General features: G+C 42.0%; 3 protein-coding genes and 1 long non-coding RNA gene across 4 annotated transcripts; 2 read left to right on the forward strand and 2 right to left on the reverse strand.

Annotated features, from left to right (window-relative positions):
• Positions 1 to 15,457: 15,457 nt before the first annotated feature.
• On the reverse strand, positions 15,458 to 41,711 carry LOC110546366 (ankyrin repeat domain-containing protein 26-like). Its single transcript, XM_060378628.1, has 10 exons — positions 41,591 to 41,711; positions 38,909 to 39,101; positions 32,011 to 32,194; positions 29,099 to 29,236; positions 23,699 to 23,769; positions 23,283 to 23,376; positions 21,052 to 21,342; positions 19,755 to 19,969; positions 17,920 to 18,145; positions 15,458 to 15,532 (listed from the first exon to the last, which is right to left on the reverse strand). The coding sequence occupies exons 1-10, from the start codon at positions 41,709 to 41,711 to the stop codon at positions 15,458 to 15,460; spliced, it is 1,608 nt and encodes a 535-aa protein (XP_060234611.1).
• Positions 41,712 to 45,967: 4,256 nt separating this feature from the next.
• LOC110546365 (uncharacterized) lies at positions 45,968 to 51,988 on the reverse strand. Its single transcript, XR_009590084.1, has 3 exons — positions 51,847 to 51,988; positions 49,308 to 49,361; positions 45,968 to 47,059 (listed from the first exon to the last, which is right to left on the reverse strand). It is a non-coding gene; the product is annotated as an uncharacterized LOC110546365 (long non-coding RNA).
• A 66-nt stretch (positions 51,989 to 52,054) lies between these two features.
• On the forward strand, positions 52,055 to 74,013 carry Acad9 (acyl-CoA dehydrogenase family member 9). The gene is made up of 18 exons (XM_021633129.2): positions 52,055 to 52,281; positions 55,616 to 55,709; positions 59,139 to 59,240; positions 60,109 to 60,215; positions 60,985 to 61,085; positions 61,899 to 61,977; positions 62,904 to 63,078; positions 64,119 to 64,192; positions 65,428 to 65,503; positions 67,064 to 67,134; positions 67,357 to 67,476; positions 67,952 to 68,080; positions 70,053 to 70,132; positions 70,837 to 70,954; positions 71,154 to 71,231; positions 71,637 to 71,765; positions 72,389 to 72,461; positions 73,364 to 74,013. Exons 1-18 carry the CDS (start codon positions 52,120 to 52,122, stop codon positions 73,462 to 73,464), a joined length of 1,869 nt encoding a protein of 622 aa, XP_021488804.1. The 5' UTR covers positions 52,055 to 52,119; the 3' UTR covers positions 73,465 to 74,013.
• Positions 74,014 to 95,744: 21,731 nt separating this feature from the next.
• On the forward strand, positions 95,745 to 111,753 carry LOC110546354 (zinc finger protein ZFP2-like). The gene is made up of 4 exons (XM_021633130.2): positions 95,745 to 95,883; positions 105,126 to 105,252; positions 105,795 to 105,890; positions 109,035 to 111,753. Exons 1-4 carry the CDS (start codon positions 95,881 to 95,883, stop codon positions 111,203 to 111,205), a joined length of 2,397 nt encoding a protein of 798 aa, XP_021488805.1. The 5' UTR covers positions 95,745 to 95,880; the 3' UTR covers positions 111,206 to 111,753.
• The last annotated feature ends 11,670 nt before the right edge of the window (positions 111,754 to 123,423 follow it).

Here is a 123,423-nt window from a genome sequence, read left to right on the forward strand (position 1 = left end):
CGAACCGTCAGTACTAGATGATATGATCAGAGAACAATTCCTCCAGTTGTTCAACAATGCCAAACCCCTGTTTACCTCTACACCCAGTTGATGAACAAGCCCTCCTTCTCTTGCAAAGAAATTTCATATAAATAGTAAACAATGGTTCGCTGCAGTGGTATTTTTTCTAAAACACAAAAAGATGGAAAATTCTGAAGTTCTTTTTATGAAGTGAAGATGCCAAAACCGATGAAAACAACATGTACTACAAAAACATACTGATAGTCCAATGCTACTTAATGGGTATTAATGGAAAAATCCTATATAAATATTGACTAAAACATACAATGACATATAGTAAGGTAAATTTTGCTGTAGAAATACAAGGTTGGTTTACTACCGAGAAGTCACTAATATAGTTGATCATGTTAGTATTCAAAAGAAAAGAAAAGATCATGTTCATAGGTACTTCACCAGTGTTTGACAAAACCCAGCCATCATTCAATAATTCACGAGATGGGGTTAGGCTCTGTGGAAAAGCAATGTTGGATCCTTATTCACTTTTGACACCCAACACCAGAAAAGCTTTAAATGAACAACAGCACGTGCATACATACCCACATATACACATAGGAATACATGCATATATAACTTCTTTTACCCTTGCCTCCAAATATTTTAATTGCCATAAATTTAATTAAAGTTCACATTAAGCACATGCTTGGCACTCTAAACTTTCTATAACCTCAATACCACAGAATCTGTAGATTTTATGAACATGGAAAATCTAGTTAGCATACAACACTTTGCTCACCCTTAGCAACTTATTATGTGAAATGCACACACTAACTTAGCTGAGCTTTTGAATCTCAAACTCCTCTGATATTTAAGGTATTACAATAAATAAAAACCACAACATTTAATTGAATGTTTGGTTGAAAGTGTCAGATTCCTAGATGTCTTGGATAAATGTGAAATCTTCTTTTTAAAAAAATAAAAACACATATCCCTCAAGAAACAGCAATTTTATCTACTGACAGGTATAGATAAAATTACAGAGACCAGGGTGAAGGGAATATTTGGGCTATGCTAAAACAGCCAGATGCATCACTGAAGACAAGTGGATTCTGTCTCAGAAAGATGATGATGGAGAGAGTCAAATGCAACAGAGAAGCTAAATGTTTAGTGCAAAAGCCACAAAGGAAGTTTGTGGCCAGCCTGGACTAAATGAGACTCTCTCTCTCTCAGTCAAATGAAATAGATTATCTTTTTCTGTTATTATATGAGGGCCAAAGTTACATTTTAAGTTTTAATTTCTGTGCATAAGAGATCTAAAAAACAAAAATGCCTGCAACTGGTAAACCTCACTTGCCCAAGAAGAGATAACGTCCTGGAATGCTTGTTTGTGTAAGATAACAAGCCCCTTTCACTTTTGCAAACAAGGTCAGGTGCCCCAACTGAACCGGATGTGCTTGATCACGCGTAGGAGTGAGGTACATAGCCAGGAAGTACCTCAAGGTATGCTTCTCCCTGATTACGAAGGTGATGCTGTCTTGTAGGTTTTGCCTTTATAAGGACCAGATTAATGTGATTCATGGTAGTTCTCTGGGAACCCTGAGCATGGACCTGGCCGGTGTCCATTGGCCCGCTAGTATTTAATAAGGCTTGCTTCAGATTTGTCTAAAGAATTGTGGTAGTGGTCTTATTCTTACCCAGTGGGATTAACAATTGCCTAAATTGTTGCTTATGATTCTTATGAAGTTATTTTTTTCTCAGTTGTGTTACTTGGGTGACTTCTAACACCACGACAGGGATCTTTCACTATCTTTTCCTCTTCCAGTTAGATTGTTCAAGTTGCATGAGAAACGGTGTGCCTCGGCTGAGAAGACACAGCGCTTCCCAAGGCCATTTCAGTAGCACAAATGCTGGGAGAAGGCCAAGCCACTCACAGACTTGATGTCAGTTTCTAGTGGAAAGAGCAGAAAAAATTGCACTTGATTTCAAGAGCACTACAAAAATCAAGGGAAGATTGTTGTGTAAATCCTTCCAATTATTTCTACAGCTTTTTCTTTTTTCCTTGGTCCTTCATTTCTACAAGATAAAACAACCCAGCACTGGATGTTCCTTTTCTTCCCCCTCTTACTGAGAATAGATTTCTTTTCTCACTTAATGTATCCTGATTACTGGTCCCCCTGCTTTTACTCTTCCAAGTTTCTCCTTGCCATCCAGGTCCGCTCCCCTTTTGCCTCTCATCAGAAAACAAACAGCTTTCTAAGGGATAGTGATAAAATAAAATAAGAGAAAGCAAAAAAACTAACAAGTTGGAATTGAACAAAACAAACAAACTGAAGGGAAAGAGCTCAAGAAGAGAGATGGGAAACAGAGATATACTCACCTGCACACTCAGGAACCCCATATGAACACTAAACTCAAAGCCACAACATATATGCAAAGGACCTGGCACAGACACATGCATGCCCTGTGCTGGCTGCCTCAGTGTCTGTGGGTTCAGATGCACTTTGGCCGTCTGATTCAGAAGGCCTTTGGTTGTTTTTTTTATTTTTATTTGTTTCTTTTGTTTTTTTAACTTCCCTCTTTTACTAAACATGGATTCTTTTCTCATGCAATACAAATCTGAATAGTTTCCCTTCTCTTTAATCCTCTCAGTTCCTCCCATATGTAATATTTTGAAAGTTCTACAACGTATTATGGGAAATATAACAGGACAAGGATTTTGTAAATACATCATAACATTCAAAATACTGACCTAGGTAATGCTGTCTTGTCCTGACTTCATTTGGTTTTTACATCTCAGCCCTCTAACCCTCACAGCAATCATGACTGTCTTGGCAACACATTTGAGAATTCCAACCCAAATAACTAATGTAAACTAAAGCAACGAAAGAGGACATAAGTTAAAAAAAAATTACCATGTTATATACTCTGCCAGGAATAAACATTCCAAAGTTTTAATCTGACGGCCATCTAACATTGATGTAAATTATGATTTTTTAAGGTAAAAAATGTTGTACCCCTGAGCTTCAAAACCAAGAGACCAGAATCATATTTATAATTTTCATTGGCTTAATCAGCATGGTTGTATCTTTCCTGTGTGTAATATTATTACACTACAACAAAAAAACAAAGAGTTAACTTTAGACGCTTAGAGCTAGGGTGATTCCATGTACTGTATTCAGCTATTCAGGAAGCTGTAATGGCTCGGCTGAACTCAGTGGGGGGAAAGGTCACAGGCTCAGCAACAGTGAGAATTTTGTTTCAAAAGTTTTATTTATTTATTTATTTATTTATTTATTTATTTATTTTTGAGACAGGGTTTCTCTGTGTAGCCTTGGCTGTCTCAGACTTACTTTGTAGACCATGTTGGCCTCGAACTCACAGAAATCTGCCCGCCTCTGCCTCCCTGAGTGCTGGGATTACAGGCATGTGTCTTTTGTTTCAAGTTTTAAAATGCACACATCCAACAAATATATAGAGAAAAATTAAAAGCAAAGTTTTTTGAAAGTTTTATCACAAATATGTGATTATTATGATGGTTTGAATGGGAAAGTGCCTGTAAGTCTGTTGTTTGAACGCTTGATCCCAGTTGCTGGGGTGTAGTTTGGGAAGGCTTAGAAGGTGTGAGCTTGCTGGAGGAAGTATGTCACTGGGGTGGCCTCTGGGGTTTCAAAGGCCAGCGCAACCCCAGGTAGCTCTCTCTGCTCCTTGCTTGCTGTGCAAGATGCCAGCCCTCAGCTGTTTTTGCTGTTGTATCCTCTGCCTGCTGCCCCGATTCTCCACCATGATGGACACTTACTCAGAACCTTACGCCCCAAATAATCACCTTCCTTTGTAAGCTGCTTTGGTCATGGTGTTTTACCACAGCAATGGAAAACAGCTAACACAATTATCTACTTTCCTTACTCTACAAAGAGCCTCAGATGAACTAAGGAAAACAAAACTATAATGCAAGAGAAGATGGTCAAATGTGAAGAGTATGGATTAGAAATGCTTTTGGACCACGTGACATTTTTTAACTCACCATCACCTTGTCATCTCTAGCACTGGTTCCCTTTCACCTACTCACCTTTCCCTCTAAACCACCCTAGCCTGTAATCAGACGGCAAAGCTCTGTTTTTGTTTTTTGTTTTAACTAAAGACTTCCTCCCAAATTGAACCTGTGTGCTGTTCTGGCCACTTGTTTCTTTGTCAGTCTTTCATTTTCACTGGCCGCACAGTAAATAAATGCGAACAGCAGTCGATCTCACACCAACCGAGAGAGGCACAACTTAAAGAGCGATGGACTAGTATCTAGCACAGACACTAGACTGCCGCTCTCGTATTAATATGGGGAAGTGGCTTTAGCACACTAAACTGAGAGGCACACAACTATGACGCTTTACTAATGTAAGTGAAACTAGGCGTGATCACTATGGCGCCTCTGGGTACTCCGTGTACACTATGGAGTACAGCTCTCCACTCCACATGGAATAAGAGATAGTTTATTCTTGAGCCATTTGAGCGAGCATGTCCTGGAACACAGATTTAGGTTACCCTAAATTCCATGTTCTAACGTGGAAGCGGTTTCATGAACTTTTGTAGTTTTGCAGAACAACACACTCATAAAGCAAGGCAAGTTTAAAATGGATTGGTGTGCACCTTAAACGAGGCTGTTACAGGGTGAAGGGGCCTTGGTATAGGCAGATGGCAAGGCTAAAAGTCTCTGGCCTTTCCATGGTGTCTCTAGAATCTCCCACGTTCCATTCATATGGTTTTTAGAGTTTCTTACTGACCCTTACAGAATTAGACAATTAGGTTTTGTCTTCCATCCGTGACTCTGTTTTTGATATGAGCAATTCTCTTGGTAAGACTTTCCACTGAGGTCTGTAACTAGCTGAGCATTTCATTTCCAATACTGTTTTTCAGTTTGGGTTTCCATTAAAGATTCAACTTTATTTTCATGCATTGGGTTGACTTCCTTTTGTAGGGTTTTCTCTCTTTTTTTTTTTTTTTGTCATCTTTGAATTACCATAGTTATAATTTTTCCTTTGAATTCTTTGTCCAGAAGTTCTTCCATGTCATTTTCCTTCTGGTCATTACTATGAGACCTGCATTTTTAAAGGTGACACTTTTTCCCCATGTTTTTATTTCTGTTTTGGGATTTACACAACTTGGGTTTGTTTATTGGTTGAATTTTTCTCTTTTTCATTTAAGTCACCTTTCCTCTTTCAGTCTTGGTGCTTGTAATGTTCAGGAGGGGTCTAATTCATATCAGGACTGGGACCTCAGTTTACTCTGTTTATCCAGTATTTGGGGTAACCACCTCTATCTTATGTCTCTTATTCTCTGCTAGAGTCTGGTGCCTTTAGAACTTTGGTTTCTGGCACTGTGGACTGGTCATGGGTCTCAAGGCTGAAGAGGGTAATTAAAGGGTCTCAGCTGGGCAGTGGGCAGAGCTTCAGGACTCTTTTTCATGTGTGGTAGTTGGAGGGTCCCAGGTGGGGAGTGGGCTTGTGTCTGGTGAGTCCAACAGGAATGAGCTAAACCATAAGAGGTGGCTGTTCCTCGCAAGCGCCTGCAGAGCTTAGGCCACTGTAATGGAGGGGTGGTGTGCAGAAAGTGCAGGTAGGCTGGGTCCATACCAAGAGTAGAAGCTCCAGGGTTTTCTAGTAGGGACTGGGTTGGGATCAAGATGGTCCCATAGAGAGTGTCCAAGAGGAGGTTATGGTACCCAGGGAGCAGTCACAGTACTTGGGTAACCAGAAAGCAGGAGGCTGGAGAAAGAGACTACAAGTAGTCTAACTATAGGTAAAGAGTTCCTGAAGCAAGCAGACTGGGATGGGGTGACTCTGAGGGGCAGGGAGACTATCTGAGAGAAAAACATGGTTCCTAACGAGTAGTATGGGACTTGGGTTACCCACATCTTAATTGAAAATTCTTATTTATTGGAGACAGATAATAAATTCTCTCCTTTTTTTATTAGGGTCTTTGTCTAGGTTGATATTAGTTTTTAAAAAAAATATTTCGAAGATGGTTTTTATTTTCTGCTTTATGGAATAACTTAAGGAATATTAGTGTTAATTCTTTTTTGAATATATGGTAGAATTTTGTGTTGAATCTATCTCTCCCTGGGTATTTTTTTAGTTGGGAGATTTTAAATTACCATTTGCAACCCATTGGGTGCTATGTGTCTATTTAACTTATTGCTTTTTCATCTTGATCTAGCTTTGTTACCCCAAATATATCTAGAAATTGATCCATTTCTTGTAGATGTTCTGGTTTGGTGGAAGAAAAGTGTGTCATTATGACTGAATTTCTCCAGGGTTGTTGCAACGTTTCCCTTTTAATCCCTAACTTCGATAAGTGAGATTAAAATGTGTTGAGAACGGCTATTGTGACTGTATATCAAGATGATATTTATACTTTAGTATATCCATGGTTTGATTGGCAAATTGGCAAATAAGCCATCACTAAGGCGACATATAACTCCACCAAAATATTAACAATTTGTTCTTTTTGCTTTTTTAACAGCTAATATTGAAGAAATACGAGTGCATAAAACTCCATGATGCATGTTTTCACATGCAATATTTACAGAAAAATTACAGATGCCAAAAACAGTTTAAAATATTTAATTTTATCACTAATCTCTGATACAACATATTCTTTGATATTTAATATATTCTTAATATTTAATATATACTAGAAAATTATCACAATGTTTTATGAGCAGCCAAGTAACATAGAAAAGGTAGATGTTATCTTTCAAATTATATATATATATATATATACACACACATACATATATATTTATATTAAAATCTTTACACATTCTTCTGATAGGTCCTTTAGGAAGACTCTGGCTTCACATATGAGTAAATTCTAGAGGAGAAGTTTTACGGAGTCCAGATTCAAATTCAGCAGTAGCTGCAAAGAAGAGAAATTCTCTATGTCAAAGGCCTCATGGTGAATTGACATTGAGTTTGTTTTTAAAAGTCAGGAAAAGTTCATCAGTGTTAATGAAGATGGAGCTAATATGTCCTGTTGGTCTAGCAGTGATGTGACCGCTATATAACTAACTGCTTTCTGGTTGGACTTGAGGCCTGTCCATTGGAGGAAATTCAGTTCTGGGGCTGTAATCCTGGTCAAAGCCTATGGCTGGGGTCTTAGAGTTTCCATTGCTGTGATAAAACACCATGACCAAAGCAGCTTGGGGAGAAAAGGGTTTACTTGGCTTATGCTTCCATATCCCTGTTCAACACTGAAGGAAGTCAGGACAGGCACTCAAGCAGGGCAGGAACCTGGAAGCAGAAACACATGCAGAGACTGTGGAGGAATGCTGCTTACTGGCTTGCACCGCATGGCTTGCTCAGCTTGCTTTTTTATAGAACCCAGGAGCACCAGAGCCTCCCGCATCAATCACTAATTAAGAAAATGCCCCACAGGTTCACCCACAGCCCAATATTGTGGAGGCATTTTGTCAAGTGAGGCCCCCTCCTCTCTGCTGACTGTACCTTGTGTCAAGTTGACAAGAAAAAAAAAAAAAACTAGTCAGCACAGCTGGGTAAGTCATAGGCTGGAGGATAGAATCTGCTATTGTTATTTTGCTAATGCTCATGGTGTCAATAACCTTTTAAATAGTTATTTTTATACCCATAGAGTAGGGCTGGTCTCAGCATTCCTCAGAAAAGCTTTTTTTCTGCATTGGGCAGCAATCAATGGAAAGATGAAGAATTTGTCAGAGTTCTGAGTATAAGAGACTTGAGTGCTCAGCTCTAGACAGTAAAATACCCCCACTCCCACCCAAGACTCAGGAACTAAAGAAGGTGGAAAGAATATAAAGGCAAGGATATGGGTACAGGGTGAGTCTGCCTTTTGGACATGAAATATCACCCTCATGAAGTCACAGCAGACATGGCCACTGCACAAAATCTACACAAGATCAGTAGCTGGCATAGATGGGTTAATGATTTCCAGGCTCCATTACTTACTGAGGAGCTACCGAGAGTTAACAGTTGCTGAAGAAAAGGGAATCATTCTTTTGGGGATTGTAGAAACTAGAAATCTTATGCCCCAGTGGATTGCTCCACACCCTTGCACATACGGGCAACCCTAACTGGAGTTGGTGAGTTATAAAACAAAGCATGAGGATAGGAGGGAGACATACTGGAGGAAACATTAAAAAAGCTGGAGGGGGAAATGGGATGTATATATTATATTTTATATAACTGTATGAAATTCTCAAGGATAAAGAGAAAATTAAAATATTACAGTACAAATTATAATATAATTTTGTAGTAATTACTGAACTAACTGCCAGTGTGATTAAGTGTCTTGTTTTCCCAGTCTTCATATATTCTTCAATAGCACTGGTATGACAGGTGAAACTTATATAATTCATTCCCCAAAACTAAATGCTATAATGCTTAAAAAAGAACAGATGAATAGACAATTTCCACATAGTCACAGATACTTTGACAGGTATAAAACAGAACACTGTAGACTTAAGGTTACTGTGTGTTTCTTTTTTTTCCTTTTCTTTTTTTCATTTTTATTTTTATTTTTTTTATTAATTACAGTTTATTCACTTTGTATCCCCCATAGGCCCCTCCCCCCTCCCCTCCTAATCTTACCCTCCCTCCCCCTTCTTCACGCATGCCCCTCCCCAAGTCCACTGATAGGGGAGGTCCTCCTCTCCTTCCTTCTGATCTTAGTCTATCAGATCACATCAGGAGTGGCTGCATTGTCATCTTCTGTGGCCTGGTAAGGCTGCTCCCCCCTCAGGGGGAGGTGATTAAAGAGCAGGCCAATCAGATTATGTCAGAGGCAGTCCCTCTTCCCATTACTACGGAACCCACTTGGACACTAAACTGACATGGACTACCTCTGTGCAGGGGTTCTAGGTTATCTCCATGCATGGTACTTGGTTGGAGTATGAGTCTCTGGGAAGACCCCTGTGTTCAAATTTTCTAGTTCTGTTGCTCTCCTTGTGGAGTTCCTGTCCTCTCCAGATCTTACTATTTCCCACTTTTTACATAAGATTCCATGCACTCTGCCCAACTGTTGGCCATAAGTCTCAGCGTCTGCTTTGATAGTCTGCAGGGTAGAGCCTTTCAGAGTCCCTCTGTGGCAGGTTCCTAGTTTGTTTCCTGTTTTCTTCTTCTGATGTCCTTGCTCTTTGCCTTTCGGGATGGGGATTGAGCATTTTAGTCAGGGTCCTCTCTTAATCTAATTAAAAAATGGGAACAGAGCTAAACAGAGAATTCTCTATAGAGGACTATCGAACGGCAGAGAAACACTTAGAAATGCTCAACATCATTAGCCATTAGGGAAATGCAAATCAAAACAACCCTGAGATTTCACCTTATACCCATCAGAATGGCCAACATGAAAAACTCAAGTGACAACACATGCTGGAGAGGATGTGGAGAAAGGGGAACCCTCCTCCACTGCTGGTGGAAACGTAAACTTGTACAACCACTCTGGAAATCAATCTGGCGCTTTCTCAGACAACTAGGAATAGCGCTTCCTCAAGATCCAGCCATACCACTCCTAGGCATATATCCAAAAGAGGCTCAAGCACACAAAAAGGACATTTGTTCAACCATGTTTGTAGCAGCTTTGTTTGTACTAGCCAGAAGCTGGAAACAGCCCAGATGCCCCTCAACTGAATAATGGATGCAGAAATTTGTGGTACATCTATACAATGGAATATTACTCAGCAATGAAAAAATAAGGAAATCATGAAATTTGCAGGTAAATGGTGGGACCTGGAAAGGATCATCCTGAGTGAGCTGTCCCAGAAGCAGAAAGACACACACGGTATATACTCACTCATATAGACATGTAATATAGGATAAACCTACTAAAATCTGTACATCTAAAGAAACTAATCAAGAGAGAGGTTATTATGTATTTCAAATGCTGATTTCTGATTGTAGCACCCGTATCCATTTGCAATCTTTGTTCTGAGAATTTCTTGTCTCAATGTGGTGTAAACTCTACTCCACAATTATCCTCTGATGTGCCAATAAGACAGCTTACAGCCAAATGGTGTGAAGGAAAGAGAATAGAGCTGAACTTTCTGTCAGCCAAGGTTGGGGGGAGAAGTTAGAGGAGAAAGTAGGGGATTCAGCCATGCACAGATGTCCAAGAGGAACCAGGAGAGAGAGCCCAGCAAGGAAAGCTACAGAGTGCTAGTATCACTGGGACGTACATTGGGAGAAAGCCAAATTAGCTTAGAGAGTTGAGAAAATAGAGTTAAAACTACTCAGTTCTTGTGCTGTCAGGCTTGTTAAAATAATACAATAGAGTCTCGATTATTTGTTTAATAGACGGGTTAAGAGAGAAATTGAGAAGCAAACACAAGTTTCATAAAAATAACTTTAACAGAACACCACTAGAATAGGCAGAGGGGCTTAGTATAAGCCCCTATGTGTCAGTATGGCTTTTGGTGGAGGTGACAGGAGTTGACAGCTGAAGGATAGCAAGAAAGTGAGTACAGCAGATGAGAGAAGGACACAAAAACATAGAGGAGAGGAACAGCATGTAGAATTATAAATAGTCTGGTTTGGCTAGAAGTGAGAGAAAAGGGCAGAACAGGATTCTTGTCCGGAGATAAGTCTGAATTAACTGTCAAGAATAAAGTTGGTTTAAATATTTTCAGTTCATGTTATGAAAATTTAAAAGGTAAAGAAATAAGGACTGCATGGTATTTGCATAGAAACAGAAAGGAGGATCAATGGAACCGCATAGAAGACCCAGAAATAAACCCACACACCTATGAATACTCGATATTTGACAAAGAAGCCAAATCCATTCAATGGAAAAAAGACAGCATCTTCAACAAATGGTGCTGGACCAACTGGATGTCTACATGCAGAAAAATGAAAATAGATCCATATTTATCACCCTGCACAAAACTAAAGTCAAAGTGGATCAAGGACTTCAACATAAAACCAGATACTCTAAATCAGTTGGAAAAAAAAAGTGGGGAACAGCCTAGAACTCATTGGCACAGGAGACAACTTCCTGAACAGAACACCAACAGCACAGGCTCTAAGAACAACAATCAATAAATGGGACCTCATGAAACTGAAAAGCTTCTGTAAAGCAAAAGACACCGTCATCAAAACAAAAAGACAGCCTACAGATTGGGAAAGAATCTTCACCAACCCTTTATCTGTCAGAGGGCTAATATCCAGTATATATAAAGAACTAAAGAAGCAGAAAAACAACAAACCAAGTAATCCCATTAAAAAATGGGGAACGGAGCTAAACAGAGGATTCTCGAAAGAGGAACATCGAATGGCAGAGAAACACTTAAAGAAATGTTCAACCTCATTAGCAATTAGGGAAATGCAAATCAAAACGAGCCTGAGATTTCACCTTACACCCATCAGAATGGCCAAGATGAAAAACTCAAGTGATAACACATGCTGGAGAGGTTGTGGAGAAAGGGGAACCCTCCTCCATTGCTGGTGGGAATGTAAACAGGTACAACCACTTTGGAAGTCAATCTGGTGCTTTCTCAGACAATTAGGAATAGTGCTACCTCAAGACCCAGCTATACCACTCCTAGGTATATACCCTAAGTTTGCTCAAGTACACAACAAGGACATTTGTTCAACCATGTTTGTAGCAACTTTTTTTGTAATAGCCATAACTTGGAAACAACCCAGATGCCCATCAACAGAGGAATGGATACAGAAATTGTGGTATTTTTACACAATGGAATACTACTCAGCAATCAAAAAGGAGGAAATCATGAAATTTGCAGGCAAGTGGTGGGATCTAGAAAAGATCATTCTGAGTGAAGTATCCCAGAAGGAGAAAGACAAACATGGTATATACTCATTTATATAGACCTACAAGATATGATAAACATAATGAAATCTACACACCTAAAGAAGATAATCAAGAAAGTGGACACGGGCAAAGATGATCAATCCTCATTTAGAAAGACAAATGGGATGTGCATTTAAGGTATGACAGGAATCTACCGCAAAAGGCATTTGAAAGACTCTACCTAGCAGTGTTTCAAAGCAGACACTAAGACTCATAACCAAACCCTCGGCAGAGTGCAGGGAATCATATGAAAAAAGGGGAGTTAGTATGATATGGAAAGGATAGGAGCTCTACAAGGTCTAAATATATCTGGGCAAAGGGTCTTTTCTGAGACTGACACTCAACAAAGGACCATCTATGGATATAACCTAGAACTTCTGCTCTGATGTGGCCCGTGGTAGCTTAGTAACCAAATAGTTTTCCAAAGTAAGGGGAACAAGGACTATTTCTAACAGGATCTCAAGGTCAGGCTCCTTGACTCTACCCCCCCCCCCAGGGGAGGAGCAGTCCTGTTAGGCCACAGAGGAGGACTCTACAGCCAGCCCTGAAGATACCTGATAAAACAGGGTCAAATGAAAGGGGAGGAGGTCCTCCCTATCAGTGGACTTGGAAAGGGGCAGGGAGGAGACCAGGGAGGGAGTGTGGGGTTGAGGAGGAAATGAGGGAGCGGGATACAGCGGGGACACAGAGTTAACAAAATGTAACTAAAAAGAAAAAAATAAAATAAGTTATAAAAAAAAGAAAGAAGGAAGATTTGAAATGGCACTTGTCAAGTGACAATTTATGAAGCGCGTTTGTTTGTTTTGGTTTTGGTTTTTGTTGCTGTTAAATTTTAATAAATAAACCTTGGGTTTCTTGGTCATAAACTGAGAAGCTTATACTTGATTTCAGGAATCAGTTAATTAACCCAAATTTAATGAGTAAAATTTGACACCTACCTTGTCTTAATTCTCTAGTTATACTTTGTTCCCATTCCTGAAGCACCTGAAATCAGTCAAACATTATTTAGAATATTTAACTTAAATGAAGACATTATGGTGAGTATTGTATATCATTAAAATATGGCCTTTAAGCATTGTGGTAGCACGTGCCTGAAATCCCTGCTTAAAGGAGGTTGAGGAAAGAGAAATCCATGAATACTAGGCCATCCTGGTTTACACAGGAACAAGAAGGTCAACCGGATCACATAGTGAGACTTTGTCTTTAAAATGTTTAATTGTGGCACGCACCCACCCACCCACTCACTTACTTTAAAATGTTTACAAAAAGCAAAAGGAAAACGTTGCCCCTAATTAACACACAACTGGTAAGACATAGACATAGCTGACCCCCCAACACAGTTGCTACCACCAGAGCCTCAGTGAACATCACAGAATAGTGGGCAGAAAGATCATCATGGGTGTCTATAGTGGTCTCAGTATACTGTAAAGACAAGCTTCTTCGATGAGGGGCTGAGAGCTACATTGGTCTGTAGGTAAATGCATTTAGAATGCAGTTAGAAGTTACACTGGTACAGCAAAGCGGTAGTAGTAGGTTTTTTTTTTTTTTTTTAAGAACCCTTAGTTTCACCAACCATGGGTAGTAGGCTAGGTTTCTCCTATCATGCACACATTCTCTTTTTTTTAGTGGGCCTTAAAGTCCAATTTAGATGGCCATTGGCTGCTCCGGGATACAAGTGCTACTATTACACCATGAGATAGTTTGCCCCCATGGTCTTGGGCATGGGTATGCTGGCTCCCCAGTCGGTGACATGGTTCAAGAGGGCTTAGGAGGTGAGGTATTTTAATAGAAAGTGTGTCACTTGGGATGAGCTTGAGGTTTCAAAGGCTCTTACCGTACCTAGTTCCCTCTCTCTGCTTTCTGCTCGCAATTCAGGATGTGAGCTCTCAGCCTAGGGCGCCAGCCACCATGCCTGTATCCCTGTGCTTTCAAAGAAGCATTAATACCAACATCCCTCAAGTTACCCCACAAACTAGTAGATAAACATTTCCAGACTTTTTAATGGAGGAAGCACCGCTCTGCTACCAAAGCTAGACAAATACTAAGCAAAAAGATAAAATTATAGACCGGCTTCTCAAAAGCAGAAACACAAATGGCTGAGAAATGCTCCTAAATTATTCAACATCCTTAGCCACAAGGGACATGTAAATTAAAATTATGTTACTATTTTAATTTTATCCCAACCAGAATGGTTAAGATCCCAAGTGGTGGCAAGGGTGAAGGGAACTCTTATCCGCTGTTGTTGAGAGGTAAACTGGTACAATCAGTATTGAAATTAAGGTGGAGGTTGTTCAAAGGCTGAAGACAGATCTACCACGTGGCTCAGCTATACGACTCTCAGACATATATTCCCAGGACTCCATGTGTTACCACCGAGATATTTGTGTATCCATCCATATTCACTGTTGCTCTATTTATAATAGCCAGGATAAGGAAACAGCCAAAATATCCATTAGGTGATGAATGGATAATAAAAAATGTGGTGTATTTACACAATTAATATTAGTCAGCTATTAAGAAAAATATCTGTGATACCTTTTATTTGCAAGTCTTTTTAAATGAAATTCATAGGTAATTGGGTAGAGCAAGAAATAATCATCAGGAGTGTGGCAACCCAAGCCCAGAAAGACAAACATCACATCCTTTCTGTTGTTTCTCTTTTGTTGACGTCATCCTGAATCTTTCAATACATGTGTTGTATTTGGAATTCCCATCAAGGTTAGGAAACTACAAAAGGCCTATGGAGAGTCTTTCAACAGAGGGGGGTCTATAATGTGGGGTATGAAGGGTAAGAAGGGAATTACAGGACAAGAAGGGGTTAATTTTGGTAAAAAGGCAGAGTACGGTAATAAAAAAATCTAGGGAGTATAAAAAACATTAAAGACTTCAAAAAAGTCTTATGAAAACCTACTAATGCAGATAATTACTAAAGTACACGTACAGTAAAGTCAAATGGAGTTATTCTATAACATGGCAACCATTCCCCTACTAGACACCACAGTCTAACAGGTGACTATCCAGTCCCAAGAGTGAGTTACTTCTCTAGGAGCCGCTGGCCATTAAGGGTCCAAATAAACCCAACATTACAGCTTTTGCCAATGCTCTTGGCTATCCATGGAACTTGATGGTAAGACCCTATTGCTGAAAATAAAACATACCTGAGTCGTAGAACATGAAGAAACCAAGCTGACATTCCAGCTAGCTTTCCTAGTGCTGGACCTTGTTATATATGCTACTAGAGGAAGAAGATAATCATCAATTTTACCTGGCTGTGAAACCCTGTGATGTATGGTAGCAACTGGCCTGGCAAGATATTGCTCACTGGTACAACAGTGTCTCAAACATCATGGGAGTGACCAACTCCTTTCTGATCAGATTTAAGTACTGTTGAACAATGTAAAACCCATACATGCCACCATTATTGGTCCAAGAACCTGTGGCTAGACAGGTCCTGGGTGCTTGGGGAGAACCTACTGATATTTTCTGGTAGACACCATGCTAAACCGACTTCTAATGACTTACCATTATATCCATAAGTTAATACATCTCCTCAACCCTCATGGGAAAGCTTTCTCTTTGCTATAGATTGTGATTTAACTGTCCAAGGTTCAGGGAATAAGAGCCTGTACAATGCTCAGTCCTGAGTGGCACATTTATACTGCAACCTCTCCTCCAAGGCTAAGGGATCATTGCAGAAGGGGCATAAAGACTGTAAAAGCAAGAGGAGGTGAATGAATTTTTCAGACAGAGTAGCCAGCTGCACAGCTGAATTGACAGTGTTTATGACAGTACACCCAAGCTTGGTGTAAGCAAGCTCAAGCCAGAAGAAGTATCAACATGGCAATGGGAAGTGGACATGAAGGTCTACCACTATCAGAGAAACTTTTGAAATTGGTAGCTGTTAAAAGAGAGACAGTTTTCTTTAAGATTGTTCCCACTGATAAATTTACTAATTCTACATTCATGAAAACATGGGCACTAAAATTGGACTTGATGAATGAATAAAAGGGGAAGTGCTTACAAAGTTGAGTGGGTAAGGAAGAGGACAGTGGATTTGGAAGAAGTTGAAAGAGGGGTGAATATAGTAAAAACTAAGAAATTCTCAAAGAATTAATAAAAATAAAAAGAAAGTAGGCAAATAGTGGTAACTAAAAAACGTCATCCTGAGTGAGGTATCCCAGGAGCAGAAAGACACACACGGTATATACTCACTTATAAGTGGACATTAGACATATAATACAGGATAAACATACTAAAATCTATATACCTAAAGAAGCTAAGCAAGGAGGAGGACCCTGAGTAAGACATCAATCCTCACTCAGAAAGGCATACAAGATGGACATCAGAAGAGGGAGAAAACAGGGAACAGGACAGGAGCTTACCACAGAGGGCCTTTGAAAGACTCTACCCAGCAGGGTATCATAGCAGATGCTGAGGCTCATAGCCAAACTTTGGGCAGAGTGCAGGGAATCTTATGAAAGAAGTGGGAAATAGTAAAATCTGGAGAGGACAGGAGCTCCACAAGAAGAGCAACAGAACCAAAAATTCTGGGCACAGGGGTCTTTTCTGAGACTGATACTCCAAACAAGGACTATGTGTGGAGATAACCTAGAATCCCTGCACAGATATAGCCCATGGCAGCTCAGTGCCCAAGAGGGTTTCCTAGTAATGGGAACAGGAACTGTCTCTGACATGAACTCAGGGGCTGGCTCTTTGATCACCTCCCCCTGAGTGGGGAGCAGCCTTACCACGCCACAGAGGAAGACAATGCAGCCAGTCCTGATGAGACCTGATAGACTAGGATCAGAGAGAAGGGGAGGAAGACCTCCCCTATTAGTGAACTTGAGGAGGGGCATAGGAGAAAAAGAGGGAGGGAGGGCAGGATTGGGAGGAGATGAAGGAGGAACTACAGCTGGGATACAAAGTGAATAAATTGTAATTAATAAAAAATAAGTAAATGTAAAAAATGAAAAATAAATAAATAAATTTAAATTAAAAAAGAAAGAACTTCTTGTATTCCTCTACAGTAGTGTTTTAAGTCAGCTAGAAGAATAAAATAGAGAAAGAAATTAAAAGGGACAAATATAGGAAAGATATAAAATTAATTTTATTTTAGGATGATATGATTCTATACAGAAGAGAACTTAAATATCCTATCCAAAAACTCTTGGCTTGATAAATACTTCTGCAAAGTAGGGCAAAATTCAACATCAAATCACCAGGGGTTTATGTTGTTGTTTTGTTTGATTTGGTTTACCAATTTCAGAGTTTCCAAGAAAGAAATCAGGAAAAAGTATCATTTATAATAATCTCAAAAAATCACGGAATAAACATAGCCAAGGAAGTGAAATATCAGCATGGCAATAGGAGGTGGACATGAAGTTCCACCCTATCAGACCAATTATTGCAACTGATAGCTTTTGAGAGAAAGAGAGAGAGATTAAAGATTGTTGCCAGTGATAGATCCATTATACTCTACATTCATGAAAACAGAGGCACTAAAATTGGACTTGATGGATAAGTCAAAGGAGAAGAGCACACAAAGTTGAGTGGGTAAAAAAGAGGACTGGAAAGTTTACAGTGAAGTTTAAAACAGCAAAGGAAGCAACTAACAAAGAAAATAAAAAATGAAAAGGTGTCAGTGCTAATAGGACATCAATTAATACTGTGAATTTGGTCATGTTATGAGCCAAACCAATTACATCAAAATTCTAATGACATTTTTCAGTTAACTAGGAAAAAAAATAAGCACAAACTAAAATGCTTTACAAGGAAAAGCAAAGCGTTTCAAACCTTTCAGTTTTCAGCAGTCACTTCCTAAAGTAGCAAGCTAGTAATGTTCTATAGAAACTGAAAATCTACCATTTAATTACATCTGACAAATCAACTTCACAAATGAGTGTTGCTTGCAAATGAGAATTTTGGAACTTTTGAAAATTATAAAATTTCTCTTTTCTTTCTTCATGAGCATACATTGTTATAATGTTCACTCAATAGGCACAAGTTAGCTAAATAGCTTGGTATTACGTTGACACTGAAAAGAACTACACCGGAAATGGGAACAAACTGAAGGAAAGTGAAGAAGATAAAACCAACCTTGGTCTTGCAGTTTTCCATGGTCTCAACGGAATGCCAGAGGTTTGAGGTAGAAGCCATGTTTTCACCAGAGACACTTCTTGAAATAAAAAATTTATTACTTGGGTCTCTAGGACAAGTGGACTCCAGGACAGATCTTGCATCAACTGCACTGTATTGTAAAGCTCTGTTCTGTTTTCTCTCCAGGAGAAGTTTGGTCTTCACCTCTGCTAGCCTTTCATCTGTTCTATGAAGAGTGCAAAGACAAATTATTCATAGGTCACTTCCCTACCTTCATTTTAAAACAGTTAATGTATTTGCTCAACTTGTGTCAGAATGTATACAGTGTATCTAAGTATAGGATTAAAACTGTTCCAAAGCAGAGCGTGCATGCAGGGGAATTTCTAACTAGCAACCACTTCAAACAGTGTGGACAAGAGAGATGGCTCAACACTAACACAGCAGACGTCTGGAAAAGCCCTATGCAGAAGACTACCGATGCCACTAGAAACAAAAGCCAGGAGTAACTGTGAAATGGTGTGCACTTCAGCTTTCCTAGCTTCACTCACCATTCTACTTTGTGAGAATGTTGAAAAGAAGATCAAGAAAGTCATAAATATATGTAGTTAGTAAATCAATACAAGGATTTAAAGAACTATCCCTTAAAGGCATTCTTCTTCCACCACATCCACATTTCACCCATTTCCTGGAAGAAATTAAGCACGTGGCGCTGAAATAACTCAGAGGAATAACCTAGGCGAGAACAGGACAGCGGAGACACCTCTCGGGACAATACAGTCATTACACATTTGCCAGGACTTTAAAGGAGCCCTCCATCCCTTCTGACTTCTATTTAGCCCTGCACTGAATCTGAAATTACATTTTATAATTTTTCAGATTATACTTTCCTTAAGTCTTCATTGTTGTTGGGTTTTGGTTTTTGGTTTTTGAGACAGGATTTCTCTAGGTAGCCTTGGCTATCCTGGACTCACTTTATAGACCAGGTTGGCCTCAAATTCAGAGATCTGCCTGCCTCTGCCTCCCAGAGTGCAGGGATTACAGGCCTGTGCCACCTTGCCCGGCTTAAGTCTTATGCTGATGTTTTCTTGTGACAAAACTATGCTTTTAGGTACAATAGAAAACTCCAAAGGGCAGTCTCTGGCTAGGGACCCACAAGTGGTAATAGCAAAAGTCCTAATCAAGGAAAGTAATTTTGTGAGTGACTAGAATGTGCCCAGTGCAGCAGTGATAATATCCCATTACAGCTTCAGTTGTAACTTTCCAACCTTGTTCACGTGTTCTTCTTTGGTAACAAGGGGGTATGAAATACAAAGCTTTAGAAACATGCCAGGTTAACTGTAGGATAACATAAAGGACAAAAAGCCATATTGAAAGAATTGGAGGTATAGATTGACATCCATGAAGCTATTAAAAAGACTTAAAAAATGAGTCTATGCACAGGAGTGCAGGTGCTGGTAGGGCCTGAAACGGTGGATCCCCTGGAGCTGGAATCACAGGTGTTGTGAGCAGCCTGAGGTGAGCGCTGGGACCTCAACTTGGGTGCAGCAGGATGCACTTCTTAAGACACTGGAACCATCTCTCTGGCCCCTTCATGTAAGTTGTTCATTTCATTTTATTTTTCTAAAATTATACTCTTTTTTTTTCCCTTTGTAAGTTGGGGTTGGGCACTGCACATGCTAGACCAGCCCTCTGATTGGGCTCCAGTACAGCCTCCAAATCTACATTCTATAGCTACCTTTCACACCTCACCTATTACTGTAACCCATTTTACTAAAAATTGTGCACTAGGGACAAAATAGTGAGCTTGATTCATCTTCTGCGATGCTCTGACTTACTTGCTTAGTTTATTTGACAGTGATTTTCTAAGTTTGACTTCTTCTAGGTAGAGATGCTTATAGTTTTCCATTTCTATTTGGTTACAATCTACTTGACTTTTCATTTTCGAGAATTCCGACTCCAGGTCCCTTATTCTGAGCTCCATCTGGGTTCGCACTGAGGTGTTCTGTTTGTGTCTTAACTTCTCTAGCTTGTCTTCATAGGCTGCTTGTGTCTACGGCAAATTGAAAGCAAACAGTTTAAAAATAACTGTAGCCCAAGTAGTTATTATGCACCTGTTTCCTTTAGCTATTTCACAGCCACATTTAAATATGTAAAATGATGCTAAATTCCAAATATTGTTTATTAATGTGAATTACATCAAACTTGTACTTAAAATAGAATCATTCATTTATTTGTTACCCTTTTCATTTTGTTTGTGGTGCTCAGGGTTGAACATGTGTTTAGTACACTCCCCAGTGATGAGCTATGGCCTCAGGTCAATATTATTCTGTGTTCATACTCACATAATATGACAATCCACATGATAATATCAACCCAAAATTTAAAAATTGAACAAGGTAACTTAAGTACAATTCAAAGTGCAATTTTATTCTATATTTTTCTTTTTTTTCCTAAGTCATGTTTTATGCCAGCTAGTCTTTAAATACCAAATGATTCTCTAAGAAAAATAGTTTTGCAAGCTCAGTCTGCTTATGCTGATGAAACTATACCAAGGAAAACATGTATCACCTTCCTTGCAAAAGTTCTAATGTAACATTTTTACTCTCGGAGGGTTTTGTAGAATGGATTTTCATCAGGTGCTCCCCCCTCTCCTCCATTCAGCTCCTCCTACAACCAATTTCCAGTGGCCTTTTTTTTTTTTTAATTTGTAATGTATCAATTTGTGCTGTGCCTGTGCTCATGGGCGTGGGGTATCCGCTGGAGCACGGTTGACTTACCAGGAGCCACACCCTTTAAAAGAGAGAGTTCTCTTTCCCGGGAAGCCATAGATTTCGTGACTTCTCAGTTAGGAAAGGGAGTTTGTGATCCCCCTCCCACGCCAAATGTGGACCGGTTGGATCTTGTCCAGGTCTTCTGCTGGCTATCACATCTGCTGTGAGTTTGGGAGTACGGTGGTCTTGTGTCCAGAAGACACTGTTTCAATTTGGTCCTCCCTAACCTCTGGCCTTTCCCATAATTTCTTTTAATTACAAAACAGATCGCTACATGAAAAGTAGAAGGAACACATACAACACGTACAACCAAAATATTGCTTGCAGTGAAAAGCATTAAGACATATTGCATGTAATTAACCTGCAAAAATAGGTTGACTTGTTTCAATTTTTCTACTAAGTCCTGCTTTGTTTTCTCTTCAATTTCCCATTTATATTGTTCTATTTGACCACATTCTATCATGTTTTTTTCCATGTGACATTTCAGGTTCACGACTTCTTGTTCTAACTTCCTTTTATGCTTCTTTAATTTTTCACATTTCTTTTGTATGGTTTTCATAGATCGTAATTCCCGCTGCAGCAGCTGGTTTTCTTTATACAGACGTAGACATTTGGAAGATGCAGTCTCCAGTTTTGCAGTAAAATCATCACTCTGTAGACACAAAACAACATACTTTTGTGCTGAGGAGTGGGTTGAGAAGAGTCTAATAGAACACAAGTAACAAAATCTTACACAATTTTAATTGCCACAAAGGGTCTAATTGATTCTTACAATGTGGTTGTTAATTACCCAGAAAGTCAACAAGAACAAAAGTCACCAAGGATCACAAAACAACACAGTCTTTATTCTTATTATCCCTCATACAATAGTGTCATTGTTCTATAGCTTTATCTTAGCATGACGTCAACTCTTAGAAGAAAGCCTCTTAGGTATCTCTCTTCACTTTTAAAGAAGACATAGGGATATCCTATAGTGATTCATAGGCCCTACAAATAACTGGCTGCCAGCAGAAGTAAGTAAGGCATATAAAATAATACCCTAGTTAACGAATCTTATGACAAAAGATTCTAATGTCAATAATCCTTTTTCTGAACTTCAAATATTTGATAATATTTGAACTGAATTCTTAGATGCAGTAATTCTCAGAAAGCAATGATATCTCCCAGTATGAAGGTTGAAAGATATGATCCATATAATTTTTGAAGAAGAATGACCTAATTCAATAGCATGATATTGTAATTGTGAGGCAGCTCAAGCCATACTGTGAATCCAAATGGAGGCAGCCCTGCCAAAGTTGAGTCAAAATTCAGATTCTACTGTCAAACATGTGGATGAACAAGCTATGAGTTTAGGAGTACAGTTTATCTTGTGTCTAGAAGACACTGTTTCAATTTGGTCCTCACAGCCTAGTTTCAAGTCACTGAAGTTGATACTAAGTAAGCTGGCACCACTAAACCTTAAAGCACAGCTTATTTTAAAAAGGTTGGCTTTGATGCTTTGAAGTTTGAAGCGATTATGATACAAAGTGGCACAGATCTGAACCATAACACTGTGATAACTGTGGTCTTGTAATGGAATTTTAAGAATCTAGCAACCATGGTTTAAACCACTTAGTGGGAGCAACTTCTGCATTGTTCCAATTTGGTGTTCATATTTCAAACTTACAATGTTAAATTCTACAGGTGAAAGCATGAAAGAATTCTGTACTGCTTAGAAAATAGAGTTTTAATGTACATGATTATATCGACATACTGGACAACATCTTTTCCCCCCTAATATTGGACAGTTAAGCGTTTGGCTAATGATCACAGATGAATATGAAAACTTTGTTTCTAAAATCTAAAGATCAAACCTCTGGGGGAAAATGTTTATATAGTGGCTCATTCCTGATGAGATACATAAGGTTATAAGAAATTCATGGTCAAAATCCTGCTGAAAAGTCTTAGATAAAAATAGACAACCCAAATTCTAGATCAAATAATTACTCTGTTATGATTTTTAAAGCTGCTCTAAAATCCAGAGATCCAAACACTTAGAATTCACAGTTTAGGCTCGCCGTGTAGCTCCATGCTAAGATGCTTGCTTTGTACCTGTACGTGCCAGGTTCCATCCCAGTGTCACAAAAATCATAATAGCAATAACAGCCACATTAATAAAAACTGTATTTCTTTTGTGTATTGTACCTAAATTTCACACATTATTTACAAAATAATCCGGTAATAGCAACATTATTCACAATAATGAAAGCACAGAAGAGACCCTCCATGTTCTTTGGTGGGGGAGTAGCTAAAAATGTAGGCCATAATTTTGGTTTTAGACTCTTACAACATTTTTATTTAAAATATACTACCCAGTACATTTTAGTTTACATTAAAGTTTTTAAATTTCATTAAAATTAAAATTTATGTTATCATTAATTTTATGAATTCAGCAAGCTTCTACAAAGAGGACTATCTGTGTTACTAATATAATTGTATATGTTTGTATGAACGTAAGTATCTTCACCAATGAAAATGCCCTACTACCTAAAATATTTCTAATATTGGAGAAATAAAACTTTCTTTTTATTATCACAAGAAAGAATAACTTACCAAAATTTCACTTAGTAGATTTTTCTTTAACTGGTCAATTTTCTCTGCTTGCTTTCTTGCTGTAGCTTTTAACTTGCAATTTTCAAGTCCAAGTCTATAACGTACATTTTAAAATAGTTACTCTCACACACCAGTTTTAAAAACAACACGCAAGTTATCAACAAATATCTGAAATAATATATTCTTAAAAATAAAAAAATAAAATAAAAATGTATCATTTCTATCTGTATTTTATGGATAATAATGCAAATTTATAAAATGTGCAAAAATTACTATACGCCTGAAATGTAGCCCAAGCCTAAATTGTGGATTTCAAGTGAATCAAGACGAAATCTCATAAGTTGTCATGGCTGGTGTAATTTTCATACCACACACTTTGCTTTGTAAATACTCAAGTCATTTTGCATGTTGTGTACTTTTGCATGCAGTCTTGCATCTTCTTAGCGCATTGTGCAGGCTTTATGTTTTGGTCCAGGGCTTCCTGCAACTAAAACAAAGGAAAAACCCTTTACTAATAATCTGGTATAAATACAGCCATTCTGGGTTTTGTGCTAAAATTTCAGTGGATACAGTCATCCTTCACCTAAAGACTATGTATAACTACATTTTTGTTGTTGTTGTTGTTGCAAGTAAAAATTAGCTAAATTACAGACACATCCAAAAGTATTCCTTACACAAAACAGAGAGTTTATGATTTACAAAGCCTGAAAAACTCTATAAGTCCTTTAAAAAGTTTGTTGTTGTGTTTTGAGACAGGATTTCCTCTGTGTAGCCTGGCTGTCCTGGAACTCATTCCGTAGGATACTTGAACGAGGACTGAAAAAATTACTGTTTTTAATTTATGTGTTATCATATTTGTCACTGTCTGTGTCACAATGATAGACTACACTATGGAAATCATGAGGAGGATTCATTTTGGCTCACTCATGGTTTGAGGAGCACATTCCTTCATGATGTGTAAGGTATGTGGTGCTTACAGCTGTGGGGAAGGGGCCTGAGGTAGCTGACCAAGTAGCAGAGGGAAATGCTAACATTTCATCTTTCTATACTAGGTCTTGGGAGGTGGGGCTTGATCTCGTGTGAGCCTTGTGCTTGCAGTCACTGCCTCTGTGACTTCATGCTTGCAATGGCCCTGTCGTGTCTGGCAAATAGTGTTTTGCTGCAGATGCCTATTACCTGGGCTCTTACAGTCTTTCTGTCCCCCTTTCTGCAATGAATTCTGAACCTTTAGAGATAGGAGTGTGAAGTAGATGTCCCGTTTAGAGGTGAGCACGCCACCATCTCCTACACTCTGTGCGTTGACTGGTTGAACAACTGTATTAATTGCCACCATCTACTAAAAGAGAAACTCCACTTACAATATTCTAAGGCTTCTTTGGCCCCAAGCTACCAACACTCCCATATTCTCCAAGCAAACCAGTTTCAATGGCCCAACCACATGACCGGGTTTATAAAGCCCCACATTTTGGTACCAATTTTCAGTGCTAGTTTCTCTCTTTGCTGTCCAGAGTGACTCAAGAGAAGAGAAATTTTTTCTCAGTTTCCCGGTGGGGAAGGAGGCATGGCAGCGAAGGTTTGCCACACGGTGGAAAGAACCTGGCGCACAGCTTTGTGTGTCTCTAATCTCAGGAAGAGAGATAAGAAAGAAAGGCATGCTAGCCTACATGCCTCAAGACCTCCCTCCCTGGAACCCAGTTCCTTCATCTAGGCCTCACTACCTTAAGGTTTCCCAGCTCAACCCACAACAGACCAGACACTCAAACATGTGAGCTTGAGGGAGACAGTTTGCATTCAAGCCATAACTACACTAAGAACAACAAAACTGGTACAACAGAGAGAAGATATTCTCTGTGGTGAAAATTTAAACTGTTGTGTTCCCAAGACAACCTCAAGTTGTCATATGAAATGTTCCTGTGTATAGAAATGACTGCCACTATTCCAATGACAGTGGTAATTTGAATGTCACATTCAGAAATGCACAGAAGTCTAACTGCTGAATCTGAAGCCCAGACTCAATAGTTACTAGCTACGTGGTCCCAAGTAAGTTCTTTTCCATGTCTATGTCTTCTCTGTAAGATGAAGACAATAATATTATGTGCTTCATTGGATGATTGGGAAGTTTAATGTGTACATAAAGAACTTACATAGGCTCATAGTATTATCATTAGCATTATTAGTATACGTTAAGTTTTATTAAAACTTGATCTTCTAGGTACGTGGCATGCCAATGGAAGAAATAATCTATGTGACGTGGACTGAATCATTCCTTCCTTCCAGAGAGTGCAAGAAATGGTGACTGTGAGTCCCAGGATATATTCTTAATACCCCATGAAGCCATTAATATCACTAACTGCTGGAACCTTTGTCCACTTATCATTAGTTGCAATCCATTTGTTCTCAGGACTCCTTGGTGGGCAGTGATGATGTGGCACAGTGCCAATGTTTCCTTTTGGGTTAAGTGGTCTGCAAGGTGCGTGAACATCAGAAGTAAGCTAGAGCCAATGCCTGAAAATATTGGACTGTAATGTGAAATCAAGATTCCTGAATCAATTCGTTCCCAGTCACTGCAAGTGCTGGGATGCTTTAGCATGTGCTCTGATGAATACTGAAGATTATATGGAGTGATGGCATATCAGAAAAGCTGTATCCAGGGCATTTTAGTTGGCAAATTTCTATATGTCCATCAATCCCATCTCCAATTTTATAGTAAGGAATGATGGCAGGTCTCATTCCTTATCCGTAGTGAGAAAAATGTGATACAGTTCTTCACCATTAAAGTGAGTGCTGTTAGTTTTGTATTTAATTTCTTAGCGTATTTAGAATGAGAGCCTTATTATGTCAGTGTCTTAAGTAAACTATTGCTGTGGAATGAAGGATATCGTTTTATCCTTTTTTTTTCTTTTCTTTATTAGCATAGTTTCACTGTGTGTAGCAGTGAGTTTCAAAAAATACACTTTCATCAGTATATATCATGCTTGTTGACCTTATTTAACTCCAGCCAACACTGTCATTTTCTGTTTTTCTCTTTATCTTTTAGGCTAGGCTAATCCCTCCCTTTTCCCAATGGTCTGTCACTTTCATAGCATTCATATACACCACACAAATATATAAGTTTGCTCTTCTTTGCAGCATAATAAAATTCCACTGTGTATACAAACCAATTTTTCTTTATCCACTCCTCTGTTGAATAATGCCACAATAAATATGGCTGTGCAAGCATCTGTGTAGTATGCTGACTTAGATTTGAAGAGTTACTCTTATCCTAACAACTGTTAAGCACACATATTTATCATTTATTTAACAATATGAGACATGTAGCCTTGTATAGCACCTTATGCCAGGAATTCAAGCATTTGGGAGGATAAGGCAGGAGACTCATCAGAATTCCAGGCTTACTCAGTCTATATATTGAGTTCTAGGTTTATCTATCTGGCTGCAGCATTAGACCCTGTCCACCCAAGCAAGCAAACAAACAAACAGAATAAGCCAACAAGAGCAAAGAGGAAGAGAGAAAGAGAGAGAGAGAGAGAGAGAAGGCTAAACCAGCCCAGGTAACTGAGAATAAAGTTCAGCAGTAGGGAGATATTCTATTATATACCAGTACGTCACAAATGAGAGTTCATGGCAGTATTTTCAGTAACAGCCAGTGTGGGTGGCTTGAGTGAGAATGGCTCACATATTTAAGAGGCTGGTCCCCAGTTATTTGGAAAACATTAGGAGAAATGCTATTCGCAGTCTCTACCCCATCTCCCTCTTTTTCTCTCCCCCCTCAATGCCTTCTGCTTATGGATAAAGATGTTAAGTTCTCAGCTACTATTTCGGTGCCAAGTCTGCTGCTATGCTCCCACCAGCATGGTCATGGACTCACCCTCTGAAACTGTGAGCCCTGATAAAGTTTTCTTTTTAGTAAATTGCCTTGGTCATAGTGTTTCTTCACGGTTAAAAAAGAAGTAACTAACATAGCCGTCAGGCAGAACCTTGACGTCTGTCAGCCGAAAATGGGTAATTAGAACAGATGCACAATTACCGGAAGGGAAATGTGCTCACACTTGATATAACACATCACAGTATGTTAAGAGAAAAAAGCCACAGAAAAAGGACTACATATCTCGGGGCTCCATTTGCCAGAACAAAGAAATGAAAGAGATGAGGAACAGGTTGGTGGGTTTCCAGCACAGAAGAGGAGGGAGGCGCTGGTCACTGAGCGTTCCCCAGGTAAGAGTTTATGGTTTCTTTTCCAAGTTGTGACGGTGTTCTAAAATTGCCTGTGGTGGTGAAAGTGGTTGTGAAGCATGCTAGAGCACGTTACCAAACAGTGGGATTCTATACATTAAATGTATGACCTATATGATATGTCTGTGCTATCTAAATAAAGTTGCTTTTTTAAACTCCAGTGACAGATCTAGATAATTTTCTTTTTTATTTACTTTGGATGTAAGTACTACACTTGTTCCCAATATTTCTGTGCTTTAAAAAGTGTAACAGTACCTTTTATTTGCCGGATTATATGTCTCTGAGGATTACTGCCTACATCTGCTACAGTAAATCAAGTCCTGGAAACTTCTAGCCTCCATACAATCTAATCTAGGCCTAGAATGTTTCCAGATTCTGAGACTTACTGCTGAATAAGATTACCCTTTTTAAGTCCTTTCTTTTTTTCCTCTTTTCTTTATTACAGTGTATTCACTTTGTATCCCAGATGTAGCCCTCTCTCTCATCCCCTCCCAATCCTGCCCTCTCTTCCTCTTCTCCCATGCCCCTCAGTCCACTGATAGGGGAGGTCCTCTTACCCTTCCATTTGACCCTAGCCTATCAGTTCTCAACAGGACTGGCTGCACTGTCTTCCTCTGTAGCCTGGTAAGGCTGTCCGCCCACCTCAGGGGGAGGCGATCAAAGAGCCAGCCACTGAGTTCAACAGAGACAGTCCCTGTTCCCCTTACTGGGGTACCCACTTGGAGACTGAGTTGCCATGGGCTACATCTGTGCAGGGGTTCTCGGTTATCTCCATGCATGGTCCTTGGTTGGAGTAGCAGTCTCAGAAAAGACCCCTGGGCCCAGATTTTTTTATTCTGTTGCTCTCCTTGTGGAGCTCCTGTCCTCTCCAGGTCTTTTTTGAATTATGGCTGAATGATTTAATGCAACTGTTCTGGCTCAAAACTCATGTTCAAGATTACTAATTCATACTGTCTTCTATCAGCTTCTGACTACAGGAGAACTCATCATTGTTGTCAAAAGCTCTTTGTACTGAAATAAAGAATTGGAGCAAACTGCTTCTCTTCTGGAAAGGGAGGGAGTGACATCTAAAATACGATCTCTGCTTGTTGTGCTTTTCCTCTTTACAAAATGTTGGAATGAATAAGCTAATCCCTCCATTAACAGATCAAGAGGGAAAAGTCACAGTCCCAAAGCAGATGGTACTTTGTTACTAGCAAGGCTTCTGTGACCACAGAAAGATGAATTCTCGTGAGAAATACTAAAAATCTTTCTTCAGATGAGGCCACTGTCAAGTCATTACTCTATGCTGTCTGAAACCGGACTTGAGTGAGCATTTGGATAAGGCCGCTGAGAATGCCATCACTATGCTGTAACAAATGGACTTGAGTTAATAATACTTTATCCAGGTTGCCAAAAAACAAAAACAAACAAACAAACAAAAAACAAAACTATTCCCACACCAAAGTATGTACATTAAGTATATCCACATAGGGTTTTTTAAAAATGCTCTGTACTTTTCATGAATCCTTTAAGTCTCATTAAAACACCATGTACACATACAAATACATATATAGAGATTTGAAAGTGACTAAAGAAAATACCTGAGAACTAATTTTTTCCTGTGCCATTTCTAGTTCCTTTTGTTTGTGAAGGTGCTTTGCCAGAATCTCATCCTGTAAGATTCTGGCATTCTGCTCTTGCAAAAGCTGCCTCTCAGTGCCATGCCGTTCCTCTAAAACCTAGAGATACATTTAGAGACATTTTTACTCCTATACCACGTGGTAGGATAAGTGGAGAAGGAGTCTAAAACAATATTAAGAAACAAACGTTGGAAAAATGTTCAAAAAGCATATAAAACCCATAATAATCTGACTCCCACATTAATTACTCAAAATTTAATTGGACAAATTATGGCTGTCTTTTCAACAACAAAACCCAAAACTTGGTGCCAGGAATATACAGTGCTTGCATGAGGCCCTTGATTCCATTCTGAACATATTGTAAGATTAGGAATTATGGCACATTCCTGTGAGTCAAGAATTTAAAAGGAAGAGGAAGGAAGATTAAAAGTCATGGTGTTTGAATGGGTTTGGCCCCCACAGACTCATGTGTTTAAATGCTTGGCCCACAGGGAATGGCACTATTTTTTATTAATTAATTTATTTTTTTATTAATTACAATTTATTCACTTTGTATCCCAGCTATAGCCCCTTCCCTCTGCCCCTCCCAATCCCACCTTCCCTCTCTCTTCTTCTTCCTTACCCTTCCCCCAGTCCACTGATAGGGGAGGTCCTCCTCACCTTCCATCTGACCCTAGTCTATCAGGTCTCATCAGGACTGGCTGCATTATTTTCCTCTGTGGCCTGGTAAGGCTGTTCCCCCCTCAGGGGGAGGTGATCAAGGAGCCAGCCACTGAGTTCATGTCTGAGACAGCTAAGAGGTATGGCCTTGTTGGAGGAAGTGTGTCACTGTGAAAAGGGGCTTTGAGTCCTCCTATGCTCAGTCTCTACCCAATGCAAAAGACAGTCTCCTCTTGGCTGTCTTTGGGACTCTCAGCTTCTCCAGCCCCATGTCTGCTTGCATACTGCCATGCTTCCCACCATTATGATATAACTAAAACTCTAAGCCAGCCCTAATTAAATTTTTTCCTTGGTTGGCCTGGTCTTTGGCCAACAATGAAACTCTAAATAAGACAGGAGCTCAAGGTCATTTAAGGGCACATGATTAGTTCAAGAATGGCAGCCTCAAGTAAGATACTTGAGGAGGACACTGGATGAAGAAAGGTGCAAGCTGAACTTTGAGACGACCCAATGGAGGGCCTTGGCTTCTAGTACTTCATAAAATAGTCATCTAAGTCATAGATGAGTAGCATTGTTTTGTCACTCTTGATACCTTCTGGTGTTTGCTCGCCGATTGCTGATGTGTGGGACTTTTCTGGGAATGGTGACACAGCTCTGTGTAATGCTGTAGTAGACTCTACTGTTCTCCTCCTTGCTCCTTCTGTCCCTCTGCTTCTGCAGATGGATCTCAAAGAGCACTTTCATCCAGAATGTCATTGCAAACTCTTGAACCAACTCCAAGAGCCTCCTGCTTCCTAAGAGTTCCCTCTGTCTTGGACTAACATTCCTCCCACTGCCCCCTCCCCCGCCTAGACTCTGCCCTCCTCAGCATGAAGCAGCTAATGCCATCATTGGCCCTTCTCTGCCAATAGTTGGTGTCAAGCTCTAAAGAGCAGGGAAATGAAGGAGGCTTGAAGGGACTAAATAGACAAGGGAAACAGAAGTATGCTCTCCAAGATGGAAGGAAGCCTCTTTTCATGGAAGATACTGTGAGGAGAAGCAGTGGTAAGGCATTGGAGAGGATATCAAGGTAAGACAAATGGGGAGGAGAAAGGGGAAGACTTAGAGACCCTACAGACTATCCAACCCAGTGTCTATTTTGCAGAATCCCAATGTTTAGACCCCTTTATCCCAAGGGGTTGATTTTTTTCTTTTTTGCTTTCCCCGTTGCCTGATCATTTGTTTTTCTTACATGCTTGGTTTTTCATTAATCCCAGGAAATGAGCTTGCCAATTCCTTAGATGACTACCAGTGCTCTCATGAGATTATTATTATTTATTGTCTTTTTTCCCAGAGCTGAGGACCAAACCCAGGGCCTTGTGCTTGCTAGGCAGCACCCTACCACTGAGCTAAATCCCCAACCCTGACGCTTTTATTATTTAAAACCTAGATAATATAGTTAGTCACGTACCATATAAGAACATACAGTGGTCCTGAAATGAGACAGGTGCTAACTGACCTTTGGTAGTGAGGGCAGGACCCATGGTGGATCAACAGGGTCATGAAATGTGTGACACCCTTCCTGATCAGATGAATAGGTCTTGGGTAGAGCCAAGACAGCATGCACAGAGTATATAAACTTCTTATCTGGGCCCATGATGTACACACAAAAAAATGACTAATCCCTGTAGATCATACCTCAGGATCCATGGAATTCTCTCCATAAAACTCATAAAAGGCAAGGGCAACCCAAATGATCAGGGTAACAAGGGCATTTTTTTTTGGAGCCTATCCTACTCTTGTGAATTCATTTTCAATTTTTTTAAATGAATCTGTATTTCCTTATCTTCTTTTTGCCCACATTCCTTTATTCTTTGTAAACATGAAACAATGAAATTGGAAACTACTAGCTCAGGTGGCTTTGGACACAACTGAGTTGACATGACCTAGGTCTCCTTAGTAAGTTTAAAGAAAGAACCAAGAAAGTCTTCATTCCATTCAAGGAAGCCATAAGAATAAGATTACATTGCCTGTGTGATGAGTTAGATGTGCTATGCTTATGTGAGTGCACACTCTTAATGATTGCAGGATCAATATGCCAAGCATATTTCTCAAATCATATTCTCACATGTAGGTAATGTGATTTTATATTTTTATATTCAATATATTCAAAGGGATAAACAATATTGATAAAATAAAAGCAAAATATAAATTTAAATGTATGACTAACTTACCTTGTTAAGATTATTTCTCACAGTCTTCAATTCCATATCTAGTTCTCTAACATAGATTTCAAGTTTTTGTTTCATTTTAACTTCTTTATTATATTGCTCCTCTTTTTCTTTTAGCTGCTCCTTAACTTTTTCATAAACCCAGTCAGCATTTTTTCTCTTCTCCTCTTCTTGTTTTAAAGCAAATCTATAGTTTAAAATGCTTATGTTAGGAATAAATTTTGTTAGAAAATGTTTGCTTGCCTGTTTCATAATATACTTATTATTCTAAAATTTATATGTTCTAGAGTGTTTAACCCTCCTCTGAAGCACTCTTACTGTTGCCCCTTCTGATCTTTTCTGCCATTTTCAGACATCACCTCAAGACTAGACAGGGAGAATGTCAAGTTGCACACCAACAAAGGCAGATAACTGTCACCTTGATCCTACTTGTCATGAATACACACTGACATACACTCAAAATCTTACAGAAGTTAAAGAAACCAGAGAGAAACCTAAATCAAGCATTCTGTTTCCTATAGCACAGTAAAAGGTGGAAATGCTTTCTGTCTTTGTCAGTCTTTTCCCAATGCACAACCCAGAATATATGGCCCCTCTGAACAACTTTCTGTGGGTCATAAGAAGGACGGGCACTGTGGGACGAGCCAGTTGTTACTGGACTCCTCAGCAAATCTTCTGTGTAACGTAAACCATTGAATTTTGTTTTATGCAAAAGCAAATGCCTTCTACACATACACTATATCAATAAAGCGCATGTCCTGTTAAAGCTCACCAAGAAGCTGGCTCTGGAGATGAATTTGGCCTTCCTACTTCAGACACAAGCATGTTTGTCTCAGTCTGTTCTCCTAAATCCCTATCCGGGGTCAGGCTGTCCCCTGACTCTGTGATTTGGTGAAAAAAAGGAGAAAAACAAAACAGCCTGAGAGTAAAGGTCCTATGTCCTTCAGAACAACTAAGAAGTAAACATTCATATAGTAAGTAACAACATTTAATTACTTAATTAAGTAAACCCACAGGAGAGACAAAGTGGCAAAAAAGACTACTGAGATAAACTCACAAGTCCCTCCGTGCTGCCTATACCACCCCAACTCTATATCTAAACCTACTCTATTCTGGCGAGTATCCTACTCTATCCTAGTACTTGTTTTTCACATTCTGCTAGATAAAACCCAGATCCTACAGTCAGTACCTTAATCATATCTGGTGGTCCATGCCTGGTAGTCATGACTTCTGGGCTTCTACAGTTTCCCCAATCACACAGCCTGATCTAGTCCCACCACTTCCTCCTAAATGTTTCAGCCAACATCCAGGCTTCTGCCAAGATCCACCCTACCACCATCCGCCCACTGGAACTTTTGTGCAGCCTTCACAACCCCATTCCATATCCATACTACCCATGCCCTCTTCTAGGGTCCATCCTGGTGAGTACCCCTGACCTCGCATCCACACTTTTCTATAACCTACTAGGTCTTAGCCTTGGTCCCATGGCAAATGCATCAACCTAGTCTAGCCTTTCCTGCCTTCACTGCAAAGGAGCTCTAGGCTTGGTCCAGTGTCCTCTCTCCCTGTCTGCCATACAATAGGACTCTCCTAGGTCATAACCACCCTTCCCCCTCAAACCTATCCCCCCCCATACTCCCAGCTTTGACTAAGAAGTACATCCTATGTTCCAGCCAAGTCCGCTCTGCCCACCTGACTGCCACTTCCAATCTCGACAGCCAGCTGGCTCCAGTATCTTCCCTCTCCTTAACACTGCTCCACTCACACAAACTTAAAACTAACAAAGGAACTCTATATACCCAGATCTCACCTTAGGAATACCAACCATATGAAAGATCAAGACAGTATCTTCTCTCCAAAACCTCCTAATCCTGTAGAAATGCTTGCCAATGAGGATTACTTAGATGAACTCCAGGACCCAGAAATTAAAAGAACAATCATAAACCTCAGAGAATTCAAGAAGTTTAAAGAAAACACAAAAAAACAGCTCAGTGAAATCAAGGAGAAAGAGCTTAAGGAGAATTAATGCCCTAGTGATGCCCAAGAAAATACAAGCATAAAACTGATAGAAATAAAACTGATAGAAATAATAAGAGCAATCCAAGGCTTAAAAAAAAGAATTAAATAAAGAGATAAAAACAAAGATAAGGACTCAATCTGAAATGAAGATGGAATTGAAAAGCCTAATAACTCAACTAGAAAACTCAAAGGAAAGCCTTGCAAGTAGAATGAATCAAGCAGAACAAAGCATATCATGTCTGGAAGATAAAGTAATAGAACTAATAGAACTAGACAAAATTATCGGTGAACATGAAAACATTTAGAAACACAGAAAAGGAACAGAGAGGAAATGTGGGGCGTCACTTTTAAAAACCTTTAAATTATAGGAAGAGCTGAGGGAGAAGAATCCCAAGTCAATGAATCCCAAGACCAGATCCTCAACAAGATCATAGAAGAAAATGTACCCAAACTAAAAAAAAAAAAAAAAAAAAAAAAAGGCACACCTATACAAATACAAGAAGCGCATGGAACACCAAATAGACAAAACCAGAAAGAAATTTTCTACACATAGCATAGTTAAAACACTAACAAAGAGTGTACTGAAAAGTACAAGAGAAAAAATTCAAGTCACATATATATGAAATGTCATCAGAATAACAGCTAATTTCTCAGTAAAAATGTTGAAAGCCAAAAGAGTCTGGAGCAACTTATACCAAGTCCTAAAAAAATCAAGGACAGCAAACCTAGACTAATATAGCATCAAAACTATCTACCATGACTACAGGGGAAAGAGAAAAACTTTCCACAACATAAATAGCCTTTAAAATTTATATTCAACAAACCAAACCTGAAGAAAACACAGGAAACAGTATTTTGGGCTGATGAGAATGAGCATAGAAAAGAGCTGAGAGAAACACAAAGCCATAATTACTAAAATTAAAAATACCGCTGAGAACACAAAATTAACAACAGGACCGCAGCTAACACACACATTTCAACAACTTGAAATATCAATGTCCTCAATTCTCCAATCAAAAGACACAGACTGAATGTGTGGATCAGGAAACAAAACCCACCTACCTGCTGCCTATAAGAAACATCTTTTTAAAACAAAAAATAATGCTTCATTTTCCCCTTTTTTATTATTATTTTTATTAATTATAGTTTATTCACTTTGTATCCCAGCTGTAGCCCCTCCCTCTTCCCCTCCCAGCCCCACCCTTTTTGCCCCTTCTCCACCCATGCTCCTCCCCCAGTCCACTGATAGGTGAGGTCCTCCTCCCCTTCCATCTGACCCTAGCCCATCAGTTCTCTTCAGGACTGACTGCACTGTCTTCCTCTGTGGCCTGGTAAGGCTGCAAGAGATCAGCACCATCAAGGAGAAAGAAATCCCCTATGCTGCAATGGGACAATAGGAATGATGCCCTGAGGGCAAAATTCCACTCTTTGGAGACTCCATCTTGTGAAGCCTCAAGCTCATCTAAAGACAGAACACCTAAGCAGAAGAGATTCCCTGATCCTTGAAAGCAACTGCCCAGGAAAGTGTATTCCCAGAGTTGCCACCCAAAAGCTGTTGTCCTAGGCAGGAAAATACTGCATCTCAAGCAGGGGCAGCAGCATCCCTGTGATGCTTGTTTTCCACACATGAAAGATAAAGAATTGAGGGGTTCATCATGTCTAGAGAGCAGCTGAGGAATAAGGATTTTCTCAGAAACTGGGTCAGAAGCCATTAGTATGATATTTTGGCTTTATTCTGCCTAAGTTCTAAGTCTATAAGAGGGTCTGGAAGAAGGAAGCTTTTGCTCTTTGCCTGCTTGCTCTATCCTTGCTAACAAGTTCATTCCTTCGCTGTCATTAAGAGCCTACTTCCTTGGTATTCCACTATGTACTAAAGACCAGCTGAGACATCCAGCCTTGTAAAATGAGCAACTACTGGATTCTTGGACTTTGCATTCACAGCCAGCTATTGTTTGTATTAATCAGACCACAGCCTGTGGCAGACACAAAGGCCTCCAGGAAAGCCACTTTATAAACATGTGAGGGAGAGGGCTAGGTTTCGATGGAGACGTCAGGATAGTGGCTATTCTACAGTCATGGAATGAGCACCAAGAACAGCTGTGGCACAGCAGACGAGAGGTGGCAGTGGAGCTGGAGAAGTGGAATGCCCACACTATGGAGCCCAGTTGATTACATCATGAGCCCCAGGTACCAGACAGGGAGCTGCAGGATTTGATGTTTGCCACACTGGAGTTTGGTTTTGGCTTGGTGTCACTGTTCATTGTTACGCCTTGGATCTGCCATTTTGGAATGGGACCGATCATTTCATGCCGTATGTTGAAGGTCTTTAGCTTGTTCTTCATCTGTAAGAGCTGACAGTTAAGAGTCTTGGAACCTTCAGTCTTGGAACCGTTGGTACCTTTGGAGACTTGATCTTGAATTGAATTCATTTTATAAGATGATCATGACTATTACGGTGTTTTGTTTTGTTTTGTTTTTTAATGTCAAATTGCTACAAAGTAAGATTGCCTGAGCAGGGAGTCTGAATTAAATACATAACTGTCCTAATTGCCTTAACTGATGAGGTCAGCCCCTCTCTGATTATGGACGGCACCTTCTGGTAACAGCCTAGATAAGAAAGAGTATGGCAGAAGAAAGACATGGTGGCTACTCTTGGTTGTCAACTTGACTACATATGGAATGAACTAAAACCCCAAAATGGAGGGTACACTTGTAGGGGATTTCTACTTAAGATTTATTTCTAATCTGACTCTTTGAGCTAGCAAGACATCTCTCTAACCCAGTTCTTTAGTTCAAATCTAGCCGGGCACGCCCTCCGCTGGAAGACTGTCTAAGGACATAGAAGAAGGAAGCTTGCTCTTTGCCCGTTTGCTCTCGCCTTGCTGGCAACTCCATTACTTTGCTTCTATTAGTGCCCACATCTTCAGCATTCCAGCACTTATTCGTTTTAATTGTATTTATTTTGTGTCTGCGTGGGCTCATGTGCTTTAGTATGTGTGTGGAATTCAGAGGATAATTCTCATTAGTCCTCTTTTTCCTCATGCAAGTTCCAGTTCTAGGGACTGAAATCTCTACTCACTTCCTCAAACTGAAATCTACTGAAATCTAAATAACTGGACAGATCAAATTATAATAATTGAGAAATCCAAGAAAAATCTTTTCTAAAAGAAAAGTAGCCACTCCTCATAAAAACATAAATACAAACTCAAACTGGATAAAAAAAAATTAAAATTAAAAGATTAAAAAATTTCAAATACCCTGAACAGCAAATAAAATATTTCTGTTGGACTTCTGACCTGGAGAAGCAGCTAAGGTACCTTTTGTGCCAAAGTGTACCTGGCTCCCAGGTTCTCCCAGCATCTGTTGGCCCCTACCTGATTCAAGGATGGCTGGCGTACCTTGTTCTCTACCTTAAACTCCCTAGCTTAGGAGCAGGCTTCCCCTTCCCCTTCACTATATATTCTAGACATTTTGGGTTCCCTCTCTCTCTTCTCTCCCTCTCCACTCTCTTTCCGCATCTCCTTCTTCTCTTTTCTCTCTGAGCACATCTTTCTCTGCTTCTCTCACCCTCCACCTGCATGGTGGCTGAAAGCTGCTTCCAAAAAGCCTGCATTTACATACTTTAACTTGTCTTGCAAGTTAATGCTCATATCATTGCTTCAAGCATGTTTATCATATTATATATTATATTTTATAGATTATAAATAACTGTAGACACAAGAAAATATATAATTAATCTAAATTAAATTTAAATTTTTTAGTTTAAATTCCTGTTTCTCTCATCTGCCTTTACTTCTTAGGGACATACTTGTTCTTGATTTTAACTTTGGGTATGATACTTTTATTTTATGTCACGTATACATATTATGTTAAATGCAGAAGATGAAGAAGAAAAACCAATCAGAATCACGATGGCTAGATAATGTGAACCAGGGATTTTCTTTTTTAATGGCTTTACCAACTCTCCACCCCCCATTTTCTCTTGATTCAGCCTCATCTATAACAGATCCTAGGAATGAACCTTCCTGGTATAGTGGAACATAAAACAACATTTGTCTCTTTTAGCACAAAATGCGCTATTGCCCAAAGACAAACTATGACCTGAATCCCCCTCCCAAAGCACCACATCTGACTGACTTATTAAAAAAGTCTCTGATTGTGGAGAGCTGGAAGGTTGCAGACCCCAGTTGGCATAGGCTATCTTCTGATTCCTTAGCAGCCACCGATTATCCCTCTGTTTGTTTGAGCTAACGTCCCTGGGAGTATTGGGTAAGCTCCTTTTCAAAAGAAACCAGTAGATTTTGAGCCAAAGCCTAAGAATGTTATCAGCTAGCATCTGTGGTCTATCACAGATACTTCTCTGCTTTACATAATCTGGCTACTTGGTGTCCCCACCAACGTATTTTTGAAATATCTTCATTTATGACTTTCTCTTTAAAATACTATTGAAAGTCCACACAATAATGACCACATTGGTATGTGGGCCATGGCTACTTACATTTGGCTCCAGAATCAACTATTATTTTCTTTGAGGTGATTGTTGATTTAGTGTCAATGCCAAACTTTCATATTCAATAACACTACGAAAGCTGCTGCTGCTTTTTCTTCTTCCCCATCCTCCCCTTCCTTCTCACCTTCTTTTCCCCTGTTCCTTCTCTTCCCCACCCTCTGCAATAATGTTTCCCTGTGTATCTCAAACTGCATTTGGTCTTGAATTTGAGATTCACTTTGCTCTGCTTCACAAGGGCTGGGATTACACACAGCACTACAACCCCCTGGGTAGTCATGGAGATAAAAGTTGGACCTTACAGATGCTAGGCCAGGGCTCTATCAAAAAGCCATATCCTGTCACCCTCGGACATTTTAAATTGAGAGGTCATACCTTAGTTTGTACAGTTCTTGTTCCTGTTCTAGTCTTTCATGTCCTGCTTCTGATAGCTTCTTCTGTAGTCCATTACCTTCACTTTCCATTGCTTCCAATTTTCTTCTAAGTACTTTGCACTGATTATTTTTAAGTTGTATTAGTCTTTTATATGAATGAACTGCATCTTGGATTTTTAATAGGCTATTAGAATCTGAATCAGGGAGAAATCAATATGGAATTAAAATTTGTGAGTACTTTTTGTATATGAATGACTGTGCTTTGTCACATTCCTTCATTCTTATACTGAACACACACGCACACACACAGGCATGAGTCAGCTGAATGAGAAAAGTCATCTTTACAGCCACATAGCACAATAAGATAACTATGCTTAACATTAACCAAATATTTCAAAATAGCTAATAGAGACAATTTCAATGTTCTGAGGGCAAATCAATGACAAATATGTGAGGTTATAGATATATAAAAACTATGTTTTGGTAATTATATATTGTGCATATGTATTAGCCTCAGAAATATAAGTAAACATACTTTCCCAAGTTTTAGTTAGAATAAATGCTTGTTTACAAAGCAAACATCATTTTATCAAAATATCTAAAATACAGATAAAACTTCTAAGATATAGAAAGCTCCACAAACACGATTATGCATATAGATATACACACATATATCACACATATAATGCACAAAGATATGAAAACATAAAATGTTACCCATGAAAGTAAATGTAACCTATTGCTTAGTGGTTTGAAGATTTACTAAGGGGTTAATGCTTGACAGGGCATGCTAATGATTACCAGGGCCGCAAATTTTATTTTTAATTGACAAGCTGATTCTAAAATTCACATCTACATCAATGGCTACAGATTTAAGGAGTCTATTCAAAGGCTTATGTTTTGAATCTTTACCATCACACAATAGCAAACACAAAAATCAACCAACCAAAAAAACCCCATATGAAATGCAAAAGATCTAGAATATAAAAATTATCCTGAAAAATAGCAAGAACAGGGTTGATCTAAATATAATAAATATATAGTAATTAAAACAGTGCTGATCTTAGCATAAAGAAAGCCAAATAAGTAAGTTACAATCAAAAGAATCTACTGGAACAAGTTGAACATTTTTTTAAAGCTACTTTGGTGGGCACAATGAGAGCACTGGGGAGAAAGCATGGACTTTCCAATATGTGGATCAAGAACGACTGGATATCCACAACCACAAAATGAACCTGGCACACATCCTATCCTACATATAAAAAAACTCAAAATGGACCTAAAACTATAAGACTTCTAGACAAAGACTGGGATAGATGCACATTTGTTAGGTATGACCCCAAATCAAAATCCATAACTGAACAAAACAAACAAACAAACAAAAAACTCTTGCTCTTCAAAATACATTACTAGGGCTGGAGAGATGGCTCAGCGGTTAAGAGGATTGACTGCTCTTCCAGAGGATGCAGGTTCAATTCCCAGCACCCACACAAAGGCTCACAATTGTAAGTTCAAGACCTGACACCCTCACCCAGACATACATGCAGGCAAAACACCAATGCAATGCACATAAAATAAGAATAAATAAATTATTAAAAATACAATCTTAAGGTTGAGGATTTACCTTAGTGTTAGAATGCTTGCCTAGAACGCGTAGGGCCCTCAACTCATTCCGCAGCACAAAAGAAAAGACAGTACTTAAAAAGGTCATCTTAAAAGAATACACAGACAACCCAGAATGTGGATTGGGGAAAGCCCTATCAAACACCGCAAGTGATAAAGGGATGCTATCTGCATCATATATAACAAACTTAAAATCAAACAAATCAACAATCTTATTTTTCATTGGCAAAAGAATGGAGATGACAGTTTCTCAAAGAAAACATACAAATGATAACAAGCATGTGGAGAAATGCTGAATATTATTGCTGATATGTGTTATATGCGTTACAGTCCATGGAAAAATTAAAAACAGCTGACCATGTCTAGGCTTGAGAAGAAAGGGAATGGGAGAAGGTGCAAACATGGAAACAGTTTTGTGAGCTCTCAGTGATTACAAAGGGGGGAAGGAAAGAGTGCTGTAAGCGCTAGATGTGTTACAATCTTGCTATGTTGACTAAACATGTATTTAACAGATATGTCAAAGCTTTTCAAGTGGTACACTTCACATATGTACAGTTCATTGCATACAAAAAACACCTTAGTAAAACTACAGAAAACAAAGGCTCCATTACAAGAACAAACTTCTAAGGCAGAGGATGGACACAGAGACAGGCAATATAAATGAAATTACAGAGACAGCTGTGTCTGAAGCAAGGCGTTAACATGATTGTATCTTAATTGTTAACGATACGTGATTGGGGTTATGAAGTCGACCATGGTCTCAAGAGATGGGTGGGGTTAGCAGAGAAACAATTCAAAGGCATCCCAAGGTGTTCCAGGTAGAGGCAAAGACAGCCTGACCCAATCATGCTCAAGACTGTGGCTTTAAAAAGACAGGGTGTGCCACGCACACTGAGGAAAACACGATAGGAATAGTAACATTTCTGGCTAAGCGTGTATGATGCTCTTTCTCCTTACATGTAGAGCATGTTTGTGACACGGCACTAAGACAGCTCGGTGCTCCGGGACACACTGCTAAGCAGTTTGCACAGCCACCACTGCTCCGACACAGTGGCCTTACCTTTGCATTCCAGGCTAAGGCGTTCAATTAGCTTCAGTACAGCTTCGTAGTTAGGGCAAGGAGAGCGGCCGTGCTCTGAGGCTGTTTCAGATGACTGAGTTAAGTCGATAAAATCTTCCATAGCCTTCCGGGTTCCTTCTTGACCTTTAAAATAAGTCACATTGATTCAAAGTGTACTTTAATATTTTTACCACATGCTATTGGTACAGAAGAGGCAAATGTTCATCCTCTTACAGAATTAGAAGCACAGCGATTTCTGAAAAGAACTGATGTTTTCATCAGAAGAAAACTACCCATGAGCCAATGTTCCTCAATTTCATTTTAAAAGTTAAATGTCTTCACATAACAAGAGATTCTCTATTTTTACCTCATCTTTTAAAATGTACCGTTTAGTATCACTGTATTAGTGTATATTAATAGTACAAAATGAAGGGGTTCATTATGACATTTCCATACATGCATATATATATATGTCCACTTTACATTATTTTAAGATTTCTTTATTCATGTATCTTATGTATATGAGTACTCTGTTTTCATGCACACCAGAAGAGGGGATCAGATTTCATCACAGATGGATGTGAGCCACCATGTGGTTGCTGGGAATTGAACTCAGGACCTTCGGAAGAGCAGTCAAGTGCTGTTAACCACCAAGCCATCTCTCCAACCCCACCCCCATGCTCTCTTGCCCTCTCTCCCTTTTCATCTTTGCCCTCCACATCACTGGAAGCTTCTCTTTATTTTAAAAATGCATCATTTTGCATTTTATATATTTTTTAAATTCTTTATTAATTACACTTTATTCACTTTGTAACCCGCTCCTCCTGTCCCAATCCCTCCCTTCCTCCACCCTCTGCATGCATGCCCCTCCCCAAGTCCACTGATAGGGGAGGTCTTCTTTTCCTTCCTTCTGATCCTAGTCAATTAGGTCTCATCAGGAGTGGCTGCACTGTCATCTTCTGTGGCCTGGGAATGTTGCTTCCCCCTCATGGGGAGGTATTTAAAGAGCAGGCAATCAGTTCATGTCAGAGACAGTCCCTGTTTTTATTACTATGGAACCCACTTGGACACTGAACTTCTATGGGCTACATCTGTGCAGGGGTCTTAGGTTATCTCCATGCATGGTCCTTGGTTGGAGTATCCGTTTCAGAAAAGACCCCTGTGCTCAGATTTTTTGGTTCTGTTGCTCTCCATGTGGAGTTCCTGTCCTCTCCAGATCTTTCTGTTTCCCACTTCTTTCATAAGGTTCCCTACACTCTGCCCAAAGGTTGCCCAGAAGTCTCAGCATCTGCTTTGATAGTCTGCAGGGCAGAGCCTTTCAGAGGTCCTCTGTGTCAGGCTCCTTGCTAAAATGTTCAATCCCTATCCAGAAAGGCAAAGAGCATTTTATATTTTTAATGAAATATTATTTTGTTTATATTATTGAAGCTTACACCATTGCCTTTACTGTTGTTCTTTTGTCCCAGAACCATAAAATTCTTTTAAGACAAAGATTACATCTGTAAAATATAGAAGAATGTGTATACTTGTTGTCACTTTTCACAAAATATTACATTTGCCATTTATCTTGTTCATAAAATTTACAAACTGTTTAAAAGTAATTTCATGCAAGGGTAGTTTCATTATTTGTTCCATTGATGATGTTTAGAAACTATTGAAAACACTGCAGTACCTGTAATGGCAAGAGCAACATTAAGGGGCAAAGGCTAGTATTACTAACAATTTAACAAATAAATTTAGATCAAACTTTCAGTCAAAGCAAGGGGAAACATTACTCTCACTATTCAATAGACACACACCACGTGTTTTGTTGTTATTGTCATTTTTTTTCATAAAATAAGCTTTTATGAGAATTAAACTCAGTTTGGAAAATATTACTGAAATCCTTATGTGGGGAAAACCTTTTCATAATTGATAGGAGTTATCTTTCTTGGGACCTACCGTGTTGGTTTGAATAGGAATGGCCCCTGTAACTATTTGAATGCTTGGGTCACAGGGCGTGGCACTGTTGGTAGGTGTGGCCTTGTTGGAGTAGGTGTGGCCTTGTTGAAAGAAGTCTGTCACCGTGGGGGGTGATCTTTGAGGACTCTTCTATGCTTAAGCTACCCCTAATGTGGCACAGTCTCCTGCTGCCTGAAGATCAAGATGGAGAAGTCACAGCTTCTTCTCCAGCACTGTGTCTGCCTGCACGCTGCTTTGCCTCATGCTGTGATGATAATCAACTACCCTCTGAACTCTAAGCCAGCCCCAAAGAAATGTTTTCCTTTATAAGAGTTGCTGTGGTCATGGTGTCTCTTCACAGACATAAAACCCTAAGATACTTACTATGTGATTACGTGTGTTGTTCTAAGCACTGGGCATGTGTTGAATTCATTTCAATCCTCACAGAATTGTTATACATTAGTTACCTTATGAAGAAATGAATTAGAAAAATTCTTGGGATCCTGGCCTAGCAAAATGGTTTAGCAGGTAAACGCAGTCACTCACTTGATGCTAAGCCTGAGGACCTGAGTTCAATCCTCGGGACCCACAGGGTGGAAGGGGAGGCCTGACTCCACATATCATCCTCTGAGCTCCGTGCATCTGGCATGTAGCAAGCACGTGTGCCCCCATCAATAAATGTAATTAAAATGAGAGAAAGCCCGAGTCACTTACCCAAGCCGCTCAGCAGATCGTGCAGCCAGCCCAGCAATTCTGACTCCACAGCATGCGTTTCACTCTATGCTGTGAATGAGGTGCCTCCAACCGTGTTTGAGTCATATATTGACAAATGAATCCACATTCTCACTCCACATCTTGTTAAAACTTAGAATTTCTGAATCTAATATTTGTATGTGTGTGTGTGTGTGTGTGTGTGTGTGTGTGTGTGTGTGTGTTGGGCGGGCATGTTTTACCGATCTGTAGTGTCGGCACCACGTCAGTGCTGAGAACCCAATGCGTGTTCCCTAGAAGAGCAACAGGTGCTCTTACCCGCCATGCCATCCTCTAACCCCCTTATTTTTAATTTGACCTGTGTCTGTGAATGCCTGCGTGGAGGTCTGTGTACCATGTGCATGCTTGGTGGCCAAGATCATAAAAGGGCACCGGATGCACCGGAACCAGAGTCACGGACAGTTGTGAGCTGACTTGAGACTATAAGGACCCAAACCCCATTCCTGTCTTGCAGCCATCTGCAGCAGCCGTACCACATGCTCCTAACCGGTGCGCTCTCGGGACTTATGTTTTTAAGACAGAGTCTTTTGAACTTAAGTGCATCCTTTGGCTGGTCTTAGTCCCGGGAACCCTCCTGCCTATGCCTTCTAGTGCCGGGACGACAGGAGCCCCGCCATCCCTGGCGGCTTTGTAAGGGTGTTGGGAACCAATCTCCTGTCTTTATGCCTGTTGGGCAAGCATTTTACCTACTGAGCAGTATCCTCACCTCCAAATCTTGAAAATATTTTAAAAAATGAAATAACAATAAGCATAGGTAATTTGTGGAAACTCCACCCCCGCTTTCTTTTTCTAAAAGAAATTCCTCCGTGGGCATGTTTTTGGCTATTTACTCGCGTACCTACACTTACCGTGCACTCCGAGTTAGTGACACCGTTGGCTCTTTGGATCTCGTGGTTTATGAATGGCTGTACTTTACTTTTTTATTACACATGAATGAATTCCCCCTTTCCCTGGAATCTAAACAATGGTTAAAACGGTTCTCCTGGGTGTAGAGTGACTTACAAAATCACAACTTTGAATTCATTTCAGCGCACTTGACAAGTTTTCCCAGAAACACAGAGCAGCCCTTATTTCTCACCTCTTCACCCTTCACAGAAAACACAAGAGCCCACAATGGCCTCTAGCTGTGTTCTGCCAGGAGAGTTCAACCGTCCGGTGGTGGCCTCGTGGGGCTACGGCTAGGCGCAGAGGCCTCTGGGAGTCTTCGGCAACCTGTGTCCTGTGGTCTTTGGTAGTTGCTTCAACCTGTGTTGCAATGATTTAATGTACCTTCAGGTCTTAGAAACACAAGAGAACACTTAACAGGAGAAAGCAAGAGAATCAGGTGTTCAAGGCTAGCCTCTCCGTGCTTACTTGGTAATCGTGAAGCTAACCTGAGCTACATGAGAGGCTGTTCAAAGGCAGACACAAGAAAACAGGAAAAAACAAAACAAACAACAACAACAACAAAAAAAAAAAACAAGGACAAAAGTAGTAAAAGATTAGGGCAGAAATTGATAAAATGAAGATGAATGAACAACATCAAAAGATCAGTGAAACAGATTTATTTCTTTGAGATAAACAAGATTGAGAAACCCTGTATTACACAAACTAACCAAACGAGATAAAAGATCCATTAATAAAATCAGATATGAAACAGCTAACACCACAATAGTTACTAATGAAATCCAGCGGGTTTTCTTTTTTCAACTTGACAGAGGCTAGAGTTTCTTGAGAAGACGCCTCCACAGGATAGGTTTGTCATCGGGCCTATGCGGCATTTTCTTAACCCGTGGTTGAAGCGGGTGGTCCCAGCCCACACGGTGTACTGCCACCGAAAGACCTTCGGTCCTGGATGCTATAAGAAAGCAGGCTGAGCGGGCCAGTAAGCAGGTTCCTTGTGGCCTCTGCATCAGCTCCTGCCTATAGGTTCCTCTTAGCTTCCTGTCCTAGCTTCTCTAGGAGCTGGACTACAAGGAGTAAGTGGAATAGACCCTGTTCTCCCAACTTGCTTTTGGCCATGGCATTTTATCACAGCAAGAGAAGCCCTGAGACATTTAATCTCTTTAAAATATACAAGTATCTCAAAAACCCAGTCTCTATTTTTATGATACAAAATTTATTAGTGCTATATAGTACATTTTTCATTCATTAAATTTATTCCTAAATATTGTTCCTTATAATTAATTTAAATTTAAAGGATTTTTCATGTTTTCATTTTCTTTCCCCCAGTTTTTCCCAAATTCTAGTCTTACCTACTCAATTTTATATTCTTTTTCTATTTAAAACAAAGAAACAAAGAAACACACACACACATACAGAATCCCACAAATATAGAAGTCAAAATAAGCAAACAAAAGACCAATAAGAAAAAAAAAGTCTGAACAAAGGTATATGAGACAAAATGTCTGCAAAATAGTACTGAGTTTATTTTGTGTTGGCCAACTACTCCTGAGCACAGGGCCTACCATGAAGTGTGATTAATATACACAGTGAGACTTAGAGAAAACTGATTTTTCCCTTTACAAGTGAGTATCAATTGCTGGTAATTTCTTGATTAGCAGCAGGGGCCTGTGTCTGCTTCTCCTCTCAGTGCTGGGACTCCATATGACTTGAACCTGTGTAGGTTTTGTATGTGCTGCCACAGTCTTTGTGAGTTCATACATGTATCAGTCGTGTTGTGTCTGTGCTGTATTTTAGATCCATCCATCTCTGGCTACAGACAATCTGACGGAGGCATTTTCTCAACTGAGGTTCCTCTTTCCAGACAACTCTAGCCTGTGTCAAATTTAAAAAGAAACTAATTAAAAAACAGAAAAAAAAAAACTGGTCATAACAGAAAGGAACACTACTAAATAAATTTTTGTAAAGCCAGCTTTACCTTGATACTAATATTGAATAAGAGATTAACAACAACAAAAACAACTACACATCATTGTTCCCAATGAACAGAAATACATTTTTCAGTATCTTCTTCCAAGGTCCATGTAATAATATGGAATATGAAGTGGAGAGACTGTATGAGGATCAAGAAAAGTGCTAGGAAATGCTGTTTTCTGGGTATGCCATGGCTGTTGCAAGCATGAACACAAAGCAGTTGTGGCTGCCTTCTCACGAAGGAGTCACAAAAGGAGGCTTCACCCTTTCTGAGAAGCCTTTAATGTTAATGTTTGTTGGGGGAGGGGCAGCACTTTCTTCAGTGATGTAGCCACTGGTATTAAAGTTTTGCGCAACCAACCCTCTTTATACTTAGTGAGGTATGCAAACACTCAGAAGACTTGAAAGTAGAAGAGAGAATAGAAAAGAAAAACTAAAGGGTCAGTGAGAGCTGGATAAGAGAGGGTAATTGAGAGTAAATAGTATCACAGTATACTATTATCATATAGTATCATATATACATGTATATATATTTTTTCATACATGTATATAGTATCATACATACATGTATGAAATTGTCAAAGATAAATCAAATCAAGACAACTTAAGTATAAAAATGTTCAAAAACTAAATTCAACAATGCATTAAAAAAAGCCATATACTATGACCAACTTGCATTCATTCCAGAGATACAATAATAGTTCAAAATACACAAATCAGCAGATGAAATACATATTTAGACTCGGCTTCAAAGGTCACCCAATCATTGGAAAAGCTATAGAAAAATGACTTTGAAAAATATCAACATCTCTTTATAAGTCTTGAAGAAAATTGCAGCAGAAGAACCATATCTCAACATAATAAATGCTATATAGAGCAAACATTGTGTTAAGTGGGAAAATACTGAACTCATTTCCTCTAAAATCAGGAACAAGTAGAGATGTATTCTTTCAACATAGTGTTGACATTTTACCAAGAGTTGTGAGGCAAGAGAATGACAATAGAGACAGACAAATAGAAAAAGAAGTTAAATTACCTCTACTTGCATAAAATATGATATTATACTTAAAAATCCTAAGGAGTCCAACAGACAATTCTGAAGCCAGCTAAGCACGTTCAGCAAGAACGCTTTTGAAGAAAACTGATTTTTCCTCTCACAGCCGGTAACAATTGCAAATAGCTTCTTTGTGCCCACTTCTCTCTGTGTGAGAGCTGTGCTTTTGGCTGGCGTAAGCTTGCTCAGGTCTTGTGCATGCCGTCTCAAATTATGTGCCTTCATATGTGCATCAGTCCTTAGAGTTTACCACCTCTGTTCTCACAGTCTTGCACTCACAGTCTTACACATAGATCCCTGAGCCTTGAGCAGAGGGGTTTGATAAAGACATTGCATTTAGGGCTGAGAGCTCTAAAATCTCTCACTCGATACATGATGTCTAGTTGTGTGTCTCTTTGTTTATTACCATCTCTGGGAGCTGCTTTTCTGGTAAGAGTTGAGTGATACACCAATCCATGGATATAGAAATGTTATTTAGTAGTTTTACTGGTATGCTCATTTAGCTGTATAACAATAGGTTTTCCCCTCTAGGGCCCACAACTTATGTAATCTCGGGTTCTTGGTCTCATTCACAGTGTCAGATATGGGTTCCCTATAATAAAGCAGGACTTAAATACAATTTTAAAAACTGGTTAATTCCATAATATTTATGTCAGTATTGTATCAGTGGGTGTATCTTGCAGGTAGTTAATTATTGTAGTTATAGGTCTGTGGGCTAGTAGGGAGTGCCTGCTGGGGCTGGGCTAAAGCAATGAGCTGGGGTGGAAGGTGAGGATGGAAGGTCTTTGGAATCCACAGGAGCTAGGGATGAGACTGTGGGACTGGATTTGTAGGAGAGGAGAGAGTGGTGAAGGTCTTGAGTGAGCATATGTTTCCCTGGCCTGCTCAGCTGGTGTGTTCCCAAGGAATGCTAATAGTGCTGGAGGCCAGGGTAATAGAACAAGATTTGGAAAGGAAAATTTTTGCGATCTGTCTGGGATAGTGTCAGAGAGAAAAGGGAGACCCATTTCAGCTCCAAAGCTTGGGAAGACACTAAAAGAAAAACATTTTTTGTTCCTAAATTTTATTTATGAATTAATACAAAACCTTCCAGACCAATGTGTCTTAATCCTCTTCCTCGTCCTCCTCCTCCTCTTCATCCTGGCTAATCTGGAAATAATGAGATTCATTACTCTCCTTGCTGTTGGCAGTAACATGCAACCAGTCTTCTAGATTGTTCTTCCTCAAATATTTTTTGCTGAGAAATTTCAAATACCTTTTGGAGAAAGGCACCTCAGAAGTGAAAGTAATCTTGCTCTTTCTCTGTTTGATGGTCACAACCCCTCTGCCAAAATGCCCAGCTTTCCCATTCAGTTTGATTCCCTCCTGGAGGAACTACTCAAAATTGGCAGTATCCAATTGAAAATAGAAAATGATTCTATTTTCTACAGTATGAGTGCAATCAAGGGTAAACTTCAGGACCTACTTCTTTTTTGCAACCTTTTCCCCACAAGCTTTTTCATGGGTGCCACAGTGGCAGAGGAGGGAGAAAAGGAGCCCAAATAAAAATATTTTAACTAGCTATTGTATACTAGTAAAATATAGATCTATAGGGACAGTTTTTAAAGGAACCCTAGCAAAAAGCATATCCCCAAAGGTTAAAATAACTGCATAACCAGAACCCCTAACCCTCAGCTAACCTTAACCCCCTAACGCATTTGTCTTAGGGTGACCATTACTGTGATTAAACGCCATGACCAAAAGCAACTTGGGAAGGAAGAGGTTCTTTTGTTTACACTTTCACATCACAGTCAATCATCAACTGAAGTCAAGTAACTCAAGTAACTGGAGGTGGGAGCTGATGCAAAAGCCACAAGAGTATTGCTTACTTGCCTGTTCCACATGACTTGCCAAGCCTATCTTACACAACTCAGAACCACCAGTACAGGGGTGGGACCACCCACAGTGGGCTGAGCCCTCCCTCATCAATCACTAATTAAGAAAATGCCCCACAGGCTTCCCTACAGCGTGATCTTATAAACGCATCTCACTATCCTCCTCCTCCTCCTCCTTTTTTTTCTTTTTTTTTAAAGGTTTATTTACTTATTTTGTATAGTGTTCTGCCTGCATGCCAGAAGAGGGCACCAGGTATCAGTATAGATGACTGTGGGCCACCATGTGGTTGCCGGGAATTGAACTCAGGACCATTTGGAAGAACAGCCAGTGCTCTTTATTATTATTATTATTATTATTTACATTTTATTAACTCTGTATCCCACTCCCTCATTCCCTCCCAATACCACCCTCCCTCCCTGCCCCTTTCCAAGTCCACTGATTGGGGAGGACCTCCTCCTCTTTCATCTGACCCTGTTTTATCAGGTATCTTCAGGACTGGCTGCAAAGTCCTTCTCTAGTGGGACTACTCCTCTCTTGGGGGGTGGGGAGGTCAAAGAGCCTGCCATTGAGTTCATGTCAGAAATAGTCCTTGTTCCCCTTCCTATGAGAATCCAAGTGGTCACTGAGCTACCATGGGCTACATCTGAGCAGAGGTTCTAGGTTATATCCATACATGGTCCTTGATGGAGTGTCAGTCTCAGAAAAGACACCTGTGCCAGATATATTGGGTCCTTGTGGAGCTCCTGTCTTCTCCAGGTCATACTAACTCCCCTTCTTTCATATGATTCCCTCAACTCTGTCGAAGGTTTGGTTTTGAGTCTTAGTATCTGCTTTGATACACTGCTAGGTAGAGTCTTTCAGAGGCCCTCTGCAGTAGGCTCCTGTCCTGTTACTTGTTTTCTCCTATGTCCAATGCACATCCCATTTGTCTTTCTAAGTGAGGATTGATCATCTTACCCCGGGTCCTCTTTCTTGTTTTCTTCTTTAGGTGTATAGATTTCATTATGTTTATCATATCTTATAGGTCTATATAAGTGAGTATATACCATGTGTGTCTTTCTCCTTCTCGGCCAGTGCTCTTAACCTCTGTGCCATCTCTCCAGTCCCATCTCACTACTTTCTGAGCTTTTCCAAAGTGCATAGGTCACCTCTCTTGTTCTACCCTCGTCAGCATACCAAATTCTCGTAAATATGTGAGTGGAATGATACCATTTTGTAGGAGAGATTGCACGAAGCACTCACAACATAGTGTTTTATTCTTTCCTAAATTCACAACTCCCTGTGTTGTGCACAGGCTAATTTGGCCCGTACTGGCCACAATCTTGACACTGCTCTCTCCACCACTTGTAGGCAAGGCACATCACTTGGCGTCAGTGTCCTCCCTCACGAAACTATAAACACTGTGGTTTTCTATGAATGTCCTGTATCGTAGGGAATAAGATGAGGCAGGGTCTGTTTTAGCTTGGTTCAGCTCTCACATCCGGGAATTTGGTAGAGGTGGGTGAGTAAAATGGGGCTCTTATGTATTATTCTATCCATTTAACAATATTCTACGTCGTACATTAAAAGAGATGAGAAGAAAGGTTTGCCTCTAAGTTTACTTCCTGAAATCTATTCTCCTATGTAAGGGATGTAGTGAGAATAACAGAGGCTCAAGGGCCATGTTTTGGGAGCCCAGATGGTAGATTTGCAACTTGACTTCTGAGTATTTCCGTTTTCTTACTGGCAAAGTTATAGCAAGAACACAAAAATTCCTAACCTGATTACAAGAAATTACAGTTTCTGATTTGCATCCTTAGAACATTCCGTAGTGACCTGCCCAACAGCCTCGGATCGGCTTTTCCTCCAGAGCCGCTCGAGCGTATCATCAGGCAGTGCAGCCCGTGCATCATCAGGAGGCGCGCGCCAGCTTCCGGCGGAGGAGCGCCGCAAAAGACCTGGGCTGCCCAGCGGGCTGAGGGTTCCGCCGACGCGGGTGATTTGCGTCATCAGGAGGCGCGGCGGGGCTCCCGGTGACTTGAAGTCTGCAGTCATGTCCGGCTGTAGGCTGTTCTCGCGTGGGGCTGCGGCGGCGGCGGCGGCGGCGCGAGCTTCGCGGGTGCTGAGGGTCTTCACGGCTAGGCGCCGCCCGCTGCACACCAGTCTGCAGAGCCGCTCTTTCGCCAAGGAGCTCTTCCTGGGCAACATCGAGCAGGTAGGGCGAGTCCTGGCGTCCCCAGTTCTCTGCTTCCACCTTTCGTTGCCACCTGACCGCAGTTGGATGGAACTTTAGCTTAGTCCTTAAAAGACGAACACCTGAGAGGCTGGGCTCAGGGAATTGTGGCTTAAACAGTGTCGCAGAGGCAGGGTCTCTCATAAAACGTTAGCCCACGCTGGCTCTGGACTTACTCCATAGACCAAGCTGACCTTGAATTCATGATTCTCCCGCCTCAGTCTCCAGAGTATGGCTTTACAGTGCTTCGCCATCACACCTGCCTTTCCAGCTATATCTTGTCAGGGAAATTTGGAGAGTCCTTGAAGAGGTGATTACGGAGACATCTCTCTGTTTCCGGCAAGGAAATATGTATGCTAAAACAAGCAAAGCTGAAGTTTTCTGATGTTCAAGTCTGTGGACCTTTCTTTTCATTACAGCCAACCCCTTAATGACCTAATTAAATGTCCTGGCTTTAAATACCGCCTCTGTTCTTATGACTCGTTTATTTTTCAACTTAAGAGTTCTTCCCTTATATCCAGACTTATGTCTACCTTTCTGCTCAAAAATCTTCCCTTAGATGCCTAATAAGCATCTTTAATAAGCACTTATGAAAATTGTCTCCTGATCCCACCCAGTCCTGCTTCTCCCAGCAGCTTGTTTACCATAGGTCTGTGGTAAACCTATGCTCTGTGGTTCAACCTTTTCAACATTCTCCAGTGACATCTTTCAGTCTTCTTATGTCTCATAGTCACATTGAATCCCATAGTAAGTAAATCTTTGTCTTTCTTCAAGTTATATTCAGGATCTGACCACTTCTAAGAAGCTTCCCTACTACTTCCAGGATTGGACAAACACCAGCTCTCAAAGCATTTCTGGGCCTTCATTAGCAGAGTGGCAGTGGTACTTTAGAGACTCGGGGGTGAGAGTTAAGCAGCCATCCATGCTATCGGCTGCCATACTACACTTAGTTGGATCTGAGGCTTCCACAGGGTCAGGGGCGAGGTTCAGTAGGTGAAGTTTGTGTGACATAGACTTAATTACAGCCACATGGCTTTTGTAATTGACTTCTGCAGTAGGATTTCTTGAATAACAGGTTCTGTTGCTTTATCAACTTGAGAGATGCTAATTGAAATTAAGCTCCTCTCCCGTGGTGTGCCTCTTTCAGGTTTTGTCTCTTTTGACTAGAGGATGCTTCCTTCTAGCTCCCAGGTTTTATGTTGTTTGTTTTGGTTTTGTTGGGGGTTTCTGTTTTGTTTTGGGAAGATTTATTTGTAATTTTTGTTGTTGGTTTTTGAGACAGGGTCTTGATGTGTAGCTTTGGCTGGCCCCGAACTTGCTATGAGGACCACGGATTCACAGGAGTCCACCTTCTTCCGCCTTTCAAGTGGTGGGATTAAGGGTGTGCATCACTGTGCCTGGGCCCCTGAAGTTTCTACCCTTAATTATGTCTGAATACCAGCTACTTGCCAGGTTGTCTGCTCTTGCCTAGTTTGCCCACTGGGATCAGGATCACCTTCTTCTCACACAGCCATTTGACCAAGACTAGGTGAGCAATGAGGTTGTGAAGGTGATGGAGTTGGGGTGGTTCGAGCCTCAGCTCTCCACAAAAGAGTCAGCCTTGTTCCAAGAGGCTCAGAATGGTGAGAGGAGCCATGTTTCCCTTTTAGTCTGCCTTGGCATTGGAATCCTGGTGCATAGCAGCATATTCCTTTAAGTCAGCAGTCTCTTCCGAATAGAGACCCATGAGCCTCTTGTTCTTGGGGGTGCAAGGAGCAAATAAGTTCTGGAATAATGCTAATGTGGAGGAGTCAGTAAAGTGCGTAATAGGGCATAGGACGGGACATTGAGGGCTCCCCTGTGATGAGAGGCAACAAGGAGATAGGGGAACTCCCAAGCCTGGAAACTTGTAATTTGTCCCTGTTTTACAGCTATGGGTCCAAACATGCCACCCCATACCAAGCAAATATAGGGTGCCTAGAGCATAGATGGTCACAGATCTGCAAGCCATATGAGGTGATTTCAAATGCCAGCAGGAGATCCTGGCTAGTTGGCCACTAGCGCTTAGAAGCCAAGTCATTCTCGAGGAAAAGAAAGTGGACACAAGAAGAGCTAGAATCTCACACATAGTTACTTCCTGTTCCAGGACTAAACTATGTCCTTTCTGACCCGCAAGCTACTTTCTTTGATGAACAGGTGTTGTAGGCGGTTATTGATATTTACTATAGGTTTATCTTCTAGTAATGCTGCTGTTAATCCTCAGCAGCTGTATAACCAAATCACCACACAGAGACTGGGTTTTTAGTTAACCTAGAACACAGTGCTGGGCAATATTTACTCCCTCCTAAACCTCCAAGCCCTCAGTTTCCTAACATTTAGATTTCCCACATTATACTTGCTTTTTGTGAAATCTTAGGTCTGGTTCGTGCTCCAAGTCCTTCAAGCTCTCTCTCCTGCTCTGCTCTCCTCGAGCTCCTCCTTTTTTCCTGTCCTTTGGCTCCTCCCATTGCACAACATTGTATCTAGTTGCTTTATTTGTGTCCTGTTTACACAAGAGTTGAGACAGGATGCTTATAGTGAGTATCACAATGCAATATCCAGATTGAAACCAGAAAGCTGGGGGTGGGGAAATCAGCATTTGAATTAACAAGGGTAAGGCATATACATTTTAAAAGAACATTATACCAACAAACAGGATTAGGAACCAAACTAATAGAGGACGTATAAGTTGCTCAGATCCAGTCACACATGTAAGAGTGGCTGAGCTCAGGTTGAGTTCTTGTCCTATGACCCTGCTACCTCACATGCCTGGCACAAGGTAAAAAATTAGCTGCTCAACATGGGGCACAAGTGATGATTAGATATGTTCCTGTTGTTGGGAACATTTGAGCTCTCATAAAGACTGATGTCCATTTTAATGAAGAATCCTCATATCCATTGTCTCCTACACATCTCAAAGGAACCTTGAGGAAATGTGACTTGCATAGTGTGATGACAAAATGGAAATACTCCTGGAATTTGAGGGTCTCAAAATTACTAAATAGCAGGAGATCTAAATGTAATCCCAGGCTTTTTGTTTATGGGACACTCTCTACCACTTGTTATCGATGAGGAAACTGTTGAAGATTAGGATTCAACCTACCTGCATGGAGAGGAAAATACGTACAAAGAGTCTTAGATTTAAGACCCATACCTGAAGTAGCTTGTGAAGCCATCTTTCTGTGTTCTTCCTGGGACTAGATGTGGAATGCAACAATTTTCCTCTTTCCTTTTTGATTAAATCTTACAACCAGAAGTAGCTGAAAATTAAATTTGTCATTTGTGTTTTTCATTTTAGAAAGGAGTTTTCCCGTTTCCAGAGGTTAGTCAAGATGAACTTAGTGAAATCAATCAGTTTGTGGGACCACTGGAAAAATTCTTCACTGATGAAGGTATATGTGGCTTTCTTTTTCATTGCCCTCTTCCGTTACAGGATTAAGTGGATTGCTTACATCAGAAGTCAGAAGCACTACTGAGAGCAGAAGATCTTATATCTTTATTAAGTTACAAAGGGTTTCTGCTCAAGAGAACCTTCAGGGATCACCCAGTTTCTGCTTAGTTAAAGACACTAATCCAGTTCTCCTCTAGGTCTCTGTGGTAAGGAACTTCTTTTAAATGTTCCTGCATTTCAGCAGGCTAAAACTTGTGTAAGTCATGCTAAAGTGAATAACTAGGAAAGATGAAAATAGCTGAGAGCAGGTAGTTCAAATTTGTTAATCCCAAAGGCTGTATAAGATAACGTACAAAAAAAAAAAAGATAACGTATGTGTTTCTAAGGCTAAGTCTAGATCTTTGTACTGGGTGTTTTAGGAACCATTCATGATCTGTGGTCCAGCATTTTCGCAGGGACTGTATGCTCTCCTGGTTTCTTCCTGAAGAAGTAACATCTTGGATAACTCATCTAACATCACAAACAGGATATTGCTATCAGTGCAAGTCAGCTGACCTCACTCAGATTTCACCATCATGTACCGGTGCATACCTGTGTGTGTTCTCGTACAGTGCTGCTGTGTGTGTATAGTCATGAACATACAGATGCAGTTAGATAGTGAGGATTCCCATGCTATCTTTTTATGTTTAAATTTTACTAGATTCCATGACATCCTGAAAATTTTCATTATTTTGCCATTTCTAGTATGGGGTTGGTGTTGGACAGGGTTGTTTTGGAGACAAAATCTCAGTCTTCTTTTCTGTTCTGTTCTTTCCTTGTTTCTTTGAGACCGGGTCTCTGTGTAATAGCCATGGCTGTCCAGGAACTCATGTACATGAGGCTGGCCTTGAGCTCACAGAGATCCACCTGCACTAGGATTTAATCCTAGTGCCTCCCAAGCACTAAGATTAAAGGTGTGCCTCAACATGCCCAGCCAGGATCTCACTTTAGAACCCTGGCTGATCTGGAACCTTCTGCCTTAGCGTTCCAAGTGCTAGAATTACAGATGAGTGCCACCATACCCAGCTAAGAATGTTTATTGTTGGAACTATCACAATTGTAAGTAATTGTTCTTCCGTTTTTTATTTACATATTTATTCTGGAGACAGTCTTAATATATAGCCCTAGTTGGCCTAGAATTTTCTGTGTAGACCAGTTGGCCTTAAACTCACAGAAATTGGTTTGCCTCTGCCTCCTTCTGGGAGTAAAGGCATGTGCCACTGCGCTTGGCCATGTACAAGGTTTAAATTGGTTCACTTTATATGGCATGATTCAGGGTGCATTAATACATTCTTTCCAGATATTGCTTAACAGCATTTCATGGCAAACGTACCAGCTTGTTAAGCACACATTATAGTGTACTGAATTATTTACAGTTTAAAGGTACTTAGAAAACTGGTTGTTTTGTGACTCTGTGTTTTCATTTCTCTTGCATAAATGCCTACGCATGTCACTGATGTTGTTTGTTTAGTTTTCTACAAAAGTACTATGTTTAAAATGCTCTGCCATTTTGCATTCTCATCAGCAACAAATGAGATCTGGTTTTTTTCTACTTCTTTTTCACCTGGATTTGGATTTTATTTTAGCCTGACAATTTTCATTTAGTATCACATTTATGTTAATCAATTACCCTTAAGGGCTAATAATGTTAAAACGTTTTTATATTTCTTTTTTTTCTCTTTTCTTATTTCCTGTTAATTGGTTTTTGCTGTAGATTCTGTATCTAGCCCCCAAGGGAAAGGAGATAAAAGATGCTCTTTCATGTCATACCTGCCATGATCTGCTTCCTCCAACTAGGCCCACCTTTCACTTTTCATGGCTTCCTAATGAGTAAACTCATTTATAGGCTTAACTGCATTAAACTCAATAGTTTTTGTGGAGTTTTCTGTGGGTGGTTGTGTTGATGATGAGCAGTTTTCCTCCTTTCCAGCCTGGAGTGCTTGTCTGTGCTGGATTGCACTGGCCAGACTCAGTGCTATGATGCTGAGCAGGTGGCAAGACCAGGCTTCCTTGTCTTCTTCCTTATTATACAGACATGGTGGCACACACCAGTGATCTCTAGCTCTTGAAGGACTGAGATTTTTGAGAGATTTGGATTATATTTGGGGAACATATAGTTTTCTTTATTGACTTGTATATGTATATGTTATGACATTTTCAACAGTTTATAATAATAGCGATGTTGTTTAATTTCATAGCCAAAGTATACTTTAATTAACCTGATGCATACAAGCAATACAATTAAAGACATAGAGCTCATGATTGTTCACTTTAAACCTTGTATGAGAGGTTTTCCTATTGCTTTTATTGTATGTGTTTATGTGTGTGTTCATATTTTCATATATATGTGCCACGGCTTGTTTGAGGAGCTCAGAACATACCTTGTGTAAATCACCTCTTTCCTACCACGTAGGTCCCAGGTATCATATTCAGGTTGTAAGCCTTGACAGAAAGCGCCTTTACCCACGGAGCCACTCTCAAGCCCTAGAATGACGTTAGAGCCAGTGACTGTCAGCATTACACAGAGTAAGGTGTTCTCAGAACCTGTGCACTCTAGTGTAGGCAGTGAGGCTTCTGATAGAACACTGGGTAGAATGAGGCCCAGCCACAGCCTGCACAGTGCTGTCTGTGCTGACCCATTACAATTCTGAAAGCTATGTACTTGTTCTGTAGTGTTTGAGAAGGTACCAGTAATTAATTTAAAGGTCCAGGAGAGTGTGTGTTACTTGCTTCTCTCATCACTGTGACAACATTGTCTGTAAGGAGCACCTTCGGGAAGACGGGTTGTGTTGGCTCATGTTTTAAAGCCGTAGTCGGTGGAGGGGAAAGTCTGCTGACAGAAGCAGATCTTAGTTGTGATGCCTCACTTCTCACACCCAGACAGAACCAGGACAGACGGTGTTGAGCTGGTGCTCAGCTCCTCTTCTCTTTTAACCATAGGAACCTGGTCTGCAGCCTATGGAATGGGGCTGCCCACGTTTGGGAAGGCTCTCCCCTTCTCAGAAATTCCCTCAGAGGCGCACCCAGAGGTTTGATTCCTACATCATTCCAGATGCAGTTGACAATAAGGTGAACCATCGTGGTATGCCCAGGGATCTGTATCTGAGGAGAACATGACACACTACTGATTTATGTGACCCTGGTGACTAGCACCTAGGTTAGGAAAAAGACTTACTTGGCACCAGTCACTTGAAAATACAGTTCTTACATGCCCAGTTGCACAAAATCAACAACATGCTCAGTGATCCTGACTACATAACTTCAGGTTTTATACATTATTTTTTGCCACTGGTATTAGTACACTATGTGAAAACCATTCTGTATAATTTTATTTATATGAATATATCTTATTTATTTTTCCTTGCTTAATCAAGATACTTGCTTTTTTCAGTGGACTCTCAAAAAATTGACCGGGAGGGAAAAATCCCAGTTGACACCTTAGAGAAATTGAAGAGCCTGGGACTTTTTGGGATACAGATCCCAGAAGAATATGGTAAGAACGTGGCTACTCACCTGGTGATCTTTCTCTTCAGCAAGTGCTTCTCATGTGTGCATAAAGGACTTGTTCAGAAACAGAAGCCTTTAAGGGTACTCTTCCGTAAATGATCTATAACGCTGTGGTTCTACAGCCTTCACCTGCCTGAGCTGCGGACATTTGCCAGGGCAGCCTCTATCCAGCCCAAAAGTCCTTGAGATGTAGGGAGAGTACAGTTGGTAACACTTTTCAGGGTTGGACAGATTGCGTGTCTGTGAGCTGCTCGTTTGCAGATGTGCTATTTGGGCATTTCCCCACCACACCCAGTGATATCATTACTGTAGCAAATGGAGATTTCCTTGTTCTTTTATTCCTTACCTGTTTGTACCTTTAGATATTTAAAGTGTAGCCTCCCTTCCACAGCAGAAGGTGGGCTCCCAGGAATGCAGAACAAGTCCATAGCGGAACCAGGGCTAGAGCTGGTCCAAGCTGAGATGTAGCTGAAAAACACACTGTGGTGCCCAGGGTAGCTTGCACGGCAGGAAAAGAACAGTCTGTCACAAGGGTTCCTGTGCCGCAGCCTAAGAGCCTGACTGGCGCCATCTGGATTGGAAATGTCTTTCTGGTAGAGGGGATCTGCAGCGTACTCAGTGACTTCCTGTTCGCGTATTGTGTCTCTATTAGCAATTCAGTTTCATGTATGTTTCTTTACCTCAAAGAAATCTGGAAGATATACACAGAAATGCCCTGGATAAGGTCATAGATGATAGTTTCATGTTTTTAAAATGTTTTAAATGGTATTTGCTGTTATTTTAAAATTAAAAAAATAAAGTAAATCACTTTTCCCCAGTTGGAAGAGTCTGCTAGACTTGTCTGTCTGTCCTAGGTGGCCTGGGCCTCTCCAACACCATGTATGCTCGGATTGGGGAGATCATCAGTATGGATGGCTCTATCACGGTGACCCTAGCAGCACACCAGGCTATTGGCCTCAAGGTAAGCTGTCTCAGGTTATATTTGGGCTTTCTGGAGAAAGTAGGAGATAGAACTGTTTCTGTGACATAAATGGGCTTTATGGCTTGGGGTCTAGGGGAGATGCCTAGCTGCACTTGCACTTTGAGACACAGGTTAGTACTATCTTTGGAAATGAATCCTTTCCTGAGCTGTCCTGTCTTTACATATACCCTACCTGCCCCCTCAACTTAAAGCATGATGGGGCTGCTTTAAAGACACACAGTCCTCAAGGATTTCACAATAGTTGGATACATCTCTGCTGTATACAGGTGAAAGGCAGCTAAATGGACTCTATGTCCAGCTTTGCAGCCCAAGATTAGGTAACCAGACTGCAGTTATTTAGCAACAGCTAAATTTAGCACAGCTTCGAAATGTGCATTTCCATGGTAGTTCTAGCAGCCCATGTATTCACATTCCGTCATCCAAGTCACCCATCCATACGGGAAAGGTCCTCAGCTTTTAAATCACGAGGTGAAGACCCAGAGACAAGTCGTATCTGACCCACAGTCACCCAGGAGTGCACTGCACTAGGCAGCAACGCAGTCCTAGATGTGAACTCCAGAGCTGCCATTGTGTCTGCCACTGTGCATAAGTAGTTGGCCTTCCCTGGGCAAGCTGCACTCCTAAGTTGTGTCTGAGGCTGCTGCTCTGAACTCACACTGTCTTCTCGTGAAGTAAATATTGTCAGCAATGTTTGGGGCTGCCTCATAAATGCATCTCACTCTCATCTTCCTGTGTGTGTTTCATCTAGGGAATTATCTTGGTCGGCAATGAGGAACAGAAGGCCAAATATCTGCCCAAACTGGCATCTGGAGAACACATCGCCGCCTTCTGCCTAACAGAGCCAGCCAGGTCTGTCTCCTCAAACTGTCATTTGGACATTCAGCATTGTCCAAGCTCCCTGATCAAAGAAACTCTTGATAAACCCTGGTAAAGCTCACTTTCCCATGTTGAAACTTTAGCCCACATTGTTTCATTCCTTATCTCTGAGGCCTTCAGAGGATCTATAACCATTGACAGGATAATTATCTTATCTCTGACCCATTGAGACTTACAGATAACAGTCCTGCAGTATCTGCTAACTCAGTGTTTGTGGTTCACAGGCCTCTTGACACCCAGGGATACACTCAGACTTCACTAAGTCTTTCAGAGCACATGGGTGGGTGCTGAGTCCACATTTTCAGATTAGGAGCTGAGGCTCAGTGAAGTTGTAGCCAGTCCAAGGTCACACAGCCAGGACACAACAGGCATGGATAAGACTCAGATTCTGATGCAGGTCCAGCTGGCATCTTGTTTAAGCTTGTTTCTCTTTGTGTGAAATTCTGGAACAGGCTTCCTGCTGCTATGACCTGAACACATAGAAACTCTTGGTAAGCCCTGTGAAGCTCACATTCCCATGTTGAAACTTTAGCCCAGATTGTTTCATTACTGTGCTTTTATTTATTATCTACACACGCCTTACAGTCTTACTGGAATGTGCCCATCTGCTTCCAGACTCTGGCCATTTTCCTTATTGGAGTATCAGAGCTAAAGTGAAACAGGCATTTTTTTTTTTTTTTTTTTTTGTCTAACCCAGTATTTTAAAGGGCTATCTTATTTCCAAGCCCTCCAGCTCATTCTACTCTTATTCCTGTTCTCCCTCAATCCATCTTTCTGTCTTTGCAGTGGGAGTGATGCTGCGTCCATCCAGACGCGAGCTACATTAAGTGAAGATAAGAAGTACTTCATCCTCAATGGCTCCAAGGTACAGCCATGGCCTCACTGCCCTGCCAGCTTTAGTTGGTGCTTGCTGCCTCTGTGTCTGCCTTCTGCACACCGTGGGCTACTGGGTGTGTGCCAGTGTTCCTTTATCAGAACACCTAAGGCATGGCTGATTGGCTGGCCTATGTCCCTCAAGTGGCAGAGCCAGGGGCCCTAGCAAGGCAGTCTAACTCCATAATCTTGATTCTACTCTTAAAACTGCTTTTATGTATTTATTTTCAACTCCAAAGAGGCAATGGATAGTACACTGCTCTTCCATGGCCCTGGCACCCAGCTAGAGGAGTTACACACTCGTGGCTGGTAGTATTTCTTCTGTTGACATCACCACCTCTGGATGTTGTCTTTGAGATTTAATCAAGGATTGCTTAGAGAGAGAACACTGTAATACCATTAGCAAATGGGGGAAAGGATAATAATGTCTTCCTACCTGTTTAGCATTCAGATTTCCCTGTTCATCTCTTACCCTTTTCCCTTGATCAGTTTGTTTGCTTGGATCAAAAAGTAGATAATTACCATCCATTGCAATACTTTGAGGACCTTCTTTTCCTCATCCCCCAATTTCACTTTTTTAAGTTGATAATTAAATACAGCATATGAAACTTGTACGTTAATGTTGTGAAGCAATGATAAAAAGTCCTTCTTCCTTTAAGTCCGTCGTTGGTGTGCTAATGAATGGGACTATCTGGTGCAAATGACACAGAGGCTGTGTTAGCTAGACTACACTCCTGCCCTGCCACTTGTTTCCTGAGAACATCTTTGCTCTGCAGAGACTAAGCTATGCTCCTGTGCTCTCTCACAGGCTTGGCTTATTTGGAGCATTCTCCATGTCCGGCCTGATGTTGAACACTGTATGTCTGGCCTGAATAGAGCTGAGGGATGTCTCCAAGGATCTTTTGTTTTTTCCTTCAGGTTTGGATCACCAATGGCGGACTGGCCAATATTTTTACTGTGTTTGCAAAAACTGAGGTGGTTGATTCCGATGGTTCAATAAAAGACAAAATCACAGCATTCATAGTAGAAAGAGACTTTGGTGGAATCACTAATGGGAAGCCTGAAGATAAATTAGGCATTCGAGGCTCCAACAGTAAGTGTGGCAGATATGCATGTGCACGAAGGTGTCAGAGAGACTTGAAAGAGGTTCCCTGTGCAGTCTGACGGGCTGTGAAGGTGAAGTGGCACTGAGTTGTTTGTGGTTTTAGTTTAGCACTTTAGCTCCTTAGGTACATTCAGTGTTGATTCAGTGAGTAAGGCCAGTTGAAATCCCAGCCTCAGTGGGAACAGGAATGCACACCACACAACCACAGCTGCTGTGGATAAATATCCTGTAGCAGTCCACCACATCTTTCTCTCCTGGAGTCCCCTTCTTCTCTCCTTCTACTTGTTATTCCTTATTCAAGCCTCACTTCAGTGGAGGCTGATAGCCTGTTTGTTGCTCTCAGTTCACCCATATGGCCATGGTGTTCTTATACTAGTCTCGTGGTGGAGTTTTAGAGTAGCCATTAGACTGTGTTCTAATCTTGACATATCAAGGTCCACATCGGTGTACCCTGTGTCTTTGGAGCTGAGCATTTCAGCAGTGTCATTCACCTGTGACAGCTGGGGGGCTGGTTTCCCAGCATCTTGCAGGACCCCAGAAGATGTTCTGGGAATATAAGTCAGAGAGAAAGGCAGGTGCTCCCCATACTCAGAAGAAGAGCCTTTGAAAGAATGGCCAGGTCCTCTAGCCCAAAAGAATCTCATTGACTTTAATGTCTGATGAGATGCTGGTATTCTCCATTTGCTTTTCTGTCTTTGGCTATTTTGGTCTTTTCAGCTTTTGTTAAATTTCACCATAGAAAACTCTGGTATGGCCTTTCAAAAGAATGATAGCCTTCCTTTAGCTCCATTTCTCTCTGTCCTGTGCTGTTTATTTCTTCATAGCACTGACCATGCCTACGTGTTCTTGTATTTATGATTCGTCTTCCCTGCCAAAGAATGAAGTCTGTGAAAGCAGGAACTTGGCCTTTCTTGCCTGTTCTTTATCATAAGTGAGTGGATTAGTCAGTCAGTTACAGGAGTGTAGGTCAAGAACAGAAGAGTGGTTTGCATTTGTCAGTTACCATCTTTGAATTCTGTGTGTTTTAGCATGTGAAGTCCATTTTGAAAATACCAGAGTGCCTGTGGAAAATGTCCTTGGAGAGGTTGGAGGTGGCTTTAAGGTAAGTCGCAGGCCAGTCTCATGTAAGTGCTGTGCTATTTTACCTGTGCGTCTCGTGTTCTGCTCTATCCTTTCTTCTGGCAGGCTAGCCTGTGGTCTCATGTAGCCCTTCCAGAAATGCTTCCAGTTTTATACCCATCCTTTGGCAACTGCTGTTCCCATCATTTTTCCCTGGTATTGTGAATGATAAGCATTTCATATGACTGGAATCCTATACAGTGTATTTTGTGCCTGGCTGCTTTCACATCATATTCTCAAGCATCCTCATGTTGCAGCATGAGTCAGTATTTCATTCCTTTGAATGGATAAATAATCTACTGTGTGGGTAAACCACATCCTACTCATCTGCTCATTAGGCTGAATTGTTGACAACTTTGGGGCTAATGTCAGTAACACTGTTCTGATCTTTTGTCTAAAAGTTCTGTTTGAAAAATATGTTCTCAATCCCTCCGAGTGTAGAATTGCTGGACATTTGAGGGGCTTTTTCCACAGTGGCTATAGTGTATAAGACACTCCACGTCTTCACTTGTGTTGCTGCCCATTTTAAACATTAAACCTGTGGCTTCACTCAGTTCTTCACTCAGCTCTCTGGTTGGAGGGAATCCCCTGTGACCCTAGATGAGGTAGCACAGCATGGCACCAGAGCCGTGTGCCTGTTTGGCTCCCAGCCTTTCACTGTACTGAGTCAGAATAAAGGGCAAGAAAGACACAGGGACCTGGCAGAGCCATCAGGCATTGTCATAGGCACCGGGCATCTGCCACTAGGGTCATCTGTGTATACAGGCTTGCCTGCCAGGTGTGTGCTGGCTGTCGTCCTGAGAAAGTCGTGACGCTGCTCTGAGCCACAGCAGCTTCTGTAAAGGTGGGTGGTGATCCTGAAGCCCGGCTGGAATGTTCTTGCTGCTTGTGGCCTACTTAGATCAGTCGGGGTTTCTGTCTCTTTCCCAGAGACAAGGAGTACTGACAGGCATGAGCTCACTCAGAGGATGAACAATGACTGTGTGGTCAGAGTGAGGCCAATGATGTTGATGGAAAGGTACAGCAGTGACTAGCCACCTGTTTTGCGGGTTAGAACTGCTTGCCTCTGGCTTGAAAACAGGCAGGGTAATGAACTTGGCATGGATTCTGGCATGGGATTCTGTAGACATCTGCCTTTACTTTCATGAAAACAAGGTGCTATGGCTGACTCCCTCAGCCTCCTTCAGTGCCTCTGGACATTTTCCACCTTCCCTACAGGTAGCTATGAACATCCTCAACAGTGGGCGATTCAGCATGGGCAGTGCTGTGGCCGGGATGCTCAAGAAACTGATCGGTAGGTATATCATTACTTAACTCATTGCTCTGACAAAATACATTATAAAAACAGCTTTAGGAAGGGAGGATCGATTCTGGCTCCATCTTGGCAAGGTGTGTCTAGAAAGCATCTCTAGATTTGGCTGCTGGAGTGTTGAGTCAGTTGGTCACATTGTGTGTGAAGTCAGTAAGCACAAAGTATGAATGTTGGTGCTCCCATGGCTTTCCTCTTTTTTATTCTGTCTGGAACCCCAGCTTATTGGCTGATACTGCCCATATTCAGGGTGGCTTTTTCCTCCCCAGTTAAACATCTCTGGAAACTTCCTCACAAGCATGCCCAGAGCTATCTCCTAGTATCTAGATTCGAGATTCTAAAGCCAGTCAGGTTGACACTGAAGATTAATCTCCACCCTAGCTAAGTCAGGAGCAGGAGCCTTCCGCAGCACCTGCCGCACACCAAGAATGTCTTCACCATTTCTTCTGGGTGGGCAAGTCTGAGCTAGACCGCTTGGACAAAGAGCTTAAGTTTAGCATCTAGCCTTTGATTCAGACCAAATGTGCTCCTTCCCCAGAGGCTGTCTATTTCCACATTCCTCTGCTTTACACACTAGTCAGGCATTCTTTCAGAGCATAAAGGGTTGCCCTGTCCATGAAAACATGACTCTTTAATGAACTCCAGTCCATGAGCTGGGCTCTAAGAAAACATTAGCCATGATCTCACTAGAGCCATTGCTCTTTGGGCATAGGTGTGAGCTGTGGCGTGCTGGAAGCAGAAACGATCCTTTGTGTTTTGACGGTTAGAGTTTACAATAATGTAGGCACATGTTTGCATTCTTCCCTCTATGTGGTTAGTGGAGAAACTGAGGCCCAGAGAGGGGGTGGTTTCCACAAGCCCATGCATCATGACCTAAAGACAAACCTGCCTGCTAGGGTCAGCTGCTTTCAACATGCTCTGTAGATCTCATCAGTGAAAGTTCTCACAGTCTAGAAACATGTGGGCGTAGGAACAGTTTGAGACCAGCAGCACCTGGATTGCACCAGAGGAAGTATTTGGAAAACAAATTGCAGGCAGAGCTAGAGGTACTGGTGCAGGGTAGAAGGCTGAGTCTTAGAATCCAGCACTGTCAACAGCCATGCACAATGAGGCCCCAGCCAGAGACCTGACGTGAAGGCACCGCTGATGTTGTGTTGAGTATCTCTGAGTCCTCTCCCATGTCTTTCCAGGATGCCCTGTGCACCTGGCTTAGTGCTGGATGGCCTCCAGCCTTCACCTCTTTGTATCTTCCCAGCATTCCTGTGTGTTGGATAGAAGGGAGGTAGAGTGTTCTCCTCCACACCCTCACAACTGACTCAGCATTCTGTGTTGTTAACTTTCTTTGCTGCCCAATGAGGACTGAGAATTCACATCCAACCAGCTGCCAGAAAGTGGGAACTCTGGTTTCAGGGTGTCTGACCTCAGTGACAAAGCTCTCATAGTACCTTCTGGGTGTTGAAGGGTCATCATGTTGACCTTAGGGAATAGTTTTCCAGTAATCAGAAAACCAGTTATGTTTGTTTTGACAAATGTATTTTTCTTTAGAACTGACTGCGGAATATGCTTGTACGAGGAAACAGTTCAATAGGAATCTGAGTGAATTTGGATTGATTCAGGTACTGAAGACTCTCTGATTTACTGTGGATGGGGGGAGGTTTTCAGTTGCTGTCTCTGTACTGTGCCTGTGGGCAGGGACTAGGAAGAAAACTGTACAAGGCATTATTGACGCTGGGACAGCAAGGCTTCTGATGCAGTTTGCTTCTCAGGAGGAGAGAGGTTAGATTTGAGTCTGTGAACATGCAGATTGCTTCTTGATTTGTTTTTTCTGAACATTTCAGGAAAAGTTTGCGCTAATGGCTCAGAAGGCATATGTAATGGAGAGTATGGCTTACCTCACCTCGGGGATGCTGGACCAACCAGGATTTCCCGACTGCTCAATTGAGGCTGCCATGGTGAAGGTAATCCCAGCAAGTAGAACTAGCTAGAGGGAGGTGAGCCTTTCTGATCACGGCATTGTCAGACATCTTCCTCCTCTTGTTAGATGTTAGAACTTGACCTTATGATTTGCCCCTGTGTAGATGTCTGCGTTAGGGCCCAGGCTGAAGCTGGGAGAAGGGACTTAGAGCGGTGCTCGCCTGAATGTGAGTCTGTGGGACAACTCACTGCTTCCCGGGATAGAGGCATGACAAGTCATGCTGGGCCTGGAGCACACAGGCTGGTCACTGGTCCAGAAAGACAAAGGGACTTGCCTGTACTTATCTGAAAGTTCCTCCTGATACCACTCATTCCAAGGTCTGGTTTTCCTCATGTTCTCTAACTGCACCCTGGGCAAACGTTCCTTACAGCTCAGGTCTTGCTCCTAGGAAACCCAAGAGAGTGACTTGGTGGTCGAGCACTCCCATCGGGCTTTAACCTTGCCTGTGTCTGTGGCAGGTGTTTAGCTCCGAGGCTGCCTGGCAGTGTGTGAGTGAGGCTCTGCAGATCCTTGGGGGCTCAGGCTACATGAAGGACTACCCCTATGAGCGGATGCTGCGTGACGCCCGCATTCTCCTAATCTTTGAGGTGAGCGTGCCTTCTGACTGTACTTCCCTGTGCCCCCATAGTGATGGCCTGTGCTCCCCCCAGCCTCCTTCGCCCTGAGAGACACTTCTAACTGTACAGAAATGGCCTACAACGATGTAGGCTGGTTATGTTCCCTGGTTGGACCCTGTTAGTAATATGCAAGTGCCTCCACCTCCTTGCTTTGCAGAGGGAGTTTGGGCTGCAAACACAAACAGTCCCCTCAAATCATACTCCTGAAGGCCCTATTCACTGAGCCCACAGCTTCCCAGTGGCAGCTATAGTTTTACCAAGTGCTGGCTGGGCACGATTGGACAAATCTATGGGAGACCCAGGTCAAGTTTCAGCTCCCACTTTGCTTTCATCTCATACTCTAGGCTATGATTTTACTTTCAGTAAACTGAAGTAGTCCAAGGAAGGTTTACTCACCTTTCTTGTTTTCTTATTGTTGCCTTCCATGAGTTTTTAAACCTACAGGGTCCAGTTGAGTTAACTATACCACGGAAGAGGGGATTTGGACCAGACATACTTGGGAGGCCATGGTGTGATGACATGTAGGGCCTGACTGCCAGAAAGAGGCTGACACACAGAAAGCATAAAAGATGGGAATATTCCCAAAGGGAGCATGTGTCTCGTGATGATTTGATGACCCTTGGCAGGACTGCCTTGGGAAAGAGCTATGTGTGACATGTAGACAAATGGCATATACTGGACCCAGACAGGACTCAGGGTTAGCACTAGGTAAACAAGGAGTAAGGAAGTCTTTGTGGATACATCAGTCATCCTGCTCTTGATGTGCATAAGGTAGTAAAACAGGACATGGAGTTGGAACATGGAGGCTGACAGAAAAGGATCTGAGCCTTGGATGACCTTGACCAGCACAGGGACTTTGGAAGCCATAGGACATTTGTCATTAACTTGGTTGTGGAATGATCCCACCAGGAGGTAGGAACAAGCAAGATGGATAGGTCTTCGCAGTGTCACGGTGGCCATGAGGAGCCTGACACTTACACAGAGAGAGGGAGAGGGTTTGAGTTGCACTGTAATCTCACAATGGCAGAGCCTTAGACTCTTGTCAGCGCTAATGGAAGCACTGGTCTTTTGGCCCTAGCCAACATCTCTGCCTTATCAGTCAACCACTACCTAATAACAGAAGGGTTAGCTCCCTCAAGAGCCAGGCATGTCTAAGTTGTTTTGTCCAGGGGCTACTCTCTATTGGTATTTCTGCAGGGAGAGGGTTGCATTTCTCTAGATCCTGACTAGGTGGTGTGGTCAAGCAGGGTTTGCTCTCAAGGCCATAATTCACAGAAGGGTGGGGAAGTTATTTGGGGCAGACTTTGTTGAGAGCTGGGGCAATACCACATTAACCTCCCTTCCTAGCTCTTTCTCCTAGGGGAGCTTCTCTCTCCTTGATGCTACAGGATTGTGCTGGCTGGGAAGCCTGGATCAGGGGCCGACAGATCCCTGATGTATAGTATAGTTATGGTAGAGGCCTAGTAGTCTTGTGGGTACTGTTTTGGCATGGAGAAGTGTGTGTATGTGTGTGCGCGCGCACGCATGTAAGAGAGAGTGTGTGCATGATCAGTCCCCTGAGGAGCTTCCAGTTACTGCTGCTCAGCTATCTATAGCTTCCCCGAGGATTCTGATCTAAAAGAGCCATGGGTTATCTGTTCCACATTTTCTGTGTCCTGGGAAATCTGGTTCCAGTTTTAATGAGGACTGTGGAACCTAGAGAAAGGCATAACCATACAGGACAAGCAATGAGAGATAAAAGTCCCAGTGGGAGGCCATACTGGTCAGTCTTACCACATTCCCTATGTGTTCCCTAACATCTGGCCACAGCCTGCTGCTGTGCCTAGCTCCCGAGCTGCTTCAATGGCAGCCTCTACCACGTGGACAGTGGGTAGTGTCTGTACCTGACCAGTCACAGCTTGCACTGTTGGACTGCTTTTGACCTTCACACTTCTGGCCACAGGGAACCAATGAGATTCTTCGGTTGTTCATTGCCCTGACAGGCCTGCAGCATGCTGGACGCATCCTGACATCAAGAATCAAGTATGTGCTATTTTCCCATCTGTTCCGTGGTCCCTACTGTCAGGATGGGACAGAGGAAAAGGCTGCCCAATCTTGGAACAGTGGGTGGGGAGTACAGCCTGCACAGTGGTTCACTGCAAAGCTGCCACAAGGAAGGACAGTAGCATTTGTGTCATAGTGATGAGGTCTGGAGACCCACATCTCTAGCTTGCCCCTCACCTGGAAACAACAGGAAGGACAACCTACACAGGTTGTCCTCATTGTCTTTAGAGTCGTGTTGTCCCCTACTCACACTTGTTCTGTCTTCCTCTTCCCCTGCTAACTCTCATCTCCCACTGGAGGTACCAGTGCTTGGAAATGTTCATCGCTGGCTGGGCTACTGAGACACCCAGAAGCTAAGAAATAAGGGGTGCTCCACTAATGGTGGCCAGTCTGAGACTAGTTTCTCTTCTTTGCCCCTCTTTCTCTCCTCTGCCCTCATTGCAGGGCAGAGCAGCTAAATCCCTGCTGGAGCCCATTACAGGCTGCCAATAGGATTTTGCAGACTCTTTAACTGTTTGGAAGCTGGCTGTCCAACTGGCTTCCCCCTGCAAGGAGGAGAAAGCCACCCCACACAGAGCCCACATGCTCAGCCATAGGCAAGCATGAGCTCTGTGGTGCCATACTGCTGGTCAGCGGGAACCAGCTGTAGGGTCTTAAGTCACAAAACTGTGAACTTCCTGCAGAGAGCTTAAAAGCGGCAATGTGACCACAGTCTTTGAGATAATTGGTCGGAGGCTTCGGGACTCACTGGGCCGAACTGTGGACCTGGGGCTATCTGATCTTGTACACCCCAGTCTTGGAGTAAGTATTCCTACTGCCTGTACATTCCCACAGGAATTCCCAATCCAGAAGAGTGTGGCTAGCATGTAGGCTCCTCCAGGAAGCTGGGAACACTCAGATGCCCCTCTCTGTCCTTGCTCTATCTCTGTGGAACCCTAGACTGAATATTAGGTGGAACCCTCAAGGAGAAGAGATACTAAGTCTGTCTTCTTCACTATAGGACAGTGCCAACAAGCTTGAGGAAAATGTGTATTACTTTGGCCGAACTGTTGAAACCCTATTACTCCGATTTGGAAAGGTGAGTGGGTCCTGCCAGGTGTGGGACACTGCCTCCCCTACACATAGCCCCCATGATCAGGAGCCATGGCGCTACTTGGTGCCTGTTGCCCACCTATGAGACCAGGCCTAGAACAGAAATCTTGGTCTCCATAGGGCTGGAACTGCTGCCAGTGCAGCCCCTGGAGGCCCCTGCTAGTGGATTATTCACAGTCCTCAGCACCTGCCAGCCAGAGAGTGGCTCTCTGGAGTCCCTGGAGGGGCTGCCTACCTGGGGCTGCATGCCAGGAGTTAATCTCTGAGGGGAGTCTTGCTGCAGTGACACTGAGCAAAACAAGCAGCAGTCTCTGGTGTCAGACAAGCGTCTGAGACCTGGTCCTAGAGCCTAGAGAGGGGGCATCATTGCTCACCAAACCTCTGTCCTCAGACCATCGTAGAGGAACAGCTGGTGTTGAAGAGGGTAGCCAACATCCTCATCAACCTGTATGCCATGACAGCTGTGCTGTCTCGGGCCAGTCGCTCCATCCGAATTGGGCTCCGGAATCATGATCACGAGGTAAGCCTTACACGGCTCTACACAGGAAAGACTGGACAGATCCACAGTGAATTGGTGTCAGGGTCACGGCTACAGATGCAGCCCTTAATCCCACTGTGCTTTAATGGGACCTGGAACCGAGGAGAAATTGGTGGTGTGGCCTGTTAGAGAGTCTCGTACAAGAGAGACAGTGAGTCAGGGTCTCCAGCACCAAGTGGTGGCTGCAGAGAAGGGTGGATGAGTTTGCTGTGGGTGTGTCAGTGCTGCTCCTAAGCCATGGCTAGTGCTTTAGTCTCATACAGGAGACAGATAGGTGAGTGGCAGGCCCACCCTCAGTCATTATCTGCACACCGCTCTCCTCACCCTGCAGGAGGAAGCAGACTTAGTCACTAGCAACTGCTGTGTACCAGGCTCTTGACACACGTCATTCCAGAAAAGCCCGTGGGTGCACACTTCACAGAGAAATAGCTGTCTAAGCTCCTTGTTAGCCTGCATTCATTCTGTCAGAGTACTGTGTAACTTCTGAGCCAGGCTTTTTTTGCCCAAGATGTGATGCCCTGTATGGCAATAGGCTGGGTTTCTTAGAGTTCAGAGGTCAACTTCAGAGCTCTCAGGTGCCATTCTTTTTTACCTTGGTTCTCTAGGTTCTTTTGGCCAACATGTTCTGTGTGGAGTCTTATTTCCAGAATCTCTTGAGCCTGTCTCAGCTGGAAAAGTGTAAGTGAGATGGTGTGTGGGGAAGCACCCAGGTCCAGTCACCAGTGATAGTGAGCTGCTGCTGCTGTGGCCTCATTTCCTCTCACAGCTGCTGCCGGGAAGGAGGGTTGGGCTCACAGCACAGGGCTTGCAGATCAAGTTCAGCTGGTAGACTACGGCCTCCTTCATAGGAGATGCTAGTGTCTGTTAAGCTGAGGTCCCAGAAGAAGACAATCATTGTACCTGTCTCTTTAGCACAGACTCTGGCCAAATGGCTTATGGAACTGCAGTATGCTGTATTGGTGATGAAAAGGTTTCTGCAAATCTTTGGCCCCAGAAAACATGCTCCTTTAGGCCAGCTTTTCTATCTGAAATGTTTTTCTTTTCTTTCTTTTCTTTTTTTTTTTTTTTTTTTTTTGCTTTGATTTTTGAGGAAGGGTTTCTCTGTGTAGCTTTGGCTGTCCTGAACTCTTTGTAGACCAGGCTGGCCTAGAACTCACAGATCTGCCTGCTTCTGCCTTACCAAGTGCTGGGATTTCAGGTGTGTGCCACCACGCCCAGCTCTGAAAGGCTTTTTCTCTGTCCATGTTTTGAAATATAACCAGGTTCTCGTTGACATGACAGTCTGAAGAGCCTTAGCCCTGTTGCCCATTATGGTGTAGAGGGCCCTTACTGAAGATTTAGTAATAGCCTTCAGCTGTGGAACCCAGCCCAGGGTCCCTACGTGGCCTGCAGAACTGTGATATACTGTGGAAGGTAGTGAAATGGTCATTCTAGGAGCCTGTGACGGCCTTTGTACTTAGACCCTGGGGGTCTAAAAAGTATCTTTGGGTACAGCTTCCCACTGGGGAGCTGACATAGGTGAATACACACTCTTCGGACCATATTGCAAAAGCATTACCTATGCCTTTCTCCTCTCACAGGCGCTCCAGAAAACCTGGATGATCAGATTAAGAAAGTGTCTCAGCAGATCCTTGAGAAGAGAGCCTACATCTGTGCCCATCCTCTAGACAGGGCGTCCTGAAGCTGGAACTGTGTACCCATACCTATCTAGTTCAGGTTAAATAATTCAGACTCTTCAGAAGATAAACCGTGGGGTCATCTGTGTGGACTGTATGTCATTTGTATGCACTAAGCAGTTTTCTTCTCTGTGAAAGAGCAATAGTTAGGTTTTGACCAGTAGGCTCTGCATCTAAAGAGATCACACCTTCTAGAAGGAGAGAAGGAAGGAAGGAAGAAAAGAAGGAAGGAAGAAAAGGACAAAATTGTTGAAGAAAGAAAAAGAAGGAACCAAGTTGCTGCTGGCTCTCGTGTGTGACTACAGTGACACATCTCCGTGGAAATGGGCCCACCTCCATGACACAAGCTCCCGGGACCTAAGATGTAGGCAGCCATCCTACTAAACCATATGCTGAAGAAGAACCTGAGAAGCTGGTCTATACCACCTGCTGAAACTGTTGACATAACAAAAACCATAAATTGTCACAGTTTATATCTAATTTAGTTTTCATGTTCTTTCAGTCCATAATCATGAGGGGTCTTAACAATAAAATTCCTTCTTGGGTGTTTTAAAGCTTGCATTGCAGAGCTCTTTCAATTCCTTTGTTAGGATCATTCCAGGGGGTTGGTTGGGGGTTCTGTTTTATTTTAATAGAATGTTATTTGTTTATTCTTTGATATTTCTGTACATGTAATAATGTATCTTGGCCCTTCTACTCCTCCCTTCTGTTCCTTCTGCCATCCCCAACACGCTCACCTCCCTCACTGAGTCCATCAGTGCTGTAATCAATGTGTGTTGGCTTGCTCTTGTGCATAGATGCTTTCCGCCCTCTCTTAAGCGGCGCCCTCTGAGCTGTGGCGGGTGGTTGGTGTGGATGTCCCATTGAGAGCCGAGTATGCAGTAGTCCTTATTCCTGCCTAGCTCCACGGTCCTCCATGTTGAACACTCAAATCCAAAATAACAAGTGTTGCTTGCCATTTTGTTGACTTTGTAGCGTTTTGTTTTGTTTCTTCCTCTCGTTCGTAGTATTAGTGTAGTATGGTTTATTCTTTCCTGAGGTTGTTTTTCCTCTTGAGCCTTCAAGCCTTCAAGCATCGTCTGTAGAGCTTTCCTGTGCTCATAAAATCTTTTAATCTATTTATATCAAGGAACTTTTAAATTTTTCCTTTATTTATGTCATAGTTTTGCTAGGTGTAGAATGCTGGGTTGGTGATTATTATCCTTAGGTATTTAAAAATACACTATTCCAAGATCATCTGGCTTTTAAATTTTCTGTTGAATAATCTGGTGTTATTCTGATGGGCCTGCCTTTATATTTGTCTTGGAGGGTTTTTGTTTGTTTGTTTGTTTGTTTGTTTTCATTTTTGTTTGCCACTTTATTTCTTTGTTCTGTACATTTAGTATTTTGTTATAATGTGACAGGAGATTATTTTCTGGTCTCCGGGCATAGGGAATTTTCTGTTATGCTTCCTTTGAAAATGTTTCTGTGCTTTTAGAACCAGATCCTTTTTCTATGCCTATAACTGTTGCTGAGGCTTTCCACAGAATTTTTTCTTTGGCTTCCTCTATTTTTTAATCTCCAGCATTTCATTTTAGTTCTTCTTTAATGTTTATGTCCTCCACTTTCTCATCCATCACCTTCCTTATTTCACTCAGCTGTTTGTGCTGTGAGTATAACTTTCATTTGACTCATTCTCACTAGATGACCCTGTTGCAGGGTTAGTAACTTTTGGAGGAGTTATGTTGTCTTGGTTTTCATGTTTCTTATGCTACTGTTTGGGATTTCTACATGCTTCTTGGTTGACTTACATGTTTATTAGATATGTTCTCTCAGTTGAAGTATGTGTAGTGTGCAAGAAAGACTTCAATATGGGAGTATTGTGTAGTTTAGAAAATAGTATCCCAGACCTAGAGCTCGGAGTGCCTGGTATAAGCTCTCTCTAAGCTCTGAGTAGAATATTAACAGTAAAATCAACCACAGCAGTTTGATGCTCCCACTGTGCAGTTGTAATGCTGTCTGATAACAGTGGCCCCTTTGACTTCAGCAGTAGTGGGAGAATAAACAGTCAAGGATGTTATGGTGTCTACTCAGATTTTAGTAAGATCAGGAGTGGAAAGGAAGTAGAGTGGATTAGATAGGGCTAAGGGGCTGGAAAGATAACTCAGTGGTTAAGAGTGTTGCTCTTGGAGAGGACCAGAATTCAATTCCCAGTACCCATGTCAGTTGGCTCACAACAATCTATAACTCCAGATCTAGAAAGCATGCTCTAGCCTCATTGGACACCTGCATTCTCATGCCTGAAGTCATAAACACACATATTTGCATAGTTAAAAATAGAAGCTATAAAAATAAGGATAAAATATTAGATCCACTTTGAAAAGAAAAGAAAAGTGAAGCAGATAAAGTAACTAGGAAGGAGAAGTTGGAATACCATTAGGGCCCACAGATTATATAGAAAGATTGTTAAAGCTGTAGAAGGTTATTATTAAGAAGTAGGCCTAGAAAGATAACTTGGTGGCTAAGAGCACATACTATATGTGCAGAGGACCCAAGTTCAATTCCCAGCATGCACGTCAGACTGCCTTAGCTCCAAGGAATCCAACACCTCTGGTCTTCACAGGCATCTGCACAGCCACACACATAATGTGTGGCCCCTAATTATGGTGGCACATACCTTTAATCTCAGCACTTGGGAGGCAGAGGCAGGAGGATCTGAGTTTGAGGCCAGCTTGGTCTACACAGAGAGACCCTGCCTCAAGATAGATAGATAGATAGATAGAGAAGGCAAAGAAGAAAAGAGTACTTTGGCAATGATTTGCTAGCACAGCTGCACTGACTTGAACAGTGAAGTGCCCCTTGGCTCAGGAAGGCCATCATGCTGTGGATTGGAAGGGAGTAGAAACTGTTGGTCTGTTCTCGGAGCTCTAGTTTGGGAGGGAGGGAAAGTTGTACACCTTTTCCTGGTAGATCTTTGCACATCTATGTGGTCTGTGCTGTCACAGATGTGTCTGAATGCTAGGTCATTAGGGAGTAGTACTCTTAGGAGGCGTGGCCTTGTTGGAGGTAGTGTGTCACTGCGGGTGGGCTTTGAGGTTTCAAATGCTCAAGCTAGCCCAGCGTCTCTTGCTACTTGTAATCTGGATATAGAACTTTCCATTCCTTCTCTGGCACCATGTCTGCCTGCTGCCTTCATGCTGCCATGCTTCCAGCCAAGATGACAATGGACAAAACTTTGTACCTGTCTGTATAGGCCAACACTAATTACATATTTCCTTACAACTGTTGCCATGGTCATGGTGTCTCTTCACAGCTGTAGAACCCTAAGAAGTAAGACAGAAGCAAAGCTTACAGTTCCTGTTCCTTTTAGGAACAGCTTTAATTGGCTAGCTACTAGAACAGTATGGTATCCATTTGAAAGCGCTTACAGCTGCATTCTTGATTCTCAGCATGTTTGCTTGCTTGCTTTATTCTGTCTGTCTGCTGTCTTGTCTTTCTTGTTATCTTTTATGAGTGGACTTATTTCTCTAATTGCTTTCTCTATACGTTTGTCATTGTATAGAAGGCTACTGAGTTTTGTATGTTAATTTCCTATCCTGTCACTTCGATGACAGTGCATATCAGTCTTAGAGTTTTTGGAAGGATCTTCATGGTCTCATATCTAGAATCAAATCTGTGAATAAGGATACTTAGCTTCTTCCTTTCCTCTTTGCAGCCATTTTGTTTCCTTTATTCCATTTGGTCTTCAGCTCTGGATTTTGGCCCTGCCCCCATGAGGCTTACTTCACCCTATGTTATTTGTTGCTTTCTGATTTTTGGCTTCCCCTGGATTATTCCCTGGAGACTCTGGCTGGCCAGGCCTTAGTGTTACCATCTGGGTCCTTCGAAAATTAGTATTTTATTTTTTTTAATGGACAAGATGTAGAAGAGAGAGGTCAAGATGTATTTTAAGGTATAATGTCAAAGCTTGATACTGACAATGGATGTAATCGCATGTGCAGCACATGGTGTTGTGTGCCATTACAAACACTGCTGATTTCATTGACTTTCTCATCAAAAAAAAAAAAAAAAAATGGGAGCTAGGGAAATGGCTCATTGGGTAAGAGCACTTGCTATGCAAGCATGAAGACCTGGACTCAAGAAAAAATATGAATAAAAGAACATATCTCTGATCTCTCCTCCTCCCCCCCCCTCCCCAACAAGTAGCTGGGAAAAAAAAATGAAAGTACCCAGGTAAAACTGAGCATGGTGTTGGATGCCTGTAATCCTGCCATTCTTGGGGTTGAGATAGGATTTCTGGGGCTTGCTGGCCAGCCAGCCTACTTCCAAAATGGTGGCCTTCATGTCTAATGAGAGAACCTCTTTAGGAGAGTAAGGCTGAGAGTGGTAGAGAAGGACACCCAATGACTTTCTGTGTACATCCAAACACGTGATACACTGTGCACACATGCCATACACCATACTAATGCAAGTTAATGAATGCAGTTCGAAGAAAGACATGGATTCACACAGTAGTAGAAATAATGGCATTGAGTTCTAAGTACCAAACTTTAAAATTTTCAACATTAAAAATGAGCAATTAAAACATCAGGGGCCATGAAAACTAATAGTTAAGAAGTGGGGCTGGAGTGATAGCGCAGCAGTTAGGAGCACATCCTGCGCTTCTCATGGACCTGAGTTTTGTGAGCTGTAGTGCTCAGCACCCATGTCAGGCAGCTCACAACCACCTGTAACCCCAACTCTAGGGGCTCTGACACCTGGCCTCCAGGGACAGATACACACACATCCACTCACCCATTCACACAGACATGTTTATGTATGTTTTCACACATACATAAAAAATCTCAAAAACATCTATGAAAAAGAACAAATTGGAATTTCTTATGTTTACAATAAGCACTCAGAAGGTTTAATGAGAGAATTTTTTTGTGCACCATCTTGTTAGAGTAAAACAATGTGAACAGTGAAGTTCCTCACTTGACTCTTCATGGCAGGTCAGATGCTTTTCCTCAGCTGCATCCCATTAGCTTTCAAGGCATCTTCCAAAGCCTAATCCTGAGAAGAAAGTTCCAGTCCTTTCAGTAGGCCCAGTAGGATGTGGTAGACAGAGGGCTTATAGGCCCAGAGAATCATCCAGCACACTCAGTGGTGTTGCTGGCACCTTTCCTGGCAGGTTCCTGGAGAACCTCTGAAACAATACCAGTGTTCCATGTCATAATTGTGGGCATTCGTAAACCAATGGACCAATGGGTTATCGAGTGAGTGGCATTATAAAATGAGTGTCTTTCATACTGGGTCTCACTGTGTGATGCCTGGGTTTACCTCAGGAGCCTGAGTCCACACTCATAAAAGATGCAGGCATCTAGAACAGTAAAGTTTATTTTCTTGATACTTGGTCTCAGGAATTAAATTATACCAACAGAAAATAAAGCAAGACAGATGGAGAAAACATGAAGCAAACTAAATGGCCAATAAGTCAAAATCAGTTGGTATTCTACATAGGAGCAGTATAGCAATTATTTGAACTTGGAATTATAAAAATGCTATTGCAACATCAGCCTAAATAAAGTAATAAAGTGTATGTCTTAACAAAACATAAACACACGTTCACATTTTATTAGGCATGTTTGAGAGAAAAAAAACTAAAAATATATTCCTTGTTCTGTAGCACAATCATTTGTAAGGTGACAAATCTTCACCTTCATCTATAGACTCAGCAAAATGCTAATTTAATTCTTTAAAATAGACCACCTATTCTTAACCTTGAAGAGATGGCATAAGACTAGAAAAACCCTTCAAGAATATGTACATCTGGTTTTAAGAACTTATAAAGGTACAGTAATTCTTTGAGTGTATGATTGAAAGGCATACATTGATCAGTGGAACAGAACAGAGGGCCGCAAAACTGACCTACCTAATCATGTCAACTAACTGTCAAAGGCATACAGCCAAAGAAATGCAAACAGTCTTCCACAGATGACTACTACATAGCAACTGTGGAAAAAGCAAATGCAAAAGGAACCCAAATGGGTAAGACACAGACAGCATACCTAAAAAGCCCAGAGGTAGAGTTCTCATGGGCCAAGTTGTAGAAAACAATCTATGCAGTGCTGTGTTCTTATCAAAAGGATGGCTCACACCTAGAAAAACACACAGTAAAATGATCTATGGACACTGGGAGTTGCTCTACTGTGGACCAAAACCTGAGTGATGCAGAGCAACGATCCTTGCCTAGTACCGCTAGAGCAGCGGTTCTCAACCTTCCTGATGCTGTGACCCTTTAATACAGTTCTTCATGTTGTGGTGACCCCCAACCATAAAATTTTCGCTGCTATGTCATGCCTGTAATTTTGCTACTGTTATGAGTCATAATGTATGATATACAGGATATTTGATATGCGACCCCTGTGAAAAAATCATTTGACTCCCCCCACCCCATAAAGGGTCGAGACCCACAGGTTGAGAGCCACCGCTCTAACAGGAGCACAGACCTGTTGCTACTTAAACACCCATGGACTTGGGAATCAAGGCAAGAGCCTAAAGGTCACAAACGAATCCTACAACCTGAGGAAGAGACAGCTATTGGACTACCAGGAATTCTGGGCAGTTCAGTTTTTATTAGCATACAAGAGGCTCCTGGGGCCTGAATGCTTTCAAGGATTCAGAATAGTTTAATTCAAAACTGTATGGTTTTGCATTCTACCAAAAGAGCTGTCAGACTAACCAAAACTTGCTGCAAAAGCCCTTGCTTGCAACTAAAAGTAGAGACCGGTGACTGCCATATCACTAACATTTCAGTTCTAGGGTTCTAGTTAGAAGAATTTGGTTCATATTAATAAAGCTTCTACACTGCCTACCATACACCATAGTTAGATGCCCTTTTTATAGATAAGTCACACACCCCATCCCCAACAAGGTCTGGAATTCTGTAGGTAGACCAACATTCAGATGGACTCTGGAGGTGATCAATGAAGCCTACTGCCTCTACATAGCTTGGGTGTTCACTCATCTAACAAAAACCAATGGTCCAAGAGAACAAGCCAGCGATTCTAAGTCTCTGGAGATTGACATGCAATGAATTTATTTCATACTTTGAGTTGGTGTTCTATATGGAGAGTCATGATAGATTGTTTCAGGTTTAATGCATGAGTTTGTTAAGAATATAGTAACCAAAGCTTTTTAAAAAGAAGGAAGAAAGGTAGAAAGGAAGAAGAAAAAGAGAGAGAGACAGGAGAGAGAGAGAGGGAACATTGGATCTGGCCACTTATATATCTGTATGGTTTACAGGAAAGTGAGACCAAGAGGCCAAAGAACAAAGCTTTAAATTTACTGAGGCACAGACTGCCGGTCTGTATCTGAGAAAAGGGAGAACAGTGCTCCCAAAAGGGAGTTTGGATTTTTATAGGATGGCTTAAGTTGGGTGGGATAGTGGTGGGAGAGTATTAGGGTGGGAAGGGAACTGCTGCAACCAAAAGAAATGTTCTAAACAAATTTTAGGAGGAGACCTTTGGTCGTTGAGATAATAGGGTGTGTGGGAGTTAGGGTAACAGAATGCAGTGGTGGCCTTGGGTCAGATCCCTGAGACATACAGAACTTGTAGCTTTTATTTCTCTCAAGGTCCTCATTCCTGTGTGCAAGGGACTTGGGTCAGCCTAATAAAATCATCCAGCTGAAATGGCTGGAGACGCCCAGTGAAAAATCACATAGAGCCCCTGATAGATTAAGAGAGCCTCGGGCAAAGCATTTTTCCCTCAGGTGAGACTCCCAAATAGCCGTTCCAGCACAGGCTTTTTTATATTATGGGATTAACGTAACTGAATATTAAAGGTTAGGGAAGGTGCCATGGAGTCCTGAGAACAGTTTAGCTTCTAGCTATACTCAAGCGCACAGGGCTTTTTACTCAAACAATTTGCCCTCCTTGAGTTTTCAAACGTGTACAGTCGTGGTTTGAATAGGCATGCCCCCTCACCATAGACTCATGTGTCTGAATACTTGGTCATAAGGTGTGGCACTATTAGGAGGTGTGGCCTGATTGGAGTAGCTGTGGCTTTGTTGGAGGAAGTGGGTCACTGAGGGCAGACTTTGGGGTCTAAGAAGCTCAAGTCTGGCCGGTGTGTCTCAGCCTCCTGCTTCTGCTTTCGGATGGAGATGTCCAAGTCTCAGCTCTTTCTCCAGCACGATGTCTTCCGTGCTTTCTGCCTTAATGATAATGGACTAAACCTGTGAAACTACAAGCCACAATTAAATGTTTTCCGTTATAAGAGTTGCCATGGTCATGATGTCTCTTTACAGCAATAGGACCCTAACTGAGACAACAGTGTATTTATTCTGAGGTTGTTTTGCTATTCTCCTTTCTTCTTGTCTCAGTGTTGGGGACCAACGTATCCCTAGAAATGAAGTCTTAGAGGACATTTTGAAACAAACGTGATTGATTTTGAAATGGGAGGGTTTGCAGGCTGGATTTATGTCACCTTGATGCAAAGTATAGTTACCTGAGAGGAGAAAAACCTTGATTGAAAAAATGCCTTCATAAGATGGAGTTGTAGTTCAGCCTGTAGAGCACATTCTTAGTTAGTGATTGATGGGGCAAAGCCATTGTCAATGGGGCTATCCCTGAGGTGGTGGTCCTGGGTTCTACAAGAAAGCAGACTGTGAAGTCACCACCTTCTGTAGCCAGGTGGGACTTCCAGTGGAGGGAGGGAGACACCAACCCCGTGAAAAATACTTGCTACTCTTGCAGAGGACCCAGATTTCATCCCCAGCTCCCACATGGTGGCTCACAACTGCCTGCAACTCTAGCTCCAGAGGATCTAATGAATTCTTTTGGTGCCTATGGGCACTGCACACATGGTACACAGACATACATGTTGATAAAACACCCATACACATAAAATAAAAATAAGGCCTTTAAAAAAGAAATTCAGTAAGAACTAGACATTTTTTGAGATTAAAAAAAAAGTGACAAAACTTTAACTAGACTAACTTTCAAGAAAGGGGCCAAAAGCTGGATATGTAAAAGCCATATGCCTGTAATCCCAGCACTCGGGAGGCAGAGGCAGGTGGATCTATGTGAGTTCGAGGCTAGCTTGGTCTACAAAATGACTCCAGGACAACAAAAGTTACACAGAAAAACAAAAGAGAGAGATGGAGAGAGAGAGAAAGAGAGAAGGGATAAAATTAATCAAATCCTTTTTGAAGTTTTCCCCATCCATGGCAAGATTTTCTTTAATTACTGATTGATTAGCATAGAAACAACAGGCTTCTCCCAAAGGCCTACACAGTCTCCCCTGTTTTATGAAAAGTAAGTCTAAGCCCCTATATTTTGTTGGGCCACTTCCACAAAGCGATCTAACTGTCGTTTTAATTCAGAAATGGAATCTTCTGATGCAGTGGTTCTCAACCCCTGGCTCACAGCCTCTTTGGGAGTCAAATGACCCTTTCACAGGGGTCACCTAACGCCATCAGAAAACACGAATATTTACATTACGATTCAAAACAGTAACAAATCTACAGTTATGAAGTAGCAACAAAAATAATTTTATGGTTGGGGGTCACCACAACCTGAGGAACTGTATTAAAGGGTCACAGCATGAGGAAGGTTGAGACCCTCTGGGCTAATGGCTCTAGGTCCTGATCAACCTGTCTGCTTAGTTTCTTAAAGTTTCTATCGCCCGTGATAAAGGCTGATATCTATATGGCTATTCAACTGACTCTGCTGGCTCCAACCAGGAGTGGGATGAGGACAGGCAAGACTCTTCTTTTCCCTCTGTAGTCTAGAGTCCACATTGGATCTATTCTCCCCTTTTCTCCGTTACACAGGTGTACTTGTGACAGGATGTGTATTAAGGCACATGAAAGGGGTTTCTCAGTTTAGACAGCACCAGAAGAGGCACCTTTAGGCAAACCACTGAACATGCCCACCAAGTACCAAACCAAGGGTTTGGTAATATTACTGTTGTTCAGACGCGCTATCCTGCAATGTGGAACAGCAGGCATCCCAACAAAAGTTAATGCCTAGCTTAAAAGTTTCAGCCCCTTCCTATGCATCTCTCTTTCTCTCTCTCTCTCTCTCTCTCTCTCTCTCTCTCTCTCTCTCTCTCTCTCTTTCTATTTTTGGTTTTTTTAAGACAGGGTTTTCTCTGTGTAGCCTTGGCTGTCCTGGACTTAGTCTGTAGACCAGGCTGGCCTCGAATTTACAGTGATCAGCCTGCCTCTGCTTCCCTGAGTGCTGAGATTACAGGCATGCACCACCACACCTAGCTCTTTATAAGTCTTCTAATGTTAATTTGGGCGCTTCCCAGTTTCTGGCCGGGAATGATTAAGAGGTGGACTTGGTCAAGAGTGAAAAATAGAAATGGGGATCCCTCAGCTTCCTGGAGAGTGGGAGGCAGGATTCTGCCCCAAGTTGTGTTGAGATACATTATTTGGAGGGGAGAGTTGGTCAGGGCTTTGACATGGGTAGGTCTTTGTTAGGACTCTAAGGTCTGAGGACCTGCCAGGGAGGGTTACTTCTAGACAGTAGACCTATCCCAAGGTCCCTTCCTGTGACATAGAGTCTGATTCCCCAGGTTCTCCCTGTTTCCCATAGGCCAGAATCTTTCTCAAAAAATTTCTAGACCTTTAATTTTATGGCCATTGGATTACATTTTCCTATTGTGCATTCCTTGAGAGGGACTTTCTCTCTCTATATATATATTTATCCTTGTGTTTCCAGGGAGCCTTTGTTTCACAATCCCATTCTTTGCAGTGGAAACTCCCTTGCTCTTAGCAACTAGGGGTCCAGCCACAGGTCATATGTAGAACTGCAAACTCTGTATTCCTATCTCAAAAGACAAACATCCACATCTACCCTTTCTCCAGTACAACAGACACTTAATGGGGACATCTGTGAGCAAAGGTCCAAGTGGATTGTGGGTTACAGGTCTCTAGTCATGATGGCTAACACGTCCCCTTTATCTGTCTTCCTCAGTTCCCAGATCCAGGACTGAAGGCAGTGGGAGCTGGACCATGATTCTATGTCTGCTCATACCCATAGGGCAAAACACAGACTCAGGAGGAGGCCAAAAGAAATTAAGTAGAAGGGTCTGAGACCAATGAAACCTTAATTTTAATGGGTCCATAGTCCGGGAGACTGTCCATTTGTCATCGTCTTCCGTTGCTTTCACTTTCTTAACCTGGGTTTGATGGATCCATGGTATAATGCCAGCTACCTATATAACTGTAAGAGTGATAATCACCTTGTAGGGTAACTTTCAAGTTGGTTCCAGAGCCCCTTTGGCTACCTGCTTAACCTAGATTGTACCACTGGGCTAGAACAAGAGGAAACTGATGGAGGTCTTGGAGGTCAACTGGGTCTCCAATGGATAGCCTTTATGCAGGACTGGAGAGCCTGCAGTGACTTGAGAAAGGAATGGCAGAGAATTTTGCCAACTTCTGATCTCTGACCTGGGGAAATAGTTGGGGAGTCTTCCAAACATGGCCTTATAGGGGTAAATCCCTCCCTATTTGAGGTACAGTGGGCCTAAAGCAAAGCGAAAGGGAAAAGTCTATTCACCCTTTGCCAGACTCTAATGAGAGTTTTGTTAGGATTTCTTTTAACAACCTGTTCATTCTTCCTGCACAGAACTCAGGTCTATGTGCACAGCGGAGTTTCCAACCAATGCTTAAAGCTTTAGCTATTAACTGAGAGGTTTTAGCTATGAAAGTTAGGTCATTGTTGGACCCCACCACTAGGGAGAGGCCAAAATTGAGGGAACAGTTCCTGGAAGAGCTTTTTAGCTACTATTTGAGCAGTTTTAATCCTGGTGGGTAATACTTCTATCCATCCAGAAAAGCTATATATAAAAACCAGCAAGTACTTGTTAATAGGTTTTTCTACCAACATAATAAGCCAATTCAAGCCAAATTCAACGTATAAAAGCAGGCTTATTTGGGAACCACTCCTAGGTGAGTTCACCAGTCTCAGAGAACATGCCAGGGAAGTCATGCCCAGGCTATGGCAGGAAAGCTTTTATGGATTGTAGGCAAAGGAAAATGATGTGTCAGCCACAAGCTGGGCTTGTGCCCAAGTATGGTCACTTAGGCATGGTTTTGGGTGGCTGGTGACCTCAGAAGAGATGGTTGTGACAGCTGTCAGGAATGTGAAACTGGAATTTTGGCACCTTTTCTTTGTTATGAGGGACTATCTAAGCGGGCAGGGTTAGAGAAAGGAGGAGGAAGTGAATTTACTGGACCCTGGCTGTGGGGGAAAGTGGGAGTGTTGTAAGGTAATGATGGGCTTGAGACTGTGGTGATGGATTTCAGAGACAGGAAGCTGCCTTCTGGAAGGGAAGGAAGAGAGGTCCTTAAGGTGAAGTAGGACCAGATGGTGGTAGCAATCACTGGGGTGAAGATATTCTATACTTGGAGGTCCAGCGGATCCAGTGGAGTAGGGACAGAGCAGTCTGGGGTAGGGATCTGTGAGGCAGCTATGGGAAGAAGAATGTAGGAGTCAATAGAAATTCTGGAGAAAGGATGGGCCCAAAGAGGCTGAGGATATTACAGCCAAGTAAATGCACCGGGAGATGGGCATGGCCAGAAAAGAGTGTGAGAAAGAACCATTTTGCAAGAATGCAGGGGAGTGGCAGGGTCTTAGATGGAAAGGAGGGGGGTCCATCCAACCCTGTGAGAGAAATTGGTGATGCGGCCATGAGACCTGAATGAGGTGTTCATCAGGAAGGTGACAGACTTACCCACTACTTGGAACAATTACCCTGGGCTTGGCAAGGGTGAGGGGAGTCTCTGAGTCTGGGGCCACAGTCTACTGCCAGGCCAAGACACTTGAAGACTGGAAGGGTCTGAGGTACCTTCACTAGTAGGGCTGGGCCGCCATAGTGTGGCACAGAAAATGAGCCCACATGAGGGGCACTTCAACTTCTAGTGGCCAGGCTGTTGGCAGGTAGGGCATGGCTTCCTGGGCTGCTAAGGGTTGGGCACCTGTGAGGCCAGTGACTTTCCTAGCCACATTTGAAACAGGCCCTGGGTGGACTTAGGCTGGACCTTAGCAGGAAGAGGCCTGGCAGATCTCCTTTGTTTCCTCTCTGGGTATGCTGTCAGCCTCAGAATATCTACAAAGGCTTGGGCCTGGAGCATAGTCTTCATTGTAGCTGAGCCTGTCAGGAAGCCTCCTCTCAAGGGCATTAAAGATCTTAATGGCTATTTTCACTAATCCTTTACAGGGGTTTGGGGCCCATTCTCAGCTTGTTTTAGTCCCCCCCTCCCCGAGTATCTGGCAATGGCTGAGAAATAAAATGGATAGCCAGGACTGTGGCTCTTGCTGGGGAGGCTGGGTCAAGGCGGGTTTATTGAATCATGGTCTCTTATAATCGATTTAGAAAAATTTTCATCAGCATTTCACTGAGCTTATTAAAGTTAATAACCTTGTTTGAGACCATTTCCATACCCTTTAGGAGGTAATGGACCTTGAGGTCCTTCTGGCAGCCATTTTGACCATGCTGATAATCCCAACTGGGCTCTGTAGCCTGCAGCACTGTGTCACCCACAGAGACTGTATATCCACTAGGCAGGTCTGGTCTGCATTCTGCCTGTATCCATCCCCATTTCTTGGGAGTGAGAGTGGAAGCCTGGATGACGTGGCACCAAATGTTTGTTTGTTGTTGCTGCTGGCCTGCCTTCCTGATTGGGTAGGAAGGTGTTCCAAAAACCCACAGCTCTGAGGGCTGGGAATGTATCCCAGCTCTGAGGCAGGACAGTGTCCCAAGGGTATACTGAGACACAGGAGCCCAGGAACCACACAGCTCTGAGAGGAGGCTTCCTTAGCAGACACAATGCAGCTTCCAGGGTGGGGGTGGGGTGCCCCAATCTTTGATAAGCTGGGGAGCCTAGAAGCCTGAGTTCTGCTCCTTCTATGTTTCTTCTTTATTCTCTTCTTCTGATGAGAAAGTCACAGCAGGCAGTAAATCTCTTAAAGGATATTTATTGGAGGGATGAATCCAGGAGTGGCTGCCTCTGCTTTCAGGAGAAGGCAGCAGGGAACTGGGCAGACAGCCTTTAAATAGGATTTCTTAGTAGGCAGAGCTTTCTAGGGCAGGGATTTCTAGAGTGTAAATTGGTGGGATTCAGTTCCTGTGCTTAGGGAACTCAGGGATTGGTGGGACTTCATGTTCAGGGATTGGCAGGTTCTCCTGCTCAGGGATTGGCTAGTTTTAGTCAGAAGCTCGGGAAATGGTTAGTTTTCTTGTTCAGGGACTGGGGTTTTTGTCCAGACTTTTCACTTCAAATTAGCATAATGTAGGATGAGTCCTTCTGAGAAGCTGGAAATGACCATTACAGAGGTCTGCAGGAGGGAGGACCTGGGCTGCTGGAGCTTCCTCAGGCAGGGGTCTGGCCACTTTTCTGCCTTGAGGGGTTATGAAGTATGCAAAGAGTCCAAAATTTACAAAGAGTCCACTATGAAGGCGGTAGGCTGAAGCAGGAAAGTTTGCTGTCATCATGGACAGCTCCCATGGCAGCGGCAGGAGGCATTCTGGGGCAGGAAAGGCATTGGTGCTCATAGCGGTAGGCTGAGGCGGGAAGGGTCACCATGGACAGCTCCTCTGGTCTCCACAGTCCCAGGGCAGGAAGGAGGACTGGCAGCGAGCCGCTTGAAATTTGAGTGGCCCACTGCTCAAGGGCTAGACATAACTCTTTGGGGGAGGGAGGATGCAGTGTCTCCCCCGCCCCCCGCGCGGCTTGGAGGAGGCAGAATACCACAGGGCTGTGAGGACTACCACAGCTTGGAGAAAACAGCGGGCCACCACAGCTTGGGGCGGATCATTATCACTGGCCCAGGCGTGGCTTGAGGTACTATCTCCACTGTGGCCACTTTGATCTGGTGGCAGCTGTAGCGGGCAGATAGCTGAGGCTCTTGGCTCTCTTGGCTGCAGCAGCAATGAAAGCCCTAAACTGAGACAATCCCAATTTGAATAAATTTTGCAGAATGCACCCCGTTGGCGTCTGAGGATACAGTTTAGGCCCAGCAGTGCCCATTTTACCAGTCTTTGCTGGAGACTGAAGTCTAGGGCACATCGCCCCGTGCAATAGCCTGGGGGTGGGGTAGCCTTGGAGAAGACATCTTTCAATTCCACGAGACTCCCTTGAACAGAGACCATCTCTGCTCCAGAATGGACTTGTGCTGGTGCTGTGGCAACTCTTGCCAGGGAGTCCGATAGATCCTGGACCTGGAAGAAGTGCCCAGTACTTCTTAGGCGGTGGCTGAGAGGGGCAGCTTACCTGGAGTTAAATGTCAATGGATCAGATGAAGAGAAAGATAGAGGGAGAGGAGCAGGGGACAAAGAGGACCCACCTGGGTTTTGGCACCAAGATAATAGGTTTCTCCACCAATGTAATAAGCCAATTCAAGCCAAATTAACAGTATAAAATTTTTACTTGGGAACCACTCCCATGTGAGTTAATCAGTCTTAGAAAATGAGACCAGAGAAGTCATGCCCATGCTATGGCACGAAAGTTTTTATGGAAAATGATGTGTCAGGAACAAGCTGGGCTTGTGCCCAAGTATGGTTACTTAAGTGGGGATTTGGGTGTCTGGAGATTTCAGGGGAGGTGGTTGTGACAGCTCTCAGGGATTTGGAACTGGGCTTTTGGTACCTTTTCTTTGTTCTGGGGGTTTCTTAGCTGGCAGGTTTGGAAAGAGGAGGAGGATCAGAATTTACTGGGCCACTAGGGGTAGCATGGGGGGCCCAAGCTGGAGGATCCAACCGAACACTTGTATCCTCTCTTGGCAGGACAGATATCAGTGAAATCAGTTTCTCAGAATTTTCTGGGGTGTAGGTCTTTGGTCATTCAGATCCCTTTGTAGGTAAGGGCTCTCTGTTTTGAATTCACTTGAACACAAACCTGGCATCTGGCTAAGACATCCCACGTCAGGCTGTCCTGTCTAGGTATAACATACCTTGGTTTGAGCAGCTCTGAAAGTTTTGTGGACTCCAGGTGAGTAGCCTGGTGAAGGTTAGTTATCAGTCCTGCCAGTTATTTCTGGGAGGGTGACCTTTCCCTCTGCCCTGTGGTTTTGTGCTGTCTCTTTCTTCTTTTGCATCCTCCATTTCCTCTTGGTTGTACCATTGAGTCTCAGCAACACCAGGGCAGGGTATATCAGCTGAATATCAATAGGCTCCCATTGGTCTTCGGGCAGCTTGTCTGGCAGTCAGGTCAGTGGCCTCTTCCTGTAGAAGAGTCATTTCTTGATGTCCTTGGCAGTGGAGGATAGAAACTTGTAGGGAAAGCCAAAAAGGCTCCGGGAGAGCCAAGGTTTCCTCTTTGTTTATAATGTCTTTCCTCAAGTCGTGAGAGGCCCTTTTTCTCTGTAGATCATGCTGTCTGTGGACATGCACAGCAGCAAAAGCACAGTGACTGTCCATGGATATGCTGCTAGACTTTCCTTTTCCCCATCTGCGAGCCTGAGTTAGAGTGGTCAGTTCTGCTGTCTTGGCTGAAGTACCTGGCCATGATGCTTGAGCCTGAATCTTTTCAGTTTTTAATTAAGTAACTACTGCAGCCCTCTGCATCCCTAGTTCCATCTTTAATGAAGCTGCTACCATCCGTGTAGAGCACTGCATCAGGATCTTTCCAGGGGATGTCTATTAGCTCTGAATGGGTCCCCTGGACCCCCATAGTTACCCTGAGACAGTCATCATGAGTCCCTGCAGGTCATCATCTGGCAAAATGATAGCAGGACTGATGGTAGGTTTTTCAAACTGGACTCAAGGGTGGACCAGGAGTAGGACCTGGCATTTGGTCACGCGGGCACTAAATAAGCAGGGAGGTCTGGTGTTTCTCAGAGGAAACCTGAACTGTGTGGGTACTGTGAGGATAAATAAGATCCTGAGCCAGCGTTAACTTGTGTGCTTCTTTCACTAGAGTAGTGGCACCAAGCTCTTAGACAGGTGGGCCATCCTTTGGCTGCAGGGTCCAATTATTTTAACAGGTATGTCCCAGGTCATTTCCATGTCCCACCACCAGAGGTGGCAGACCAGGCGACCCTCACTGAGAGGAATTTAGATAGATGTGTCCAAGGGGCCTGGACTGCTGCAAGTGCTGACATATTCTCTACTGGAGTCCTGGAACATCACAAGTTGTACACCCCCTAAGAAGAAGTCCCCCTGACATGGTCCATGGTCTGTGTGGAGACCTTGGGTTGGTCAAACTGGTGAGGGTCCCAAAAGGATCTTGGCAGGACCTCCAAATGTGAACTAAAGACCCAAAGATCACACATGACCAAAGTCTAAATTGAGAGTCTTCATTGAGAGGAACACACTTCACAGAGCAACCTTGAATGTATTTTACAGGGAGTATTTAAAGACAAAAATCACAGACTACATCCTCGTTGACAGTTGCAGGGGGAAATAAAGCAAGCAAGCAGTTTAACAGAAGCCAAAGATAATATATAGTTATCCGGGGCATTTTGATGCTGAGTTTCTAAGGCAGGGTTGCACACTTTCCCATGGTATTTTTCATGGCAGAGTAAAAAAAATGTGTGTGTGTGTGGGGGGGTGGTCAGTTTCAGGTTAAACCAATGATGGCTCCAGCTGAGACAAGATGGAGGAAACTTTGCCCTTCCAAATAACTCGTGAGTAGAAAGTAACAGACTAGTAACAAGTAAGATTGAATAATAGTATAACAACAACAACAACAATAATAAATCATCTCCCATTAAAGAAAAACCCAGAATCTGAGGTTTTCACAGTGATTTCTATCAAGTACTTAAAGAATTTATTCCAATCATTCTTAAACTCTTAAAAATAAAGAGCAAGAAACACTGATACAAAGGGTTGGAGAGATGGCTCAGTTGTTAAGAATACTGGCTGCTCTTGCAGAGGCTTTCAGCCACCACATGGTGCTAACAGCCAAATATTATTCCAATATCTGAAATCTGATGCCTAACAGAGAAAGTGGTATAAAAGGAGAAAGACATGGCTACCCTTAAAGTATGGGGAAGATTTTTACTGTATATATAAGGGAGAAAGCAGGCAGAGGTAAGAGTCCAGGCTGAACATGCCTGGTAAACCATTCAGAGTGGCTGACCAAGAGCCCCACTCCCTCCAAGGGAGGGAGTTAAAAAGTCAAGAGACCGATGTAGTCAAAACCGCTGAGTTATATAGGGATCAGGCTGGGGGAAGGGAAGGAGAAGCCAGACTCTGGAAGGGAGAGGTTTAGGGTAGAGGGCGGAGTTAGAAGTGTGTGGGAGGAGCCACAGGTACTTAGTGAGCTGAGAGAGCTGGTCAGCATCTGCTCTGATACGTTAGTAGGCACTTCAGTTAGCTCTTTATCCCGGGTTTCTGAGACCTAACAATACCCTCTTTTGATCTAGTGTCCAGGCCAAAAGGTGGTGCAGAGACACACATGCAGACAAAACACACATACACATGAATAAATTTATAAAAAGAAACACTAATTTTACAAAAACCAGCAATATCCTCCTATCAAAGCCAAAAAAAGGACAGCACAAGAAATAAAATAGAAGCCAACATTTCCAATGAACTTGCATACAAAAATCCTAAACATGGTAAAGTTTATTCAACAGAACATTAGAAGGATCATCAACTAAGGGTTACTGTGATGGCTCAGCAGGGAAAGGTACTTCTGCCAACCCTGACAATTTGAGCTCAATTCCCCCAAGAGATTGAGACTGAATAAGATTTGAGACTGAACTTATACAGATAAAAAGATGTAATGGAACTCAATATATGGCTTATTAGTCGAGAGCACTTACTGCTCGAACAAAGCTGGGATAATTTTGTTGATCAAGAACATTTCAATTGCTATATTCAACAGCAGGCAAAAATTCTCATTCATTTTCAGTTTCAGGTTGAAAAGGGCTAGGGCAGGGCTGGCTAGGGCTGTTGCCAGTCACTGAAAAGGATGCCAGGAAGTCAGTTTTATCCTGAGTTTGACTTTGGGTAAGAATGCAGGCAAAATCATAGTGAAAAGAATATTGTATGATATAATGAAATTTTATATAGACTTATGTATTTAAAAATTTTAAGTGCTCTAAAGATGTGCTACCAAGACTGAATGAAACATGGTATTCTTAATATAAAACATACCTTTCAAAAAAAGCAAAAGGTCAAAAGCATAATGGAAATGGTATTGGTATCACTGTAGAAACACTCTAAGATTTTAAAGTGTCGTTATTTATGTGTCTATGCTTGAGTATGTATGCATTTTTAAAGTACAGAAATTAAAAAAGAATACCTAAAGCTTGTAAAATATATATAGTGAAAACAGAATTATATTTTATTTTATATATATATTAAAATGAACTTGGGCTGATAGTAGTTATCCAAATTAGAAAGCACACATACAGTACCACTTCCTGGTTAAAGTGGACAGCAGACCACATTTGTTGAAGGTAGACAAGATATCTTCTCAGCCTTTGGGAGGAATCCTGCTAGAATCTGGTATAATGTGAGATACATGAAATGTAGATCCACATATCAAACCATAGCCTAACGAAAGTGGAGGCCCCTTGACACGTGCGTAGAAGTCAGCACACCATGAGATAGCTGGCGCAGCAGCGTATGTCACCATCTCCAGAGAGGGGTGTGCTGTGAAACGGTAACACATTCATGCTGACCGCAGTGAACTTCAGGAACCCTTATGAAATATGTTAAAAACATATAGCCCACTAGCCTGTACAATTTAAAAGAAAAAGAAACCTGTAGATGCATATGACTGACTAAAATTAAACCAAGATGAAATAAGACATTTAAACATATCTATTTCAGTGGACACTCCACATGTCTTTCAGTCACTTGTTTTCACACTAAGGTATTGTTTCAGGCATAATAATTTCATCTTGCCTGCATCAGAAACAAAAAATATCTTACAAATACCAAAAATGTGAAAAGAATTTCCATGCCTGTTGGGCACATTATACATGTCTTCAGATTTCTCTTCTAATGAGAAGTTGAAAAATATATGGTTGGTTCTTGATGTCACAAACTTTCCTCTAATTTTTTTTTTTTGAGAAAAACATTTCCCCAAATCATTCTAGGTTTTTTGCAGAAGGTATAGAAGTATTTTGTCAAGATCATTCCCAATAATGAAAGATAGCTAACAGACACAAATCCTGCTCTTTTGATTAATTATCATTATTCAAGTCCTAAAAGGACCGTTGGTGTACTTTTTAAAAACTTTTATTTACATTTCTTACATCTCTTTCTCCCTGCTTCACCCCAATCCCTTCCAACACCCTAACACCAGATAGGAGAGAGAAAGGATTAGTAGAAGGGGCTCAGTTGTCTTAGCTGCTTCCTGCTGGTTAGGGTCATTGGATTCCTTGTTTCAGGAGCTCTCCAACTTCTTGTCTCACTGCATCAACAGCAACAGGAACCACGGGGGAGGAGCAGTCAGCCTTGTTCTTTCTAGGAGCTGCTCCACACTCTCTGGGCTCTAACATTCATTCTCTCTCTAGAGTCCTCAGATTTAAACTAACTGAAACGGGCAAAGGTCTCTTCTCAGAGCCCTCATGAGGCAAATACAGTCCCACACCCCATACCTGGAATTAAAGCAAAAACATGTTTATATCCACAACAAAGGACCATAGAGGTTGGATGGATCACATGTTCTAGAGTACGCATTTGGGCTTTGGAAGTCAGGAAGACATATGACATTCCAGCCTTCTCTGGGTAAATTCCTTGACTTGGAACAGTTCCAGTTGGGTAAATTAACCTAACTTAAAATAAGAAGAGGCACAGTGATACTGAATGCAAAACTTTCAGCTTGTCTCCCTTCTTCCCCAGACCCACGACTTAGCCAACATAATTTTTTTTCTGTACTTTGCAACTGAGTTGGTCTCTTTTTGCTGTGGCTCACACAACATTGCATCTATGAAAGTGTATTAGCCTGATACATAGGCTAAAAAGGTCTTGGATGCTTTTCATTTTTCTTTCAAGACCTCTGAATCTCTATGAGAACAAGTTTGCAGGAGCCTGCTGGAAAGATGAGCTATCATGGGAGCAGGGGTGGGGCAGGGTGGTGAAGATGTGCCAGTTGGTAGCCAGCTCACCCTTCTGAGGCTGTGCCATCTTGACAACCATCAGTTTACAGATGCACCAGAGGTAGTTCAGCTGAACCTCAATTGAGGAGCAGCTCAACCACCAACTACTAAGTTTTGGACTGGGTTTGTTACCCAGGGATAAAAAAAGTAATGTATCCTTATAGACATGATGCCATGGCTTAGTGATATTCTAATTGTAAGTTACCTGGCAAGTGGTAGCTGCTATATATGCATTCACTTCCCTTCCCACTAATTAAAGCTGGCTCTTATGCTAGATGGTATTGAGTTACACAGAAAATTTTGCAGACATGTGTGCACTTGGCTGGGTCCTCAAATTTACACTGTACATGTCCCATCCACAACCTGACAATTAGGTCCAAGGCCGAGCTAAAAAAAAAGGGGGGGGGGAGGAGGAAGGATTTTGTCTATAACCTATTTAAACCATAGAGGGCAAGGCTGTGGGGGAACAAGGGAGAAGGTGTCCCTCCTCAGGTGCCCACCTTTGAACACCTCCAGGTTGGAACCCCTGCTCTCATTCACCGGGACCTAAGAGAAATAGTGGTGGGGAGAGTTGTCTTTCTTCACCTCTGACATTAATGGGAGAGATTCAGGCCCCTCACCTTCTTGGGATTTGGAAAGTCATAGTTATCAGAGGAGGAATTTGACAGACCTGAACTGAAGCCTGCTGAAGACTTGATGAACTTTGACGACTTAGTATGGTAACCGATTTTATATAGATATATATAATATGTGTGTAACAGTAATTCTATGTCATGTTAATAGTTTGGATATACTGGGTTTTACTACAGTCACTACCTCCTGTTATAATTTTAGTATCAATAATAGAAAATTTTAAATGAAATTTGAGTGTTACTTACTCCCCGTTTTTTTTATATTGGATATTGCTGATTCAGGGGATTGCTTCCCATTAGAATTCAGGAACAGAGCTCGGAAAAAAAATGGTGACAAAGTTCTTCTCTATTGCGAATAATATATATACATATGATCCATCTTATATACAATATTGGCTTCATCTTACATACAATATTAAATGCCAATGTCACCCTTAGGGTTAGCTTTGCCACAACTGTACCCTGAACTTGTCATTCCAGCTTCCGAGGCTAGTGCGGGGGCCTGATGGGGCGGACCTGACAGCCATCCAATCAGCAGCACGACGGTGAGAACGTCCAATCAGACGTTTAGAAAGGGTGGAGGGGGCGGGCTTCCACGTTTTGTTTCTGAAGTCCAGGATCTTGGAATCCTCCTCAGGCTGGGTCTCTTCCGGTGTGCACGCTCGACCGGCCCCGCCAGCATCCGTTTTCCCTGCATCTTGCTGGTGCGGAGCCATCCACCGGGAGGACGCCGACGCCGAGGAGACCAGGCCACAATGGTGAGTGTGCCCGGCGCCAGGAAACCGGAGGGGGGCTGCGTGGAGGTGGTGGGAACCGGCTGTGGCCTGCGATCGGCGAGGGAGGACCGGGCACCGGGGGCACCGCAGAAGCCTGCTGGTTTGTGTGTGCGTGGCGTGGCGAGGCTGGAGGGGGCCTGTGTGGGGCTGAGGGGAGCCGGCGGTGGGGACCCCGCCTTCGCGCGACCTGCTCCGGGGTTGGCGGGGTCGAGCCCTCCCCGGCCACCTTGGTGGGTCGTGCTGGAGGTCCCCGTGCCCTGCCGCGCCCCCGGGCATCTGGGCGGAAGTCCCAGGATCCGACCCTGCTGCCCCGTCTCCGGCCGCTCGTCCAGCAGCCCGGCTTATGCGGCGATGACCAGCGCGCTCTGGCTTTTCCCAGCTCCTGCCGGGAAAGGAGCGGCGGAAGAGTTCCGAGAGGTGCCCGGCCCCTCCTCCCCAGCGGTCCGAACAAACCGAAGCAGAGTCTTCCATCTAGATGCCTGCCCTTCCCTTAGCCTCGCTTCTCCTAAGGGTGGCGGAAGATTCCTGAATTTCCATCTCCTGACTGCATTCCCAAACATCCACTTAGAAAAAAAATAATTAACGCATACTTCCTACGCTGCATTTCAACTATACATAGATTTTGCTTGGTTAAGTCTGGTTTTTCTCTTTTCCTTCTGCACAGTGGGTGGCACTTTTAAAAAGATTTACCCTGTGGATATTCCGCGCAAAATTACTTGGCTTTTTAGGGGAAAAAAAAAAATCTTAATGCTTCTTTTTTTTTTGTCTTCCTTAGACATAGGAACCCAGGGAGAATGCTTTGGGATTGGGCCGCCCGTTTGGAGATTTTACGTAGTGATAGATCGCCATGTCTGTCCGTGTCTGGGCAGCCTGAGGTGTGAGGTAGATCCAATGGGGAGCCTCAGGGTGTCTGGAGCCTAGGAGGAAGGGGTGTGCTGTAAACCAGTTCTGGAAGGAAAGGGATCGCTGCTCTGTGGCCCTTATCTGCATTACCTCTGGGGGGTGCAAGGGGATTAGGTCTCATGGACATGTTTGTTCCCTTGGTTAGAATCACTGGTTTTTCTTGCTTCGTTGTGCTTTTATTACTACATCCTTTTCATTTGCTATTTTATCTTCGGAGTGGGACAGGTGCATGCCAGCCATGGCGGTCCTGTGCGGTCAGAGGACATCTTGCAGGGGTTGATTCTGTTCTTTCACAGTGTGAATCCACGGCCCCATACTTAGCTCGTCAGTTGTGGCAGCTAGTGCCACAGCCCCCTGAGGTGCTTGATTACTGAAAACAGTCGTGGAAAAGCAGGTTCTGTAAACAAAGGAAGAGTAAAAATCTGTTCTTGCGAGTTTACCTTTCTCAGCATGAAGCCTGTAAGCAGGGTAAATCTCAGCCTGCCTCTCTCGGCTGGAGACCTGGTAGCAATAAACAAAGCAAGGCCTGCAATTTACCATACGAAACGAAACCAAGTCATATATGAGACTCGGATAATTTAAACCTTTTAAAGTTTTTAAAATTTGTATAATCTGCCTTTAATCCCAGTCCTTAGGAAGGCAGAGGCAGCCAGATGGCTGTGAGCCAGAGGCCAGACTAGTCTACAAAACGGGTTCAACCAAGGCTACACAGAGAAACCCTGACTCCAAAAACCATAAATAAGTATATATATATATATATATATATATATATATATATATATATTCATGTATATTCATATATATAATCAACAACAAGCACAACTTTTGTACCCAAAGTTATTGTAAAGCCAAAATGTTTGTAAGGTGAAACAGACTTTCTAGGTATGATCTGGCAGCTGTAGCCTATGGGGAGGGGCTGGCTGAGTTCAGCTCAATTGTCTGATAAAGCTAGGACCCACACCACATCACAGGGCATAGAAGGATACATTTGAATAGAAAGTAGAGGCCAAAGTATAGACGAAGACTTACCAGTTCCCTGGACAGGCGGCCTGGACTCCTCCTCCATGATAATCCGAATGGCTTTGTTGTGGGCAGAGGTCCTTAGGACAGCATCAGTCTTTGGCCTCCAGGTCCAGAAAATCCAAGTGACTTTCCTGAAGAGGAGGCACTTGGGGACTGACCTGCCTTGATGAGGTCAGGAGGGACGGTGGATTTTCCAGTGTTCAGCTTGTCCACCATTTAGGCAGGGCCCTGGAGGCTGGTGAGATGAAGGGCAGTTCTTTGCCCGCTGACCATTGCAGCCACATTTGAAGTACATTCCAGCTGAAGTCTGCTGCCCTGCCTTTTTTGGTGGAGATGTTAGGGTTGTGGCCAGCAGCTGGCATCTCTGCCTTTTTCATTAAACATCTTAAGCAGATCTCTCTGAGGTGTTTGAGGGCCATCATTCAATCTATTAACTGTACCTGATTTAAGACACACTTGTTTTCAGTTACTTGTTTTAGGCCTAACCATGACAGTCTGTTCAGAAGGCTAAAGATTGTCCCTGTAAATGAATTACATTTATACTTGGCATGACTGCAAGCATGGTTCTGAGCACATTAAAATGATCATTTATAAGGCAACTTATGTTAATTTACATGTCTTAATTATCTTTAGCAGTTTACAAGTTGGATTTTTACAGTTTTGTCCCTGTTAAGTTTGAGCCTTAAAAATTAGAGTTGGAGATTCCTTTAGCATCAGAATAAAACTTTAAACCATGAGTACAGTTCACAGAGAGGCTGGGAACCTTGCCTTCCCGATCCCTTCATATAGTACCTTTATAGAGGTTCTTGTGTGAGTCAGTTTATTCAGATAGCTAAAGCTTAGATAAGTTAGCAAAGACAAAGAAGCTGGACACCTGCAAGTTAGTTTTTGCTAGCCTGAAAGGAACTTAGGAATTCATAAACTTTATTCATCAAACATGTGTTTAAGTCTTACTTTCCAGAATTCTCTTCTGTTACTTTTTATCCTCGGGGCAAAAATCATCATTCATCCTAATCCAAAATAGTTTGGAGCCTAGCGTTGCCTCCTCTCTTAGTCAGGGTTTCTGTTGCTGCATGCAAACAGCATGACCAAAAAGCAAGTTGGGGAGGAAAGGGTTTATTGGACTTACACTTCCATCTCACAGTCCATTATTGGAGGAAGTCAGGACAGGAACTCAATTCCAGGTTCCTGGAGGCAGGAGCTGATGCAGAGCCGTGGAGGGGTGCTGCTTACTGGCTTGCTCCCCATGTCTTGCTCAGCCTGCTTTCTTATAGAACCCAGGATCAGTAGCCCAGGGATGGCACCACCCACAGTGGACTGAGCCCTCCCCCATTGATCACTAATTGGGAAAATGTCTTACAGCTAGGTCTCACGAAGGCTTTTCTCAACTGAGGGTCCTTCCTCTCTGATGACTAACTTATGTCAAGTTGACATACAAAATGAGCCAGCACACCTTCTTAATCTAAAAAGGAGATAAATGGTAAGCAAAGAGCTCCACAGGACTAAGAAGTTTTATGGGTGCTGCCTTAGTTGGTTTATACTAAGTGGTCCCCTTAACCGAGATGAAGTCACATGGTATGCCCTCTCTAACCTTAGTAAAGATGGCTGCCAGCCAAATGGTTCCTATTTATTACAGAGTGAGCCATTAGGCATACCTTTTTCTTTTCCTTTAAAAAAAATATCTATTTTCCTAAACAGAAGTTGAATCTAAGTTGCATGGTGTAGCAAATTAAAATTACTTATGTATAGTTTTTTTTAGAGTGCAGGGAATCATGATTATGTATAGATTTTTTACTGTCAATTTAGTCTTTTATTGCCACTGCCCTCCCCCCCCCCTTTTTGAGACAGGGTTTCTCTGTAGCTTGGACTCACTTTGTAGAACAGGCTGGCCTCGAACTCACAGAGATCCACCTGCCTCTGTCTCCCAAGTGCTGGGATTAAAGGTGTGCACCACTACACCCAGGTCAACCTTTTCTGTTACAAGTTTTAAGCTAACTTTTTGTTATAAGTTTTATAGAGATACAGAGAGTTTGCACAGAGGTCTTACAAATCTTGAGATAAAGTTTGTACTTTAGCAAAAGCTTTTGAGATATAAGAGATGGAAGTATTTAGAGACTTAAATAAAACCAAGACAAGGAGCATGAGATAAGCAGCAATAATCCCTATTGGGAATAGTTTACATTTTAGCTGTTTTAAAAGCACATGCTGTATTTTCTTGGGCTGTTCTGTTTTGCTTTCTTTCTTCCTGTCACAGTCAGGTGGCCATCCTGACCTAGCACTCGGAGACTTTGGGAAAAACTTTGAAACAAGCATGCTTGGATGTGGAGACAGCAGGCTGTAACTCCAGAGCCAGCTTTTCAGTAGAATAGCAGAAGACAATTTTTAATATTACCCATATCCCAAAGATATTTGAATCATTTTAAGACTGAATCCAGTCATCAGAGGGAGGGACTAGGGCAAGAATGAGCGAAGAAAGCTTAAAATAGAAGATTTTTGAGAGTGGAGAAAGCTTACAGAAAAGTGGATTTTCAGATCTTTGCTTGTGCGGTGGACATCACAGTCTCTGAGAATTTGGCCATTTTCTGACAACTGAAACTGATTGTTTGCAGTAAGATGGTGAAGCTTTAATGGAACCTGTGAGGCTGGGGAGAAAAGAGGTTAGAGGAGGCAGGGAAGAAGTCAGCAAGTCTAATTCTGTATGGGAAGAACCCATTTTTAGAGATAGGAACTGAAAGGTGGAACATTTGAACAGAAGACATCTTTCAGAAGCAGTCAGGGTGAAAAGGAGGTGGGAGAGGCTTAGGGAATTGGGCTCCAAATAGAACTCTGCCAGAGGGAGGGTTCCAGTATTAGAGTCCTAGAAGGGCCTGATGTATCTAACTGGATTTTTGTAGAGTAGGCTCCAGGAGTTGAGAGAAACGGAACAGGACAGAGACAGAGCAGGTACCCCCTAGAGGGATGGGTTGGAGGCACAGGTGGCTAGTCATGCTTAGAGAGCAAGCTCCCCGAGAGAGCTGAGGACAGCAAGCAGGGAGCAGCCAGGAGCAGAGTAAGGGGGTGGGAGGGACTTTGTAAGTGCTGTGGTGACAAAACTTTGAGGTGTCCCCAAGGAGACCAAGAGACTTCTCAGAGAGATGCCCAGGATCCGTGGAGGGCCACCCTTCCTCCACATGATGGGGCACCCAGCCCGGTGTAGGAGGCTTCCTGACAAACCAGCGATTTCGTGGTGAGCTTCTGGTGAACAAAAACTGCAGTAAGAGATCTGGTTTTCTAAGGAACAGAAACTTTTAGGTTTGTTTACCCAGTAACAATCCTTCTGTTTACCGGGCTAACGTCCTGCTTAGGACTGTGTCGCTATCATTGCCATTTTGGGGGAAAGAAGGCTTTGAACCTGACAGTACGTACATATTTTACTCTGTCTTTACAACTTTGTAAAGTGTGTGCATTTATTTTAAGGTTAGAAATAAGGATGTTCCAACACCCAAGTTTGCTACATAACAGTAATAATTAATTACTAATTTAAAAAAAGACTCTAGATTTGATCACAGATATTGAGTTAAACTTAACACTTGGGAGTCTTGCCTCAATTGTAATGGTCACCTTTTCATGAATAAATATTATACAAAAAGTAAAGTAAAAACACTAAATAAATACCAAGAAGAGATATCCTCAACAAACATACTAATCTCTATTAACAGAAAATAATTGAAGGTTAAGAACATAATTTATAGGACTTTTGGCTTCTGAATGCAGATTAAAGACAGATTTAACAGACTAAGCAGAGGTGTGTGTTAAAAATTACAAGCCACCTGTAATCCCAGCACTGTGGCAGGCAGGGGCAAGTGGATCTCTGTGAGTTCGAGGCTAGCCTGGGCTACAGAGTGAGTTCAGGATAGCAAAGGCTACACAGAAAAAGTCTGTCTTGGGGAAAAAAAAAGTACAAAGCATTCCTCGGCTGGCCAGCAGGATCAAACTCTGTAGTGGGACCCCAGGGATCTGTTTGAAAATTCAAGCATCAACTGTTCAAATGGGAAAGTGTCTCAGAGGAAATTGTCACGTTGTCTATTTCAGGATACTTGAGAGAAGATAGTCTGGTTTAATGAGTTTATTCTAAGTACTGGAGCAAGTAGACGTGGAAGAGGCAGAGCCTAACATTGTTTTTCTAACTCAGTACTTTCTGTTAAATTTTTATTATGTGTATTTATTTATGTGTATGTATATGAAACATGTATGTACCATAATACATATATAATGGTCAGAGGACATCTTGTGGGGGGCAGTTCTTTTTTTCTACCATGTGTGTCCTTGGCATTGAACTCAAGTTGGCAGGCTTTGTAGCAAGCCTTTACCTACTAAGCCTTCTTGCTGTACATCAATGTTTTTTTTTAAGTTGTAATCAGAATCAATTTAATCAGAATCGATTCTGATTCATTTACTTATAGACTATGATGTAAAGTGTATATATAGCACAGTATCACACTATGTACATATAGTTTTGTTTAATTTTTATTTCAGTTTTTAAGGGTTTATGTATACTGGCTTGTATTAAAATACATTTTTTTTTTGTCATGGGCTAAATTAAAAACAATTATCTGGAAACACACATTAATGTTACTCATCTTACCTTTGAGATGTCTTTAAGGTACTTTGTGTTTACACTTTAATTATAATGTGCATCTGCCTTATACAAGACCTTATACAAATGCACCTGTGTATATTTCTGACCTAGAATTGGTAGCGGGGGAATTACCACGAGTAGAAGTTGGTGATGAGGTAAATGATGCAAAAGACTTAAGTGACTGACTATATAGGGCAAATTAGGGCCGCTTCAGGTCCAGCAGAAAATACTGGCTCCACCCCTAGCAGGAGCATCCTGTTCTCTTCACTGACGAGTTCTTCCATCACTTTCACCGCAATTCTCTTAGTTCCTCTTTTCTAAAAAAAGAATAGCCTTTCGCCCTCCCACCTTTACTATTTACTTGTTTGTGGTTTGCACGAGTCATCAGGGCTCTAGGAAATGCAAGCTAGAATTAGCAGCTCTAAGTATCCACTCAGCACTAGCTTATTGGCACTCATTTCTACTTTGTAGATTTTTGGACTCTTTATACCCAGTTCTTTTCTCCCTCTTCATTTTGTGACCCTTGGGCTGATGTTTGGAAGAAGAGCTGGTGGTCACCTAAAAGCCATGAATAGAGGAAGGTTTACCATCACAGTAAAAAGGAAATAGTGATAAGTCAGAACATAGGATTGCCCTCTGCACTTTTACAATTTTGGAGAAAGAAGTTTTCTGGAAAGAACTTGGATGTTTTTATTGTTTATAAAATATATATCCTATCCTGTGAGTGAGATTTTATTATCAAACCACCCTGGTTCCTCTGCGGCCTCTTCTGGACTAGGCCTCAACCTTCATCTGTGAAGACTTAAAGCAACCTTAATATAATGTCTTGAAGGTCTAGGATGTATCTTCTGGTTATGACCGTAGCACCATTAAAATGCCCATCAGAACAAACTGGAAGGAGACAGTAGCACTGATCTGTGGGAATAAGCATGGTTATCAGCAACTAGAGAAACTTCCTGGGCCATAAAAAGAGAATGTAGAAGGGGGCTAGGTTGGAGGAAGATGGGCAGGAGTGGGAGGGTGAATATACTCTAAATACATATAGACATGTATGGAAATGAAATCCACTATATATAATTAATATATACTAAACTATCTTTTTCTTAATTTGCTTCTGTTAGGTATTTTATCAGCCAAAATAACTAACATAGTCTGGGCACATAAAATATAAATGTTATTTTTTTTTCTGCCATCCTATTTACCTGTCCGTTACTTTTTTCAGCTACTCTGAATGTTATTTTAACATTTGTACTTTTATTTTGGTTTTGTAAGAATTCTAGATCAGCTAGGTTTAAATAAAACCTTGGCTTTAACATTTATGGATGATTGATAAAATGTCATAGAAGAGGAAAAAACATTCCTGGTCTCATGGAGTATTTGAGGCTTTTATGAAAAACTCAGTTATACTTAGTATATTTTAAATGATCAGAAAGGGTAGTTTCTGTACTGCTATTACAATAAAATGCAAATGCCTTAAAACTTTTCAAATTCATTAATGAATCCTCTCAGTATCTACCATATTGCTCTTAAGTATTGTTTTGGGGGAGCACTGTAACATTGGTATTATTGGTGAGCTTGCCTCATTGTCAGAAATCTCACCAGTTTCGAACGACTGGCTTAGAATATCCGATTTTAGGGCTGGGATGTTGTAGGCTTAGTTTTTCACTAAACCTACTTTATTTAGGGTTCTTAAATGCTATACCTCCCTACCACTCACTGAGCAGTGATAGAGGAGAAAGAAAGTTACTAGGTAAAGGGTGTTGTAGACCTTTTTAGAAGTAGTTCTTGGGATGAGTCCACTCTTCGTTGTCCAGATACCAGCAGCCCAGTCCTAAGGCCAGCACCAAGTAGCAACATGAATCAGCACGATTCAGAAGATCGGGACAAGTCAGAGAAAGCCTCAAGACTCAGTTGGATTGCCCCGAGAAGTTCTCTGGAACATTTCTCTCTGTGAAGTCAAGTGTCTCAGCACAGTGATGTCGATCCAGAAACCGATGTCTCACTATCTGTGGGCTTCTACCTATCTTCTCTCCTCAGAGTTCACTCATGGATATTCTCAGCTGACCAGAGTCACGCCCCTCACACGAGACAGCTCACAGCAAAACATCATGTGTCTTCTTCCCAAGCCAGCTTGTAGCAAAACAGCACATGCCTCAACTGAGTCTGCCAAGAAGCCAGAAACTTTGCTTCAGGATGTAACTTAGTAATGGATCACTTTCCTAGCTGGTATAAAACCCCAGGCTGAGCGCCATCCCACCCCCCAAATCAGGTTGCAGAGATGTTTTAAAAAGTCATAATAGTATAATTCTAATCAGACATCATATATTAATACTTCCCATTTATGGTTACACATGGTTTGAAAAGTACCTTTCTCCGTATGTCCTTTTCACCTGAACAATAGATATACATTATCTTACATTAATATAGAACTAAAAAATGTAAATACTTATGCTTATGCCTTTACATTTTTTCATAAAAGTACCCCACTTCTGTGGATATTTTGGTATCTTTATTCAAGAATTAGGTAATACATTAGACAATACCACTATGTTAAAACGTTTTAGTGCGTACTTAAGATCACTCACTGTATAAAAAATGGTTCTTCCTAACTCATTTCATCTTGGGACAAGTTAAGAACTGAGTCAGTGACCACATGATCATTGTGCCACCTTTATTTCAGGAACCATTGACCTTCAAGGATGTGGCCATTGACTTTTCAGGAGAGGAGTGGGAATGTCTGAACTGTGAGCAGCAGACTCTGTATAAGGATGTGATGTTAGAAAACTATAGGAACCTGGTCTTCTTGGGTAAGGACAACCTCTCTACAGAATTCCTAACTCAGTATTAAAATTCATTTCTTTGCATTGCTGAATATTAAAATTCATTTTTTTTTTTTTTTTGCATTGCTGTATATGTCTTAGGAGCCTCTGTTTTCAGGGGAGAAATAAGGGGAGGTAGTATTTGAAATAGATAATAAATATTCCTGTTTTTAATCTTTATCCTTGACCTATCTCTTGAGGTAACATATATATTCCAAATTAAAATTATTGGTAATTATAGCAGCCAAGAGGCATAAAATATTAGAATTTACATCTTCAAGTCCAATTATTCCTCATTTAGCTGTGATTTGGCAATAGACAGACGTGAAGCTCAGACTCTATAAATTGAATATATATTACTGTAGGAAATATATAGTGGAAAAGTAATGTTCTAGAATATTGTTATATATCTCTTATGTGTCTTCTTTCATACTGAACATTACTCTACGTCAGATAGTACGCTACGTCAGATATCTTAGTCCTTATGAGGAAAATCAAATAAGTATCATGTTGTGTTTTCTAATAACCAGGTCTCGTTGTATCTAAGCCATACCTGGTTACCTGTCTGGAGCAAAGGAAAGAACCCTGGAATATAAAAAGGCAAAAGACAATGGTCTTGTTCCCAGGTGAGTAGTAGTCCATGAAACAGAGCACACAGGTGAGATATCCAGAATTCTAGGGAGCCAGGCCAGGTGTCCTGTGAAGCCAGGCCAGGTGTCCTGTGAAGCCAGGCCAGGTGTCCTGTGAAGCCGGCCCAGGTGTCCTGTGAAGCCGGCCCAGGTGTCCTGTGAAGCCGGGCCAGGTGTCCTGTGAAGCCGGGCCAGGTGAACTGTGAAGCCGGCCCAGGTGTCCTGTGAAGCCGGCCCAGGTGTCCTGTGAAGCCGGCCCAGGTGTCCTGTGAAGCCGGGCCAGGTGTCCTGTGAAGCCGGGCCAGGTGAACTGTGAAGCCGGCCCAGGTGTCCTGTGAAGCCGGGCCAGGTGAACTGTGAAGCCGGCCCAGGTGAACTGTGAAGCCGGGCCAGGTGAACTGTGAAGCCGGGCCAGGTGTCCTGTGAAGCCGGCCCAGGTGTCCTGTGTAGCCGGCCCAGGTGTCCTGTGAAGCCGGGCCAGGTGTCCTGTGAAGCCGGGCCAGGTGTCCTGTGAAGCCCTGTTCCAGCGGCATTTCGTCCACAAGTGCAGTCCTGTCCTTTCATTGTCAGTCAGGGGTAGTCTCTCCCTGTGTCTGCCATCTTTTCAGTCCCCTAAGCCGTCTTGCAGTGATCTCCTTGTACATCCACAGTGGTAGCTGAAACCTTCCCCTTCACTTGTGGGGCGCTATATAGTGACTCAGAACATTCTGGGGCTTCAGAAAAATCTGTGGATATTTCACATGACCTTATTGACAATATATACAAATATATTAATATAATGAAGAAGTTTTCTCTTAACATGATTGATATGTTTGTTTGTTTGCTAATTGTCTCAGAGCTTTTTATAAATATTATAATGGGTTTTCTGAATTTTTTTTTCCTACCATGCAGTGATTGCTAATGATTGACAGGTATATAAAGACAAAACTGAGAATTAGTTTTATGTAAAGACATTTTTTTATGTTGCATTTTTCATTTATGTATTTATTTATTCATTTATTATGAATTACAGTTTATTCACTTTGTATCCCCCCTGTACCTCCCTCCTTCTTTCCCTTCCAATCCCACCCTCCTTCCCCCTTCTCCACCCATGCCCCTCCCCAAGTCCACTGATAGGGGAGGTCCTCCTCTCCTTCCTTCTGATCCTAGTCTATCAGGTCTCATCAGGAGTGGCTACCTTGTCTTCCTCTGGCCTGGTAACACTGCTCCCCCTTCAGGGGGAGGTGGTCAAAGAGCAGGCCAATCAGTTCATGTCAGAGACAGTCCCTGTTCCCATTACTATGGAACCCACTTGGACACTGAACTGCTGTGGGCTACATCTGTGCAGGGGTTCTAGGTTATCTCTATGAATGGTCCTTGGTTGGAGTATCAGTCTCAGAAAAGACCCCTGTGCCCAGAATTTTTGGTTCTGTTGCTCTTCTTGTGGAGCTCCTGTCCTCTCCAGATTTTACTATTTCCCACTTCTTTCATAAGATTCCCTGCACTCTGCCCAAAGTTTGGCTATAAGTCTCACCATCTGCTCTGATACCCTGCAGGGTAGAGCCTTTCAGAGGCCCCCTGTGTCAGGCTCCTGTCCTGTTCCCTGTTTTCTCCCTCTTCTCATGTCCACCCTCTTTGCCTTTCTGAATGGGGATTGACCATCTTAGCCAGAGTCCTCCTTGATTAGTTTCTTTAGGTGTACAGATTTTAGTATGTTTATCCTATATTATATATCTAATAACCACTTATGAGTGAGTATATATCCTGTGTGTCTTTCTGCTTCTGTGATAGCTCACTCAGGATGATCTTTTCCAGTTCCTACCATTTGCCTGCAAATTTCATGATTTCCTTGTTTTTTATTGCTGAGTAATATTCCATTGTGTAGATGTACCACAATTTCTGTATCCATTCCTCAACTGTGGGGCATCTGGGTTGTTTCCAGCTTCTGGCTATTACAGATAAAGCTGTTACAAACATGGTTGAGCGAATGTCCTTGATGTATACTTGAGCATGTTTTGGATATATGCCTAGGAGTGGTATGGCTGGTTCTTGAGGAAGCACTATTCCTAATTGTCTGAGAAAGCGCCAGATTGATTTCCAGAGTGGTTGTATAAGTTTACATTCCCACCAGCAATGGAGGAGGGTTCCCCTTTCTCCACATCCTCTCCAGCATGTGTTGTCACTTGAGTTATTCATCTTAGCCATTCTGATGGTGTAAGGTGAAATCTCAGGGTCGTTTTGATTTGCATTTTCCCTTATGACTAAGGACATTGAGCATTTCTTTAAGTGTTTCTCTGCCATTCTATTGAGAATTCTCTGTTTAGCTTTGTACCCCCATTTTTTAATTGGATTAACTGATTTGTAAAGACATTTTTAATCATCACCTGTATTTGTTTTGGATTTTATGGGACAGTGGTTCTTTTTTTAAAATATTTTTTTCTGTATATTCAGTTTTTAGAGTAGGTTCCCTATGTCCATTAATATTACTAGTTTTAATCTGCATTTTAGTATAGAATGTAAATTATAAATATTATATATTGCAGGACAGTGTAAAGTGAAATAAGATCAAGTTATACACATGCTTATCACCAGGAAAATTGCATGTGCTTTTATTTGCCTGGATAAATAGTAGGCATGCTATTATTATTATTATGACTGAGATGTCTTCTGACTGTAATGTGCTCATTGGTAATTTCATTCCATCTCCGTAAGTATTCTTGTAAGTTTAATTTTGTCATCTGTTTCTTGATGAATCTGTTTCTTTGTCTCAGAGAAACAATTTGACTTCAAGGTAGCTTTTGAGAAATTTCAGTTTCATTTCTTTTCTTGCTCAGCCTTTAATCATGATCAAACCCACATAACTTGAAATTTATTGTCTGAAAGATTTTATTACTCTTTTATAGTGTCAAGTATATCCAAATTGTTGTATAACACATCTCTGTGAACTTTTCTTCTTACAAAAGCAAATTTCAGTATTTATAAACAAAAAAGAGTATCTATTTCTTCCAGAGTCACTGTGGTCAGTGTTAGCAGAGCAATGAACACCATAGATTTTTCATTCTGCCGTTTGCGGACATGCTGAACTAAGCACAATTTCAGATATTAGATTTATAACATCAGAGTCTAGTGAATGTAATAATTTTTTGTCTTGATTTCTTTCAGCTGTGTTTCCTCACCATAGCCAAGACTTTTCACCAGAGCAGAGCATAAAATATTCATTCCAGGATCTGATCAGTGGAAGTCATGGAAATTGCGGTTTTGACAGTTTGTACTTCAGAGAAGAAAGGGAAATTGTAGGGGAGAGTGAAGTTCAGAAAACCTATTATAATGGACATAACCACTTTGTGACAGCTGGTAATAGCAAAAGCTTTCCTCCCAGTAGAGGTCAAGACCATGAAATGGCTCAAGAAAACCCTCAGGTTATGCCAATCAGTTGTGAGGAGCCGTGCACTTCTGTCAGTAAACATCAGAGTCAGTTTTTGAAACTTGCCTCTTCTTTCAAAGATAATTTGATAAATACACAAAGGGGTCTAGTCCATTCTTCAGTTAATGACTTCAACAATTTAAAATGTAGTTTTGGTTTAAGCTTTCATTCAAACGTTTTTGTAGATGGAGAACTGAAAAATGAAGAAAAAGTTTCCAAATATAATCAATTTGAAAGCTCCTTTATGAAAAATTCATTAGTATATAATCAACAAATTCCATGTGCCAAACCACAAAACTTACATAAATATGGCAGGTTCTTTACACATCCAGTATCACCTAACCAAAATTCAAACACAGATATTTTGGAAATTCAGTATATATGTAAAGAAAACAGGAAAGCCTTTGCTGAGGAATCTACCATAAATACTCACCAAGGCACCTGTATTAGAGAGAGAGTGTATCAGTGTAATGAAAATAACAGTGACTTAAGCCATGAGTCAGATCCTGCTAATCATCAGTCTGCTCACTTTCCAAAGAACCTGTACAAATGTTACAAATGTGACACAGTCTTTAATCAATACTCAGAACTTATTATCCACCAGTATATCCATATTCAAGATCAAATTTCCAAGAATATGGATTGCAACACAGCTTTCAATCAGACTTCAAGCCGTACTAGAAATCATGCTGGAGAAAAACCCTACAAGTGTAAGGAATGTGGCAAAGCCTTTACCTATTGTTCAAGTCTTAGGCAACATCATAGGATTCATTCTGGGGTCAAGCACCACAAATGTAAAGACTGTGGCAAAGCCTTCTATCATAAATCCCTCCTTACTCAGCACCAGAGCATTCATGCTGGGAAGAAGCCCTACTGCTGTAAATTTTGCGGCAAAGCTTTTAATCAAAGATCAACTGTTACTCAGCACCAGAGAATTCATACGGGAGAGAGGCCCTACCATTGTAAAGACTGTGGCAAATCTTTTCATCAAAGATCAAGCCTTAGCCTACACCAGAGAGTTCATACTGGTGAAAAGCCCTACAAATGCAAAGAATGTGGCAAAGCCTTTAACCGTAACTCACTCCTTACTCAACACCAGAGAATTCATACTGGAGAGAGACCCTACCATTGTAAAGACTGTGGTAAAGCTTTTAATAAAAAATCAAGCCTTACTCAGCACCAGAGAATTCATACTGGAGAGAAGCCATATTCTTGTAAAGATTGTGGCAAAGCTTTTAATCAAAGATCAAGCCTCAGTTTACACCAGAGAGGTCACACTGGAGAGAAACCCAATAAATGTAATGAATGTGGCAAAGCCTTCAATCGTGTTTTTTTCCTTACTCAACACCAGAAAATTCATACTGGAGAGAAGGCTTACCACTGTAAAGACTGTGGCAAAGCTTTTAAGCAGAGGTCAAGCCTTACTCAACACCAGAGAGTTCATACTGGAGATAAGCCTTATCATTGTAAGCATTGTAGCAAGGCTTTTACTCAGAGATCAAGCTTTACTCGACACCAGAGAATTCATACTGGAGAGAAGCCCTACAAGTGTCAAGATTGTGACAAAGCTTTCAGCCGCAATTTGCTTCTCATTCAACACCAGAGAATTCATACAGGAGAGAAACCTTACCACTGTGAAGACTGTGGTAGAGCATTTAATCAGCGGTCAAGCCTCACTCAGCATCAGAGAGTCCATACTGGGGACAAGCCCTTTTGTTGTAAAGACTGTGGCAAGGCTTTTACTCAGAGATCAAGCTTTAACCGGCACCAAAGAATTCATACAGGAGAGAAGTTGTACAAATGTAAGGAATGTGACGGCACCTTTAAAAGCAGTTCGCACCTTGCTGAACACCAGTGCACCTCATTAGGTAGCTGCTTCCAAGACACAAAATTCCTCCAGTATATGTGAGTTTATGCTGTTCAAGCCAGCTGGCAAACACAGATGGATTGATTTTAGAAAACATGGGATATGTTCGATTATATAAGAGATAATTATTTCTGTTGCAGTACCTTCCTGGATTTCAGAATCACATTCTGGTTTAATTGAATAATATTTTTCTTTCTTGTCATTTTGTCAGTTGGTTCTTTGTTAATAGTTGCATTCTCAAATGTATTCCCCAAACATTGTCCAGATTGTATACATGAAGAAAACATACACCTTGTACAGTGTATAAATAAAAGTGCACCCCAGGCTTCACACTAGAGTAGTCTATGGCAGGTATCATTCAGAGCCCTGCTATGACTTAGAGTCCCACTACTAATTTGTATAGCATAGAGCTTGGTTGTCCCCTCCAAAAACATGTAGAATTTGTGTTTACTGTCTCTTCTTTAGCACAGATAAGATGAGATTTTTATGACAATAACTTCAATAAGCAGCTTTAACTCCACATTTTTTTTTCCTTCAGTCATGAAACGTAGAGCCCAGATAGCAAAAAGGAAATAAAAACTTCAAGTGTATTTGAATTGGTCTCAGGATCTTGACTTCTGAGTTTACTGCTAGAAAGACTGCAAATATATAGCTGGTGCATGCAGAGTCCATCTTCTGTTCAATTAAATTACATTGTGGGGGTTGTGCTGTGCCATAGCATACATGTGAGAGGATAACTTACAGTCAGTTTTTTCCATTATTTTGTTGGAAATTGAAATCAGCTCATCGGGCTTAGCTGTGAGTGCCTTTACCTGTTATCTTTTAGGTGATTGGATTTTAGGGTCTAAGATTTTTTTTTTTTTTGGCTTGACCAGAACAGCCTCTATGGCACAGAACCATGCTGTTTTCTGTCCTTATGTAATTAGAAAGTTAGGCAGACCATGTACAGTTTCATCAAAGTGCATATATAATCTCAGTGATTTGAGGACATGACCATTTTAAAAATGAGAATGTACAGAAAATGTAGGGAGACACTTTTACATTTAGAGTTCAACAAAACATTCCATAAAACTAAAGGCTTTTTGGGTTAGTTCTCCAGTGACTCTTGGTGCCATGTTGCCACTGATAGAGGGCTGTATGTTGGTCTTCTGGTGATGAGTGTAGAATCTGTAAGGTCAAAGAAGCATTGTCATCATACTTGGATGTGATGCATTATCAGAAAGGAGAAGAGCTGATAATAGTGAAAGATAAATCAGCACCAAATCCAGAGCTGTAACACCACTCAGGAGTGTTGTTTTTCCTCAGCTGGTAGAAGACCATTTCTGTCACACCGTCAAGGGTTTGTACTGGGGCTCTTTCATGCTCTGTGTTGGCCTAGTCAACCTGGGCCTCACCTTCCTGAATCATTCTTTGGGCATTAAGTCTGGGATCACTGGGAACTGCCTCGCTGCACCTAGGAACTGCCAAATATTTAGGTGTTCAGAATGCACGTTTGGGTCAGGCTAGCAACATGCCCCCTTATTCCATTTCATGGGAAGAAAAATGAATGATTCAGAATTCCTTCACAGAAGCATTTTTGGTTCTATAGAGGATTTAGTCCCATTTTCTGGTACTAAAATGAGGAAACCTGTGGTGATCTCAAGACAAAATATACTCAATAAATAATTTCTTCACATAGCCCCTCTCTCCAAGACAACAAGAAAAACACAAAGCAGTCATGAATGGAAACTTCTAGAAAACTTCAGTGTAAAACAAGTGGATAAATAATTGAACTTCATATGATATGATTAGTACAAAGAAGGGAAGGAGTGATTGACAAATTGCAATTTGTTTGGGAAGGTTTTCTTTAGTTATTATATGTTCTGATGTACTTCCATAAGGGCATTTTCTAGAAGAGTTATTTCTATTTGTGTTGGTTTTACCTTGTTGAAAAATTTGGACTCTTACTAGGATTATTTTAGAGAAAGTTTTGTTAACTTGGTTCTTTGATGTTATTAAGTGGGGGAATAATTGTAGTTTGCTCTTTTATGCTGTGATAAATACAATAATCAGGAGCAACTTGGGGAGGAAAAGGTTTGTTCAGGATAGGAAGGAAAGCAGGAGCAGGGGATGGAACCATGTGAGAAGAGGATGCTCACTGGCTTAGTCCCTCTGGCTCATGCTCAGTCAGCTTCCCTAAACCTCCCAGGACTACCTGCCTGTGGGTGGCGCTGTCCACAGTAAACTGGATCTCCCCATCAGCCAACAATCAGAACCCTTGTAGACGTGGACATAGGCCATTCTGATCTGGGCAATTTCTCAGTACCTTAATTGAGACACTCACTTTTCACATGATGATTGGTTGGGTTAAATTGACAATGAAAACAAACCAGGATAGTAATGTGTAAGGTAGTGTTATGGAGGACAGAAGAGTAACTGCTATAGCAATACAGCAATCAGAAGCCTACATCCCATTTCGGATTCTGCCCAGATACTCAGAGAATATTCAGAAGGCCCTGCTCAAGGTGCGGTCAACCAGCAGTCTCTTCAAAAGAAGAAACAATGTGTCAGCATTGGTGGATACTCTGGCCTTGAGTTTTTCCCAGGCCCCAAAGAAGATAAGTCTATCTGATAGGTTGATACCTTATTTCTCATTAAGGCTGTGTCCGGAAGTATTCTCTCAGATACTGTACTTTTTGATTCCTGCAGGTCCATTAGCTGCTCCTCATACAAACAAGTACAAACTCGGTAAGATTTTCCTCCGAACTACTTTGGGGATTTTTCTTTATCCCCCTCAATCACCGTCTTTAGTTCTTAGTTCTCTGCATTAAAAATAAACGTGATACTGACGAAGAAACGGAGTTGTTTCTGGTCATTTAGGTGATGAAGCAGTGCTCTACTTCCAGGTCTTACGTCAATTAATGCAAATATGAAGTCTGCCCACGCTTTCACAATGCTCTGTGAGCGCATAACATGTACTTAAGTGGACATTTTTAAAGTAACTATATACGACTTGTGTCCCAGATGGTAACTTATGAACAATTGCCTACAGCAAAATTTAAAGAAGTGTAAATGACTTAAGATTTGTACTGTTCGTTTAGAAGTAAGAACATCTGTTTTGAGAACACAGTTTACACGAGCCTTGTGCTGCACTTTCTTGTAGCTTAGTGCTCCAAATGGTGGGTGAAAAACTCCAAAAGGAATGTGATGAAGATGCCAGTTCATGAGTGCCCCTTCTGGGTTCCCCAAATTCACAGAATCACAGTTCCTTAAATTGGGGTCCTATGGTGGCACATGATTTGCTTTCCTTCAAGTGCAAGGTGACTAGCATGAGGCCACAAGGCAGTCTACATGTTTGGTTTTGTGCCAATGTTATGCTTTTGTTTTGTCTATGTATGTATTTATTTATTTAGGTTTATAAGGCTTTATTCCTGTATGTGTGTATTTTTCTTTTTAAGAAACATTTTATTGATTCTTTGTGAATGTCACATCATGCACCCTATCACCATTCATCTCCCCATCCCTCCATATCTGCCCTTACAACCTCTCTCCAGAAGGAAAAAAAAGAACATTAAAAAATAAACTGTCTCCCTGTGGAAGCTGTGGAGTGTCGTGGTGTATCACACAGTATAACCTCTTGCCCAAACAGCTTTACTTGCAAATGTTCATTGCAGTGATTCATTGATGTGGCTCAAGGCTTCTGCCTTCTGCTACACTATCAATTTTGGATTTTTACCAGGGCTCTTCTTGGATTTCCTGTTGTTGCCCTGTGTCATGGAGGTCCTGCAGCTTTGGTTCGGCACAGGACTGGCCCCTTCATGAGCTTCAGCAGTTCACAGATGGGGTAGATGTTGGGGTGGGCCAACTCAGAGGCCTGGGTCTGGGCCTGGGTGGTGACTGTGTTCAGCCCACCAGTTCTCTTGTGCTTGTACCACCAGGGAGGGACAGCTCTCCCACTTAGCCCACACAACGGGCAGGGGCAGCCCTCCTGCTTGTGGCAATGGGCAAGAGGCCAGACTGGCTCTCCCTGGCTTACACCGTTGGGATCAGCTAACTCTTACTTACATTTAGGTTTGGTATTGAGAGATACATACAAAGTCTATTCTTTCCTGGTAATAATACTCTTATTTTCTTCCAAACTAATTATAGAGTATTTGTTTTATTGTGATGATACTGGTTCTATCCTGATTACCAATTGATTATTTGTTTAGTGAGATTTATTGCTTCTTAAGCTCTTAGTATTGCGTGTACCGTTTTAGTCGTGGGATTCTTCTGTATATCATTTGCAATAGCGTGTAGTGCTCATTTTAAAACTCTGCTCTATTGGGGGTGTTTATGTCTCACCATCCCTTCCAGCCTCCCAACCCTATGTAGGAGAGAGAGCAGGTTAGTGGGGAGAGAGGGCTGCTTTGCTTCTCCTGGCTGTTTAGGGTCAGTGGGTTCTTTTCGGGCTCTGCCAAGCTCCATCAATGGCAGATGGAGCCAGCAGTCTCCTTCAGTCTGCTGTGCCCAAAGTGTTGCTCTCCATCTGTCTGCTCCAAACCACCACACCGTCCGTCTCTCTGGTCTCTCTAAACTGTTACACGACAACACCAACAACCACAGAGCATGCCATGCCACTTCTCTTTCTGGGCTCTCAATTTATATCCTCAGAGCCCTCGGCCACGCCCCTCTTCGTGCTGCACAAGGAAGGCCAGCTGGCAGAGGCCACACCCTGCACGAGACAATTAACAGGTGTGGACAAACTGTAGCCCAACTAAAACCCCACACGTGGGATTAAAACAAAAACATTTACATACAATAACAGAGTTTACCAAAAAACCAAAGCTTCCATTACACTGCTGGCTTAATGGTCCTGAATTATTTTGGTTTACAGTTATCTTGGAAGGTTTTATTTCTCCACTGATTTTAAAGTGTAGTTTTACTGTAAGCATTACTGTTGGTTGGTAACTACTTTCTTTTAGGGTTTGAAATACATCATTCTATGTTGTCGTGGCCTTAAGAATTTTTGCTGAGAGTTCTACTTGTTCTAATGAATTTTCACTTGTTTATAACTAGAATTTATTTCTTGGAACTTTCAGTATTCCATTTGGTATTCCTGGAATTTCACTAGAACATTGCTTAGAGAAGTGGATATCCATATATTTCCTTAGATTTGAGGTATTTTCAGCTATTTCATGAAATAGGTTTTCTATGCCGTTAGGCTGTATTTCAGCTCCATCTTCTATACAAAAGATTTAGAAATTCTATTGTGTCCTAGACATCTGGGATATTATGGCCATAATCTCTCATCTTTATTACTCTCTGAATGTAAAAATTCATCAGCCTTGTTCGCAGTCCCTCACGGTCTCTCTTTACCTTGCTCTAGTCTATTGGTGATGCTTTCTGTGGAGTTCTTTTTACTAAGTTTTACAAGGTCTATTCTCCGGAACATTTATATTTTCTCCTCTTTGCTTAATTTCTCATTTAAGTCCTGACTTTTTTATTTGTTTTAAAGTTATTGATCATTCTTACAATAGGCTTTACAAGTGTTTTTGTGTAAGCATTTCATCTGTGTCATTATCTTTGCATTTGAATATTTAAAATTATTGGCTTTGGTGGAGTTACATTTTCTTATTTTTCATATTACATTTTTGTGTTCATCTTCTGGGACAGATACCTCTCCACTGTTCTATGAGAGTCTTAGGGATCAGCCTTCTCTTACAGGCTCAATCCCTGGTAGGACTTCTTGGGACCAAAACATCCTGAGATAATTCTCCCACAAAACAGACATATAAATATAGTATGAAATAAAACACACTACACTCCTAATAACAACAACAACGAAGGGCCCTTAAAAATAAGAAAGGTTAAAGAAATGAAGAAGTAATAGTTTGAAATTGAATGGTGAAAAGGAAAACAAACAAAAAAACAGAAGACTACCAAGATTTGAGGAAAAAGGGGGGAGAAAGCAACATACAATCAAAGAGAAAAATAAACTCTCATTTGGAAGACATAAATCCAGCTCTCTCCCTGGCCCGTGTTTCACAAGCTATCCACACGGAGAAGTGGGAGCAGTGTGTCATATTCCTTACATTCTAAATAGGTAAAATCAGATTGCCAGTTTAGAGGCTGACTCTTGTCCTGCCAAACAAAATGAGGTAAGAGAAAGTGTCTACTGTAGGGTTCTAAGCGTATTAATGTGTGCTGATGTGGAGTATTGCAACACTAGCAGATTTATGCAAACACCTGTATCCTGATCCTGTGGGTGGGTGTCAAATGGCACCAAAGTCACTGTCAGTGTGGCTTTGAGCTTGTTGGAGCATGTCCTCTCAATGTCTCTGAGCATGGAAAAAATGGCCAAGACAAATTAATTTGCTAGAGGCAGGAAGTCTCAGACACCACAGTAGCCCCGACCACACTTCTCTATTTCAGACCCCACGTAGATCTGCACGCAGCCAGTTTCAGTTCCCTTGGACATTGGACCGCCACTTTTAATAGGAAGAATTTACTATTGTTCTGCCTTGTAGAATTATGCTAAAAATTTTAAATGACAACTAGTTTTTGGGGTGGCTGCATAGCTCCCTATTTATCACTAGTGACCAAGCTAGCATGGGCAGGAGATAACTCTCCAGCGCCAGCATACAGGGAACACAGATCTGTTTTGGACCCTGCAAGACGCCCAGTTTTACGTTTTCAAAACAGCTAGACTTAGCTCTTGGTGTAGCCCTGCTGAGTGGCAGCCTCCCCTTCACTCACCATCTTCCGGGGTCCACACTGTTAATGCCCTGTTTTCATTACAATTGCAAGGGTTGATATGTCTAGATATTTAATCCGATTGCTGTTCACTCCAAGCTGGATGGTGGTAGGTAGGATTGAGGGCCCTCCAAGTGGAACCCGACCTCTTGAACCTGGAGATTTCCTGACCCTCAGACCATCTTGCACATGAAAGGACATGCTGGGGCCCTAGAAACGCCACTGCTTTTGGTGGATTGATACATTAAGTCTCCAGAGAAGTCTTGAACTGGTTGGTTCCTGACCTGGACAAGTCAGATCCCAAGGCAAGATGACATCACAGAAAACACTAAGCCTGTATGCTGAATATGGTGTCAGGAGTAGCAAGAGACCTCTGCCAGATGAGAGAGAGCCATCCGGAAGCTTCTCCATGTAGAGTGTGCCCTTCTTATCCCTGCATTTCTTGTAACGGGGTAATTTTTGGATCATAGGTTTTGTCGGGGAGTTGTGTTCCCCTCCTTCCACTAGTCCTGCCTGGCTAGGAGGTGTTCACTTCAGCCTTCATGCCCTGCCCTGTTAGGAGTCTCAGCTGGAGTCATACCCATATTCTCCCAGGAGCCTATCCTGTGGAGCCTATCCTCAGCTTGACAAAGAAATGGCCCCCTCAATTTTCCTTTCTTGTTCCCAGCCCTCTCACCTCCCACCCCCATACTCCCCACATCTGATCCCCACCCTTGTTTCCTTCCCCATTCCATCTCCTGCCCAGTTCCCTCTCTCTATCCACTTCTGCTGTCTATTCTAGTTCCCCTTCTGAGTGACATTCTGGCAGCCTCTCTTGGACCCTTCTTGACTTTACAGGAACTGATAGTTATGAGCATTGAGTATTTTATAGAAACTTTGGAAATTTAGAGAACCTTTGATATTTTAGAGAGACTTTAAAATTTTAGAGAGAGGCTTGGAACGTTGAAAGGCAGTGGGTAATTTAAAGTGAAGTATTTTTAAAGACAGAGAGACTTACAAATTGGATATTAATTAATATTAGGTCTTGGGGATGAGCAATAAAGTAAAGATTATGATTAAATAGTAATGTGTCTGTGTCAAGTTGACCAGGGGTCAATTGCTCTGTGTGTGTGTGTGTGTGTGTGTGTGTGTGTGTCAATTTGACACAATTGAGAAGAGGGAACCTTAATTGACAAAATACCCTCAGAGAGTGGCCTGTGGGCAAGCCTATAGGACATTTTCTTGATTAATGATTAATATGGGCTTATTTCACCACAGGGTGGTGCCATCCCTAGCAGGTGGTCCTGTGTGGTATGAGGAAGTAGCCTGAGCAAGCCTTGGGGTCAAGCCAGGCAGTAGCACTCTTCCATTGTCTTTGCATCAGCACCTGCCTTTAGGCTCCTGCCTTGAGTTGTTGCCATGTGAGTTATTCCAGAAGTCAGAAAAAATGCTGAAAATTTTCTCTACACATTCAAAAACTACAAACACAATGTACTGAAATCTGTGGTATACAGCAAAAGCCGCAATGAAGGAATTTATAACAATAAATGGCTACATTAAGAAAACAGAAATGTTTTAAATAAATTAACAGTGCACTTCAAGGAGTTTAAAAAGCAAAAACAAGACTTTTCAAAAATTTATAAAGGGACATAAATAGAACAGTAATAAAGAAAATGGAGGGGAAAGACACAAATCAAAAGATCAATGAAAAGATGTTGGTTTTTAAAAAGAAAAGCGAAAGTGATAAATCCTTAGCTAGATTATCCAATAAGAAAGGAGAAGAGGTTCAATACTTATTTATTTTTAAGTGAGACTTTTTTTTTTTTAATAAAAAAGTGACATCACAATGGATGCCACAGGTTCAAAGGTGGGAAGATACCGGACAACATCCATTCACCAACTTCTTGGAATCTTCTGGAAAGGAGAGCAACCATTCTCTAAAGTAGATCCTGTCAGGAAGACACTAAGGTCAGAGCAGCAAAGAAAGAAAGAAACTTTAAAGGCTAAAACAGAATGTAAGATTGTCTGTTCTAGAGGGCTTTGCCCCAAGTTGGGAAAACTCAGCTCTAAGCACAATGGTAGGTGTAAGGGTAGAGACCTGGAACCACAGCTTGAGACACCCTCACAAAAATATGTACTGTCTCTCAATATCCAGTAATTCAGAGGGCAGTAAGTGGGACCCAGAAACTAGAACTCATATTGGAAGCCAGGTGTGGTGGAACATGTCTTTAATTTCAGCACTTAAGAGGTAGAGGCAAATAAATTTCTGTGAGTTTGAGGCCAGCCCTGTCTATCTAGTGAGTTCAAGACAGCCAGGGCTACATAAGAGACCCTATCTTAAAATGAAAAGAAAAGCAAGCAACAAAAACTCACCATATTTGGCTCATCACTAAGTACATTTGTGATCTAACTGGAGAGGAATCATGGTGTCTGCATGCATATAGGAGCCAGGAAGTCCTGTCTTTGGCATTTAAGGAGACTAGCAGCAAGAAACCATTTTCAAAAGCCCTTGCTGATTGAGAGGCTTAATGCTCTAGAGGCAAATTTCCTCCCTGTCAGTACAGCCCAGGGCTGGTGACCGAGATCTAGGCTGCAGAATCCCTCTAGTAGCTAGAGTCTAGCTTAAAGGGTGCATCTTTAAGTCAGAAACACAGTGTCCTGTGATGTGGAAATCAAGTCTGAGCCATAGGCTGGAGCAAGAAGGATGGAAAGGGGTCAAAGGAGTCAGTGCCAACAGCTGTTGGCAATCTTTAGGAACAGAAAGAGCAGGACCAAGAGAAGGACCAACCACAGCTGGCTTATGAACTCCCTCTGGCTGACATTACACAGATCATCACAGTAAGTGAAATGTCATCAGCTCTTTTCTCATTGGAAGACACCAACCCACACACATATCCTGAGAATTTGTAAAAGGGACAAACTCAATTTAATGGAGAGAAAATTTGTTCCATAAACGTCTACAGAATATATATAGTAAAAAGCAAACCATGTAGAATTTATGTAGAAAAATGAACATAGTCATACATTTTGGGTTACACAAAAACAAAATCACTGAAATATTGTTCCTTAAGTGGAAAATTGTAAAGGTTTTAGAAGATCTCTATAGCCTGTTTTTTTTAAATGCAAGTAGCTGCCCAGTAAGTAAAAGCACCTGCTGCCAAACTAGCAATTTGAGTTCAATCCTTGAGCTCTACATGATGAAAGGAAAGAATTGCCTCCCACGAGTTGTATTCTGACTCGTGTACAAAATAAAAAATATGTATTTTTTAAAGGATGTATTTATTTTTACTTTACATTATACAAATGTTTTGCCCGCGTGTGTGTATGTGGACCATGTGCATGCCTGGTACCCACAGAGGCCAGAAGGATCCTCTCCAGCTGGAGTCAGAAGGTTTCATGTGGGTGTTGAGGATCAAGTCTGGGTCCTCTGGAAAAGTGGCCAGTGTTCTTAACTGCTAAGCCATCTCTCCAGCACCCACATATGTAATTTTTTTAAAAGGATGATTCAGACACAGAAACACATAGGAACACCTCTGTACTGGATGTGTTGCTATAAGCCAGTAAGTCACAAAAGCTAAAGCAAGGCCGGGAATAGACCTCTTCCCTGGTACCTCCAGAGGACGAGAAGCCTCAGGAACTCCTAATTCCAGAAAGCTGGACTTCAGAGCTCTGAGACAATGGACTGCGGTTGTTCTAGGCCACTCAGCTTTCACTACTTTGAGAGGATAATCCTAAAGAAATACTGCGGGCATGCTCTCGTATTATCTGCCACTCACCTCCACACCACAGCTGACTCCCCAAGGCCACCTAACAGGGGGCAGGGGTGGACCCAAGGCCTTCATAGGTCACAGTCACTACGGAATGGCTACTTCTGATGTGGATTGGCTCTAGCTTCAGCTGCCAACCTCCTGGGGCCAGTGGAAAGGGAAGAGCAAGAAGGAAAACTTCTGTAGCTAGTGACTGACCTATTGCACTTCCTAGAACCCAGAAACCCAAAGCTCCATATTTCTTTCTTTTCATCTTGTCTAGTCTCCATTCTGACCCATGCACAATTTAGAACAACCAAGATGATGCCTCTTTTAGCAAAAGAAGAGAAAATCCCTGAGGCTAGCATAAGAATGTGGTTGGGGCTTGATCTGGTCATGGGGTTTGATGATTAATTTTTAATTTCAATTTGATTGGGTTACAAAATGTCTAGGCATTGGTAAAGCGCACCTTTGAGCATGTCTGTGTGAGTGTTTCCAGAGAAAACCAACAGAGGGCGTGTGACCCGCCCTCAATGTGGTCAGCCCAGGTTAAAAGTTTGCAGTCCTAGAGTAAAACTTGAAGAGGGAGAAGATTCCATCAGCTCAAGTGCTGGTGGGGGTCCCACTCCTCTGCTTCCTGCTCCGAGCTATGGGCCATGCTGCTCTCATCACTATGCCATCCCTCTGTGGTGGACTGAATTCCTCTCAGTCGTAGCTAAAATAATCTCCTCTTAGCTGTTTGACCACAGCAACAGGAAAAAAAGATTCTGTCACATGGTGGCTCACCTCTATTCACAGAGCCCAAGACAGCCCTTTGAGAGCCAGAAGGTCAAACACACACATTCTTCTCAGAAAGGGACAGAACAAAGAAAGGGGGGATATTCGGCTTCAGTGCAGAGTCCCTGATTACTTCCTAGCTGCTCTTCTCAAGAGATTTATTTTGCTGGTTTCCGCCTTCCACCTTCCCGATGGTGAGTGCTCTCTGTCACGAACAACTCCACATTTGGCTAAGGCCAAGGATCTGGCTTACTTCCATGTATGTGGACCTATCTGCATTGCCCACATGGCACACTGGGGTTGGCTACCCAGAGGCTATTTAAGCTGTGGGCTGGCTTTCCCCAGGGTCAGATGATTGTTCAAGGTTCCTGAATAAACTGCATTGAAAAAAAAAAAAAGATTTATTTTCAGCCCAGGGCCAGCTCAGTGTCCCATATTCCACCAAGGAGATAGGATATGGCTGGCTAGGACAGGGTCAGGAATTTCAGGACTGAACCCATGCCTAAGATCAGGAACAAATACTGGAGTTCCTCACTCAGACCCTGCCTCTGACCATGACCTGCTCTTTCATAGCCATCTTTTTACTGGCTATCAAATCCTTGCTGGGCACTGGAAAGGGTATAAGCCACGGCTTGGCTATGCCCTCAGAGAGCTGAGGGCTAATACCCTTTATAATAGTCTAAAGCCATGGTTCTCGATCTTCCTAATGATGAGACCCTTTAATACAGTTGCAACATAACACTATTTTCATTGCTATTTCATAACTGTAATTTTATTACTGTTATGACTTATAATGTAAATATTTCTGGAGATAGCAGTTTGCCAAGGTGGTCTTGACGCACAGGTTGAGAGCCATTGGCAAAGCGTAGTAGTCTGTTGCAGTCCTCTGTATTTGGAAGTGCTGGTTCCTGTGGGCGGCACTTGTCCCCCACCCACTCATGCTGCCTGCAGGGCACTCTCTGACTGGAGGCTCCTGGGAGGCCAGGGCCTTCTTATCTTCCTTTTCTCCTGAGGATTTCCAGGGCTTGAAAGAGCTCCAGGTTA

The sequence above is a fragment of the Meriones unguiculatus genome, chromosome 2, assembly GCF_030254825.1.
Source record: "Meriones unguiculatus strain TT.TT164.6M chromosome 2, Bangor_MerUng_6.1, whole genome shotgun sequence".
NCBI classification, from domain to species: Eukaryota; Metazoa; Chordata; class Mammalia; order Rodentia; family Muridae; genus Meriones; species Meriones unguiculatus.

Excerpts from the sequence above, each read along its gene's own strand:
- LOC110546354 (XM_021633130.2), top strand. Across the intron at positions 105,253-105,794 it reads TAGGAACCTGGTCTTCTTGG|GTCTCGTTGTATCTAAGCCA; the intron begins GTAAGGACAACC and ends TCTAATAACCAG. Across the intron at positions 105,891-109,034 it reads GACAATGGTCTTGTTCCCAG|CTGTGTTTCCTCACCATAGC; the intron begins GTGAGTAGTAGT and ends GATTTCTTTCAG.
- LOC110546366 (XM_060378628.1), bottom strand. The coding sequence starts at position 41,711 with ATGGAAGATTTTATCGACTTAACTCAGTCATCTGAAACAGCCTCAGAG. Across the intron at positions 19,970-21,051 it reads AAGTCAACCTATTTTTGCAG|ACACAAGCAGCCTATGAAGA; the intron begins GTTAATTACATG and ends AATTTGCCGTAG. Across the intron at positions 18,146-19,754 it reads CTGTCAAATAAACTAAGCAA|AACAGATGAAAGGCTAGCAG; the intron begins GTAAGTCAGAGC and ends CACTCTTCATAG.
- Acad9 (XM_021633129.2), top strand. The coding sequence starts at position 52,120 with ATGTCCGGCTGTAGGCTGTTCTCGCGTGGGGCTGCGGCGGCGGCGGCG. Across the intron at positions 67,135-67,356 it reads GTGAATTTGGATTGATTCAG|GAAAAGTTTGCGCTAATGGC; the intron begins GTACTGAAGACT and ends TGAACATTTCAG. Across the intron at positions 70,133-70,836 it reads ATCCTGACATCAAGAATCAA|AGAGCTTAAAAGCGGCAATG; the intron begins GTATGTGCTATT and ends AACTTCCTGCAG.